The sequence below is a fragment of the Mytilus galloprovincialis genome, chromosome 12, assembly GCF_965363235.1.
Source record: "Mytilus galloprovincialis chromosome 12, xbMytGall1.hap1.1, whole genome shotgun sequence".
Lineage (NCBI taxonomy): Eukaryota > Metazoa > Mollusca > Bivalvia > Mytilida > Mytilidae > Mytilus > Mytilus galloprovincialis.
In genome coordinates, this window is record NC_134849.1 from 12,545,249 (window position 1) to 12,689,427 (window position 144,179).

General features: G+C 31.6%; 3 protein-coding genes across 3 annotated transcripts in view; all 3 read left to right on the forward strand.

The window, feature by feature from the left end:
- The window catches only part of LOC143054883 (carbohydrate sulfotransferase 15-like), a 10,132-nt gene extending 6,193 nt beyond the window's left edge, over positions 1–3,939 (forward strand). The window contains exons 4-7 of the mRNA XM_076227969.1: positions 384–543; positions 1,747–1,912; positions 2,295–2,442; positions 3,528–3,939. Coding sequence (XP_076084084.1) covers positions 384–543; positions 1,747–1,912; positions 2,295–2,442; positions 3,528–3,856 — 803 coding nt within the window. The 3' untranslated portion in view covers positions 3,857–3,939. The remainder of the gene's footprint in view (positions 1–383; positions 544–1,746; positions 1,913–2,294; positions 2,443–3,527) is intronic.
- A 21,240-nt stretch (positions 3,940–25,179) lies between these two features.
- Positions 25,180–39,228, forward strand: LOC143053539 (ras-related C3 botulinum toxin substrate 1-like). The gene is made up of 5 exons (XM_076226339.1): positions 25,180–25,284; positions 34,057–34,255; positions 35,609–35,777; positions 36,682–36,815; positions 39,116–39,228. The coding sequence occupies exons 2-5, from the start codon at positions 34,073–34,075 to the stop codon at positions 39,164–39,166; spliced, it is 537 nt and encodes a 178-aa protein (XP_076082454.1). The 5' UTR covers positions 25,180–25,284; positions 34,057–34,072; the 3' UTR covers positions 39,167–39,228.
- Positions 39,229–45,857: 6,629 nt separating this feature from the next.
- On the forward strand, positions 45,858–74,105 carry LOC143055213 (uncharacterized). The gene is made up of 14 exons (XM_076228347.1): positions 45,858–45,939; positions 48,269–48,434; positions 50,373–50,666; positions 51,886–51,952; positions 53,585–53,637; positions 56,742–56,792; positions 57,579–57,626; positions 59,050–59,328; positions 59,856–60,086; positions 64,380–65,003; positions 65,526–65,635; positions 67,846–69,050; positions 71,236–71,253; positions 74,090–74,105. Exons 1-14 carry the CDS (start codon positions 45,919–45,921, stop codon positions 74,103–74,105), a joined length of 3,183 nt encoding a protein of 1,060 aa, XP_076084462.1. The 5' UTR covers positions 45,858–45,918.
- Positions 74,106–144,179: the final 70,074 nt, after the last annotated feature.

The window sequence follows — 144,179 nt, forward strand, 5'->3', positions numbered from 1 at the left end:
AGGCAAAAACAAAAGTGAGCGATTCAGGCTCTTGAGAGCCTCTTATTTTATATAAAAGTCACATAAAAAAATCATTTTTTATAATTTATTAACGAATACAACATTTATTGTAAAAACAGTAGAGAAAACTCTTATGTCCTGTGTTGTCCCGAATGAAAGAAGTTTCAATGTTAATTATACATTAAATAGAGGCGAAATAAACCTAAGACTTAACTCAAACTCATCAGTAAAGAGAATAACATGAGGAAAAAATCCAATTAACATACAACAGCACACAAAACACAACAACGAAAAGTAGGGACAGAGTTATACGAACCCCACCACTAAAAAAAGAACCTTAAGAAAGCTTATTCAGTTCATTCATTTTCCCTGTTTTTATTAAGGTCATGGCGATCCAATGGACATCTGGTACCCTTTTGATTGGACATTGATACCGCAGAATAATCCTACATCAGAAGAACCAGTTTATATAACACCGAATCTGATATCTCATATAAATCCAAATATCAGGCTAATTCTCGTTATACGAGAACCAGCTGAAAGGTAATTCTTTGAGAGATAATTTAGCATTATTGTCATATTTCGTGGCGGTCAATTTTTATTGGTGGAGAAAGCTTAAGAGAACCAGCGAACTTCGGTAGGAAAACTGACAATCCTGTTCAATTGAGGTTACAGTCGAGCGCTAATGCACGTACAGAATTATGTTTCCTGATATAAGTCAGATATTGTATTCATTCATGAATCCGTATTTTTTTAAATTCATTTTACAAATATTGTTGAACTATACAGACTAAACTACAGCGATCCTAAAATATTAATACACTGGCGAAAATACATGTACAATAGAAAACCTGTTGAGTTTGAATATTATGAAGCCTTTGCAAACACGGAATTGTCTACTTTGATAAAAGATTTGATGATTAGCTATCACAAATAAGAATCATTGATTTGTTAATATAGATTAGACCGTTGGTTTTCCCGTTTGAATGGTGTTACACTAGTAATTGTAGGGACCCTTTTTAGCTTGCTGTTCGAGATGACTCGAGGCTCCATGTTGAAGACCGTACCTTGACCCATAATGGTTTACTTTTATAAATTGTTACGTGGATGGAGAATTGTCTCTTTGGCGCTCATAACACATCTTCTTATATCCATTGATTTATTTATTTCTGGACTTAACACCTCAAGGTAGTAGTAATCTAATTATTTGCGTTATGGAAACGTAGATTTTAAGATGCATAAATCTTTTGGTTATTAGTAAAATATGATTGTGTTCTTGTCCAAGTCAGGAGCCTGTTGTTCAGTGGTTATCATTAATTCTGTCTGTCATATTTATTTTTCGTATAAATTAGACAGTTATTTTTCACAATTGAATTATTTCATGCCATTTATAGCCAGCTATGCGGTATTTGTGCTGTAGTTGTTGAAGGCCAGAATGACAGTCATATTTTTTTGTATCTATAAAGAACTAGCATCAAAAAGTTGGTGCACACTGAATCACCCACATAGCGTGGTATTTTAAAGTGTGCGCCACATTTTGTATGTTCTTTCGAATAGACAGAAAAAATATTACAGTCATTACTTATAATTTAATTCTAAATTCCATTTTAAACCAGGGTAAATTGTGAAAAAAACGTTGATGACGTCATGGTAACATCACAAAATTATGTCTATCAGCTGATAAACAAAACACTGTCAGCCAATCAGAAGAAGCGTTACATCCAAAATTAAATTATTTCATTTTAGACTCTACAGTCATTACCTACATAAGAATTTGGCGATCAATATATATCCCAGTGCCAAGGAATTCCATGAAGATGTTCAACATGCTGTGTCTACTTTTGCTAATTGTACCAATAGAAAAAGTCTTCGGGCATGTTTATATGACACAGTTCTATATAAAAGGTTACGGGTACGTTTGATTATGATTAAGACGATAGCAAAAGACATGTTTTTATTCCTGCCACGGAAACATAACTATTTAATTTTCATTCAGTGTGTATAATCGATAACAGTTCAACGACACCCACTTCAGACTCCTGACTTGGGACAGGAGCATAAAGTGATTATGTGTCTTGCAAGTGTATTTCTTTATTTATATATCTATAATTTCAGTAACTTTCTAAGTAAACATTTCTTAAAGATTTACTTCTGAAAAAAACCCACACTAACTATATATATGTTTTCATCAAAATTTCAACCACCATTAATCGAGTAAAATAAAGTACTCCTGGAAACTTGCTTAGTTCAATTTTCATTTCCATTCGGATTACAAAACCGTGTTTACGTTTCAGGCACCAATATCCTCGGGGTTTTACAGTACTTTTCTGCGTGATTGGTTACAGGTCTTTGACAAAGATCAGCTTATGGTAATACGCACTGAAGACTACGAACATAATATAGCAGGAACTCTGATGAAGGTGTTCAAATTCTTAAATCTGGGTATGCACAATACTCTCGTCCTTAAAATTAATATTTTGTCTCATACTTTGCATGTTTTATAGTGTATGGTTTTGCAAAATATTAAGCATTGTGAATGTTCTAATTGTATAGAATGATGAGTCCACTTTAACAAATGAAGGGTCATTCGACCAAAAAATTGGTGATTATTTTAATGTGCACGTTCATATTTTGTAATCCATGGCATGATACATTAAAATATATGTTGTTTATCAATAAATATGCTTTGGTTAATCATAAAAATTCCGAAAACGATTAACATAGTCAAATAATGGAACTTCCAAGGGTACTAAACATGCACCCCTTAATTATGAAACAAAATTGTATGTTAATATTAAAGAATATTTTGTATATTGAAAAAAACACAATATGTCTTAAAGTACACGAACTGTTAAACTTCGTTTGTTAATGCTTGTTATAGTTCCATACCGTGAGACTTAAATATCTGTATATTTTCTAATAGATGAATATTGTTTTGCTAATAGATTTTTTAATTGTTCCAGATTGCATGCGAGTGCGACATATATTGTACGATATATAATTAATCAATCAATATTCATGTATTTACCATTTTATTGTAAAGCAAAACTTGAAAAACTGTTTTATACATGTTTCGTTACCGGTGTCACTTATTTGAATCGTTAGAGGTACATTTTTTACTGCAAACTCTTTGTGACGTCATATATGACGTACTATGTTGTTTGTATTACAATAATAAAATACAGAAGGGAATTAAGGAATGTTTAAAAGAGACAACAACCCGACCGAAGAGTAAAAAAAAACCCATTCATAATCACAACGGGTCTTCAACACAGCGAGAAAAATACCAAATTCAGAGTCCGACGTCAGCTGACCACTAAGCAATAAATATATAATACATGTGTAGTTCAGGAAAAAGGACGTCAGACTAAACTCACAAACATATAAAATGAACTTAAATTAAAAAAAAAACAAAAACATACAAGATTAACAAAGACCAGGAGCTCCTTACTTGTGACAGGCGCAAAAGTGTATTTTGTTTTCTGTTGTAGAAAATTTATGAATTACTTGAAAGCATTTTTTTACAGACAACGTAGGACCGTATGTGCTGGAGAAAATGGCATGTAGAGAGTTGGAGTATCAATCAAATTACATGTCGCCAATAATGAACGAAACGAGAAACCTTTTAGAAACATTCTATAACGATAGCCAGCGCGACATGGTCAGTCTAGTAGAAGAATATGGAATAAACCTTTCACTTCAGCCACAAGATGACATGGCCAGTAAAATAAACTGTACAAGATTTATGGCCAGAAAGCCTTTAGTGTCTAAACTTAAAAGGAAAAAAGTGAAACGCTATTTTGTTAGCAAGAAAAACGCTACAAAATATTTCAGAAATAAATATATACCTCGTTAATTTGTATTCGATTATAGATTTCATTTTGAAACAACAGTCAAATTTATAAATAGATCGAACTAATGAATTTAGTAAGGATGCACATTAATTATAGCATGCACCCAATCCTCTAGTGGAGACAAGTTTCAAAATGTAATCTCGAGTCTGGGATGTCACAGGTTTGACTGAAGCTGTGGTTTAACATATTGCTTCTCCGCTTAATTATACACGGTTATTGAGAGTAAGATGTAAAAATGGTCGGCTCAGTGTCATTCTTCTTGTGGACTTCAACATTGTTAAAAATCAATTCAGCGTAACAGTTTAGTACCAAACAGGATTTTGAATACTTACATCCTACATACTTTTGCAGGCAATCTATTGTTACGACAGTGAATCGTCGCGAATTCAGCTCTCATGTGCTCAACACAAAATAAAATATTTTCCAAAATTAACATCAATTTCATCAGCAATCAAATCAGGGTTTCAAAGCATTTGTGAAACTACATATTGTAGAGGCCGCATTAATCAGATGTGAATATAAAACAAATCTAAATCTGTTAGAGAACATATCATCTAAACCCTATCATCTTGTGATAATATCAATACATTTGACTACCCTTTACCATACACCAAGGGGTTTATGTTCCGCAATCAAAACTAAAGGACAAATTGATATAGTGTTATGATATTGTAATTATGTTTATTTATGTTGGCCTAATTTGTGTTGTATGGCCTGATAGTTGTTTACCAAATAATCTTATAACTGTGCAGTTTAGGAATCACTGGAACAATCACAGACTGATTGGAACTTTCTAGAATGATCCTTATAAAAGATGCGTAATTTAAACTTCTACGTTATTCCAGAAACTTCCGTTGTAACTTTCCAGGATTTTCCACAATGTTCCATTATAGAGTGTTCTAGAATTTTCCATGACAACACTATATATACAGACACTAAAGTTAAACTCTCATAATTAAACTTGGACATTGATAGACATTAGTATTCATAGCATTTGGATTGACACTTTTATTCTACAAACAACATCATACTGGATTGTGACATTAGTAGTGAACGTAATATTCAAATTGGATTCCGAAAGATTTCCGGATACAGATAAAGATAACAGATTGGACTCATATTTTGACAGTTAAGTTAACAGTAATATTTGTGTAATACCTTTTGTAAACTTTTGTATATTAAATATTGTTAAATTTTACTATTGATTTGTGTCTTTTGTTGGCTACAATTTAAAGGCGATTTCTGGCCGTAACAGAAATTTGGGGCTCGTCCTGGGATCTTAAAAATATCTTATTCAAAATTTGTTTAGTAATTTTTATTATAACTAGCCAACAAAATTCTACAAAATGGCATTTGATGCTGGTAAATTTTTGAAAACGCCAGACCTGGAGAGTTTTGATAATTTAAAGAAAGAGGAATTAGTGTTGCTTGCTAAACAACTGAAATTAGTTTTTAAAGTATCTATGAGAAAACAAGTTATAAAAAATTTGGTTATAGACAAATTAGTTGAATCAGAAATTTTAGGTGAAGAGGCTCTTGATCTTAAGGTCGAAAATGTTGACGCCTTTAAATTAAAACAGCTTGAATTAGAACATACACTTAAATTAAAAGAACTGGAAATGAAGGAAAGATTGGAAATGGATAAAAAGGAAAAAGAAGATGAATTAAAATTAAAAGAACTTGAAATGAGGGAAAGGCTAGAGATGGAAAAAATGAAAATTGAAATTGGCAAAGAGGAAAATAACACTAAAGTCCAGTCGAAATCAGATTATTTTGATGCAGCAAAAAATATACGTTTGGTTCCGAAATTTTGTGAAAAAACAGTTGATAAATATTTTCCACAGTTTGAGAAAATTGCAAATAATTTGAAATGGCCGAAACCATATTGGACTACGATGCTGCAAAGTGTTTTTGAGGGTAAGGCCGCTGAAATATACTCCGCACTTCCATCAGAAAAAAGTTCCGATTATGACACGGTGAAACAAGAAGTTTTGAAAGCTTATGAGCTAGTACCAGAAGCATATAGACAGAAATTTAGATCTTATAAAAAGTTTGATTCGCAAACCTATGTGGAATTTGCTCGTGAAAAAGAAGATTTATTTGATAAATGGCTTACTTCAAAGAAAACAGATAACAATTTTGATAACCTAAGACAATTGATGTTATTAGAAGAGTTCAAACAATGTGTTCATTTAGACTTAAAAACACATTTAGACGACAAAACTGTTGGGACAATATATGATGCAGCTGTTATTTCAGATAATTACACCCTTTCACATAAAAGAAGTTTCAAGGGTCAAAATGTTAATACTTCAAGTGGAAATTACAAAAATCAAAGCACTGAACGTACTGATAGTAAGCCTGTTGCACAGAATAAGAGTCAGTCCAGTTTTAATATGTCTAGTCCAAAATTTGATACTTTTGAGAAGAAGTCACTGATTTGTGCTTATTGTAAGAAGAATGGTCACCTGATGGCTGATTGTTTTAGACTCCAGAAGAAGAATGAAAGAGATAATAAGCCGAAGTCCAGTGCGTGTACGACACCTTATATTACCAGTACGTTGGAATGTCCTGCGAGTCAGGCTTTTAAGTCCAGTTTTTTGTGATTACCTGGAGGAATATAAACTCTTTATGTCTGATGGGTTTATTTCTATTGTTGATGATACCACTCTTCAGCCTATTAAGATTTTACGGGACACTGGAGCTTCTCAGTCTTTATTGTTAGAAGGTGTGTTGCCTTTGTCCGAGAAGATCAGACTTCTGTTGGTGCCTCCGTTTTGTTACAAGGTGTAGAGTTAGGTTGTATAGATGTTCCTCTCCATCGTATTTATCTGAAGTCAGATTTGATAACTGGACCAGTTATTGTAGGTGTTCGTCCTAATCTCCCTGTAGAGGGTGTTACATTATTGCTAGGAAATGATCTAGCTAGGAACAAAGTGGTTGATGAACCAATTGTTACCAGTGAACCAGTGGTGGATGTTAAATCACCTGAAGATGACGCTGAATTGTATCCAGCTTGTGTTGTTACTAGGGCGATGGCTAGAAAACAACAAGGTGAGAATTTGCAAGAAGACCAGTTTGATTACATGGACCTTTCTGACACTTTCCTAGCTGACATTGAAGGTCCTGGTAGCTCAGAAAAGGCCACAATAAGACCACCTAGTGTTAACAAGAATGTTATTATGCCATGGCCAAACGTAAACAGTCATTCATTAGACCGAAAGAATTTATTCGAAGAACAACATAAAGACCCTGAGGTTCTTCAGCTCAACCAGCGGGCTGAACCACAGGAGGAAGCAGACAAAGTGGCCGAATGCTATTAACATCAGGACGGCATTTTAATGAGGAAGTGGAGGCCTCCTGATGCTACCCCAGAGGAGGAATGGAGAGTGGTATACCAAGTGGTGGTGCCTAAAGTTTATAGGCAAGAAATTATTGGTCTTGCCCATGACAACCCCTTGGCTGGACACTTAGGTATAAGTAAGACTTGCCTTAAGATCTTGCAGCATTTCTACTGGCCCAGACTTCGAAATGATGTGGCAGAATACTGCAAATCATGCCATATATGCCAGGTTGTTGGTAAGCCTAACCAGAAAATACCACCAGCACCACTTCTGCCTATTCCAGCCTTTGACGAACCTTTCAGCAGAGTTCTAATTGACTGCGTTGGACCTTTACCAAAGACCAAAACTGGAAATGCGTATTTATGGACAATCATGTGTATATCCACACGCTTTCCTGAGGCTATTCCGCTAAGAAATATCAAGACACCTACTATTGTCAAAGCTCTTCAAATTTTTCACGTTAGTAGGACTTCCTATGTCTATACAGTCCGACCAGGGATCAAATTTCATGTCAGGTCTATTTCAGCAAGTCGTGTACCAGTTAGGGATTGCTCAGTATAGATCAAGTGCGTACCATCCAGAATCTCAAGGTGCCTTAGAACGTTTTCATCAAACATTGAAGAACATGATTAGAACTTTTTGTCTTTAATTTGACAGAGACTGGGATGATGGAGTTCACTTTCTACTTTTTGCAGTTCGAGAGGCTGTTCAAGAATCCCTTGGATTTAGTCCCTTTGAGTTGGTATTTGGCCATACTGTAAGGGGACCGTTAAAATTGATTAAGGAAAAGTGGCTGACTGAACATACTGACCTGAATCTTTTAGACTATGTATCTAGATTTAAAGAAAAATTGTATACTGCTTGTCAAATTGCTCAGAAAAACTTAAAAAATGTACAGAACAAGATGAAAATTTGGTATGATAAAGATGCCAGGGATAGAGTTTTTGAGCCTGGTGATAAGGTACTTGTATTTTTGCCGGTCCCTGGACATCCTTTACAGGCTAAATATTGTGGTCCTTATACAATAGAGAGTAAAATCAATGATTTGAATTATATTGTAAAAACTCCAGGTCGGCGTAAACAAAACAGAGTGTGTCATATTAATATGTTAAAAACATATTTTGAGCGTACTAATGAATGTGATAGTAAACCAGTTGCCACTTTAGGCATGGTTAAATTTGAGAACAATCATGACAAACCAGATGTAATTGAACCACCTTTTAGTTCTAAAACTATGGAAGAGACAGTTAGATTGAAAAATTCTGAAATTTTATCAAATTTAGACTCAAAACTTGCACGTCTGTCTTTTGATCGTAGAGAAGAAATAAAAACTTTGGTATTTTCTTTTAAAAATCTTTTTCCAGATGTGCCAAACAAAACCACTGCTGTTTGTCATGATGTTGATGTAGGAGATGCTTCTCCAATTAAGCAACATCCTTACCGGCTCAATCCACTCAAACTTGAAGTTATGAGAAAAGAAATTAAATATATGCTTGACAATGATATTATTGAACAGAGTAACAGTGAATGGAGCTCTCCTTGTCTCCTTGTGCCAAAACCAGATAAAACCTTTCGTTTCGTGACTGATTTCAGAAAAGTAAACTCAGTCTCTAAATCTGATTCCTATCCGATTCCAAGGATAGACGATTGTATTGACAATATTGGTCAAGCAAAATTTGTGAGCAAATTTGATCTATTGAAAGGTTATTGGCAAGTTCCATTGACACAGAGAGCTCGTGAAATATCAGCTTTTGTTACACCAGATGGCTTATTTCAATATACTGTAATGCCATTTGGCATGAAAAGTGCTCCAGCTACATTTCAAAGAATGATCAATAATGTTATAAAAGATTTAGACTGTTGTTATGCTTATATTGATGATCTTATTGTATGTAGTGATAGCTGGGAACAGCATTTAACACATTTGTATGATACTTTTGATAGATTGTCACATTCAAATTTGACTGTTAATCTTGGTAAAAGTGAATTTTGTCAGGCCACTGTTGATTATTTAGGGCATACAGTTGGCCAAGGTCAAGTAAAACCTATTATGGCTAAAGTGGAAGCTATTTCCAAATTTCCACCTCCTACAAATAGAAAATAACTTATGAGATATTTAGGCATGATAGGATTTTACAGGAAATTCGGTTCAAATTTTGCTACTGTTGTTCAACCATTGACTCATCTTTTACGAAAAGATTCTAAATTTATCTGGAGTGAAAATTGTCAAAAAGCTTTTGAAAATAGCAAATCACTTTTAATTAATAGTCCAGTTCTGATTACTCCAGACTTTGAAAAACAATTTAAACTTGCCGTTGATGCAAGCGATGTAGGAATAGGAGCTGTTTTATATCAAGAGACAGATGATAATGTTGAAAAACCTATATCATATTTTTCTAAGAAATTAGATAAACATCAGAAAAATTATTCAACTATTGAAAAAGAGTGTTTTGCAATGTTGTCAGCACTTCAACATTTTGATGTATATTTGAATCCCACTGTATATCCTATTCTTGTTTATACTGATCATAATCCTCTCACCTTCATGCATAAAATGAGAAACAAGAATCAGAGGTTGACTAGGTGGAGTTTATTGTTACAGGAATATGATGTAATTGTAAAACATATTAAGGGTAAAGATAATGTAATAGCTGATGCTTTATCTAGAGCTTATTAAATCACTTTGTATATATTATGTAGTTTTGTTCATATTATTCATGATAAGTTTTTGTTACACTAAAACTTCTTTTAAGGGGGGAGGTGTTATGATATTGTAATTATTATGTTTATTTATGTTGGCCTAATTTGTGTTGTATGGCCTGATAGTTGTTTACCAAATAATCTTATAACTGTGCAGTTTAGGAATCACTGGAACAATCACAGACTGATTGGAACTTTCTAGAATGATCCTTATAAAAGATGCGTAATTTAAACTTCTACGTTATTCCAGAAACTTCCGTTGTAACTTTCCAGGATTGTCCACAATGTTCCATTATAGAGTGTTCTAGAATTTTCCATGACAACACTATATATACAGACACTAAAGTTAAACTCTCATAATTAAACTTGGACATAGACATTGATAGACATTAGTATTCACAGCATTTGGATTGACACTTTTATTCTACAAACAACATCATACTGGATTGTGACATTAGTAGTGAACGTAATATTCAAATTAGATTCCGAAAGATTTCCGGATACAGATAAAGATAACAGATTGGACTCATATTTTGACAGTTAAGTTAACAGTAATATTTGTGTAATACCTTTTGTAAACTTTTGTATATTAAATATTGTTAAAGGCGATTTCTGGCCGTAACAATAGTTGGTTCTGCTTTGTTTCATAGAATATAAGGACTAACGTAGTTACAAGTATCTCGACGTAGGGAAAGATAAATCGTACTTTGTAAATAAATTACTTTGATTCAATAAAACATATTCCTTTGAAACTGCCCTTATAAAGATGTTTACATTGTCAAAATACTTTAATATTTATAAGACGTGTTTTTTTAACAAACTATTGTCATTTCTATGGGAACAAACGGTGCTCAGTTGTCGACTTGTTCTACAATTTATAAGTTGCTCACTTACAATACAGTTGCTTCTTGAAAAAAAAATGAAAAGAATCCAGTATTACACTTTAATTTAAGTTTAAAAGAATCCAGTATTACACTTTAATTTAACTTTAAAAGAATCCAGTATTACACTTTAATTTCACTTTTCGTTATATTGAGGATGTACTGTACTTAAATAACAATCTTTAGTGACTATGTTGGATGCATTGTTGTCATCGTATGTCAAAAGTACTTCAGACACAGTTAAGGATGCCTTATATTTTGACTTACATCTATAAATTCATAATGAGGGCCGGATGCGAACGTAACTGTACGGTGAAAGAGATGATTTAAGCCCTCCCAATTATGAACTGCCAATTTTTATTTAGCAATATTCCTTGATAACGGATAAAAGCTATTCAAACACGAGTTTCCAGTGGTGAACTTGAAATCATCCCTTGCCATTTGATTAGAGACTTTCCGTTTGGAATTTCCTCGGATTTCAGTATTTTTGAGATGCTACTTTTTGATATTTGATGTATTTATTTGGCAAATAAAATTCAAAACTAAAAGAAAAAGAAGAACCATATAATCTTTAGTAAAGAGAATGTTTGTGGGAGTAACCTTTAGTTATGAAATAAATGTTCGTTTTTCTATTGTCACGCTTTGTTGAAATAATGAGTCCCAAATATTTGTACACAGACATCATGAACATTCTGCACCAGTAGTTAAGAAATTATAAAATAAAGTCGAATTTCTGTAACGAGTAGAAGGGTTCCATTGCAATAAAGGTATATATCAGATATGAAGGTTGTGAGTGATACTTGATACATATACGTGTTGTATTATTTTATGACAATAATGGAAAGAGGGACTTCTTTTGGTGCAGTTGTCGGGAACAATAGAGATCAACCCGGTGTTTTTATTAGGGTTCGTGATCCTCAATGTTTAGTTTATAGTTTGTGTTTAGTGTATCGTTGTTTGTCTTTTGGTCTTTTTCTATTTTTGGCTGATGAGTTTGAATGTTACTTTGGTATCTATTTTTGTCTGATGAGTTTGAATGTTACTTTGGTATCTATTTTTTCCCTTTTCGGAATTATAAAGCTGATTTAACTGTAACAATTTCATGTATGAAAGTTGGATAGATTTGAAAAATTAAATGAGAGATTAGTTTTTTCTGACCTGTATCCATGATACACCTATTCAACTTAGTCAAATTGGGATTTCCAATGATCTAGTATATAGAATATTTTTTCAAATGAAGAATAACAAATCAGTTTAAAACATGCAAATGCCGCAATGACTTATAGACGGATACCAATATCATTTAAAGTTGTTGGTCATTAATGTTGAACTGGATATTAGACAATTGAATAATTTTTACTGTTTTTATTTAAGTACTGAACAGGCCGACAAATACTAAAGCGAACTATAAAAACTCCAAATACTGAACAGATGCTCATAAAAATAATATAAATATACTCAACTAACAATAAAATAACCTATAACATCTGTTAATTTATTTGAAAATAACTTTGTAACAAAATTAAGTCATAAATGCCCTTAAAAAAGATGTTTTGTAATGTATTAACAATATTTGCAATAAATCAGTGCATACACAATTCAAATGTTAAAATGCAAATGACAGATGTGAGTTTGAATTTCAAAGTACGGCATTGATTCAGAATCGCTTAACAAATTTAGAGAACAAACAAGAAGGGTCTTGAGTTTGTATTGTGTTGAATACAATGCAGTTTCGGATTTATATGTCGTACCAGCTATCTATAAAATTATTTAATTGACATTAAAAGACTCCGATTTTCATCGAGCATCAATCGTTTATAGGATACACGTAGAAAGTATGAAAATATGTCTGAAAATCATACCAGGTCTCCTTATGTTTTACTTTGAACTTTTTTTCTACAGAATATATGCACGTGTCTACTGTTTTTGTATATCTATATTGTAAACATCAACCGTAAGATATAATTGGGTACCAGATGTTTTTAGCCAGGACAACATTAGATGTAGTTTACATAATACTGTAATGTGTTCAAATAATCTCAATGGTTTGATTTCATCTATTAGAGCTAAAGTCATGGAATAATTGTAAGGTGTACATTACATTCTGGCAATGTTTGACTACATTTGTATAGTTCATTGCTAAATGCATTGATTTTATGTTAAAGCTGGTTGTAAGATTATATTAGGAATACTATCAGTTATTTTTAAAGTGCATATTGTTTATAAAATAAATATGCCTGTATTGCAAAGTTCATCAGGCCTTGATCTCATTTTCATGGTTTATTTGTTGATATTCAAACATTACGGTTTGTCTGTGTCTTGTAAGTCAACAGAAACACGATGATGTGGTATTATGGCCAATAAAACAACTCTCCATCAAACTCTATATAGTGTATCAATAGATTGTACGGTGTAACTAACTGTCTGTCTGACTTGGTTCATCTGACCTCAAACTCGACATCATTTGTATGGTTTATGCATAATTTTAACTTTTGGGAAACTTGTAGAAAAACCTTTATCTTAAGGACTATCAACTTCAAATCAATCTTGGTAAGTTAAGCAAGCACGCCAATTCAACTCATTGTGTCGCTGCAGTAATCATTTTAAAATATGATACGAGTTCAAGAAAAGCAAAACCATTCAGAGGAATCTCTATACAATATATATTGTGCTGCATCCGAATTTGTGAAATACAGGATATAACGACTTAAGCAGTTCTTAACAGCAAGTGTGGAAATACAGTGTATATGTAAATTGATACGACTGGTCTGGATTGGAATGAGAGAATTTAAGAATTCATCATTTAAAAAAAAAATAATGTTTTGAATCGTTGTGTAATTCTGACATACGATTGTAGAGACTCAAAAATGTATAGTATACATATTTACAAGAGAGTTCAACTTGTCTCATTGGTACTTATACCACATCTTCTTATATGTATTTTCCTGAAATGTAAGGTTACCATCAACGGCCAAGTAAAGCTCAAATAATTCAAGCCATTATTCCGACAGCCCATTAGTCCGACAGCTCATTTCATGCATTTGTCCGACAACCCACTAGTCCGACAACCCAATATTCAAACACTTTTTTAGAAGGGCGGTATAATGATTGGGTCAACATTGATACATTACAATACAAATATAATATAATTATCATTATATCACCATTATATCACCATAGGTCTCAGTCAGAATAGGAGCTAAAACAAAATAGAAAAAAAACAACTAACGGTTTTGAAATCAAATAACAGTATCAAGACCTGTTCTACACAAGTCCAAAAGAACTTACAATCAAATCATTATCCCCCCCCCCCACCCCCCCATAATAGTAAAGTTTTCTTGGGTTAAAACATTAAAACAAATTTCGAAGATTTATCATGTTTATCTAACTTTTTAAAGTTCAGACAAGTGCGATCGTTATTGGAAGTGCTGTGTACTTTCGTGGATTCACATTCCCGAACATGATATTCATAAAATTGCACGAGTGGCGTATTTGTAGAAGTTGGAATTACTCATCTTTTTGGAACACATATTTCGTCATATGTGTCATCTTATTTTCATTGGACCTGAATTGTATTTGTGTTTTTGTTTTCAGTCTCATTTTGACTGCCGCTACATGAGTGCTAATTTCAGCGACAACATTGATTTAAATAAAACTCAGAAAAATGATATAAGGGGTAGAAAGTGTTGCGACCAAAAAGTGCGGGTATAGTGTTATCCAATTCTGATATATATTTATTTATGTAGTTAATATAGGTGAAACCTCACTCCCCTGATACGCAAGAGGGAGAAACCGAAAATCTTAGACTGATGAAAAAATATTGATCAAAACAACAACAAAGAGCAGCGAACTAGAACAGTACAGAATGACAATGTACACACAAACGCCGAAATATAAAGATCAATAAAAAATCAAGACCCGTAAAACGAAAGCGGGACGAAGGTAAGGACTGAGCAGTTGCAATAAGCATGTGTATAAACTCCAATATCCCGAGACAAATATCCCGCATGAGAAGAAGAATCGAAAACAAAACGTATAATTACAAATATTATAGAGAACGGAGTTGGTCTTTTTAGAGAAAATTTGAAGACAGATGCATTGTCGGAATAATGAGCTGTCGGAATAACGGGCTGTCGGAATGTTAGGCTGTCGGAGTAATGGGCTGTCGGAATAGTGGACTGTCGGAGTAATGGGCTGTAGGAATAATGGTTGTTGAACTAACGGAATGTCACCATATCGGCAATGATATAGCATACATTTGTACATCTTTCTAATTAATAAATTGTTTTTCGCTTCATTGAGAAAATGGAACTTAAAAAGTGTAAAGACATTATTCATGCAAAAGCCATGTAAAAGAAGATCGTAATGAGGGTACCTTTATGACGAATAACTGTAAAACAATTCTTGCAAAATGACATGAACTGTAATATCCGGTGCATGATCATTTTCTTAATGACGTTTAATAAAAATCGACTGCTTTTGACAATTTTTTGTTTCCCAAAATAAATGTAATGATTAATTATTTGAGATCTCCGAATCTCGAGAATACGGTGGCATTATATGGCTACATGTATGAAAGAACGAGATAACTATCTTGTGGGAACTACATATAAAGTCTAAAGTCTGTGATGCACTGGTTGTCGTTTTTTCCTGTATATCATATTTATTGTTTGCTTATTTGTTGAAGGCCGTACGGTGACCTAACATTTACGTCATTTGGTCTAGAGTGGATAGTTGTCTCATTGGAAATCATACTGTATTTTTCTTATTATAACAAGAAGCGTCAAGAAGAATACATTTAGCGATCAACAAACTTAAAAAAAAATTTTGTTGATATACGGGCAGTAATAAACAATGATAAAGTTATTTTCCTTTTTTCTTCATTATATTGATAGATATTTTGCTTTCATATGCTTTTAATTTGTGCATGTACTTGTGTTTAAGATCAATTATATATTTATTTTATACTTTTTTTAACACTCTCTTTGTCTAAAATATAATGAATAAAGCAATAACAGAATACATGAGTACCTATCCTATTAAAATAGTTAACAAACATGGGTAATGCTAAAATAACTAAGTTAGACCATAGGATTAAACGAATCTCTTATTTGATAATGTTAAATGTTATAAATATACTGCAATTTAATACCGCAGCCCCACTAGGCCATGATTGCACTACGATCTGTGAAAAAAATGCAAATTTCGATGATCGTAGTACGATCGTGTAGATTGCAGTAAGGTCGTGTCACGGTTGTGGTGAGGTCTTCAAGATCGTGATGAGTGTGGCCAACTTTAAACATGTTCAAAACAATCGTGGTGCGGTTGTGGCAAAATCAGTTCGTAGTAGAAGCGTAGTGAGAGCGCATTAGGATCGTAGTGAGATCGCAAATGTCGCTGTACCATCGTAGTGAAAGCGTGTTTTTACTAGAGGTTTCCCGATTTGCTACGTTTGTCCGGGGAAAAATCACCCCCTCCCTACCCCACCCCACCCCCCAAAAAAAATCCAATGGTTGCTGCCTTAGTAATTGGAAGCAGGACAATTGTTTTCACGCATTTCTGTATCCTTTGAACATACTTATTCTATAAACAAAGTGTATTGGCTATTTACAATCAATTTCAAATTTATCCACGGCGGTCAATGATATATTATATAGAGTTTCTCTATGTAATATATCAGTGACTGCTGTGGGTAGTAAATACATTTGGAATTGGTAGTAAACAGCAAATATACTTTATTTTTAATACTTATATGTTCATAGTATATAGAAAAACAGAAAAACAAAAAAATAACGGACTCTGGAAAAAGGGAGAGGGCTAAAAAATTACCTGTCACCACAGTACCTGCAGGATATCTTGCCGAAATGTCTTCCAATCATACAATCGTTTTGCAAAATTCGTTCTACAACAATTTAAATATACTTCATCACGCACTAAATGCCATCGATTTCGAGGGTGTGTTCTAGTGTTTAATAAATTTGCTATTCAAAGTTTCGGTCAATTAAGGGCAATATCTACAATAACTTGTCGACTAATGATTTAGGATTTCTGATGACTTTTGTTTTTGAAGTAATTCTCTGTTTACTAAAGATTTCAAGATAATACGCATTACTTTTACCTATGGTGGTTTACTTTTATAATTTGTGACTTGGATTGAGAGCTGTCTCACTGGCACTCATACCACATCTTTTTATATCTATATAAAGCAAAAGTTGATCTGTTACAGAAACTATATTCTATCTGTGCATGCTATATCACAAGTTCATTATTGTCATACTATTTTCACTCATTAATCTTTTCTTTTCGCCAAGATTGAAATATAACCATTTTTTTTTTTCATTTCATTATTTTTAACCACAGCAACCTGATCGGCATTAACTTTATTTTATCATTATGTTTTTTTTTATTAATGAGGTCAATCTATTTTTTTCAAATAAGTTTTATTTGTTCATGTTTTCTAAAAACTTACAGAAAAATACAAATTTTAAACTTAAACATTTTATATTGATATAAAATTATTACGAACAAAAGTTATGTAGGTTTGAATTTTGTTTTGTAATTTAGCTTCTTTTTGTCTATGAAGTTTAAGGGAGAAATAACTCTTAAATATAAACCTTTCGTACCAACGGGTACTTGTTAAGTGTATAAATCAATTATTAAATTTTAAAAAGTTAAATGACGGCTCCCAGTTCGTACTACAGGTGCTACCGTACCATATTAGAGGTTTCCCGATTTGCTACCGTACCAACCGTAGTACGAACTGGGAGCCGTCATTGATCTTTTGAAATTAATTCATATAAGTCCTTAATGTCAATGTATCTTTTATCAATCATTATAAAAAGTATTTGGATGATCTTTAGAAACTTGGTATAATTTTTTATGTAGATATGTTACCTATTCATAACAAACGATATTGTGTGAACTCGATTATGCTTTCAACAAACCGTTGCTAGTAACCGTTACAACGAACGGTTTGTAATTAAGGTTTATTTCCCCTGAAATTCCACAGGCAAAAACAAGCTATATATATAGCACATTCATATTTTATCTTATGTTTGACTGTTATATTAATGTAAAAGTATAAAATGGAAAAGTTGGCATATTTTAGGAGTAGGTTTTAAGAAAAGATAATAGAATAAGAGCTCTGTTAACATTCAAATTGACCCCATTCAAAATGTAAAATGTTAATGGTTCATACTACGGTTGGTACGGTAGCAAATCGGGAAACATCTAATAGCCGCCTTATACAAGAATTACTGATACGTTGAACTGTAGACTGGATCAATCGGCAATCCTCGGGTGACTCCGCTACTCTCCTTACGGAATACGCCGAGTTGTGACGAATGTAGATAGGATATATAACTTTATAAAACAATCAAAGGATCTTAAATTGTTTTTGTTTTATTGTTTGTGCTAGATTGTGACGAAATTGTAAGCGAATCACTCAAAACAACATTATAGAAATTGAATTATAATTGTTATAGAATCAGAGTTCGTTTCAACAAAATAAGATGTAATTCGTTAATTACATATTGATGGAATACCAAAAGTTGACCTGCAATATCAACTTTAATTGTTCTGATTAAAAAGAGCATATTGTTCAATGTTAAGCATCAACATCAACCCAACAATGTTCCTTCCCTCGCCGGGATTCGAACCCATGCTATTGATATATCGTGACACCAAATCGCCTGCACTGTAGCCGTCCCGCTAGACCACACGACCACCTGAGCTTCAAAATGAAGCTTTAGGTGGCCGGGTGTTACCTTTCCACGTCAGATTCAATCTAGCGTCGTACTACAGTACATGATATATAAGTCATGAAGATGTTATTCTTACAGATCAGCTGAATTATCTATAGTAAAGGGTTTTACAAATTAATGTAAGATACAGTCACAGAAAATAATTATATTTATAAGTACGTTTGAGTCAGTGACACCTCTACAACATATTCATCCATTGGATCACCAGCAGCAGTGATGGTGATACATGGCTGTGTACATTATGTAAACACAACTCGTTTAAACATCAACCCAACAATGTTAGATCTGTAAATTTGCTTTCGCAATTTTTTTTATATCATATAAATGTTCCGGACCATAATTATGAGTATTTGGACCATACGAGATCTGAAATATCGTTAGCATGACTGAAATACACCATACTCACATGATAACTTAAATACACTTTTTTACTTTCCAGTGACTTCTTGTGTAACCGTTCATTTAGAAGTATTTGGAATTTATTTTTTAAGTCGACATATTGCCGTTCACTCGTAATCAGAAATCCGTAATGACCATCGGTATAAGTTGTGTTTATTATAGTTTTGACCAGTATGTAAAATTAAATAGCCTCTTTTTAATGAACAGTAATACCATATGAATAATTTAGAAGTATTAAAAGTAAACTGTAACCATGGTAACAGTGTTAATTACCCCGACCATACGCGTACGATCGGACCATAGAAGTATATACCCATATGGTCATGACCATACGCGTATGGTTCAAGTACTATATGGTCCGGAATATATATATATAATGTAAGTACACATTGGTTTATTTTTCTTTAATTTTCATGTTTTGTGAATGCTTCTTTATTTGTCTTGTATTTTAGATACCCCCCCCCCCCCCCCCCCCCCCAATAAATTGGTGTATTATTTCTTATCGACGGTTTTCCGTTGGTTACAGTACGGGTCTTTAGGTTCTTTTTAAAACCGGAAAATGATTATGAAATTCACACATATGATATTTCTCTTTAAAAAAGGAAATAGTCGACACATTTTCATTAAACAACGGGAAACCACGGAAAGTGCAATATGATGCTTGATTTTAAAATCCTTTGAAAAAATACCAGTTAACAATATTGCGTATATACATGTACTAGGTATATTTAAGGTATAATCATGTACATAAATGTCACTCTATATCTATTTTATAACTTCTTTACCATATATACTACTTACTATCTTTATATTAGCGTTATATCTAAAACTGTTAAGGTGGTACCTAACACTGCAGGGAGGTAACTCTGTAAAATCAGCAAAACGTTTTAATTACGTTGTGTTGTTAAGGAATATTAAGCTTTTCAATGATCAAAATAAGTGTTTGTCAAACTGATATATAACCAGTGTAATTTTTCTGATTAAACGATTGCTTCAAATTTTTGAATTTTTTTATATTTTTGTCAAACGTCAAAGTGTGAAAGTAAATACTTTGTCAAATTTTAAGAAAATTAAACGAGCCGAATTAATTTTAGTTAAGGTGTTGGGTACCATCTTAAATACTAGTTGAAGACACTTAACGATTATGAATTGCTCATATTTAAGTATTTCTTAATACGTTTTTGCAACTTTTGTTATGTATATATATATATATATGTTGTTAATGGAAATTTTCAAAAAAGATACTTTTTTCTTTCAATTTACAAAAAAGTCATAGAGTGTGTTGGTTTTTAAACAAAACGTGTGTCGCCATCCGTTTAGAAACAACTTACATAAAGTTAATAATTATTTCTACTAAATCCATGCATTGGTATGGGGATCTTCTTAATTTGTTGCGCCATTCAAATGTCTGTCATGATAATGATATTGTTGAACTTCTCTTAAATTTGTTGTCTTTTATTTTTGAGCCATGACGTTGTCAGTTTAGTTTCGATCTATGAGTTTGAATGTCCCTCTAGTATCATTCGCCCCTCCTTAAATGCAAATTCAGGACGAGAACATGTAAGAGAAAAATGTATATGAACCCTGCTTTGTATACTTGACCGACACCATGAGCCGGCTTTGTATACTAGACCGACACCATGAGCCGGCTTTGTATACTAGACCGACACCATGAGCCGGCTTTGTATACTAGACCGACACCATGAGCCGGCTTTGTATACTAGACCGACACCATGAGCCGGCTTTTTATACTAGACCGACACCATGAGCCGGCTTTTTATACTAGACCGACACCATGAGCCGGCTTTTTATATTAGACCGACACCATGAGCCGGCTTTGTATACTAGACCGACACCATGAGCCGGCTTTGTATACTAGACCGACACCATGAGCCGGCTTTTTATGTTGTGTTGTTATACCACTGTCCAAGGGTAGGTAAAGGATTAACCGTTTATAAAAATATTTACTCCTCACCCTCCCACCTTGCTTAAACAAATTTCTAACACTGCATTCTATATAAAATGAAGAGTCTGTAATTCAATAATGTATAGTAAGTTGCTGTTTTCTCTCTCGTTTCTTGTTCTGTACATAAAACTAATGACCTGTGTGTTTTTGGTTGATCTGTTTTGTAGTTTGTGATGTCGTGGTCCATTGTATGTTTCTTAACTGAATGATTGAAGTTCATTGTTGAAGGCCATACGAAGACAAATAATGGTTACTTGCATCTTTTCATTCGGCAATCCTCGGTAGAATCCGCCACTCTCCTTCTATCCTCAGATCAGGGTACGGAATCGGCCGAGTTGAGACGAATGGAATCTATTTACTCATTTGAAGTAAAACCACATGATTATAATAAACTAATGCAAGGTCAATCTAACATTCTTACATTATGTTATGTAAAAGTACAACAGGAAGTCAAAGAAAAGTTAATTCAAATTTTATGATTAAGGGAACGACCATAACTTCCAGGGGGGGGGGGGGGTGGGGGGGATCTGATACCCAATTTGATGAAAAAACATATTCTGGTCAAGGAAAAAACTAATCTGATTGATCACCTCGAAAGACTATTGTTAGCACCTTGCGTGAAACCTCTTGACTGAGAGAAAAAAAAAAAAACATAACACCTATTACAGTGAAGTGATTGCTCCCTCACTAGGATTGTATATGATCTGAATATGAACAACCTTTATGCATTTTTTTTTATTTGAAGTTAAAAGACGAATCAGCTTGAATGGTAAGAGATTTTTGAATGCCATTTAAATTCTTCGAAAGACGCATACCGCGATCAATGTGCATTAATATTTCTTTGAATAGAATACCTTTTTAAAAAAATACGCTAAAATAAAAATAAAAATGATGCGTTGTAGTTCTGTTGTCGATATCACAACACGAGATACTCTACTAGACAAATGTAAATCAGTTAAAATCGCTTACTAAGACAACAAAGTCAGGAATATAACAGTGGTTCTCCATTCACTAGAGCTTTGATTTGCCATTTGATCAGGTACTTTCCGTTTAAATTTCCCTGCGAGATCCATATTATTGTTATTTTACCTTTGTTTGCAAATTTTTAAAGTCTCATTAGAGCTTTCTTACTAATTGACAAAAGGTACGAAAGAACGTAAAGGGAGCACGTATTTCATTTCCACAATAACAGTTAAAAGAGTCTTTGTTTTATCCAGTAAAACAGCATTCTTTTCTAAATCAAGTTTATTTTTCAAAAATAATAATATCGCAAATAATACACGATTTTAATATAATCAAACAGAGAAAAATAGTGTCACATACACTTACGTCCGATACGTTACTTACGTAAACCACGAGTACACACATTTCCGCGGGAAATTTTTAAGCACGAGTTTCACGATTAACTCTTCAATGGCATTATTGAAGTACGTAAGTCTAAGGCCGTGTTCACACCAAACGCCGTGTAGAGTAAACATGTTTACAATTAGTTTAGTGTAGTGTACACTGGTTTCACATTACATTTGTTCACATCTATACACCTTGTTTAGCTACCTGTACATAAGATTTGTTCCCACTTGTAAACTATATGTCATTTTAATGTTCATTACGTAGAACTGAATTCAAAATTTTTGGACAATTTTTCTAGCGGTAAGGGAACAACCATTTGTCTTCAAAAGGGGGTGGGGTGGAAATGGAAATATTCCGTTCCCCAATTTGATAAAAAAAAAAAGTGGTCATACACATGATAAAAAAAAAATTATTCTGAATCAAGAGTTTCCCCATACATTATAGTGTTAAATATTGAAAAAAAAAGTATTTGATCACCAGCATCGAAAAAAAAGGAATAAAAACGTACGCGCGAAAAAAAATCTGACTCAGATAAAAAAAAAAAATAACCCTCCCCCTTTTTTTAAGTTAAGTGGTTGCTACTTTATGAAAGCCATTTTTATTATTTGTAGTAGTTTGAATATACTAGAGATGTCTCGATTACGCATTAGAAAACGTTAGCTGCAGCAGCGTGCTTACAGCCGAAAAAAAAGGATTGAGATATTAGGGATCACTACATTTTTATCTTTTCTGTTTGTTTCAAATGGTATTTCTTCTCCAAGTAGTATTTGGTAAAGGAATAGGGTAACGTTTTTTTTTAATTTATTTTAAGTGTTATTTAACGGATCTGAGATACTAGACAAACGTATCATTTACCTCACACTTTTTTTAGTCATGCATTTATGCGTGAATCGTTGTTTGAGTAAAGACCAGTGGCGAATATTTCTGTGTACGCCAAGTCGATTCGGGAAGACCTTTTCAAATGAATTAGGCAGCAACTATTTACTTCATTTTTTGGGGAGGGGAAAGGGGAGCGGGGGGGGGGGGGGGGAGGGGGGTAGGGGGCGTGGGCTATTGATTTTTTTCAGGACAAATTTTGGTGACAAGTCGAAATCAATTTTAGCATTATATATAGTGGCAGCTGAGGGTGAAACAAAAAAAAAAAATTCAGGGCCAAAAACTGGAAACATTTTTGGTTTCCAAAACAAAATCTATAGCTCACCACCCCCACCCCCTTGCCTTTATGTTGTATACTCAACTATAATAGCCCCCCCCCCCCCCCCCCCCTCCCCGAAAAATCAATTGGTTGCTGCCTTATGGGTTCGGCAATGATGCTGCTTTGAGTCTTGATAAAGAACGTTAATTTTTTTTAACAAAAAAAAATCTGTAAAATTTAGACAATAATTTCTGTAAAGAACTATGTACTAATAATTATCAAAAATATCAATTTTACTCAAAAATAGTTTCCTCCTTCAATATATATACACGGTAAAACTAATGTCCTAAATGCCTAGTTTTGTGTACACTTAACCTACAAAAGGCCTGCATTGACTATCGACTGTGTGTAGATAAAACATGATTTAAACTACATGTAAACATTGAGTTTTATCAATGGGAACGCAATTGTGTTTAGTTTACGTGTGAGTTACACTAACACAACACCGAATTTAGGTCAATGTGAACACGGCCTAAATTTAACGACAAGATTCACATTTATTTTTATTTTTATTTTTTATTGTACACTTTAAGCAAATTGTCAAAGTGGAATATCGAGATTTGATTAAAAAAAAAAAAAAAAAAATGATGCTACAATGTTTTTAAAAAGTAATGTTGAATAAATCTAGAAAAAACAGATTTTGTATTTTTGAAAATAAATCTACTATTTTGCACCATATACATTGTGGATTGTATAATGACGATTTAACAGTACACATGTTTGGAAGATAGACGCGAAGTTGTCACATATCGTCCAGTGGCTAATATTACATGAATGTTCAGGACTATAGGCAAAACGCAATCATACGCTAAAATATTCGTCCCATTGCTGCGGTGTATCATATATACACATTTAGGGGGAGGGGGTCAATGAATATTACCAGAGGAGAGGCGATGATTCAAAAGTTATTAAACGAGCACCAGCATATGTCAAAGTATGAAGATCATCTTTTTTATTCATTTTCTTTTTATTATTTTGAGCGTTGCAAATTTTGAATCGAGGAAGTATTTGTGTTTTAATTTTTTCTTATTTTTCTGTAAGGGAAGAAGACAATGTATTTGCTTTGATATTTTCTGAGGTTAAACAGTGCTACATTGTAATAGTGAAGAGTAGGGGAGGGGTCGATTTTTAGTCTTTAAGGGGCATTTTATTCGTCTGAATACTAGATGTCTTTAGGATATTTTGTAGTGTTATCTCCTCCGACCTGGTGGTATCATATTTTAACCTATCGCACGTTCCGAAATTCTAAATATATCTCAATAAAAGTCCAATTTAATAAGTGTTGTCGCATGTAGGATAATTGTCCGAAATTCCACGACTATGATTTAAATATGTCAAAATAAAGGATCCCTAAAACGAGTCTTACGTATGATTCGTCAAGCATACGTACCTTTCGTCAATTTGTAAGAAAGCTCTAGTAAAACACATTATAAATATCAACACAATGTAAATTATGTCACGCACCAGTAGTGTTTTACATTTGCATATTTACTATATAGAAATATCCTATTTTAATTCTAAAATTAGAACACAGCAAATTATTGACCACACTTTTAATAATCGATTTGTTATTGTTTATCGGCTTATTTTGACGACGAATAATATTGAATGGGGACATGTAAAGGGTTTCAAAACTTACAAAGTAAAATAAAAAACGATTTCGGATGTTTACCAAACGTAATTAACCCAGACTTGATCATTCTTAACATTTTTATAAATTTATATCTTTTTTTATTAACCGTCTTAATGTCGTGGTTGTTTTGTTTTGCCTGGGTGGACCCCCTGATATTTTAGAAAATTGGTTTGATATATATACATGATATATATAGCAGGTAAGACAAAATATTTTCATTTTATTTGAATGTAAACCAATACACTGTATGTCGAAGTGCAATGTTACCCATATGATATGTTAATAATAATCATTAAGTATACAAATGATAGTGGTATCCATGGCTTCATCTAGTTAAAAATGTTTTAATTTTTCGACATCGTTTTTTTATGTACATACATACTAGACTGCACGTTCTCAATGTCTTCGAATCAATCTTATTTGTTACACCAGTTACAGTCCGTAACAGAGAAGTGATCGAATTGATGTTTCTTTACCGTCAAAATTAGCTACGTTATCGACAAACTTAATTGAGTAGTGACCGAACTATTGGTACTTTAACGTTAAAAAGATTGACAATGCTGACAAACTTTCATGTGTCGATAATCAAGTTTAATACCGATGATATTGAAAATAATTCTAATAATATGAAACAAAATATGTCCATGCATCATTTCGATTGGGCGAAAAGTAGTCATTTCTTCAAAGTCAGAACAGAAAAAAAAAAGATTTATGGGAGGACGTCTTGATAGTATTATTTCCTTTACAATTTTACCCAAAACTAAAAGAAATATACTGGTAAACAATTAAAAAGGTGTTTGATAGGAATAAAGTCCTTTATTTTTTTGGACTACAATGTGTACCGTATGTGTGATGGATTTGAATTCAATCAATAACTTTGAAATGTTTTCTCATATGTATAGACAAAAGGGAGGACTGATTTTTGTACTTCTGTTAGAATATGTCTTCGTCCGATTCACATGCCAAACTTTTTTCTAGTACAGTTTAAACGGGAAAGTTTTGTTGAGAATTTTTTTTAATATGACAAAATAACGAGCAAAACTATTTCTTGCAATGGCACACACAGAGAATATTTTTTTTAGTGAAAATCAGTAAAAACAAATTTCTCCAAAATATACCATGGCCAAGACCTGACAGTTTTTAGCAGTGTACAAATGAAAATCGTCCGGAAAACTGCGCTTGCTGTCATTTTGAAGGATCATGCAACAAACATTTTACCTATTACCCATAAACAACATAGGTTCTCAATTACTAAAAAAAGTTCTAAAAGATAATTTCAAATCAGAGTAAACATATTAACTTCCTTATATCCAGTCGAATTTGTCTATAGGTTACACAAAACTGGTTCTTAAAACGTTTGCATCAGGGACAAAAATTTTTTTTGACTTTTAAAACATGTAGGGAAAACGGATTTCCTAACCATCCACATATAATATTCCGTATTTCTGATTTTTTGTGCGATAACGTAAATTATACGACTTTTTTTATGACTACGTGAACTTGTGCCATTTATTTTTGCTGGTCTTTAGGAAGACAATTTACAATTGTGCAGTGAACGGAGGGAGGCACTTATACATAACCTTATAATTCTGTTTGGAAACAAAAATAAATTCCCAGAATATAAATATACATGTATGAATATACATGTATTATATGTCGTGTACATGATTGGAGTTTGTAGATATAACTACCGCACAAAAAAAGTATCATGGATTTCGAGGCTTTCATATTCAAGGTTTTGAATTCTACCCTTGTTGAAAACCTGTGGAGACCTCTACAGTTCCTTAAAACATCAATTATTTTTTTTGTAAATTGAGTGCCGTCTCCCTGAACATGCTAACACTTAAGTCATATCTTTTCATTTTCATATTTTTTTCCCTGTTTGTCTCTGTTGTCTTGATTGTTGGAACGATTAGTGGTATCTAAAAATATTTATGAAAACTTTCTGAGAATTATGAATATTTCTTCTCTGTCAGATATGGATCATTACCAATGATAAAATGAAATGCCGCGTACATCACATCTTATAGAGGTTTAAATTTCAAATACTCGTCAATAACTGAAGATATAGAGCAATTTTGCCTTTAACATTTCAAATGTTAAAGGGTACATTTGCATTTTTACTTCGATTTGAAGGAAAATTATTTCAGTTTTTTCTGTGACAAAGTACAAGCATGTCGGTATTGCAACAATGTATGATTGACATAATACCGGGGACGTAATAAACAGATAGGTATGACAAAGAAAAGATATGGGGTATTCTGTATCAGACGAAAAAAACTAGGCCTAAAATAAAATATTGTTTGTTTCCCCAAACCCGCCCGACCCTGCAAAATTGGTGCTACTCATAAAATATAATTTTCCAAACTAAGTCAATATTATTTTATTCATTTTGGATTTTCTGGCTTGCAGGATCGTGCTATTATGTTCAAGCTTTTTGGAAATATAAAAATATTTCCCTACCTACCTACCCACACCTGGATTGGCAGGGTCGGGATTGGGGAAACAAACAATATATTGATATAGGCCCTATTACAGTGTTGAATCCCATAAATATTCACGGTGCAAGCAGTATATAATATCTACATTGAGCAAATCGATGTGGTCATAAACATTCAATTCGGATTTGAACTTAATTTACCGAAACATTTCCGTACATTAATCTAAGGACGGTCAGAACATTTTAAGGACGCAACAGATCGAAGTACTATTTTAAGTAGTACATAGATGTGAAATAATTCAGCTTCCTGTACATGTTCATGAAGTTCTAAATTTTGAATGTTGATTTCTTTAAAAAATACCATTTTTTTACAATAAAAAATCTCAAAATGTCCGTTAACAATGAAAAAGTTTGACCATGAAAAATCACATATCTAAGAAAAGCAGTCGTTTAATTGATTATAAGAAAGTTTCAGTATATCATGTCAAATTTCTTTAATTTGAGAGTTTTCCTTTAGTTACAAATGTAGCTCCATGTCTGATGGTGAAATAAAAAAGAACGTCTCAGAAAGTGGGGAATTAGTTTCCATAAATGACAGATGAATCGGGCCAAGCTTAGTAACTTACAGTAAACAGACTACTGTAACATTGACGCATTCGTCGAACTGTTTAAAAGATTTGTGTTTATGACCAAAAATTTATATAGAACTTCATTTAAAAATTAATCTGAATTTCATAGCGCGTCGTCACAATAATGAAAGTTATAAAAAAAAATCTATAACCAGCAGATCTATACTTCTATAAAGAAAGTATTCTTGTACAAAAGGGTATTTATTATAAAATGGTCCTAACTATGGAATAGATAGTTTCCCAGGTAGCACAAAAACATTTTATTGATATTTTTAAAATATATTACAAAATATCACCAAAATATCATTCAAAAACATGTATTTGATGTGATATGTCTGGCTATACTCATGTGAATAGCATATTTTCTGGGAATATCTGCTCTGAATGTTTAAAGAGCATTATTTTTAAATATCTTGATTTTATATTGAAATAACATAATTTTGATATAATTCAGTTTCAATTGAAAATATCCAGACAACATCTTTCAAACATCTGGACAAAATATTCTTCTAATGTCTAGGATATATTTTATTGATGTCTACCTAATGTTTTTTTTTTAAATACAGTCTATCAACCTTATTCTCATTTTAATAAAAAAAAATTAAGGCATTGAATTGAATGATTATAAGTCAATTCTTAAATGCTACTGGTTGATATTATATTATATTTATATTCAGTAGATTAACAACTATCAATTGGAGAGAAAGAATTATTACTTGGAGAGAAAGAATAATTACTCATGTCAATGATATGTTCATATAAAATAAAATTAAAAAAAATGAAAGTATATTCAAATTGTATTTGTTGTTTTGGGCTGGTTTTAAATATTTTTTGTTTGTGCATAAAATTATTCAATCATTTAGGTAAATACATTTAAATGACTACACAGATTTGAAAATGTTAGATAAAGAGAAGGAAGAGCACATTTTTTGTTAGAACATTGGAATAATATGATTTTCAAGTATATGGTATAAAGAGGGGAGATAAGTACCTAATACGTTGGCATATTGTTGGCACAATGTTGGCTTATATTTCTTTATTGGCATGAAATATCAATGATATTTTTTTATAAACACTGTTTGAAAAACTTTGAATTAGGCAAAATACAAAGAATTTTCTAGTTCTAGGCACAGATTATGGTAGTCCTATTTGGTATGACTTTATCATTTTGATTTTTTACTGGGTCCTCAATGCTCTTAGAACACAATCGTTATATTCGCTAGATAATTTTTCTTTTGACTTGATTTGAATTTTCATTTAAGTTAGATTAGAATTGTTAAGACTTTTTCTATCAAAAATGAGGAGACATTCATGTTAATCTGATTAAAAAATTATATAAAAAATATTTTCTTTTTCATATCAAACATCATGGACTTCACACAAATATCACTAACAAACATAAGAAAAACATTTGTCGTACATCTTACAAATATCAATTAAAAATATTATGTAAAAATGTTTATAAAATATTTCTTTTTTGATATCAAACATGTGCTTCACTCAAATATCACTGACAAACATTTGGAGAACATTTCTAGCCTACATCTTACAATTATCTATTAAACATATTATCTTAAAACTATTATGAAACAGTCTTTAACTAATATTTTCTAAATAAAATCGAAAAAATATATTGTTATGATGTTATTGAAATATTCATTAGATATTACCATTTTTATATTTTTGAAAAGTATGTTGATGTTACATCAAAAAGATATTTTATTATACATCAAACTTATGCTTTACATAGATGTAAATCAAAAATGTTTTATAAATATTTCTTTTACACATCTAAAAAATATATTATATTAAATGTTATATAAAAATGTCCATCAGATATTGATTGAATATTGCAAAGAAATATCTCCTCGACACACAATTGTTCTCATTTATAAAACTGTCTATTTAACGTTTTAAAAACATCAGCAAAGAATATTTATTATTCATTATAAAAAAAATATTTACAAAAAATGTGTTTATATTAGCAATCAAACATTAGGACGAAATATTATTGTTAAAATATCATTAATGCATAATTTCTGATGTAAAAAAAATGTCTTTAAAATATTTTTTGGTAAATATTTTTGAAAAACATATATATAACCAGTCAATAATATCATGAAAATATTATGTGTTAGCTGGGTTACCATAGAAATCTTAAACGGAAGTTTCGACAATTTTAAACAGAAGAGATTTGAAAATAAATTTAACTTTAAATAAACACTGAAATAATTTTAATACCTCGATGGTGTAAAGAATAAACCAACAATCTTAATCTTCCAAAGTGTCTTCATTGCACTAACCGACGAGTTCATGTTTACAGTAGAAACAGTGGATGTGACTCCAATAAATTCATTATCATTGTAGTCATGAATATTTATCGCTTATATTAAATTGATAAAGATTTTATCAAGGTCGCACCAACTGTTTCTACAGCTAAGATCAGTTACATGTAACACAAGCATTAGCCTTTCAAAAAGGGCTAGTCGACTCTTAGCTGATGAAAATGGAAAGTGCTCTCGCTTTGTAGATTAATTCATTTACTAGAATAGCCACGTGCATCAATCAACAAATTTTACCACACACGTGAGGTCACACGTTATGAAGTAGTATATATCGTTTAACCTTGTTGTTTGCGAAACTCAAGAAGATTCGACTATTTATAGATAAAAGTTACCTGTGTACCAATATCATGAATATGCATGATTAATGACCAGGCAAAATCTAATTGCTAAAATAGAGAGGACAAATCCGATTTTCTATGGGATTGAAGGACATTTACTAGGTTTGGATTGTCCTAACCAATCAATAAACTTTGATTATTCACGTCTCGTAATATCTTCCAATCAGGTTGCAAGAAAAATTCACGCACTAACTGTCCATCGTTCAGGAGTCGATAATGATCTCATCGATTCGCACGACGAAGCCATTGTTTATGACAGAACACACATTCTAGATTATGTATTTTTGTTTCCGTCAGTTCGAAAGTATTTGATCATTTCAACTCCTTTGTATTTCATAATATGTGTCATGAACAAAGACATATGTTCGATTGAATAATGATTTCCTCGTAACAAATGATAGAAATTTCGGAGATCCCGTATTTGATCCTTTAATTTTTTTTACCGTTAAAATGAAAATGCCAATGACAGAGGTAGATTATAAAAAATGTTTTACTGTGTTAAAAAAAACTTCGACTAAAACAATGAAAACTTACACGTTGGACATGAAATATTTTGTCGATGAAGAAAATTAAATTATGTCACTTCTGAAATAAGTTTGCGGATAACGTAACTTATTCTGACGGTAAATAAACGCGAATTCGATCACTACTCTGTTACGGGCTGTATTTGTCAGTTTTCGGACAGTAAAGTTTACTCAATATGTACGTATAACTTGTTGCCACTTGACAATAGGCAAACAACAGAGACTAAAAAAATCGTATTATGTAAATAAAAATCTCGAAAAAAAGTTGGTGAGTTAAGAGATTCGCATTGTAAATTAAGGATGTTCAACTTACAACCGATTTCATTGAGTGTGAAGCCAAAGGTAATATCTTTTGATAGCTTGCTTGTTAGCTAAACCGTTAAGTCATTTTTAAGTCAGGTAAACTACCCTCCTTTAAGAGTAGACTTGTCCATCATAGATAACCAATCTCTCTGTCTGTTGGACTAGGCTACTCCGAAAGGAGGGTAGTATATATCTGACCTAATAGTGACTTCACGGTTCAGCTTACAAGCAAGCTAACCTTTGGCTACACACTCAATGAAATCTACTGTAAATATGTAGAAGAACTAAGTTACAGGTTCGTGTCCTTGTTTTTGAAATTTAATCAATTGACAATTTGACGAGAAATGATTCCATTATGCTTTTTATTCATTTAGTATTGACACTGTTTTATTTGTCGAACTATGCAAAAATAACAAGGGATTTACAAAATAAAAAAAGCCCAAATTTTTGCAACTATATGTAATTTAATTATTTAAAGAAAAGCAGGATTTAGTGAAAAAAATTAAATTGGGATTACATGGATAAAACAAGACATCGACTTTTTCAAAAATTCAAAAACAAGAGAAGCAAATATCTTTAACACTGTTTCGCTGCTAAATGTAGTCTGAGTTAAGGGAATATATATATATGTTGGCTTATTCAGGCTCCATTTATACAAGATAATTAAGTGTAATCCAGTTCAGGTTGAAATTGCATATTAAGCAGAACAATAGTAGATATCTATTATTTAGTTCTTACCATATCTATGCGGTGCAGTGAGCATTTACGTTGCTCCTGTATAACGTAAGCTTTTCTTATCAACACAGAATGGCTCCAGAAATAAGGATATACCATAAATGGGGCTACTAGAAAATTGTATGTTGTTGTCAAAATAGTATACAGATCTTTAAATTAATATAAGGAAAGTTTTAAACAATAATTAATAAATCGTTTTTGAGATACGGCGGGACATTACCCTCCCGTTTTTCTTTTCAAAAATTTCAAAAACTATAAATTAAAATTTTGAAGAGGTGTATAATGTTTAAAGCAATAATCATAAATCGTTTTTGAGATACAGCGTGACCTGTACAACCATCCCTTTTCCCCCATAAAACTCAATAACTGAAATAAAATTTTGAATCGTCACCAAAATATATACAAGTCTTAAGATTAATATTACTAATAAGTGTATAAAGTTTTATGCAATAATCATAAATCGTGTTTGAGATACGGCGCGACATGTGAAAAAAAGACACTAATAAGCCCAATACACGATTAGATACACGGTAAATGGAGTATAGAGATAAGAGCAAATGCAATGTTGGATAGACAGTATATATAAATACATGTTAAGTCTACTTAAAAAAAAAGCATTGATAAAAAGCTGTTTAAAGTAGACACCTATAATGGTTTATTTTTTACACATTGTGACGTGTACGAAAAGTTGTCCTATTGGCAATCATACCTCATCTTTTTATTTCTATTAAATGTCCCCTGTCTGTAGTGATCTGTTTTAAATCCTTAGCCTAAACACTCATGAACAGGATCTTTATTGTTTTATGCCATCTAATTTTTTTCTTTTGTGTATGCTGTGATATATACGCTTTGCTTTTGTATAAACTTTTAGCTGATAGTTAAAAAAACCAAGTTAATTCAGTGGTTCATTTTGCAGGTTTACGATTTTTATCTCTGGAGAAATATACTAGTAAATTAAATTTTGTCAAATGGTAAACATATGTATCTCTGATTTTTGTAGGTTTGCGATTTTGTTCAGCTTCTTTCAAGATTTTTCTTTAATTTCATTAATATATAAAAACAGCATTTCATTAGAAAATGATGCATTCCGAGTGTCACAATATATGAAGAAATAAAAATGTCAAGGGTAAAACCACATAAATTGACAGAAAAAACAACAAGACCAACAAGAATAACACACTGGTTTTAAAAAAACACCGCTACTCAGAAAAATAAAAACTAAACACAAATAACCCTGATAAACCAAGGGTAAAATAAGGTGTACAGGGAAGATAAAAAAGTTAAACTGATTTTGCCTGTTCATTCACTGTTTGACTTAGGGTCAAACCAGCCACTTTTCATCTTTGATTGTCATGATATCGTCTGTACAGGGGATTTGACTTTTAAATTACTCTGATATTACCTGTTATTTATAGACGGAAGCACTAGATCAAGGAAACATTTGGTATGAGTGCCAATCGGACAACTCTCTATTCAAGACATAAAATAATACGTTTATAGTTTAGTGTACTGTAAACACGGATCCTTTGCTCACACTGAACAGCAAGATATAAACGGTCCCCAAAAAAATTACCAGTGTTAAACCATTCGAACGAGAAAACCAACGATCTAATCTATTGAAAAGAAAAAATACCACATAACTTTTGTTACATTTTAGTTTTGCCTTGGTTGACATGGAGAATAAGAAATTGATTGTTACCGGAGACAGTGGTGTGGGTAAAACATGTCTACTTATTTCCTACACTACCAACGCTTTCCCAGGTGAATATGTCCCTACAGTGTTTGACAACTACACTGCAAATGTAATGGTGGACGGGAAACCATATGGTTTAGGACTTTGGGATACGGCTGGACAGGTGATATTACTGTAGATACACTCTATATTTCTGTTTGTTCTATAGTACATTAATTTTAATGATTGTGAGGGTCTGCATTGACGGGGTCCTAATTTCTTTTGACGTTAATTGTGAGGCTTTTCTTTTTATAATTTTACAACATTTTTTATTGTTTATATTTTAACACGCTATTATTCGCTATACTACATGTACTACTTTTATTTGTGTCGTTTTGAAGTGAAAACAAAAAATTACAGGGCATGGGCTCGATAATATGTATCAGCATTTCGTCTGTGTTTTAGTTTAGACGCCATCTAGTTAACTGCATCGAGGTGACCTTCTAAGACTGCCGACGGTCACATAATCCGATATAAACATAAATCTAGATATATATAGACAGCGAACTCGTGCCATAGGATTTTTCTAGTTCTGTTGATTTCATATCATAGTATATGCTAATGATCGTTTTTTCCTGTATAAGAATGAGTTTTTGCGGATCGAATCAGTCAATCAAATGGTTTACCCTTGTTTCACTTTCAATGTTGACCTTTCTTTTCTTTTAATAACTTAACACGCCTATTTCATGCGTAACCAATCTCTAGGGGTTAAATTAAAGGTCACACGAATACGGATTCAGTGAGGTCGAATTATTCACTTAGAAGTTAATAATTCAACGGCAATGTTTCTTAGCTTATTTTGACAGATTTTAAATAAGCTTGCTGATAAAAGCGAATTATCATTTCACTTTAAAAATGTACACTTTCATTTATGATTGAACAAAAAAAAATGTATTCTAATTGTATTTATGTCTCGTAGAAATAATGCAAATTTAAGACCTTTATTGGTTTAACAATTCAGGAAAAATATGAGAGTTAAGAACCTTATAGGTTTTACATTGCAGGAGGATTATGATAGATTAAGACCTTTGTCGTTTTACATTGTAGGAGGATTATGATAGATTAAGACCTTTGTCGTTTTACATTGCAGGAGGATTATGATAGATTAAGACCTTTGTCGTTTTACATTGCAGGAGGATTATGATAGATTAAGAACTTTGTCGTTTTACATTGCAGGAGGATTATGATAGATTAAGACCTCTTTCGCTTTACATTGCAGGAGGATTATGATAGATTAAGACCTCTTTCGCTTTACATTGCAGGAGGATTATGATGGATTAAGACTTCTTTCGCTTTACATTGCAGGAGGATTGTGATAGATGAAGACTTTTTTCGTTTTACATTGCAGGAAGATTATGATAGATTAAGACCTTTGTCGTTTTATATTGCATGAGGATTATGATAGATTAAAACCTTTGTCGTTTTACATTGCAGGAGGATTATGATAGATTAAGACCTTTGTCGTTTTACATTGCAGGAGGATTATGATAGATTAAGACCTTTGTCGTATCCACAGACAGATGTCGTGCTATTGTGTTTCTCTATCAACGACAGATCATCCTTGGAAAACATAGAAAAGCAATGGATACCGGAAATAAAGCACCATCTACCAAATGTAGCTAAAGTATTAGTTGGTTGTAAGACAGGTAATAATTCTTGCACACCTGTATTTTACCGGTAATATTAAATGTGAAACAATGTTTGCTTTTTCTTCTTAAAGAATGTGTGCGGACCATAGGTTCGCAACGAGTTATTGGCACTGGTGTTCGTTTAAGAATGAAATATAGTTCATTAAAATGATGATAAAAAAAACTCAGATTCTTTACCTTTACAATACTATGCAAAACAATGTCTCGTTGGTTCCAATTATTGATACCAGCTTATTCTCGTCACAATGAACCAGGATTACATGATCTTAGCATAAAACAGCACCGCCAGAATGAGTCAGTATTACATCATCGTAGCATCAATCAGCACCTTCAAAATGTGTTAGCATTTCATCATCTTAGCACAAAACAGCAACGTCAAAATGAGTCAGAATTACATCATCTTAGCCTAAAACTGCATCGTCAAAATTAGTCAGCATAACATCATCTTAGCTTCAAACAGCACCGTCAAAATGAGTCAGCATTACATTATCTTAGCCTAAAACTGCATCGTCAAAATTAGTCAGTATTACATCATCTTAGGCTTCAAACAGCACCATCAAAATGAGTCAGTATTACACCATCTCACCCTCATTCAGCACCGTCAATATGAGTCGTATCAAATAATTTTAGCCTAAAACAGCACCTAAGTTCAGACCTGTTTCGGAAGTTCACGTTGCTCAATCTTTATATGTCTGTCCACTTAGTACGTGGTTTGTTTGTAGCCTGATCATTATTGACCATCTTTTCTTTTTTTTTAACATGTTTTATGTTGCTTTTCTTGAACCGCGATTTTTTCCCTGTTTTCCCCACCTAGATTGGTTATTTTAGATATTTAGGATTATAATAGAGTCGTAATAATGAATTACGTTGACATGGATTACATTCATTTAACATATTTCAGATTTAAGAGATTCAAGTAAAGACACATGTATAACTAAAGAGGAGGCAGAGTCTTTTGCCAGTGATCACAGAATGCCATATTATGAAACAAGTGCACTTACTCAGAAAGGATTGAAGTCATGCTTTGATAATGCTGTAAGTAAGGGCATACAATACATGTACAGTTTTAGGTAGTTACCAACGTTGCTAACGTAAAATTTTATTTTCGCGACGTCAAACTGTGACATATCGGGTAAAGATGCATATTTTTATGATTTAAAATGCTTTAATTTGAAAACGAGTACATGGACCCCTCTTTTTAAAAATGGCATTAGGTTTGATTACGTATGAACATTATTGAAACCAATTTTAAGGAAAAAGTCAACATTGAAACTTTTTAAAAATTTAAATTTGATAAATATACCGCAAACATGCCGTTTTTTCCTGAATTTATGAGTCTTTGTTAAAAATTAGTTATTTCCAAAGAAATGTTGTACATATCTAGAGCATATTTATGTAAAGAAGATTTTCATTATGTTTCTACAAAATTCTGATTGTGTTTATATGTTGAAATAAAAAAAGTTAGATGTGATTTGAGGATATTGTATGCATATTGAACAGCGGTATACTACTGTTACCTTAACATGCTTAAGTAAGTACTAAAAAAACACAACGCTGTATCACATGGGTATGTAAATGCCAATTATTTCCTTCTATTCTGTAAACTCCATCCAATCCCTTACGTTAATATGATAATGCAAATATCAACACCATGACTATATACATTCTTATTTACACTTAATCATGAAAATTGTTAGATATAAAAAAATAGATGTGATATGATTGCCAATGAGACAACTCTTTACAAGAGACCAAATGGCACAGATATCAACAACTGTAGGTCACTGTATGACCTTCGACAATGAACAAAGCCCACACCTAGTCTGTATTTTGCTTCAATATTGTGACGGAACTACCCAGATGTAGCATCGGTTATTTATTTGCTCTCATGTGTATGATTACATGCAAAACACAACAGGAAGTCCAATTCTGAAATAACGAATTTTAGAGAGATATCAAGGAACCGTTTCAAACAATTAGATAAAAAAAGTACCTAAGAATTAGAACCAGAAAAATGCAGTCAACACGAACCCAATCTGTAACCTTGGGCGAAATACCATGCTATGGAACTGCACCACATATGGCACGATGGTTTTGTAGTTGCGTGTTCGCCTTGGGTGCACGAGGTCACGTGTTTTAACCCCGACCGGGTCAATCAAACGACTTTAAAACGTGGTGCTCCTCCACTTAGCCAGCAACATCAATGAACAAGAAAATTAAACCGGTCAGTTCGGAGTAGGGTTCTTTCTGCTGACTGCTTCCTCATAAACTATCATGCTATAATCAGGCTCAACGTGTCGGTCTAGTATAATTAATAAATAAAGGCAACAGTAGTATACCGCTGTTCAAAACTCGTAAATATATGGACAACAAACAAAATCGGGGTCACAAAACATATCACGTAATGTTATTGTCCTGAATGTGGTCTGTATATTAAATTCCACGCTGGATGTTAAACAGTCATCCATAATCATCATCATCGAAAGTGTAGTTAAACACCAGCTATCAGTTAATTAATCAATTAAGATTTGTGCTCACACTTTCAATTGTAAGCAGTTGATTAAACTTTGAATGTATTAAATGACAGTAAACTCGCCAAAGAAAACTCAACACAAACGAAACAAAAGAAACTTCTTACATGCTGTAAAGGTTAGCACCACAGTAGAACTACTGGCATCGTGTTCACAGAGTTTATCTTAAATGCAAATCCATTATCTTATCAAAATCTTTAAAAAAAAAGTACTGCTAATGTCTTTCCGTACTTTATTCCCAGATAGCTTTTCTGTACACGTTAACTTTTACCACGTAAAATCTTCTTACTAATTCGGCTACCGAACAGCGTGAGTGCACCGGAAAACCTTGAATGAAAGAAAAGATGATCAAACATGAAAAACGTGGAAGTTGTACAGTGATAATAGTTTTTGAAAGACAAACAATAATACAACAACACTTTTTAAAACTGTTATTACAACGTTAAATCAATATATACAAACATACGGAAGAAATATATACAAAAATCTAACATTGATCCACAGCATCGTCTGTCAGCCCACTTATTTTCCACACGCTCCTTGATTCTATGATGATTTCGTTAATGGTGCGTTCGGTTAACTTCTGCAATCATAAACATCAGAGGTAAATATAAATTAACTGGGAAATGGTTTTTACTCAATGAAATATTTTTGTTGATTATATCATGCAAACGTTATAATACAAAAATTGTACATAGAAAACTTTGTAAAATATATACTTGTATCGTTTCGAATATAACCTTAACATTATGAATTCAAGAAACTACATATATATCATATCAATTTGATTATCATTTTTTTCAGTTAAGGGAAAGCTGCAGAGTAGTTGAAAGAAAGTGGTTTCAGAAGAGATAAGCAAACATAACACTTTTGTGCAATGAATAAAATAAATAAAGTCGGAGTATATACTTTTGCATTCATTTCAATGATCCATTTTCTGGTTAACATGATCATAAAGAACCCCTGTAATACAAGTTATCGATGTATATTTTTCTTATAGCTCCTTCATTTATTGTCTGTCAAAATTGCACGATCAATTAATATATCAGAACGATAGAACAGTATACGTATTACAATATGAATAAACCAACGGGTCAATAAAATGAGATTTTTGTTAGAAAGATGTAGATCAACAAAATCTATATCATAGACAAAAATGGTGAAAAACTAACTTAAAAAATCCGACAAAAAACATCTAATAAATTAATTTACACCAGCTCTAATAAACATCGAGTAGTATTCTCGTTATTCCATAAAGTAAAAGCCGTTTAGAAGGTTTGGACCTAGTTCTAAATCTTTTCTAAGGCATCAGCCTCCCTATCGACAAGCACAGGTTAGTTTCTAAATTTATGAAATGTATACACACTGAAATATAGTTCCCTATAATTCCCATGTCTGTTCATATATGCACATGAAAACAGTGAAAAATTTGGGTATATTTTTGAAGCAGTTCATTCAAGTATGTATATCTTTTAGGTGTGTTAATGTGCATTTTTTTTACATTTTGATTAGGTGGTTGAGTGATGATACAATACTAGCATGATTGACAACTGCCATGATCACTAAACAATCAGAGACAAGGTGAATACTTACCAACAATACCCCGACTCCTTAAATGCCAATCACATTGACCACATAACTACATGAACTAATCAATCCCAGTCTTACATAATTTTAATGATCTTCCACTATCTTAACACATGCATATTTGACCTAATAATTGAAAACACAAATGTATATATTAGGTGTTAGATATATATAGAGATATATGATAGATTTATTAAGTGCCTATTACATTTGTACTTTTGATCTACATCACAAAATTACTTCTGTAAATTGTGTCTGAAAGATAAATGGTTAATAATCAGATCTCTCCCCCCCCCCCCCAAAAAAAAAAGATTAAAAAATCTGAAATCTGTATTAAATATATAAAAGTAAGGCCAATGATTTAAATGATAATTCTACAATAATCATCTGTCATTAGTCAACCATTTAGGTTAGTTCACTTATTTTTTTTATCAGTTAAGGCTGAAAAAAAGATAAATTCTTAATTAGAACAAACTAAATTTTATCTAGTTTATGTCCCATCAAATGTATGTTAACAATTTTAGTCATTTTAATAAATATAAGAAGTTTATATTTATTTTTGATATAAAAAAAAGAATCTTCATTTGCGTCTATTGAAACTCTGGGGGACTGGCAGATCTACTTGTTGATTTTAGAGTTTACGCAGCATGTACCATTGAACTAATGCTTTCCGGAAAACAATTCAACACAGCAGCTCTTACTCTTACATATGAGGCAATGATGTCGCTATGAGTATCAATATTTTGTATGGTTTTGTTCCACAGATCCTCTAATAAACATACTTAATATTACTTCGGACGCACTTCTTATGTGCTATGATACATTTTATGATAATATGTCCTCAGGGAATCAGTATATAGCCCCTTTCAGTTAACATGCATCTAGCGCCTTTAAAGAAAGCATTTTAGGAATGAAGCTGTAAATGTGCTGTCTCTCCTACGTTCAGGTTTTGGGACATATTTCTGAATTCTCTCAGCAGCTCATGCTCTTACGGCTTGGGACACTACATCATATATCGTTGGAATTGGGAAAGTCTGTGTTTAAGCTGTTGAAATCCTCATCTGCAGAACTGGCATGTCTATCACAACTAAGTTACTATGATATTTAAACCTTTATCTGTGTTGTGAGAATTCTTGTATCAAAGTTTTAAAACCAAAAAAGCAAAATAAAAATCATGTCACCACTTTTTGTACAAGTGAGACTTGCAATTAGAAAAAAAACCTGCTTTCTGTTTTCGCCTTCCACCAAACGAATCATCATTCAAGCAACACGTCCTAAGAGTAAGGATACAAACAAACATATAGATGACATCACATCAAGCAAAGCTGCCTATCCTATGAACACGGTTGTTAAAAAAATTACAACACGACCCCAGTTCTGTTCACTGGACTTAATTTGGGATTTGATTTGTTCTTGCAAAGGAAAACAGATTTGAAGTAGTGAATGTGTTTGTGTTGAAAAATTTCATTGTGTCACAGAACTATGCCAACGCCAAGGAAGCGATATATATTTTTATATATTGACATGTCAACGGGTTTCTTAACGATTAAGAATAATAGGTAGCTTTTCAAATTTCATTTCAATTTTAAAATATGAATTTGAATTTTGTTTCAGTGTAAATAAATCACAAGATGAAATATGGCATTGTGTGTTTATTTATTCAACTTGTAATGTATTTAGATAACCAAACCCCTATGGTGTACCCTAAAAATTGTCTAACAAAAGAAGAAAAAAATAATAATAACCTGCCAGACAGTCTATGACCTTTACGTAGTTGGTAGCCGTTACACAAACAGGGGGTTTCTATATTGCTGATGCAACAAAAGCGTCTAAGTTTGGTTCCTTTTATTTCGATATTTGTCTCACTATTATACTTGCGTCTTTAAAAATAAATATCGAGTCTGTAAGTGTTTTATTATATCGAAAGAATTAACAAACACCTATTGTCGGGCTAAATAAACTGATTAAATAAAAAGCAACAAATCAACCATATTGTTTTTTCTTTTACTTCATATGTGTTAAAATTACGTCCTTTAATCAACCGTAGACACAATAGATCAAACGCTAAGTAATAACTTCCGCGGTATTCTAAAAATACTGCAAGCTGCTGTTTAAAACACTTTCGGTCAAACAGTTTCATGGAGGGCATGGTTGGAAACTATTGACCGATGAATTCGTTTTACTCTAGCAATTTGAAAAATATCGAATTTTTTTATATGGAAAATGATAACTTTAGTATCACATGCATGATACTAGAATAGTTTCTATTCACATAATGTTACAAAACACATTTGTTTTAAGACTCAACGTGAAATAAAACCGATAAGTATACTAATGTCATGTTTGAAGGAGAGAAGCAAAAATACCAAAGAGATATTTAAAGTCGAAAAAGAAGAAACGAGGGAAAAGCAAAAAACGAAAGGCGAATATAATCTTTCAAACGAGTATATATAATAATGTTTGTAAAAACTCTTAGAATAAAGCAAACTTGTAATTTGGTACGATAGACGCAACATATGTCTTAAAAAACTCACTTGTAACGCTAACATCAAAGTAGTTATTAGGTCAAAGCAAATACGAAGTTAAAAATCATTCCAATCCAAAATTTAAAAACGTAATGCCAGACGAGTAAGACTATGGGTGAAAAAAATTAAAGGTTTCGAAAAATTCACCTCTTTATAAACAGTTGATATACATAAAAAAAACATATATTTGATATTCTTGTCAAAATACAAGTGTTTAAAAATTGCTGTACGAGAGAAAGCCTCAGTGATAAAGTATTACCAGCAGTGACATGACCAAGTGTTGTGTAAAATTATCAAAGATACAAGGTTTTTTAATTTGAAACACAGTCAGCGAATTTCACCAGACTACAATATGCGCACACAATAATGTTGTTCACACAATCTTTCATGGTATGGCCTTTTGAAAAGGTATTTTTTGACGTTCTTTACATAAGGAGAATGTTTGTTAAGATTTTGTGACAAATACACTTAACCCATCTTTAATAATATGTGACAAATTTGGTACACAACAACTTAGTTCAATGAGGTACAATTCCCAGATTAATAAATGGAAAGATATAAGAACAAAGCAATTGTAGCAATTGGTGTAAGGTTTCTATTCATGCGTTTGTAGTTCTAACGATTTTCTAAATTTGTACATCGGGCAAGGCATAAATACAATAACGTAGTTTTCAACTACTGATTAAATTGAAGCAAACCTGTACACAAAAATAAAGTCCGAGCCGGATTAAGTGATGTTCAATTTTACAAAGTTAATTTGAATAATTTTGTAAACCATCACACTCAAACCAGTGATAGGGATCATCTAACCTTTACAGTGTGGTGACAGTTAGATTTCGCTTTTGGTCGATGTTTAAATTTCTTTTTAACATCAAAGGCACATATATACACGATCAAGCCAGCAACATATACAAAAAATATGAAATTTATGATCAATATATTTAGGTGTGACAGTAATAACAAAATGAAACTGGACAGTACAACATGCTATGACAATCACAAACACCAGGCTCACCCACAACAAATAGTTAGAAATACTATGGAAAATAGAAAGTTGCATTTTAAATCTGCAAAAAAACCCTGCATTTCAATGTATCAAATAACTATTAGTGCAAGTGTAATAGATGTGCCTTGGTGTGCCTAGGTTAATTCCCCTTGATTTTGACAGATTAAATATTAAGTATTTAAATGTTTATTCTAAATTAAATTTGATTTAAACATGGTAAGATTAAAGTAAGGATTGTTAATTTTACTGTTGTAGTAGTTTTCTTTTGATGTTTCTGTAATGTTTTAAGAATATTCATTTGTTTCAACTTTTCTTGAGTGCCTTTTATGTTAAAGTTATTTTGTTTAATGACAAGTTTATGATTTTCATTCGGAGTCGGCCTTGTACAAGCCTCCTAATACTCGCCGGACTGTATCAGTCCACTCGAGTCTAGAGTAAGCCACCACTTCGGTACAGTTCGCCAGAGTTAGTCACCCCTTTTTGTGCAATTTCTACTTTAAATACACAACGCGAAGCAAATTAACTGTGCTTTTAAGACTAACTCGGGGAACACTTTATTATAATTTTACATTCGAAATTACTCTATTTTTAAACTTCAGTTTAGAAAGTTTTCTGACACATGTTTATTTCCGACTTTGTATAAAACATGCAATTACTGTACATTTGTGAATACATATAGTTTTCATTTGATTCTTTGTCTGTTGTTCAGCCATAATATGATATCAGGTATCCCGATGGTCGAATAGGGGCGAAGTACTGGCCACTAAACGTCCCGGGAGGTGTCGTTACCGACCCCCTTCGTTACACAATGACACTTCAAATAATATTAAGTCAATTATGAAAATAGATAAACGTATCATTTTGTAAGACAATTTTCACTAAATTAAATACTTTAACTATTTAAATAATACATAGGTAGAGTTACTAACTACAGTTGAATGTTAACTCATCTGTAACAATACAATCACAATAAACATATGAAAGGAAATAACTTATGCATGTATTTGACATAAACGGAAGTTACAATTCGAATAAATTGAGCGCTGTAGTTGTTATAAAAAAATCATGAATTGAACCGACAGAGCATTACGGAATCATGCGAAATTGTGTTGCTTGCACTATATCTGATAGTAAGTATTTAAATTCATGCCAATAACGTGTCTTAAAATTGTATTGCACTTTCGTTTTTGCAAAGCATTTGATATACTTAAAAAAGAAGTAAGAGTGTTATTAAGACATAATTTGACTAAAACGATGAAAGTTAATAGAACATTAATTGTTATGATTCTTGGACTGTTTGATTAACATATTTAGAAAAAAAGTACATTTTATTGTTTATTATGTACAAAGAATGTTGTGCGGAAAATCCAGTACAAAAGAGCTCAGATTACCTCATATGATGTTAACCTCAACTTATAAACTAAAATAATCTGAAAGAAATTTGTGAAATAGATTTTTCAAGGTGTGAATAAAAACAAGTTTTTAAATTACAGGTAGAATTGGGTTAAATGTATTTTTGGTTAGATCCAAACAATAAAGATACATGAACTTATTGTATAAAGGACATTTAAATATTCTCATTACCTTGACATGGAAACTCGTGTTGTACTCATTGTAAATAAACAGATGTTTATGTTTAAGCACACGTTCTGTTTCCGAAGATATTCAACAGACATATCTTTAATAAATCATATGGTAAGGATATCTAATAGTTTTTACTTCATGTTTGAAAGAGATGGACAGGTTAATTGATTTGCTCTACATATAATAGTTCAACATTTGATTGGTTATTATTTTTAAATAAATTCATAAATAAAGATTTCAGTTATAGTCCTTGATGCGGTTTAATACGTTAACACTAATAATGTGAATTGAAAAGGTAAATACCAGTAGTCGTGTTTTTGTGTCTTTGTAAAACGGAATTTTTAAAACGTGTAAACATTTGTCACATTTTTGAAATGTGGTTAATAAATTAAGGGTTGGATTTTTTGGGAGAAATTTCTTTACAGATTTTCTTTTAGGAATTTAACTGATACGTTTTAAATGTAACACAAGATTTCAAACTGATCATTAGATCATGGAAAATTCGAAACTTAAAACATTTGAGTTAACAAATGTTTTTTGATACAAACAACTGGCTTTGCCATAGACAGCAAATGTTATCAACTACATTTTTTTGTACATGTTGCCTTCTTCAGTGTTTCTGTTGTTTCGTTGATTTCCTCTTTTAGTTGATGTGTTACCTCAGTTTAAATTTGTAACCCGGATTTGTTTTCTCTCCATCGATTTATGACCTTCAAACAGGGGTATACTACTGTTGCCTTTATTTAGGTATCATATATAACCGCATTCTGATGTAAAATATGAACTGTCTACTTGAGCGGATAGTGTGAGACTTTATAACAATTAATGTAAATTTATTTTGTAGTTAGATGTTCACATCTCTCAGAAAAATAGTAAAGTACTTTATTGATAAGTAATGAGGCAAAATGATTTTTCTCCTAATACTGGTAAATATAAACAATTATGTGATAAGACTTTTCAACAGGTAAACTGTGTTACTCCCTTTCTCTAAATGCATAGTCAACATACATTGTAAACCAACTTATTTTCGCGAGCGATTTATTATCGCGAATTTCGCGTGTAGAAAAAAACTTGAATATAAATCGTCGCGAATAAGTAAATCTGTATTAAGGTAGCACAATACAAAGATTTTCATCCCTAATCAGACATCTTTAAACTGATGTAATTTCACTCATCCTTCTTTAAAGGAGTATGTCCGGTAAGGACTCATTTTGGCCTCAAATTTCAGTTTCATCTGACGAAAGATTTTGACCACTTTTTAAAGACTTAAGTGTCTATTTCACTTGATTTAATTGGTATAAGTGAAATATTTTAACTGATTTAGTCATTAAAAACGATCCGATTTGAGCTCAACTATGAAAAATCTCTCAAATATGCCAAAAAACGTCACTTTTCAGATGGTTTTTGTCAAAAATGAAAGTGGCCGCATCCGTGTTCATCCACAACCTTTATATATGTTATGTATTATCATAAATTACAACTTACATTTCAATATTAAGGATGAACACGAATGCGGCCACTTTCGTTTTACAAGGAAACCGTCTAAAATTTAACTAAAATGATAGAATTTTGAAGATTTCAGTAATTTAGCATGACTTAATGGTGCTACAATCCGATATATGTGCATTGTATTGTCAAAAGCAGAAGCATTCAACTGTCCAATAAATAACTAAAAGTTTACATTTTAACAATTTTGTAAAACTGTTATATTTTGGGGCCAAAAAGGGGTCTTACCGGACCTACTCCTTTTATAAATGAGGTACCTAAGAAAGAAGAAGGATTAATCTTTCAAATTGTGATAATTTCATTATGACATAATTATTACATAATTAATTGTTATGTAATTATATGCTATATTGTGAAGTCCATACTTGAATGAATTTAGCATCTCTGTTATTCATAGCATCCCAAAATATTTAAAATATTTTACAGATTCCTGCACAACACAGTTTGACCTCCAAAACTGTGTCTCAGATTTTTCCTATTGTATTTCATTCACTCATAAATCTTCAATGAAGTTCGCAACATCAATTCATAAGAAATCACTAAATTCAATTGGGTATAAAATTTGTTCTATTGATGTTTTTGGAAATCTGAGACACAGTTTTGGAGGTCAAGCTGTGTTGTACAGGAATCTATAAAATATTTTGGGATGCTATGAATAGTTAAGACGCTAAATTTATTCAAGTGTATACATCACAATATAGCAACTAATTACATAACAATTAATTATGTAATAATTATGTCATAATGAAATTATCACAATTTAAAAGATTGATCTTTCTTCTTTCTTTTGGTACCTCATTTATAAAATACAAAGAAGGATGAAATGAATTACATCAGTTTAAAGTTGTCTGATTGGGAGTGAAAAAATCTTTGTACTGTGCTACATTAATTTACATGAAATAAATACGATAATAGCGAATTTCAAAGGCAGCGAAATGGACTAGAATTGGTATAACGCGAAATAAAGTATCCAAGAAAATAAGTTGGTTTACAGTATGCATGTATCAAGTTACATTTTCTACTTTACTGTATAATGTTCACACTAGTATACATGATTAGATATATTGTTTTACAAGTCTGAAATAATTATTATCATCGTTAGTCAAATTAAATGCAACAAGAATAATGAGTACATAACATGCATACATATCAGTAAAAGTCGATTTTTTTTATATTGAATAGCTTTGTTCAAATACATCCGCGTCCATGTAGACCACGACATTACCGTAACAGTACAGCCAATACACAATAATGGTCATTCTTACAGAGTTTATTATCTACCATAAATGAATGGATTTTACGAATAGAACATATTTTAAATGTAGAGTCTTATCATAACTAAATACAAACTTTGATATAAAACTACCAGTTCAGTACATCTCCAGTGTCACCAGTAGGCTTTATATACCACTGCGCAAGTCTAAACTAAATATTCAATTACCAAAACTAGAAAATTACTTAGTTCTGAAATAAAGGCAGACGCAATGTCCAAAGAGTAAATCACACAAAAATAGTCGAAACAGTCTATATATTTTACATTGCTTGTCTAAATAATTTGTAGCATTTCACATCGTGAATGAAGATCATTTCTTTTGTATAAGAGTATATATGTTAACATAGTTGTCTAGTAAAAGAGTCTGACTAAAACGCATGTCAAAGAAGACTTCTTGAACAATGACATATCACAGAAAAAAAATTTTGCTCACAAGGTTTGCAATGAAGAACACCGTTAATAATTATCTCTTTTAGATTATTGGAATGGCGACTGGATACGACTTAAAATGTCCAGCGAAAGCAGAATGGAGATTAAAAGCAAACGTTTCGTGTTATTCGGTGGACAAATATACATGTTTGCTCAACTTACTGAAAAAGACTTATATGGAAACTTGTTCAGGTTCAGATCAAAGTAGCATAGGTAAAACTGATTTCTAAAATGTGACCATATGATGATGAAGTGATTATGGGTCAGTTATCTTCTAAAATTAAATATTTATCAATTTATTTTCAATTGTTTGGCAATGCATCAACATTTCTATAATGGAATATCATAAATTTCTTTTAGCCATATTTTGCACCTTTTTTTTTTTGAATTTTGGGTCATCAATGCTCTTCAATTTTGTACTTGTGTGGCTTTCTAACCAATTTGATCCAAGCTTCAGTAATGAATCTTGTGTAGAGGAAACGCGCGCCTTGCGTACTACTGCATTATAAGCCTGGTACCTTTGATAACTATAGAGAAGATAATTTCATCAAATATACCTAGGTTATAATTGTGTAGATCCGAAGCGCGTTTCAACTAAAAAAGACTAACCAGTGACTCTCGGACTGACAAGAAAATTGATATTTTACTAAATGACTAAAACCAAGATCTTTGATGACCGGCAATTCCGACAGATAAATATTTCATTAATGTGAGATACGTATATAATACGTCATTTCTAAATATGATACAGTTTAGTGAATGTTATGCAGTGTCAATGGTAACTATGTTAAAAATAGCGATTATACTATGACACAATAACTACACACACATATATATATTTCCCTCTGTTTTAGGTGTCACACCACCAATTACTCCTTCAAATTTATAACGTATGTGAAAGTTGGCCTACTCGGACAAAAAATAGTGCATTTGATGTCATTGTTTTCTTAAATTAACCATCAAATTGGCAGAAATGAAACTTTTGGTGAAATAGAAATATATTTAGACCATTTTGAGCTAAAATTTACTTGTTTATGAGTTTGCATTAAAAATTGAGGATTAATGCATTCCATGGTATACTAATTTAAGATTTCCAGAAAACCAGGGGTTATTTTTAGTGGTACCTCTATTCGGAAGACCTTTTCTTTTTTATATGACTTTAAACATCTGTTGAAAATTGGCATGTAAAAAGCTGATACATGTATGATTCAGGATATACCTGGTTTCTATGAAGTTAAACTTAAGGTAAAATTTTTAGAAAGCTATGAAAATGGCAAAATATGGTTGAACAGATAGGGACTTTTAATTGGTGGTATGACAACTTTAGTTTGTAACCCGGATTTGTTTTTTCTCTATCGATTCCTCGAACAGCGTATACTATTGTTGCCTTTATATATATATATATATATATATATATATATATATATATATATATATATATATATATATATATATATATATATAAGTTTTTCTCGTCTCGTTTAACATAATACATATAAACGATTGTCACATACATATATAATAATAAAGTATAAACTAAGTTTAAACTATTCTTAAAATGTTAAAATATATGAAATCGAGTTAGGTTCAAAATAGCAACTCCGTTATACTCTTTCTACGTAAAAAGAAATTGATTTCACCATGTTATAGACTAATCATGTCTTCTATTCGGATTTCCTAAGACTAATATACAATTGGACGCTTTGAACTTATTAATTGGATTTAAAATTTACAGTGTATTATACTTTTTTCTTTTTTTCTTATTAAAACATTAGTTTGTGCATTAACGAAGACTTGGTTTGATTTGTTTTCTAGATAGATAAATAAAATACAATGCTAGAACAAGAATAAAAATCATGATATTTAAGTTAAAAAAAGAGATGAAAGAATCCAAATCAACGCCCAAACGCATGAGGCGAAACCAATGCATTACAACCAAAAGATAAGCAACAGTATCCATTTAATAACATAGAAAAAAAAGTCTGAGCAATTTGACCCCCATCAAAAATCCTAAGTCTTCTCAGGTGCTATATAATGGCAAGCAAATCCTACTCCCCATATGGCATCTGGTGTGCCAGTCTTATGAGAAGAAACTACATTATGTAGACTGTACGTATAATGTGTTATATCATGTTCATTATCCACTCAAAGGAAGTAAGCTAGTGTTCCAACCCTTGTTTAACCTAGCAGTGTGTGATGCAGGAAGATATCAACCTATCGTGTTCACAACCGACGGAAACAGTGAATGTATCTACAGCAAATCAAAGTGTGCTGATGAGGGACAGTTAGTATTCAGCAATGCTTATTCTAGCAGAGATGTTACATGTCGATGTGACTATACAAAGGGGTATACGTTTGTTACAAAACCAAAGAACAGTTGTTTCTGTAAACCATCTGAAGAAGACTGTTCATGTTTTGTAGTTACATGTTCAAAACTATCACCAGGTGAGTTATTTTTACACATGCTCGATATATACATTTCTTTAATTCTTTTGCAATTTCAACCTATCAGAACTCATTGTATAAAAAAAAATCAACTATTGGTTGCCTGTGATTTCAGACGATAATTGGCTGAATTTAGGGAACATTACCTTTACCAGGCTATTGAATCAAAATATGCTCACTTTGTGGGATGTGGAAGACACTCGAAGGGGATTTTCGTAAAAAGTGAAAATTGTTTTTTTCAATCATTAGAAAAACCTGTCTGTTCTATGGTCGGGTTGTTGTCTCTTTGACACATTCCCCATATCCATTCTCAATTTTATATTCTTACATAATTACTCATGAATTATCGGATTTATCCAATTTCGATAGCTACATAATCAATGTTAAAGTCCTCATCGAGGCTCGAACTTCAAAACTGATAATTCAACTTTATCGATTAGATAAATCCGATTTTGAACTGTTATCAATGTAAGAATCTATTTTTATCAAATGAATGACTTCTACTCATGCTTTTTTTTCATTGAGATGTGCTCTTTACAAATACATTATAACTGAAACATATTGAGACATTGATTAATAATTTGATTGTTGATCGTCTTATTTATATTTCAGAAATTTTGTTGACATTCGATGAAAAAAAGAAAAACCACGCATTATCACTTTCATACGTTCGAAGCTCGCTCTTTCCTGGATTAATCTTCATCAGGAACGTTCAAAACCAAAAACAACCACAAAGGACCCCCCCTTCCATCCCCCCCAACAAAAAACAAAAACAAAACAAAATAAAAGCAAGAAAAAAAGCAAGATACTTCTTATGTCAACTTTCTGTGAGGATTCACAACTTTGTTTCTATAAAATTGAAAATGGTCAATTGTATATACTTTTATGTCATGTCATAACCGACATACATAGCTGATGATACTCGGGGTCTAACAGTGAATACAGGAATGACCTATGAGGCATTTGACATCAAGAAATAAACAAGTTAGTGTATTAATCGCTTACGTAACATTTAACCGTTACGTCGTTGTGTAGTGGTGCCACATGCACAAATATATAAACCAAAAACTGAATACAAACATCAACGAGCTGCTAAAGCTTAAGTGGTCAGATTCTGATTATGGTGTTCGTTTACTAAATTCATTATATTAGAATCAACCAATATAAAGTACAATAAAAAAGGATTAGTATTTCGTTTTTAATATTTTCTCATCTGTAGATTATCAATGCATCACTGATAAGGAGATGGTGGTAAATGCAACATGTAAGGAAATTCTTCCACTCATGTAAGTCAGATCCTAACTGTGGAGTATAGTCCTCTTCAAAATATTATTCGATTTATTTTGCACTCTAACATTTAAACTACATGAAGTGTAGATGTATTGGGCTTATACTTTAATAGAAGCGTGTAAAGAAAAATCATATAAAAGGGTTATTGATAGCTACACTAGAATTATAGTCATTTCGTACTTTAACCATTTTTTTCTCGTAACTTATAGAAGATGTGTATGTAAATCACTTCATACCTCATGGAAAGCTTTCATGTTCGGCATATCGTACCTCACGGAAGATTTATATTTGTTTTATTGATGTGCAATTTCGTACCTTATGCAAGATTTATATGTATGTCATTTCATACCTCACGGAAGATTTATATGTATACCATTTCGTACCTCATGGAAGGGAAGATTTATAAGTATACCATTTCATACCTCACGGAATATTTTACATGTTATCATTTCGAACCTTATGGAAGATTTATATGTGGTTTCATCGATGTGCAATTTCGTACCTCATGGAAGATCAATAAGTATACATAAAGGCAACAGTAGTATATTGCTGTTCAAACTCATAAATCTATACCATTTCATTACTCATGAAAAATTGATAAGTATACTATTTCGTTACACATTGAAAGTGTGTATGATTACCATTTCGTACTTCATGGAATGTTTTTATGTATACTATTTCGTACCTCATGGGAAATTTTCATGTTTTACTTGTCTTGATGAAAACTGTTTCATAGACGTATACTTCACATGCCCTTATTATAGAATTACTCAATCATGAATAATTATGATTGTAATTATAACTATCAAAGTTTCAAAGTGTTGCGTTTCAAAACTATCATTGGTCTTTATAAAATTTCTAAAAACGTAAAAAAAATATAAAAATCATAAAACACTTTACAAAAATATGAGTCGAAATAGTACTAAACCCATGAGGTACGAAATGGTAAATGCATATGGCCCATAAGGTTCGAAATAGATATTATCGTGGATACGAAATGTTAAATGTTGGGTACGAAATGGCAAATTCGGGTACAAAATGGCAGAGGTACGAAATGGCGAAGGTACGAAATAATTTGCTTTATAACTGAAGATAGTAAATACTACTGCATTTATCTCTGTCTCATATTTCTTAAACAGTACTTATTGACATTTGATCACAAATCAAAGAACGCTTAAATGTATTTTCTGTGATCTATTCACCCATTAAAAAAAGGTATTTCAGAAATAATGGAAAAAATGAAAGAGATCAATTAATTAATTTTCCAAATTTCAGTAAAAGATCAACGAGGAAAAGTTTTACCAAACTTTGATTTAGTCCATTCACTGTAGATTGACCTACTTCGATATGAGAAAATATCCTAATCGATATCTCACCACTGAGTCATAAATTAAATCAAATGTCTGAAACGTACTCTTTTAATCAATACATGACAACTCGCAGCACCGTGTGAAATGTAGAAAACACTTATACATGTAGTATTGTGAAAAAACAAAATATAAGGAAATGATTATTGAAAACGATGCATATAGACGAATGAAAATAATAATGGACTTGTTGATTTTTGTATTCCTTGAATTGTATAAATTTAATAAATTGTATAAAGTATCAGCATGTCCCTTCTTCAGATCATACGACACAGATAGTGATACAGCTCAGTTCATCGGTAGTAACATAAAAAGTGAGTAATAAGGAATAATATTAAAGTTATTAAATACACATGACGAACAAAATATTTCAGGAAGGGGTCCTCAAATATGCGTTGGTTTTATTGCATTTTTCTTGAGCATCAAACCAAGCCACTGCAACATCAATAGACTTCAAAGCAAAGTTATCTAGAATGAATTACTTTTCAAAATGTAAGTGTCTATCATAAAAGGCATTATAAAATCCTGTTTGATAAAAAAAATAATCGTTGATATCTTACATGACATAATACTCGTTAGCAAACGGTTGGCCTTAATCTTAAATACAATAAGCTGGTGTGACGTGAGTTTAATCTGTTGTCAAAGCCCGATACTGCCCTGTAGTATTATTTGTTAGGGTGTTACCAACTACTTTTGTTTATGAAGTGAGGAAGAACTTTCCATTTTATATGCCGAGTTTGATATTTTTTTTTCAATTATCTTACAGTATCAAAATATCGATTTTATCGTTTTATCGCTGTTGGTGTACATTTCGTCTTCACGGGTAGGTAAGGTAGTTGGCACTTTGTTTTTACATAAAAGGACATTGATTTGATTATGTATGAACTGTTTAATTCTGACTTAATTGATTTTTAGACATGGACATTGAATTTGAAATAAGCGGTCATTTTATTACCATAATCTATCACAAACGAGACGATTTTAATTTTTATATAAATTTTAAATTGCCCAAACCATAGCAATATAACAACTTCACTTGCATATGGAATATACATTTCCCAACTCATTTGGTATGCAATAGATTTTAGCTGCTTCTCGAACTTATTTTTAACGTCACTAGTGTTTGGGCAGAAAGTTAAGGAACCAGGGTTATGTCAAAGAACGTCTCTTTTTTTCTGAGAAAGTTCATCGGAAGATACAAACTCCCTGTAGATACATATTCAATATCAATTTTACAAGCGATACCTGTTGGTCATGCAATGTAGATTTAAAGTACTGACGTCGTTTAACATCTTAATTATATGCAATAGTGTTCTATTCATTTGTTTTTGTCTTTAACCCTTACTGTTTAGTCTATTGTTTGTCAGATAAGTGTTGCTTAGCTCGACATCTATACATACAATTGACATGTTTGTATATTATTCCTCATGCTTACTCATATAAGTTTTCCTTAAAATGACAAATTTTACTCATTTTATGTGTTTGTTTTGATTGAACATTGTTACTAGTATAAGGAATACTATGCGACTGACATACAAGTGAAAGGTTAAGCTATCTATAAAACCATGTTTAATCCACAATTTTTGACATGAGGAAATGCTTGTAAGATAGTTGTTTTCCATTCATGTGATGTGTTTGAGCTACTGTTTTGTCACGTGATTGAGGACGTTTCGTTTTGACTTTTCTTGGAATTCGGTATTTTTGTAATTTTACTTTTTATTTAAAGTTGACTTATTTCATTTTGTAATTTAAATTATAAAGGCTATTTTAATGCAACACATACATAGCTAAATATTTTTTGTCAAACACTACATACTGCACTTCACTTCGTATTTGATTTGGCTTTCTTTAGGTTTTAAAGCGATCTCCTTTGACGTCTCTTATATAGAAGAAATGTTGATATGACGACAATATTGCTAGACTGGTGAGAGGAAAATCCCAGTCGCATTTGTCATTATTTGAATTGGAAAATAATCACAGTACATAAATTAAAAGGTATTGTCATCAAGGGCATGTCATGAGATGAAATTACTAACTATTTGAACACAGATACCTATATTCAAAAGTTTGAATTAAGCCGTATGCTTTATATAAGTGTATTATAAAATATTTCTGCATTGCAATTTTTTTTTAATATCAACATGATCAAGAACCAAGTACTTTTTTTTATTTCTTAACTGGTTTATGAAATGAGATAGTTCTCTAGAAGTAATAATTACTTACAATTTTCAAAAATTAAAATATAAAATTCGTAAGGGTTCCACGGAACCCAGTGTCTCGCCTACTTTTGCTGTTAATCGCAGACTCAACAAAATGAGGAAAAACATCAATAAAAATTTCCCTCTTGATACTGTCTTTTGATTGAAAGAAGCTTCCAAGTTTGGTAAAAAATCCAGGATAGTTTATGAATCTAATAAATGTTGTATAAACTTTAACTGCAGACTGTATGTAATGTTAACTGGAAGAAAAACTAAGTCCATTGATAAGTAAAATACGGAAAAAGTGAATTTTTTTTTTACAAAATTTACTTCTGAATAATATCTTATGATCAGAAACAAGCTTCTGTCTAAGTTTGGTAGAAATCCAGGATAGTCTAAGAACATTATAAAAATTTTAAAAACTTAAACCACAGAGTGAATGTTTTGTTTCTGGCAAAAAAACTAAGTCCATTTATAAGTAAAATACGGAAAAGTGGAAATTTATTTTTACAAAATATTCTTCTTGATACTATCTTATGATTATAAACAAGCTTCTGTCCAAGTTTGGTACAAATCAAGGATAGTTTATGAAAGTTATTAAAATTTTAAAAACTTTAACCACAGAGTGAATGTAATGTTTCCTCGCAGAAAAACTAAGTCCATTTATAAGTAAAATACGGAAAAGTGGAAATTTATTTTTACAAAATATTCTTCTTGATACTATCTTATGATCATAAACAAGCTTCTGTCCAAGTTTGGTACAAATCAAGGATAGTTTATGAAAGTTATTAAAATTTTAAAAACTTTAATCACAGAGTGAATGTAATTTTTCCTCGCAGAAAAACAAAGTCCATTTATAAGTAAAATACGGAAAAAATGGAATTTTATTTTTACAAAATTTACTTCTGGATACTTTCTTATGATCATAAACAAGCTTCTGTCCAAGTTTGGTAGAAATTCAGTATAGTTTAAGAAAGTTATTAAAATTTCAAAAACTTTAACCACAGAGTGAATATTTGTGGACGCCGCCGACGACGACGACGCCGACGACGACGGAATGTAGGATCGCTTAGTCTCGCTTTTTCGACTAAAGTCGAAGGCTCGACAAAAAACCACCTCTTACTTACTTGCTACAGGAACACTTCTCATTCCATATACGACCTGAAGTCTAAGGAGATCGAATTGTATCTTTTTAAATGTTTTTTTAATTATCATTTTAGGTCACTCAAATTCACGACGCGTTGCAGATATCATCATTGCTAGTATAGCTGGTGAGTAAACATTATACTGTCAAAACTGATTTTTGTGTACTATTTTCTTATATACTTTTAATGCTATTGAAAACTTTGTGATATATATGCCATGCACAAGTCATCTTTTTAGGTTTTTAATACAGGACAGTAGAAATAAGGAGATACTTAGTATTGCCAATGAAACAAATAATCTCCACATTTAAAATTGGATTTGAGCAATCATTGATAACAGGACAGCCTTCAACAATGAGAACGCGGCTTTCATAAAAAGGCTTCAAACATTTTCTTTTTACAATAATACAGTTTCATTTGAACAGATTTGTCCAACTACACATACTTTAATTTTTAATAATATCATAGCAAAATTGTAAAAATGCAAATAGTTTATCAGAACATTGTTATTATCAGGAAGAAGTGAATCATCAATTATATTTAATCATAATTAAGAATGTAATGTTTGTTTTAGCCAAAATGTGAAATATATTAATTCTAATATTTTTGGGCAACCTCATTAACTTTGAAAAAAACAGATTCAGAGTCTGAAGGAGTTCGAAGGTAGTATGTATAAGACCTAAGGAATGTAATTTAAAGTTATAATTATGTTTGTGCATTCCCATAGATAACATACATTTTAATGAGTTTTTTCTATATAATCCCTTAGAGATTAATTAACTGTTTTTGATATTTTGCTGCAAATTATGGTCATATAGTTCTAAGTCATTTTAAACAAAATAATTTAAAATGAAACTCCGAGCAGAGACAAAACAGTATACTAATTGATTAATGCTTTTCCCATATTTTCAGTTTATTTTGTCTTGGCTGTCATAGTGTTGTTCAAGTTCGTCGTCTTTGGTAAGCAATTTTTATTGTGATTACAAATACGCCCAACTAATAGAAGACAAATGGGTCAATTAGGAATGTAGGGCGCTGAATTAATTCTTGGATAAAACTTCAAACACTCAAATAGAACACTTATCTCATAAATGACAGGTGCAAAACGAAAATAAACTGACAAAGACATGGCAATAAAAGAAAGAAAAAAAAAACAGACAACAAAACACAACATAGAAAACTAAAGACTTTAATTGCAACACGACCCTTACCCTTAACTGGGGTTAAAGATAAAAACAATCCATAAAATAATAGTATTGTAATATGAATATAACAGTTGTTATTTTAATGCAAAATACAATCATCATATCAATGTCAATAATAAAAATGCAGAAACTAATGATTTCAGAGTTCAATATCTGTACTCTAATTCCTATCTAAATAATGAACATCACACGTTAAGAAGTAATCGCGGCGCTTTTCTGATGTAAAAAAGTAAAAGCCAAAGATGTTTAAACTTTAAGGGAGGCTCTCAATTGTTATCAACCAATTATGTAAGGAATTATTAATTACCAAGAAGCAAACGAGTTGCACCTCGCATCTATGTATTTGTTTTCTCATTGACTGGATCATCATCATCATCTGGATGTGACTGAAGACGTATAATCGAATATAAAAAAAAACAACGTAAGGATCAAAATTGAGAAACAAATCTGAGAAATGGGGATTGTACGTAGTTGATATACAATTGCTTCATGTATATAGTATATAATTCATAAAATTAATAGTATGATTTGTTCCAATGTTGTTGTTTTTTGTTTGGTTTACACAAACACAGGAGTTTTCAATAAAGGACAAACATTTCACAATATGATCTGCAAGAGTAATACATTTTTAACAGTAGCAAAAAGTAAAATCACAAAAATACTGAACTTAGAGAAAAATCAATTCGGAAAGTCCATAATCACATGGCAAATTCAAATAACAAAACGTATCAAAAACGAATGGACAAGAACTGTCACATTCCTGACTTGGTTCAGGCATTTTTAAATGTAGAAAATGGTGGATTAAACCTGGTTTTATAGTGCTAACCCTCTCACTTTAATGACAGTCTCATCAAATTCCGTTATATTTACATTGATGCGTTGAATAAACAGACACAATAAATAAAATAGTCAAAATATGGGTACATCAGTCATAATCGTATAACAATTTTAAAAGGAACAATTTAACAGAACACAAAAACATCTACTATCTACGAACACATTTATGGATTTGAGTGTCTGACGTCATTTTCTTGATTTGAAAATATCTAATTAACGATTTGCCCTCAATAATGCAGACTTGCATTTTCTTTTTCTGTATGCGGAGAATAAAATCGCATCAAATAATTATATATGCTGTTGATGAATAACTCTTCCAAAGTTTATGCATCTTATTTTAGTTCCACCAGATATACTTTCACAAGAAATCGTTGAAAGTGAGAGAGGAACTTTTGAACCGAAATGTTATGTTAAATCCTATTTGCCACTTACGTCTGTGACATGGTGTAAAGAACCTGGAGAACTTATTTCTACGGATATAAAGTCTGAAAACGTATTCAGTCGTAACGGAATTAGAACATTGACCTGTGCAATAATCGAGAAAGACGAGCTTGCATCATACAAATGCATAGCTAGTAATATAATTGGTACCGTCGAAAGTGATCCTGTACACATAAACGGTAATAGAACATGTTTTTACATGTTATAGAATTACAAATATTTATCTCACAGATAACATGTATATTACAGTGTAAGATAAAAATCTACTTGCGTATCCTTTTTTTTAAGATTTTCGATATGACACAAGTCGTAAAGGCTAAGACAAAAGAGCTTGTAAATACTTTATCAGAACAGACATGAACAACTATTTAGTCATACATTGTGCTACACTAATTCGTATAAGAGTTAACTGATTCTAAATGCCAAAAAAAATACAAAAAAATAGAGTTTTATTTCTAAATATCTTTATATAAATATTTGATTTTGTCAATATATATATATATCAGTTGTGTAAAGACTATATCTTCGAAAACTAATTATGTTGTAACACTTTATCAGACATGTTAGAGGAGATATTAAAACTTGAATAAAACAGAAAGCACTACAATAATGAAGGAATAGATTAACTTAGCAGTATTTGGCATAACATTTAAGAAAATTTGGTCCTCAATGCTCTTCATCTTTGTACATTTTTTATTCACATTAGATGACGAAAGACAAAAGATTATACATAAACTATTCAAAAAAGGGGAACGTGGAAAACTTCATTTTGCAAGACTTGTTTTTATCGGAAAAAACGGGGTTGGGAAAACCAGCTTAATGCGTAGATTACTGTGGCATGATAAAGAAGAGGTTCCTTTAATACAGAGTACAGATGGAATAGAAGTCGAGAAATGCAATATCAACATAGTTGATGGAAAATGGAGTCCATGTCATGGTAAACATCACTCGTTTGTTTTAGATTTTAATCATTCTATTTAAATAATTGATTTTTTTTTTCAAATGATTAATGTTCAGTACAATATTGGTTACATATGAATACTGTTAAAATTGATTGTAGGGAGCCAATGCTAAATCAACATAGTAAGAAGAATTTAAGGAATTAATTTATACTTTTAATGCAAACAGAGATATATAATACAAACTATAATTATATCCAACATTACTAATATCTTCATTCTATTTTTCACAGGACTAGGTACACAACTAATTGATTGTTGTTCTCTCTCTCAACGTGTTGCATTTAATTCTTGTACAAATATTTATATGTATCTTACACTCGAAAATGATTTTTTCATATAAAAATATTCGATCATCACCTGTCTAAACATTTAGATGTTTAATAAGGTAACGACTTGTTTTCCATCATGATCTTTAACATTACTTGTATACTTTTTATTCACTTCGCTTCTTTAACACCTCTTCCTATAAACAAAAGAGATATGGTACACGTATAGTTATCATAGAAACAACTATCCAGCACAGTACAAATGAAGAAAATTAAGCTTCTATATGTCACCGTTAAGTTTTCGACAATGACCACAACACAAACACCGTATAGCGAACTTTGTAAAGCCCGACATGACAAAATGTTACACAATTTAAACAAAAAACTAGAGGGTTGATTTTACAACAAAACATTGGGGGAAAACAGCAACAAACAGCAACAGCTAAAGTACATAATTTTGACTTGGGATAGGCAAGTATGGAATCTGGCGAGGTTAACATTTTTTTAAGTGAACGATCAGCATACCAAGGTTTTTAAATTAGGAATTTTGTATAGACTTCGCTACCCGCTACTTCTCTATATATATAGTCACTATTCCCCAATAAAAGTCGGTATGATTAGGAATCATCTTGTCAGTTATTTGTCCTAACGCCTTTTAAAATCGTAAAATGTACAATTTTCACATTCAGCGATGGTGAAGTTTTCGAAAAATGTTGTGTGCCATAGTTTGGTAAATGTGGAAATTATTCAATTAATAGGGATATGAGAATAACGTTCGGTTAGGTTGATTTCTGTGTGTGTTACGTTTAAGTTTTGTGTTCTGTTGCGTCGTAGTTCGATGTAATTCCCTTAGTTTAAGTTTGTAACTCGGACTTGTTTTTTTGTTCAATTGATTTATGAATTTCGAACATCAGTATATTACAGTTGCCTTTATTGATATACATATCTATTTCCTGATGATCAAATACTTGTCAGATCTAAACATGATTAATGCTATGGATAACATTAATTCAACAGTAAAATGTGAAGCTTCTTTAGGATTTTAATTTTTGATTGTATTTGTTGTTATTTTCACATCTGAATTATCTCAATTTAGTCTGTTAACGTTGCTAACCGAATTTTGGCAATGTAAAATCTAATGGACTTTTAAGGGCATATCCAACAGTTTATTTCTGACGGTGAGATTTTTTTCCCTTTCAGATATTTCATTCTTCAATTGCCAGAGAATCAAATTGTGCCAAACAAAATAGTTGTCGTCGATTTTGTTTTTGCAAAAAATACTGCTAAAAATTAAATATTTCTGCAATTTTGGTGGAAAAAAACATTTTTTATTTAAAAAATTTCAAATAGGTTTTTTTAATCAACATATATTTATAAAATGGGGCTCAAATTGAAGCAAACCACTTGAAAGAACTTTATCATTTAAAGCATTAATTCTTACTCAAATAAAGCCAAATACCTTATGGTGGACCCAAACAACGGCAATAAATGAACATTTGAAATGCACATTTTTTATTTTTTTTTAATGTTCCCAACGGTATTGATTTGGCCAAAGGAAGATATTTTATTCTTTAAAAAAAAAATGGAACGGCATGTCGTTTTGAAAAATATATGTCACCATACTGTTTTTGAGAAAAAAATCGAGTAATATAATATTGTTTACTCAATCCGTTCCGTAAACCTCACAAGATGCGCGAAAAATTAAGACGTTTCGGGAAATAACGATATTTTTCCCCGCTGTATTTTTCAAAGGTAGTGCGACGGCGTTGCAGACATATATATATATACTCTGTGACTTAGTTGGATAGTTGTCTCGATAGCACTAATATCACATCTTCTTATTTATAATGAACCACTACTAGGACGAGATAACAATTCAGTTAGTTTTACTATTGTGTTCGTCGAAATTGTGAATCCCGGGTGTGAAATATGCAAATCGTGGAATTACAAACTTTCAAAATAGTCCCTCTGGTATCTTTTGTCCCTCTTTTAAAACAACACGTTAAAAATCCGTTTCTATGTATCGGTCTGTAGTACAAATAAAATTGAGAATGCAAATGGGGAATGTGTCAAAGAGACACAAACCCGGCCACAGGAAAAACAACAGCAGAAGGTCACCAACAGGTCTTCAATGTAGCCAGAAATTCCCGCACCCTGAGGCGTCATTCAGCTGCCCCCTAAACAAATTTTTACTAGTTCAGTGATAAGGAACGCCATACTAATTTCCGAATTGTACACAAGAAACTAATATTAAAATAAAACAAGACTAACAAAGGCCAGAGGCTACTGACTTGGGACAGGCGCAACAATGCGGCGGGGTTAAACATGTTTGTGAGATCTCAACCCTCCCCTATACCTATAGCATATGTAGAAAAGTAAACGTATAACAATACGCACATTAAAATTCAGTTCAAGAGAAGTCCGAGTCTGATGTCAGAAGATGTAACCAAAGAAAATAAACAAAATGACAATAATACATAAATAACATCAGACTACTAGCAGTTTACTGACATGCCAGCTCCAGACTTCAATTAAACTGACTGAAAGATTATGATTTCATCATATGAACATCAGGCACAATCCTTCCCGTTAGGGGTTTAGTATCATACCATCATAACATATATGAGAAAAATATAACCCGTGTCATGCCAACAACTGGTTTTTGAATAAATGTGTTTAGTTCCGATGCAATGACCCTATAAGTGAATCAATGTTAACGCCAAAATATGCAATCTTTAATGACCTGACAACAGAATCGTAACTTTATCCCTTCTTAATAAGTCTATTCAAAGATTTTGTTAGTTTCTGAGGTGAATACTGACACCTTTGTGCTTTATAAAGAATATTTCCATAAAAAATTGGATGTGAAATACCTGAACATATAAGAAGGCTGCATGTTGAGCTATATTTACGAATGATGTCCTTATACCGATGATAACATTTAGTAAATGTTTTGACTAGTTTGTGATATCGAAAACCCTTGTGTAATAATTTTTCAGTAATACATAAATTTCTCTCGTTAAAATCTAAAACATTGTTACATACACAAAGCAGGGTTTAGTTTTATATTATATTTCCATTTGATGTTTTTTTTTACTGAATGTTCATTGAATATATATGTCAATTGACGTCCGTCATCCAGAATCATTATTTATGTATCCGTTACTTTACAATGAAGTGTTTTGTCTTATACTGATTTATATCACACCTTTTATAACTTTCTTCTATCGAAATTGATAAAGAGCACGTGAAATTTTGTAACCAAACACTTTTCTGAAAAATCACCGACTCCGTATTATTTATTCGTGTTGCGGTTTTGGGCTTTTATTCTTCATACGTTTTTAACTATAACAAAAATCTGTATGTTGACTCTTTATGTTCTGATTTATATGTTTCGTTTGGTTGCTGTCATATTATTGTATACCTTTATCATCTTTTGTTTTACATTCTATATCATTTAAGGTCGTATTCATTAAAAGAGTTACTGTATATTAGCACTTCAACGCAAAGCTAGATGCTAGATGCAGGACAAATGTTAACGCCGTATTTTATTTTTCTCACGAAACCAACTTTTTTTTCTATCTTTCTCAAGTGAAACCAAAACTCCTGAATGCCAAAAAAATCAGAAAAGTTTGGTAAAGAATTAATTACAATTTGTGTTGCATTCTAACAATGTCTAATGCAAAAATAAATCATTACGCAAGAAAGCGCCCTTTCCAGACGGCCATAGCAATTCCAATGGACGTTTGTTATTACCTCCCCTGAAACTGTTGGATATGCCCTTAAACAGGTATCATGGACGTGGGATGTTAAGCTACTTTAAACATTATAATTTACACCTGTACGCCATGCCCGTAGGTTTAAATTTGCTTAATTAAATGATATATAGTTGATCGTTTGATTTTGTCAGTTTCATACATTTTTCCCATTTTTAATTTATTTTAATTTGGAGTTTGTTTGAATTTTGATGCACATGTTTACAAATATTTTTTATGCAAACAGAGACGGACGATGATGTACGGAGATTGATTCGCCAAGTGTTTCAAGAGAGGATGCTTAATGTAGAACGCAAATCAACTGAAACTGTTGATGATCAGGAACCTTTCAGTTCAAACGAAGATGAATCAAGACGCGTATTAAAAAAAGAACTTTCCACAAGTTTTGATGGAAGTCATGTCATAGATATCTTTAATGACGATTCTAAGAGCAAATGTGATGACAGTGTTGATACAGTCAACATACAAACATTAATCCCAGCTGATAAAAAAGACGATTATGCAACAGTAGAGACTGAATTAAATGAATTGCATCCGAATAATTACAAATCAGAAGAAATGTTTGACTCCAAAATTAACAACGATACAAAGGAAAATGAATTTGACCTGGTTAACGACGAGAACATAAACGAAATGACTTCTACAATTCTGAAATCGTATCTGCACTTTAAGGAAAAGGAGAACGATGATATGTTGGCGTTTTGTTGGTTGTGGGATTTTGCTGGCCAAAAGGATTTTTATGCCACACACCAAGTTTTTCTGTCGAAACATGCAGTGTTTTTGTTGGTAACAGATAGCTTAGAGTTTAGCACTGCTGAGGATCAAGGAATAGATTTTGAAGGCTCTGCGCGTAAGTATTGAAAGAAAAACCGAGACCAAAACAAAAATAACCTACTTAAGACTGTTATGCTTCTAAATTCTTCATTGCTGTCAATGACTACCTGAAAGATCATAGTTTACACCGGCCTACAAAGAGTTCGGATAGGATTATATTTAACAGTGTTTAGGCTCAAATGCAAGCTTTATTCATACATATGATAAAGTTAAGCTACCTCCGCTGCCATGTTAAATTCTACAAATGTAAGAGTTTAGTCACATCTGTATTTTTGATTCGAATAGATAGCATTGTTCGGAACAATCTCATACTAGGTATCAATTTTGAATATTTAAAAAATAATGTAAAGGGTTAAAACATAAAAATAAGGAGGTGATTTATGATTGCCGATATGGCAATTATCCACCAAAGTGAAACAAAGTAGAAATACTCTAAAAAAAAAGTCGACTTATTGTTTTTAGATACTTATATCAGCTGTTTTGGAAATGACATGTATTATATGTTTATATTTACAAAACGTAAATTCTATTAACACAGAGTATGTAAGTTTCTGGTTTGATGCTATTCACTGCTACTGGTCGACTACAAAACAAGGAAGACTAGACCCTCCAATCATTGTTGTGTGTACAAACGAAGATAAATTAAAGGTAAGCATGGTAATTCGAAATTCCTGTAAAACATTTTAGTTCAGAATGATTATATCTTTACAATTAGAATAAATAAGCTATATGGACGAATTAGAATCTATATATTGAAATAAAAAATACATTTGTTTACACAATATAATAAATACAAGGGAAATAAGTGTTAAATTACCAGGCCGAACATTAAACATGAAGCATCAAAAAGCGTGATGTGAGCACTTTCTCTGTTTTTATAATGAGAAGAGTACGGAATACACTGTTTCTTCTTTTTAAATCATTTGGACTAGATATAATCCATTTGACAGTCACTGATGTGTCTTTTGTAGACTCAGCTTCGACAGTGTCATATGATAACATGATACATAAAAAAAAGGAAAAAAAAAACCCTTAATAAACCACGTGTTTGTAAGAGCCTCTCCTAATTCCGGAGCATGTAATTCAGGGGTTGTCGTTTTTTTATGTGTTTCATTTCTGTTTTTCGTTCATTGTTTGTACATAAATTAGGCCGTTAGTTTTCTTCGTTTAATTTGTTTTACTTTTGTCATTTTGGGGCCTTTCGTAACTGACTTTGCGGTATGGGCTGTACTCATTGTAGAAGGCCGTACGGTGACCTATAGTTGTTAATTCCTATGTCCCTTGGTATCTTGTAGAGAGTTGTCTCATTGATGAATTTGTTATTTGACACATCATTTATATAATTCGTGAGTTATATTGTACGTCATAAACAGTGCATACAACTGTGTAACACAAAGTACGTCCACAATATTAACGGGATGTATACTTTCTAAGAAAGTTTTAACAGTTAAATCAAAGATTGTTGAATGCTAATTATTCTGCAGTTGAGCATTCAATAAACTAGTCCATTTACATTCGATTGTATCCAAATTTATGAAACTCTACATATTGATTCATTGTAAATATTGAATATTTGTATAAAATATGAAAAACCCAAGGGTAACAATAAGTTAAATGTCATATTTAATACTTTTTTAAAACCCAGTAAAGTAAAACCTATAACGTACCTTTAGTAATAGGAATCGATTAAATTCCATAGATATTTCATAATTCTTTAACAGGACTAATATTATTCAATGTCAGTATCATATTGTTTCTAACCCTGATTCAGTTTCTAGATGACATTTAGCATCAACATAAGACACCTCTTGCTGTGCACATTTATTGTTCAGATATGTTTGACCCCAGCACTTATATTAACAGTACGAACGTATTTAAAATATAGTGTCTGAAAATAACTAATGGTTTGATATAGACTGTTCACTCAACCATGACAGAAGCAAACAGAATTCTTTTGGGGTTGTGTCATGTGTATATCATGTTTTATATGTCAATTAAAATTATTAGGTTTGAATTAAATCATCATAACGTGTTTAAATCTAAATGATACTACAATTCAAGTGTCTCACATAGCATAGATACAGTAATATTATAAAAATGCTTAACTCCGCGGAAAATTCAAAACGGAAAGTCCCTTATCAAATTAAAAATCAAAGGCTCAAACACATCAAACTAATGGCTAACAACTGTCATATTCCTGACTTGCAACACGTACTTTCTTATATAAAAAATGGTGGATCGAACCTGGTTTTATAGCTTGCTAAACCTATAACTTGTATGACAGTCGCATCAAATTCAGTTATATTGACAACGACATATGAACAAAACAAACAGAGATAATAGGTAAAAATGTTAAAAATAGGGATTTAGCAGTCAACGTTGTGTTATAATGTTAATCACTATAAAACATCAGCAAATTTTTGTCAAATATGCACACATAGGCAAAAAGACAAAACACGTAAGCAAAAATGGAAGACAACAATATTAAACCTTACCATAGCACAATACTTGTAACATAATGACGGGGTGTTTAAGTACAGGGCCACATCATATAGTATGTTATGTACCCACCTGCATATGAGTTCACCATATTGTCTTTTGAACTATAAAAAAAGTGTCCAACATTACTGCTTCCATTATGATTCAAATCCAGCCATTAAATGGATGAGCCAATTATTCTACAATTATGAACAGAAATGAGTATCAAATTAACGATAGTTATAGTCGCTTGAAACAATTGAAATATAAAATAAATTCTTCTTAATCGGTAAAATAAATGATTCCTGTTAATCTTATTTTTACGTCAAATATTTAACCAAAGACGTATTATTATACATTTTGCCTTAAATGTATTGAAGGAACCCTCAGAGAGAGAAAAACGACAAAAACAATTCAAGGAGAATTTAAGAAAAATTTTGAATAACCAGGAAAAGAAAGGACACTTGAGAAACATTTATTTTATTTCTAATACTGAGGATACTGATATTGTGTTTGAAGAGATTAGAAAAGATATTTCACGCCAAGCTATGGATATGGAAGATTGGGGCAAAGACTGTCCGTTAAAATGGCTTTTATTTCAACAAGTCCTATTGAAGTTGAAAGACAACAATGTACCAATTTCATCAACAAACGCATTGCTTAAAATTGCAAAACACAAAGATATTGATATTAGCGAAGATAATGAAGTAAAACAATGTTTGCAATACTGTCATGACATGGGAACAGTTGTCTACTTTGACGAAGAAAACTTAGCAGATCATGTTATTTTGGACCCTAAATGGTTAATAAAAGCCTTGAGATGTCTTGTTAGTGATAAAATTGATAATGTAATCGAAGTTTCAGATGACTGGGAAACATTGACAGACACTGGTCAATTAACAGATTCACTCATATCGCTTCTGTTCAAGAAAGAACCAGAATTGAAATTTGAAGAGAACAAAGCACATTTAATTGAAGTTATGAAACGGTTTGACATCATAGTGAACTTAAAAGAATCAACTGCACTATACATGCCATGCATGATAAAGTCTTGCTCGTTCTCTAAAGTTCAAAAGCAGTTTGGTGAAGAAAGTCAACCATTTTACAAAACTAGCTGGTTATGTTTAGAATTCAAGTTTCTTCCTCCAGCTTTCTTCAACCACGTTATTGCATGGTACATAAAGCAGTACCATGTTAGTGTTCTAATCGATAAACAAATTCGACGCAAAAGAAATGCATTATATCGCCAGGTTGGTGTATTTGATTTGGATTCGTCTGGATGTGAACAACTAGTGGTTTGTGAAGGCCCTAATACCATAGCCGTTCAGGTATGGGATTCACGTATGTCAAATAAAACTTACAGAAAATTGAGATCAGAGTTACATCGATTCGTAGAAACACTGCGAAAGCGCTATAGTCTGCATATACCATATTCAAATACATTTACATGTAAAGATGGGGATTTTGCAATCAATCGAAATACATTTGAAGATTTACTCACTACGGATTACCGATGCTTAGAGCATAATATAAACCACTTATCAAACGATTTAGTAAAGTCGTGGGGTTTCAATAGACAGTTAGAGTAAGTACAACATTAACTCTTTTGTATTTTTTTGCAACATACTTGACAACATATGACAGTGCATAAATAAAGTATTATTCTTATCATCTTATAACTGTTTAATATCATCATCATAGTTCTGCCCGTTAAACGTATTTTGCTTTGTATTCTGATTTTAACAACATCACTAATGTTCCTAAATTCAATGGCGGAAAAGGAAGTCTCTCGTTTAATAAACGTACAATAAAATACCAAAGTGGACATTTGAGACATTTATTTAGTACATTTGTTTGAGTCAAATGTGCTTTCTTATGTCCAATACCATGTTTTACATGGTATTATCCATGAACACATATGTCTGATGTGGAGGTAACAAAATATAACTAAAATTCCGCACACTAAGACAATTTCAAAAGATGAAGTTCACGACAAAACTGACAAAATAAAATTATATCAATCAACGGAACGAGTAAAATCATATTCTTGAGTTGGTACATACATTTTTCTAAAAAAAAAGCTTTTATGGCTAGTTTAAATCCGAGAAATGTGCATCTCTAAATTTTTTTTCGATTTATGATCTGCATGTCCCTCTGGAATCGTTCGCCTCTCTCTTCTAGACAAAACTGTTTCGGGTTGGTTAACTTGGGAAAATGTTTTATGTAACAATATTTACGCAGCGCTTGAATATGAATAACATGTCCTTGTGATGGAAACATAAATCTTTTCTTCGAAAGTTTCATGGATGCCATTATGAATCAGAAAACCTTTGACAACCGGCTCTTATTTGGGTCAGTTTTGTTAAGTTTTGATATTCAGTATGCCTTTGACATTTTTAACGTTTTTGTTTTTGTTTTGCAATGTTATTCATGTTATTGTTGATTGCTATCTGAAAGATTTTAATAATCTGTTTATACTTTCCAATATTTTTTGTGAGCATGTCAAATCAAAGAAATATTACGAAATTGTTCTTTTACAGTAACGAGAATGGACATGAAATTAATTGTAATACGTTTCTTAAACCACAACCTTGTTGCTGTAACATGAAATAAGATAGAAAATACCAGAGGACTTTCTAAACTAATTCAATGGTTGAAAAACTGACAACGCTACATGCATTCATGTGTGGCAAAAATAAAGAATGACTAACAAATCCATAAAACATTACATAGGCAACTTACGAACAATTAGTAGTTCCTGCTCTACACGTGTCACCGATTGTGTGTTCTGACTAAATCTTAAAACCCGATGATATTGCGTTTATAAAATATCACAACCTATTAAAAAAAGTAAAGTACTAACGAAAGTTGAAACATAGTCGCAATCATATGAGAATCTCATACTTCAACAATCAACAAACTCGTCAGTGATGTCAGTATTACTAATCGTGATGATTGTATAGTAAAATTAGTATTTAGTTTATTATTGATCATTGTAATAGTGGGTATTACATTTGAATAGATAGTGTGTGACTTAAAACGATAACACAGTAACATGAGTAATGAATAAACAATAGCATTCTCAATATATAGTGTAATGGACATGTTGGTCAAATCGGGGTCGTTTGCAGCTAAACTTTAGTTGGGTTTACCAAATTATGAAAACCGTACTATGACCTATATTTCCGCATATCTTGGTCGATATGCACAATATATTTTAGGTAGTCTTAGTAAAAGAAAATTGACCTAAAACAGTTATTTTCAGTCTTTCATTTAATTTCAGAAAATAATCATTGTAGTACTTCCAGTACTGCTCAGACAATTCACCTGTAGTCAATATAGATCTGTTATATCCATTTACAAATAAGGACATGTGATATGAATGTCAATGGGACAACAATCAACCATATAATGTTCATCAGTTTAAATGCCTTCTATATTTACAAAACCGAATATACTTTAAAAGAAATTGTGATAATAGTATTGAATTTACAATAATGACAATGGTGTTGCATTATTTTCAAATGCTTTTTGACTATGACAGTAAAGTTATTGTTCCTCTTTTATTGTAAATTGAACAATAAAAATAATGAGATAATAGGAATTTCCTGTATATTATGTCACAAAGGTGGTTGGTCTATCATATCATGAACAATTACGTTTATTCTTGTATCATTTATCATCAGTTATGTACATATAAAGTGTCTTATGTCTTGATACAAAGGCAACAGTTACGATTAATCGTGTTATATTTGTCTTTATGATTTCAGGAGACAAAGGCTTATACGGTAAGTAGTTTCATAGTTTAGTATGCTTGTTTGATCATTGAACGATGATTGTCCGTCAGAAGGGGACGATAAAAGGCTGACCCGTGTTAAGAGAGAGCCATATCTCTTGCACGTAAAAGACACCCTTGTAGATATCCAAAAAGAGTAGACCAATGCCACTACAAGGCAGCACTCGCACCCGCAAAGAGAAAAGGGATTAAAATAAGTTGCAAAACTTGGTTCCCAATCCACTGTAAATTAATATGTTTAAACTAATTAAACTAAAATTGATTATAGTTCTTTAACTGAGTTTTACATAAAACAAACGTGTAAATAAGTACTAACAATTAAGGATTATTTTGAATACGATAACTGTTAATGCTCTCATACATTACGTTTTTACAACCTCAGTTTGATTTGAATACTTAAAATTCATGAAAAAGGGTTTTTTTTTTTTTTTATCTTAAATGAAAGAGACTATTGTAAACAATGATTTACTTAATATTTCACTTAGGACATACATTATCTATATATTATAACGCATCAGTTATATCTGTCTTTTACTAGTTTTTAGTACATCCTTTGTTTTATCAAGATTGAACAACACATTTACCGAATGATGTACAATGTATGCTCTGAATGATTTTTAAACAATGAGCAAAACCCAAACATGAGAGCCACCCCAACTGTCATGTTTTATTGGTGTCCGTAAAAAAAATAAACACCAAGCAGAGAGAAAAGGGGCTTTATACCTCAAACCTATGTGTAATAATCATTCTGATCTATTCTCCGAGCAAACTATTTATTTAAACAGTTTGTTTCTTTAATTGAATCAATTGACTATGGAGAAGATGCAACAACAAAGAACATTTAAATAAAGATCAGCAACAATTTCCCGACATGTGAAATTTTTATTTCTGTTCACAAAATTACTTCCCTTTGAAAGTCACTTGTGCGTTTGTAAACAATGTCGGACCCGAAAACTTGTGAAACACGTTAACTTTGACCCCAAAGTGCTAACGTGTAGAAATGATGAATTTTCCAGTCAAATTAACGTACAGAAAGCTGAATATTTATATTTTACGAAAACTGCTACTCGGTACATGTGTTTATACCGTTTAAGTATCAGACGTTATAATTTCTGAAGGTCATAGTAATTTTGGCGCAGTTTATTTAATTCATCTTTTTATTCAAAGAGGCGAGTAGTCCTTTTCTATTACTTTGGTAAATAAGCTATCCACATATAACAATACAATAACAATAGAAAAACAACACTGTCTACACGCTAGCACTTTCGAGTTTTCTGTTTTCACGGTTATAAATAGATTTTTAGTTGCACGTGATAACCACGTGATAATTTGATAATATCATTTTTGAAAACGAAAATTCATATTGTCAACATACAAGCAAAACTAAAAAAATATAACAAATTACACTATAAATGAGTCAAAAAGTCTTTTCATAAAAAGTTGAAATTTAAGTATCGCTTTTTCATTTTTTTGAAAATACAGCATACACCTTCCCGCGAAATATAGAAACTATTTGAATTAAACTTATATATTGATATGATAACTGCAATTCAGTTTAACGTGGATTAATATGAAAAAGAATTATGATTACATTCATTGTGTTTGTCATAATATTACTTTTTGTTTGTATCGTAACGCAGATCTAAGTAAAAATACTATGTCATTTTAAACATTTAATTTAGCATAACGCACATTGCCTAGGAACTAGTAATACATTAGACGCTTGCAAATCATAACTTTTTTATAATTTTCTATTTCTCCATCTAAGGTGTATACATAATATTATATTCCTTATTACCAACGAACCGAATATAACAAGTAAACAGTCAAGGACAAGTAGAATCCACTAAATAATAAGGGCTTCTCTTTATCAGTATATTATACGAAAGTCCATATCAAACAAATATATGACTGCAGAAGCTTTTAATTTTTAATTATCAATATCGATGTTCATGAATAATTTATTGTAAAAAGTAAAATTCGCACGTGTCATTAGTATTTAATCACTTAACGTTATATTGATAATGATGAACACTTATATAATTTACATCTTGTTCGTAACACGGATATCCTTCTTCCCCTCTCCTTTAAAAGCGGAACGAACGATACTAATAGAACAGGCAAACTCATATATAGTAAATTTAAAGTGTATGAACAGGTCTTTAAAGTAATGGTTTCTCATTTTACTAAAACGTCATTGTGCTTCTTTTGTGACCTATTATAACGTAAGACTCTGACTTCTTTTGAATTGGACGGTCCTAATGAGAGTGACATGGGCATGCCTGTAAATCAAGTACAGCTGGAGACATACCATAATAGACTTTTCACGTTTCGTTGTAGAATGAATAAAATATATTTTCCTAATTTTGTAATTTGTACTTAAAGCAATAAAACACACCGTTCCTCACTTGGTTAATACACAAGTAATACTAGAGATGGATCTGATAAAAAAGGACATAGCCATCTCCCCAAAAGACTGATAAACTTATCACGCTGAGTTATCACCTTATGTCATTGGCAGTACTGTTCTCTCCGAAATCTGTATATATTAATTCATATCATTGTACTCACTCTCTTATTGTAACATGTGGTAGTTTGTTATCATTTGTCAACGTATACAGTATTCATTTTTGTGATTATATTTAACGCAAAATCTTAGTTGTCATACCGTAGTACGATTATCGACATTCATTTCTCCATCTTCTGTTGTCACCATTACAGTGTTTTAAAGTGATGTAGATAAAGATGTGTTGACATGTAAGTTATTTCATGAATAACATTAATTAAAATAACATTATTCATTGAAATATTTTCCTTTATCATTTTAGGGAAAATGAGAAGTAAGTATATATATCTGATTATCTGATATGTTTACGGTTATGGATTATGAATCTGTAACTCCAATTTATGTAGAAGAGACGTGTTCAAATAAATGCATTTTCATTAGTAAAACTAGAAATGTGCTCGCACATTACGTTTCATCAACCGAAGTTTTAATGGTTATACTGGAATATGTCATTATTGGTATCTTAATAACGTTTACTCTTAGCAGATATTATAAATGTTGTGAACTATATTTTGTCATACTAATAATTATTCAAACACCTCAAGTTTCCTGGTAAAATTAATACATGTATTTTTTCGATATGGCTTATCTTTTCAATTTCTTTGATTTGTATTTAAAGCAATAAAAACAACCGTTTTCTAAGAAAATAATACACAAGTTATAATATAGTTATGGGTCTAATAAAAAATAGAAATACCCATCATCCCTGTTGTATGAAACCCTTAACACGTCGATTCATCACATCATGTCATTGGCTGTACCATACTCTCTCGAATCTGCAATTACAAATTCATGTCACTGTATGTAACTCTTCAATTGTAAGGAAATCGACACCTCCTGACACTCGGTTGTTGTATTCATCATGTGTCACACTTAAACAGTATTACAGCAATGGTTATATTTTAGGTCCGTGCACTGTTAGGAAGAGCAAAAAAAAGGTCTAATTAGCACAACAATATATCTTTAAACATTTCTCCTGTAAATTTCACAATTCATACTTTCTCGTATGCTCGTATCTGAACATGCTAAACCACGTGCTCTGTTTTGACATACTAAGTAGATGAACTATTATGTAATGAATATACATACCGTTGTTCTTACTAATACATATTAAAGTACAAAACTGTGCAAGCAAATTTTTCAACAACAAAAAAATGCAGCCTCGTCATAATTCACAGCTCGTGTTACCCTTGATTAAAGTATGCCGATATTTGTGATCTTATTTAAGGCAAAATCTTAGTCGTCATACCGTAGTACGATTATCTTGATTTATCTATCTTTGTTTTGTCGTCATCACTTCAGTATCAACGTTCAGAGAATTTAACTGATGTGCATAATTATATGTTGACATGTAAATTATTTATTGAATAACATTAATTAAATTACATAAGTAATTAAATAATTTCGATTTATTATTTTAGGAGGTTGCGAGAGTAAGTATATATATAGAGAGAATATCGTATGGCGTTTTCAATATCGCATCCGTATCAACCCGAGACACCCAAATAATCCCAAGAGCTCTGCTCGAGGGATTATATTGGTTGAGGGTTGATACGCTGTATGATATTTAAAAAGCAATATCATATACACTTTATTATATACATATACCTCAAGTAGATGTTTTTTATGTGACATGACGTCATACAGATAAGGAGGTTTGAAATGACGTCATACAGATTTAAGGTTTGACATGACTGCAATCGATGACGTGACGTCATACAGATTAAAGCTGTGATATAGCTTTTTTCACCATGCTGATATCGATATCATAACGGGTGGCTGATACAGCACGCTTGCCATTGATTGTATTACACATACAATTTATCCCGGCGTTTTTCGCCTTAATTGATGTCTCTTATATGGTGTAACAATTGACTTTTGACGGCTGAACTTGAAATTAGATATTCATACGGGTAAAGTATATTCCAAGATAGGTCTAACAGTAACCTTGACCTTTGACATAAAAAATTTATAAGATTCTAGATATTCAAGAGGTAACAATCCTGAAACGATGGAATATAAAGTGTTAACAATGGTGTTACGGACGAAAGTTGACAAACGGACGGACAGACAGTATCGTTACAAGATCCCCAAGATTACAATTTTGTTAGCGAGGGGACAAATACCACTTGAATCGAAAATGCAGACACATTTTATGCTAAATAATGGCAATGGGAGTGGAGGTGATGGGATGGGGCACGAATGGTTAATGTATTTACATAAATGAAACCCGTTGTAGGATATGCGATTGTAGCTGCGGGAAACAATGTCAACTAATTCTAAAGTTATTTGTCTTCTTTTTCAGAATGTCTTGATAACTTTTAATTTCTTAAGTCGACACAAAGTAATTAAATCAGTTACTGAATGCTGGCGCAAAGTAAATACCAACATCATCCAAATATTTAAATGACTTTGATCTAGCTTTCGGTAAATGGAAGTTGTATCAAATAAAAATGTGATTGAATTGTCATACATGTAGTAATTTAGTTCAGGATTATCAACCCGTGATCACAGATTAGTAATTCATATAAACAGATAAGCAACGTATGAACCCAGATATTCAATCCGAGATCACGGATTTCAATCTGAGATCACAGATTCTCAATCCGATATTCACGGAACAATTTTTGAAGTGTTTCTTTATTATGGCTTTTTTACATTAAGATATACGATTACACCCCTTTACCATTTGTTTATAAATTATTTACAAGATATAATAAATATTAATTGATCTAAAAATGTATCTATTTAACCTTTACTGGTTCTTAAAATACATAATTTCATTTTGATCTTTTTCTGCGTACTTTAATAGCTATAATTGTTCAAGATTAATCTCAGAGGTATTAAACACGTCTATCCATTCAGGTAACAAAAATATATAGTTTTTACTTTTTGAGATGGTCCCTACATCATATTATATTCATCTTCCATCCAACACAAGCGCCAGCAGTATAGTGTCGATTTTCCATACACGTCTAATATCACCTATTACAACTTTAGACTGTGACTGCTTCAAAACTCGACACTCACTGATAAGGGTACCATGATTCCTACTTGCAAATGTAGTCTAACCGAAAACATACCGAGATAGACGTTTCGCCTCACGGAGTTAAAGAAATATATATACTTTTTACTGTATGACCTAGATTATTTTGTGTTTTTTGTATTTTAAACGATTAAACCGACCACTTTCAACATGATTTATACAAAAGTAATAATAAAGATTGGTTAATTAGAAGAAAATATATATCATCACCACGTAAGGTAATCACATAATGACTACGGCTAGTCTGTTATCACCAATATATGTAAATATCAATTCTGAACACTGTAATAACTTTCTGTTTGTAAGGACGTCGACACTTCCTGACACTTCGTAGTTGTGTGTTTACACACTGGACATTTAGTCAATGGTTATACGTTAGGTCCGTGCAACGTTTTGAAAAAACAAGATATATCTGGTTAGCACCATGATATAACAAACTGACATGTTTAGAATCCACACAATATGACATATGTTCCACCTTGTGATTGTTGATGTCCGAAACTGATCAAATTTCAAAATAAAATAAGTTCAGCCTCGTCATAATTCACAGCTCTTGTTTCCACTGATTAAAGAGTGCCATATGTTGTGATCATATTGAACGTACAATCTAAATGTCAATAATATATTACGAATATCTTAGTTCAACTATCGTTTTTCTCCCTCATTTCAGTAATAATTAAACCATTATGCTGAACATAATACTATGTTAATATGTAAAACATTCAACAAAGTCAATGTATTTTTTAAATTAACACTATTAAAAGAGTAATATTTGATTGATGATTTCAGGCTGCACAAAGACTTAGCGTAAGTATTCCTATAATTAACCGATTTATTTGCTGTCATTATTCTGTAACTCAATTAAATAAAGATGAGAAGTGTCTTTATAAGTGATCTTGTTTACAGTAAATGTTTTCTACATACTGTTCCTTTAACTTCAGCTAAAAAGTCGATATTAGGATAAATCAAAAGTGATATAACGAAAGAACGTTTACTCTTCGCAAATATTGTAAACCAGGTCTGCTATAATAATGATTGTAACGTATATCTTAAAAAAACTATGTATCACTAATGCAAAGCTTTTGCTACAACTTCCATCAATATATTATTTGTATGTATCATGACTCAAATTATAACGTTTGCCTCAGGGAAGATTAGTTATATAGCTATATGCTTGGTCCGTTTCTGTGTGTGTTACGTTTCGGTGTTATGTCGTTGTTCTCCTCTGATATTTAATGCGTTTCCCTCGGTTTTAGTTTGTTATCCCGATTTTGTTTTTTGTCCATGGATTTATGAGTTTTGAACAGCGGTATACCACTGTTGCCTTTATTTGCGTTCTGGATTAAAAAGAATTACAGAATATATTAATCATTTAAAAATCACTATCGATATTTATAGTTATTTTTTAAAAGATTCACACTTGACGATGGTATTGAAAATATTTTAAGTTATATTATACATACTGGTTGAGTTAATTCAGTACAGTCTAGCGCTTATAGTTTAAATCGTTTACAATACTACGTCAAATGTTTCAATACCAATATCAAAGTTGAAAAACTTATTTATCACAAATGGAAAGCAATCAGCATTACAGACAAAGCTTTCGGTAATTCATTCTTTTCTTAACCATGACATCGAATAACAACTTCGGCCGTTCCGATTTTTCAAAATAACAGAATTGTTTAATCATTAGAATATTCATATCGATATTCGTGTATAATTGATTGAAAGAAGCAGGATTCAACTTTGACATTGGTATTGAAACATTTGACGTAATATTGTAAACGATTGAAACTATAAGCGCTACAAACCAGTAGAGTCTGAAATGGTCTATATCTGTACTAGACTTTACTGAATTAACTCAACCAGTCTGATTGGTCTGACATTTACTTGATAATACTACAACAACAACAACAACAACAACAACAACAACAACAACAACAATACTTTATTTTAAGAGGGTTACACAGTTAGCTATATAACTAATCTTCCCTGAGGCCCTCATCATGAGAAATCAAACAAAATGCAAACATATACATTGCATACATTAGTATAAAAAGTCAAGTATGATAATAATGTTTAATACAACTTAATAAAATGTGATGAAAAAAATAAACATGATGACATGATCAGTTTTTAATATTATTGATACAGCTGGGTTGATTTCAATAAATGATCTGTTATTTTGTATTTGAAAGAATTAACATTTGTAATATTTCTTAACGGTATAGGCAAATTATTCCACAAGAATGGTCCAGAATACATAAAAGATTTTTTGAACAATTCTGTTTTTGGTTTAGGGAGTATGAGGTTTCCTTGAACAGCATTTCTCAAGGGGTATGAATTTCTGTCTGAAACATAATGAAACTTGTTAGTAAGATATGATGGGGCATCATTTTTAATGCACTTAAATGTCATCACTAACTTATGATATTTTATTCTCTGTTCAACTGTCATCCAGTTTAAATGTTTGAATAAGGGTACAGAAGGAGCGAATGGGTCTGTTTCTAGTATTAATCTAGCAGCCCTCTTTTGTAATTTTAATATCCTTTTTAAACCCTCACTGCTACAACTACTCTAACTTTACAACAATAATCAATTAGTGGCAAGATATAACCATTATAGAATAATTTTCTGCAGTCTAGATTTAGAAATTTTTTAATCTTTAATAGTAGATATAGTCTAAATGATATTTTTGAGCAGATCACATCAATTTGGTTTGTCCATGTGAGGGAAGGGTCAATTTTAATGCCTAAAAGACTTTCACATGTGGAAGATGTATCACTTGATTGTTAATAGTTAAACAACTCTCATTGTAATGTGGCATTGCTCTTTGTTTCGTTCCAATAATCATATATTTTGATTTATTTTTATTATTGAACATATTGTTATCATTGCACCATTCCTCTACATCATGTAAATCTTCTTGTACCTTTGACTGTAGAGTTTGATAACAATTGCCAGAAAGATGTAAAGTTGAATCATCGGCATATAAATCAGTGCAACAATTTTGCATATGAATAGGAAGGTCGTTTATGTATAATATAAACAGAAGGGGCCTAATATGGAGCCTTGGGGACACCATACTTGATATAAAGTGTTTCAGAATGAGCATTACCAATTTGTACTTGTTGAGTTCTTTCATTCAAATATGATTTAAAAAAAGAAACAGCAGTATTATCAAATCCATAAATTTCAAGTTTTTTACAGAGAATATCATGATCTACTACATCAAAAGCTTTCTTAAAATCCAACAGGACTGCTAAGTTGATATCACCATCATTCATATCCTGTGTCCATTTATCTATGATATTGATAAAGGCAGTTTGGCAAGAGTGTTCTTGTCGAAACCCAGACTGTGCTGGGTGTAAAAGATCTAATCTTTATAGGTAGTCATACAAATGTTTTGAAAAATGCTTTTCTAAAAGTTTTGATAAAACGGGAAGTGCAGAAATTGGTCTATAATTTGTTGCCATGAATTTTTCACCAGCTTTACAACAAGGGTTACTCTTGCATTCTTTAGAACACTGGGTAATGTACTTGTATCTATTATTCTGTTAAAAATGTAAGTTAAAGATGACGTTATGAAAGGAGAACTCAATTTTAAAATTTTTGGTCCTATGTTATCAGATCCGGTGGATTTATTAATGTCAAGTTTGATCATCTCATTAAATAGACCATTTATTGTGACTGGTGGAATTGAAAATTTTACTTGTTCTGACTTATTTAATTTCTTTTGTACAAATTGATTTAATTTTGCATAATCGTGAGTTTTACTCATACATCTGTCAGTCCTCAGGTTTTCAACACAAGATGTAAAAAACTTATTAAAAACATTACAAATGTCACTGACATTATTAGTTTTAACACCATCTTCATTTAAAAGTTCATTTGGTTTTTCTTGTTGGGATGGGTTAAGACTTCGAATACATTTCCACACATCTTTAGAAGCTTTTGAATCTTTTACCATCTTTGAATAAATTTTTTTTTTTGATTCATCGATTATGTGTTTTGTCCTGTTTCGACAAAATTTGAACTCGGACCACATTCCTAATTTATGGTATTTCTCTCTCATTTTTCAGGCATATGCAATTTCATTATTGAACCATTCAGGTTGTCTGTCTCTTTTTACTCTTTTAGTAACAATTGGTGCATGTTTATCTAGAACTGCATTAAATATGTCATACCACATCTGAATACATGTATTTGGGTGACTTTCATGTTCAATTCTATCAAAAGGTGCAATAGCTAAGTCACTTAGAAAATGTGTCTCATTGAATTTTTAAAATTTCTGTAAGAAATGGTAGTCTTTTTTGATATAAGAGGAATGTTTTTCTTTTCTAGTTAAACAAACTTGATAATGATTACTTATTGAAAATTTAGCAACATGTGATTCTAGTATCAAATCTTTATTGGTGACATAAACATGATCAATTAGTGTACTAGAATCAGGTGTAACTCTTGTTGCCTCTTGAATTATCTGATTGAGATTGTAGGTTTCTAATAAACTTAGCCATTTTTGTGGTTGTTTATTAGGTTTTAAAAAATCTATATTAAAATCACCAACTAAAATAATATCTGAATTATGATTGATGGCAGTTGTAAATTCTTTTTCAAATTCATCAATCCAATTAATTATTGAACTAGGAGGTCTGTATACTGAACATAATAAAAATGATTTTTTGTGAACTGGTTTAATTTCAAACCACATTGTTTCAATGTCACTTATTTCAAATTCAGCTTTTCTATTAAATTCTTTTTTTCTGAAAAATAAGCAACCAAACCACCTCCACCTCGTGATAGTCTATCATTTCTGTTTAAAATGAACCCAGGAATTTGTATAAAATTATCCTGGGTGTTACTGTCCAAAAATGTTTCACAACAACAGTATATATCTGGAGGATTTTGCGAGAACATTAAATTGTATTTGATTTCATCCAGCTTGTGTTCAAGTCTGTTTACATTATGTGAACATATTTGTATACCCTTTGTTAAAGAAAAGTCATCAACATTATCTTTTCTTTCAGATTTTTCTTGTAAATTAGGTAATAAATAACAATTATTATTTAGTAAGGCAAATAAACATGCTGTCACTAATACACTTAATCCAATTGAAAAACAAAGCTTAAAATCAACAGGTGATAAGGCATCAGGGGGATTGCATAAAACATTTGTATCAGTACCTTGCAAATTAATTACCTCATCATTAGATTCATAAGTACCATTATCATATTCTGTTACATAACATGTTATTCATAACAGCTACAGAAATATTGTCATTCACGGTAAAATTTCCAGCATTAGTCATACTGGTGATTGCATTTATTTTGTTCAAATCACTTATACTAGTTTTAGAAAAATTGACAATAGATTTGTCCATTCTTTTTGAAGAATGTTTAAGTTTGGTGTTTTTTTCACTTTTCTTAAAGAGATAATTTAGACTCCTGTCTGTAGGGCAGATACATTTGTAATTATTACATTCTTGACAAATTTGATTTAAAACATCAAAGTAGTTTGTGGAAGTTTTTTCATTTTTAGAAATAAATTTTAAAGATGAAATGGCTATATCTTCTTTGCCAATTTTTTAACTCCAATACTGATCACAAAATTTCTCCTTATGACCAAATGATTTACAGGAGAAACAAGACACAGGCTTACCATGCCTACATGTATTTAGGTCATGACCTCTTTCACCACAGTATTGACAGTAATCATTGTCTGATGAAAGTTTAAGAATTTTTACATATTGATCAATGTTTTGTAAAAATACCATTGTTCCCATTTTTGTAAGATGCATGCCATCTCTTTGATATAAAGTTTTTTTGACATAACCATAGTCATCATAGAAACATTTGCTATGATCTATATATTGTAAATTGTAATAGTCACACAGATCAATTAGAATTTTTTACATCTGTATCCTTTCTTGGGGGTACACTTGACACAATAATGTTGGTGTTCATATCTGCTTTAGATCTAAGCAAGTACAGCAAACTTTCATAGTTCTCATGGATCAAATTCCTTATGTCTGTATCTTTAACAATATTGATAATATCAATAATTCTTGCACCTCTGTTTGTTGATACACGGGTGTTAATCAGGTCTTTTGTATTTATGCTTTTCAGAAGGGAACTTCCTATCACAAGAATGTTGTTGTTATTAAAATTTCTACTAACTTTCTGTTGTTGGGATCCATTCCCAAGTCTTTTGCCCTTGTTTTTCTGAGAGTAGGATTTAGAGATATTTTTAACATCAGGAGTTGATTGTATGCACCTTTCAACATTTTTTGAATGCACCTCAGGCATGTCAGGAGGGGATGTTTGCATGGCACTGTCCTTTAAATCAGGATGAATTTGAGTTTCAATGCTATTAGTTTCAGGTATTTCTAGTTGCCAGTATTTGGAAATCATCAGTTTGTGTAGAAGCATCACAAGTAGTAACTTGTGTCCCTTTGTCAGTTACAATGGGTTTATTGTTTATCAAATTCATTAGACATCTTAGATGACAAACTGTTTTCTTTAGTTCAAATATTTCTTCCTGTAGACTAATACTTTCATGATGATTGATGTTAATTGGAGATAAAGTATTAAAATCTAACAACAGTTCATTGATATCAGATGACTTCCTGCTGGGAGTGGAAGTGATGACAGTATCTGTGTTGATTGATGTCATGCCGTGTACTAATTCTGATTCTGTCTCTACACAGTCAGATGTCATGTACTGTACAACCTTAGGATTGGTCTCTGACACATTGGAATTTTGTGTAGATCCAATCTGGTTTATATTACTGATGTTTACATTATCCTCATTATGTACATTTTTAAATTTCACAATTTTTGAATCATCCAGTCTCTGTGTGTTATAAAAATGATAAAGTTCTTCTGCGAAAATCTTAAAAGTATTTTTGAACCAAAATATACACCCTTTTCCTTGAATGTGTAGAGTGTTAGTGGACTCATATATGTGAAGAACAACTTTTCCTTCACTATCATCAAAAGAATGCACAAGTCCATTTTTACCTCTGTCCACAAATTGTTCTTCAGAGTAGTTTCCAAACAATATATTTTTAAAAAGGTTGTATATTAAATTATTTTTAAAGTTAATTACATAGAACAGAGTTCTGTCTGTACAGTCATCAATGTTATATAACTCACTTGATTGAAGAAAGTCAAAATCCTCTGAAACACTTTTAAATCAAGAAAAGTCTCCAAAAAAAGATGTAATGTTCTTAAAGAATGTTGATGTTAAATCCATAATTTTAAAAATTAGTTTAAATCATTATTTATCCATCATTAGATGGAGCTTGCAAAAACACATCTTATCACTTCAACTGCTGATACTGACTGATATAGATGCTTAATTATCAATATAATTTGTCCAGCGTCCTACATAAATGAATATATATAGAACTTTTCTTCAAAGATGGTCCGAGTTGATATTTTCGTTGTTTGTAAAAATGGGCATCATCACTCAACCTTTCTTATTTGTGTTGACTCGACTGTAGTCTGAATCATACTGATAAATAGTCTTAATAATATACCAAAGGGACAGTATTGCGACTACATAAATTCATCTATTTATCTTTGTTCATTATCATTGGAGCAGTAACATTAAAGGAATCATATTGTTGTATATAATAATATGTGTTAATATATATATATATATATATATATATATATATATATATATATATATATATATATATATATATATATATATATATAAGTAATCACAGTGATATATCAAAAGAGAATAACAACCGCCTCGGTATTCTCGTGGTAGATTGATAGAGATAGATATGTTTTATAATTTCAGGATTGAAATTGTGTAAATAGTGTTATACTTATACGATTCTTTTTCTGTCTTCACTGGATTTTTTGTAGGTCCGTGTACTGTTTGGAAAAGCAAGATATGTCTCATTTGCACAGCAATATGATTTACTCCCTTAACATACTTCCCTTGAAATTTGCATAAGTTTTTTTTCATTATGTTTCAATGCATTGAGCAACGAGGTAATTGTTATACTTTCGGTCCGTGCACTGTTGGAAAAAGCAATAGTAGTCTTGTAAGCACAACAAAACGGCTTTCTCCTTTAATAGAGCTCTTTTGGAACTTAGAATTAAGTAAGTAGTGATTACTGACACGGTTTATTTTCTGTTTTCACTATTGGTTCATTTAACTCAATTTAAATAAGGAGAGCCGTGTCTTAATAGGTGCATTTTAGTAAGGATAAAGAAACAACTTTACGTTCCATCAACGTTTGTTTAAATGTCAATACCGGGACATACATATAGCAAACAAGATTTCTTAATAACGTGTAATCTAATCTAAGATTAAAAAACTATAAATTGTAATAATACTGATATTTCAAACACATAGAATATACTTTTATTCAAATGTATATATCACTATTAAATGTAATGCAATTAACAGCATACATTATACTTTCGTCAATTTATTTTTTTCGTTATTACAGACAGGTTATATTGTATTAATTTCAAGGTATGTCGATGACTATGTTTTTTTTTTTATTAAAAGAAATAAAATCCACACTTGGCATTGCGAAATTTACGTTATATTGTAATAGTGTGTCAAAATGTTGTGAAACCCAGCAATGCTTGATATTATAATTTTAGAGCGTGCACTGTTTGGGAAAGCAAAACCAGTCTTGTTAGCGACACACTATTCCTTACTCCCTTAACAAAATTCTGTTTAAACTGTCAGAATTCTAACTTCCTCCAATGATCGTCCTAGAACTATGACCTCCTTTCTAACATAGATGATATCTTCTGTAAAATTTCTACACAATATAACATGTGTTCCGCCTGGTTAATGTTTTACATTTTAGCCGAGAGAAAAATCTGCACAGTAACCCTATCTTTTCTTTTGATTTTCTCAAAGTATTTTCCAGAAGCTATCTTCCTGTATTTAATTTTACAATTCTATGATTTAGCTGAGCTACTTGACACACAATGATGCATTTTAGGTATAATCCAAACAAAATGTGTCATTTTGTCACCACCTGTAGTTTGAGAAAATGTCCGGTGACCTATCAACTTTTTTGAACATATCACAACATTTACTAAAAATTTGGCAAAGCCAGAACAAGTTCTATCATTTTTTAATAGACTCCAATACAACCTGAATGAATAATATTGTTATATCAAAATGACATAATTAGAGAAATATTTGTTTTTATAATTTCAGGGACATTCAAAAGTGAGTAGTTACATTTTTATTTTTAATTTAACAGTTTATTTGCTGTCATTTATCATGGATCTGTAACTCAATATGATTTGAACAGATATAGGAAGATGTGGCATGATTGCCAATGAGCCAACTCTTCATCTGAGTAAAAACTTACAAAAGTTAACCATTATAGATCAAGGAACGGCCTTCAACACGGAGCCTGGTGACACACGTAACAGCAAGCTATAAAGGGCCCAAAATTACTAGTGTAAAACCATTCAAACGGGAAAACCAACGGTCTAATTTATATAAAAACGCGAAATAAGAAAAACGTATCGACTAAATAAACACACGCATCTACTGTACAGGTTTAAATAAGTTTGGTTCTTTTTATTACGAAACCAGTAAATGTTATGGCATATCACGTTCCTTCAACCTCAGTTTAAATGTGAAACTGGGATATATATGAATAGGTGATCTATTCATAATATTTTTAAGCGAAAATTATAAACCAGAATTTGCATGATACTGATTATTCAAATACACAACGCACATCTTTATAACATTTTATCAATAATGCAATGATATCAACAGTATATATAATACTTCAGTTAAGATAAACTTTTTTTTTATTTCACATAATTTAGATATACACATTCAGCTGTTTCAATTTACCACAATAACAAAAATTGTTAGTTATTTTAACATCGTTGTCGATGCTTATGGTAATTTTGTTGAAAGATTCTTACTTGACATTGGTATTAACATTTTGACGGAATATTGTAAATGAGTGAAGCTTATATTAAATGCATCGTTGTTTGTAACAAGGCTAGCCCTTTTAATGATGTTCTAAATGTATTTGATGCTCTGTAAAAGATTGGTTTTTCATTTGAGCAAACGTGTTAATCAAACTATTATCCTCTAGAATATTGTCCACCAAAAAAAAAGTATTCATGTATCTATACATGATATAAAGTATTTATTAAAAAAAAGGACAAGTTTGATGTTAAGTTTATATACAACACATAATCTCATTAAGAACAAAAATACATCAGTAATCAAATGCATTTGAAAAATTAGAATGCGAATTTGAGCGTGAAAACTCTTTAAGGTAATTTCATAATAAAAACACACAAATATAGACTATTTCAATTAAACTTATATATTGATATGATAACTGCAATTCAGTTTAACTTGGATTAATATGAAAAAGAATTATTACATTCATTGTGTTTGTCATAATATTACTTTTTGTTTGTATCGTATCGCAGATCTAAGTAAAAATACTATGTCACTTTAAACATTGAATTTAGTATAACACACATTTTGCCAAGAAACTTTAGACGTTTGCAAATTATAACTTGTTCATACTTTTCTATTTCTCCATCTTAGGTGTTTACATGATATTATATTACTAATTACCAACATATTATAGAACAAGGAAACAGTCAAGGACACGTAGAAACTACTAAATAATAAGGGATTATATTCATCAGTATATTATAACAAAATCCATATCAAACAAATCTTATATGACTGCAGAACTTTATTTGTTTTTAAATACCAATATCGATGTTCATGGATTATTTATTGTAAAAAGTAAAAGTCGCACGTGTCATCCTCCCTCTCCTCTCCTGCTGAGACGATAGATACTAATAGAACAGTCAAACTCATAGATCGAAAATTTAAAGTGTATGTACAAGTCTTTAAAGTACTGGTTTCTGATTTATTTTAATTACCTCTTTTATTTTTGTAATTTTTGTTTAAAGCAATAAAACCCACCGTTCCTAACGTGGTTTATACACAAGTTACACTAATAAAAAAGAAACACCCATCTCCCCAGATAACTAATACCCTTATCACGCCGAGTCATCACCTTGTGTCATTGGCAGTACTGTTCAAAATCTGTAAATATAAATTCATATCATTGTAATCACTCTCTTATTGTAGGGACGTCTACATCTTCTGACATTTTGTAGTTTGTTATCATTTGTCAACGTATACAGTATTAAGGTCATTTTTATAATTTATGTCCGTGTACTGTTTGCACAAGCAATATATGTCTTATAAGCACAACAATATTTCCTACTCCCTTAACAGTGTTCTCTTGTAAAATTTGCAACCTTTACTTTCTCCAATGCTCAACTATGTCCTCAATTCTGACAAAGATAATATTTGCTGTATTGATTCCATACACCTTTACATAAGTTCCACCTTGTTAGTGGTGATAAATAAAACTGTGCAAATATCTCAACACAATAAATTACCGCTTCATCATATTTCATAGCCGTTATTTCCCCTTGTATAAGTATGCCTAATTTTGTGATTATATTTAACTCAAAATCTTAGTTGTCATAATGTAGTACGATCATCGACATTCATTTCTCCATTTTCTGTTGTCACCATTACAGTATTAACATTTAGGGTTTTAAATTGATGTACATAATGACATTATGACATGTAAATTACATGTTTATTTAATGAATAACAGTAATTAAAATAACTGTATTTATTGTTTTAGGGAGCATGACGTGTAAGTATATATATAATTATCCGATATGTTTACGGTTATGGATTATGAATCTGTAACTCAATTTAATGTAGAAGAGACGTGTTTAAATAAATGCATTTTCATTAGTAAAACAAGAAATGTGCTCGCACATTAAGTTGTATCAACCTTAGTTTTAATGGTTATACTGGAATATGTCATTATTGGTATCTTAATAACGTTTAGTCTTAGCAGATATTATATATGTTGTAAACTATAATTTGTCATACTAATAATTATTCAAACACTTCAAGTTTTCTAGTAAATTAACACACATGTATTTTCCGATATGGCTTATCTTTTTAATTTCTTTGATTTGTATTTAAAGCAATATAACAACCGTTTTCCACGAAAATAATACACAAGTTATATTATAGTTATGGGTCTAATAAAAAACAGAAATACTAATCTCCCCCGTTGTATGAAACCCTTAACACGTTGAGTCATCACATCATGTTGTTGGCTATACTATACTCTCCCGAATCTGCAGATACAAATTCATGTCACTGTATGTAACTCTCCTATTGTGAAGACATCGACATCTCCTGACACTCGGTTGGTGTACCTGTCATGTGTCAACTTTAAACAGTATTAAAGCAATGGTAATATGTTAGATCTGTACACTGTTGGGAAGAGCAAGATAGGTCTTACTAGCACAACAATATATATTAATATAGTTCTCCTGTAAATTGCACGATTCATACTTTCTGGTATGCTCGTATTAGAACATGCTAAATCATGTCCTCTTTTCTGACATACTAGTAAATGAAATATTCTATAATGAATACGCACACCATTGTTCTTTCTGGTAAATGTTTATGTACAAAACTGTGCAAATTTTTCAACAAAGAAAGCCTTGTCATCATTTGCAGCTCGTATTACCCTTGATTAAAGTATGCCTATATTTGTGATCATATTTACGGCAAAATCTTAGTCGTCATACCGTAGTAGGATTATCTTGATACATCTATTTTTGTTTTGTCGTCTCAATTTCATTATTAACTTTCAGGGAATTAAACGTATGTGCATATTCATATGTTGACATGTAAATTATTTAATGAATAATATAATTTAAATTACATAAGTAATTGAATAAATTTGATTTATTTTGCAAGAGTAAGTATATATATATTTTACCGATTAAACAAGAAATGTTCTCGCGCATCACGTTTCGTCAACTTAAGTATCAAGTGTTATACTGGATTATATCATAATTGGTGTATTACTAACGTTTAATTCTAGCAGATATTGTACATGTTGTAAACTATTTTTGCCATATTAATGATTATTCAAACACTTTACGTTTCGGGGTAAATTTAATAAGTATGTTTTCCTGTTTAACCTATGTTCTTATTTATTTTTTAATTCGTATTTAAAGCAATTAAACCGACCGTTTATTACGTTGTTAATACACACGTAATACTAAGGACGGGCTAATAGAAAAAAAAACATTTCTCCAGGTAGATAATACCCTTATCACATTTATTCATCACATTTTGTCATTGGCTGTATTGTACTCTCCAAAATATGTAAATATAAACTCATATCACTGTTATAACTATGTTATTATATCAACGTGGATATTTGGTAGTCATTTCATCATGTGTTAACGCATACAGTATTAACTGATTAAGGCAATGGTTATACTTTATGTTTCATTAGCACAACAATATATCTCAGGATGTATTCTTCTGACGTTTTAGTCTCATTGACCTCTCGAACTGGACTTATTTCCAAAACATTTAACACAAAAAGAAAATATTAATGAGTTTTTAAAATTTTATTATGAAACTTAGCTCTGTGAAACAATTGCGTATTTCCAATGAATAGTTTACAAAATTTGGCAGCATGTTTATTTAAACAAAAAAGCATCAAAATATGATAAAACTTTCTTATATTAACACCTACCTATATTTTTTTTTAAGTAAAATTTATTCAGATTGGTCCACTTCAAAAACCTACTTTATCTACAAAAAAAATAGTGAGCCTATCAGGGCGATCTGAAATTTCAGCTGATAAACTCATTATAAAAAAAACAAACATCATATCTTTATTATTCTATTGGTTATTTCTATTAACAATTAAATTGTTTTTTTTTTTTGGTTCAAAATATGAAATAATACAAAATAGTAAGTAAAAGTATGTTTGCGCGTACAAAAGTTTATGTAGTATTTGGTTGTTTGAATAAAGTTACATGCCTATCATTCATAAATTCATGTCAATGAACATACTCGAGTGAAATTGGTTAATTATATTGACTTCATCCCTATTACTTTCGAATATCAGGTCATGTTAATGACCTTGAAAAAAAACATTATATCAAAAGGAAAAAATACGTATTGCTAATGCATAAATATGATTTTATTCGTCGCCTAAGAAATATCTTCTTCACTACATGATAATTAATATGATTGTATACACTTTCGCTCATCAAAAAGCCTATATACCAACACCTTTTATTTATATAAGCTGAAATTTATTTTCAGGCTTGGATTCCATATATCTTAACGAAAATGTGTTAGATCCTGATGATGTAGTTAGTCAAGCCCTTGCTTTATCATCGTATTCAGGGAAGCAGGAATGTTATGTAATTCTGCATGAGGAGAAAGAGGTCAAAATACCAATACCTACACACGTAAGGACACGGGACAACATAATTTTGTACAACCAATATTCTTTGCAAAACATGCAGTTTCAAGACGGTGACTCTGGAACATGCATTTACGGAAAATGTATGAAATCCGGAAAGAAAGGTTGTATTGGAATGCTTATTGCAAAATCGACCTCAGGCCAATATATTATAACACCAATGAAAGACATTTTGAACGCTCTTGGGGTGAACAGCATATCTTGAGAATGTATGTGGTTTGACTTTTTTTTTGCAAATCATCATTACATAAGTAATAGTTGGTTTGTCAAAGTTAATTATTTTATATATGTTTAGGTGACATCAAATATGTTATATATTTAATTGTATGTGAGTTAGTTTTGTTAATGGTGTGCTGTTACAGTTGATACTATAATTAGTTCAAATATATGTATTTATGGTGTGGAAATTACAAATTATTATAATTAAAATGATTTGCAGAAAATAGTAATTTTGTTATACTTTTAGCTTTTATGATACTATGTTGTTTGTTGTCGTGGTAAACGTGAAACTCACACAAGTTTGATGCTTACAATTTGTCTTTTGGCCCTCAAATTATTATCAAGACCACCTTGCTTATGCTTCGACTTGAACATGATATTAGAGTGTGTAAATCATTTTTGTTCATTATATTGTGAATCGGTTAAAGATATGAGATACAACCATTTACGTGATTTGGGGAGAACATTTTCTTATTGAAATTGGCCGGTTGAAGAAATACGATTTTAGGCTAAACCCATCAACACGTTTTTATCGTAAATCAGTCCTACATTAACAATTCTTTAACACTGATGAGAGGGAACAACGGATTATATAAGTCGTGATCGTGTAGATCAGTCGTTGTCGTTGAATTATTTTTTTAGTTTTCGTCATTTATTTTGCTATGGATTAAGTCTATTAACTCTATAATATTTGTAATTCCACAATTTTAGCTGTATTATGAATATCCATAAGATGCTATATTAAAAAGGGTTTGTGTTTTCGATGAAGCTTGTTTAATCAATTAAAAGCTAAAAGCTAAAGAAAAACTGTACAAAAATCTTTTCGAGACAGAAACATACTAATCCATAATTTTCAAACAAACATATTCCTTAAAATAAACGTAAGTAGGAATTCATACAATTCATACATTGGTAGATAACCAGTACAAATGTTTTCAAAGTCAGCGAATATTCGATAACAAATAACCATCTTAATCAATTGTAATTTTTCTTCTTTACACAGCATGCTGATTTTTGAATTTGGCCAGATTCTTATAGTCATATGCATTTGCCTTGAATTGAAAGTTTATTATTAGATAATTTATCGTTTTTTTCATATTTATCATATTGTATGATAGACTGGAGTTCAGAATGTGAACGTTTCTGGTAAGAGATCACAATTGTCGTCCCTTGATTTTCGTTGTTCACGAATATAGTTCCTAGTGTTGACAGTGGGTTACTTCCAAATTTATTTCTCCATGTTATATGCCTCAGTTTGCCAGTAGGGGGTGAAATTACACTGTAAAAAAATTGGTTCCAGAATTTTAAAGGAAAGTAGTGATTTGGTCCAGCTGCAAAAGGTTAAAAATTAGCACTTCGGAAGCTGTCAAAAGATTTCAAGACGCCCTAAACATAAAATTACTCATATTTTGAGTTAGAGCCGATGAAGTTTTCTATAATTTTGATATAAATTTGTCCGAAAAGTAGTACAACACACTGTAAAAATTTGATTGAGAAAGTGCAGGTGGGATTTTTTTATTTATGTTCTAAAAGAAATGCACTACGAATTAATTGTGGTCTCGGACCTTCTGTTGTTGAATAGTATATATATATATATATATATATATACAACTCGTCTAAACATCAACCCAACAATGTTAGATCTGTGAATTTGCTTTCGCAAATTTTTGGTTCTTTCCTCGCCGGGATTCGAACCCATGCTACTGTGATATCGTGACACCAAATCGCCTGCACTGCAGCCGTCCCGCTAGACCACACGACCACCTGGGCTCTCAAAAAAAGAGCTTTCGCTGGCCGTGTGTTACCTTTCCTCGTCAGTTTTAATCTAGCGGCGTACTACAGTACATGATATATAAGGCATGAAGATGTTATTGTTACAGATCAGCTAAATTATCTATAGTAAAGGATCCTACAAATTAATGTAATATACAGTCACAGAAAATAATTATATTTATAAGTACGTCTGAGTCAGTGACAACTCTACAACAAATGTATCCATCGGATCGCCATCAATGATGGTGATACATGGCTGTGTACATAATGTATATACAACTCGTCTAAACATCAACCCAACAATGTTAGATCTGTAAATTTGCTTTCGCAAATTTTTGGTTCTTCCCTCGCCGGGATTCGAACCCATGCTACTGTGATATCGTGACACCAAATCGCCTGCACTGCAGCCGTCCCGCTAGACCACAAGACCACCTGGGCTCTCAAAAAAAGAGCTTTCGCTGGCCGTGTGTTACCTTTCCTCGTCAGTTTTAATCTAGCGTCGTACTACAGTACATGATATATAAGGCATGAAGATGTTATTGTTACAATATCTCGTCTAAATATCAACCCAACAATGTTAGATCTGTAAATTTGCTTTCGCAAATTTTTTGTTCTTCCCTCGACGGGATTCGAACCAATGCTACTGAGATATCGTGACACCTAATCGCCTGCACTGTAGCCGTCCCGCTATACCACACGACCACCTGGGCTTCACAAAAATAAAGCTTTCAGTGGCCGTGTGTTACCTTTTCTCGACAGTTTATAAATCTAGCGTCGTACTACAGTACATGATATATATGCCATGGAGATGTTATTGTTACAGATCAGCTCAATTATCTATAGTAAAGGATCCTACAAATTAATGCAAGATACAGTCACAGAAAATAATTATATTTATAATATAATATATATATACGAGTCTAAATTGAAAACTACGTTCAAACCTATGATATCGTTGGATAAAAACCGCAATTTTTATACGTGTGCATGTAAAAAAAATTTCGTTGTAGAAGGGTCTGAAAACAGCACAAACAACATTTTCCAAAAGACCAAAAAAAGTGAAAAAGTATATTTAAACAAAATGCATTTGACTAACAGGTCGAACAACTGATGTTCTTTAACCCTGCTGACTGCCATTGGCGATTGCCAAATAAAATTGATCACAAGATGTAACAAAATGGATCTTAATATGAATTTAATACTAAACAGAAAAAAATAAACTTGTGGCCACGATGTTATGCCACAAACATACGGTGTCAATATTTTTTTAGTATATATATATATATATATATATATATATATATATATATATATATATATATATATATATATACATATATATATATATATATATATATACAACTCGTCTAAACATCAACCCAACAATGTTAGATCTGTAAATTTGCTTTCGCAAATTTTTGGTTCTTCCCTCGCCGGGATTCGAACCCATGCTACTGTGATATCGTGACACCAAATCGCCTGCACTGCAGCCGTCCCGGCGAGAGAAGAACCAAAAATTTGCGAAAGCAAATTTACAGATCTAACATTGTTGGGTTGATGTTTAGACGAGTTGTATATACATTAAGTACACAGCCATGTATCACCATCATTGATGGCGATCCGATGGATACATCTGTTGTAGGATTGTCACTGACTCAGACGTATATATATATCAAAGTAGCATGGGTTCGAATCCCGGCGAGGGAATAACCAAAAATTTACAGATCTAACATTGTTGGGTTGATGTTTACACGAATTATATATATATATATATATATATATATCGAATTGGGAATAATCGATTATTAAAAATTGGACCAAAGAAAGTTTAGATTCAAACAGATATGTATGGATCATATTTTGCCTGACGTAGGTTTGGAGCCTTTGACCTTCGTTAGTCTTGTAATTCATTTAGATGTTTCGCCGTTTAGTATAAGATTGACGTCCATCTTCACTGAATTAATACATATTTTTGTTTAGGGGCCAGCTGAAGTTTGACTCCGGGTGCTGAATTTCTAGCTTTGTTGAAGACCTATTGGCGGCTTTTGGCTGTTGGTTGTTTTTTTTTTTTAATTTCCCAGTTCCATTCTCGATTTTATCAAGATCATGTTATACTATTGTCATACGTGTTACCAGCATATCCAACCATAAGAGATTTGAAGACAAGTAGAAACAATTTTATAAGGGTTTAAAGCCATAAGGACTGATAGTGGATTGACTTTTACCATGCAATTAAATTTTTAATGCACCCACCTAACACACGGCTAAATTAACTATCTGTTTTTCCCGGTCGAAACTAAATCGTACGGGGCAATTTCTGTCAAATCAAGATCAAAGGTCACGGACGAATAAGTGCATACTAAGTGTCTATTTGAATTATGTCACTCGCCTATAATGAAATGTTAACCTAATTATAACTTGCTGGTAACGACCATAATAATCTTTCGCGAAGTTTTCTTAAATAATATAACTGGTGTTTGAAAAGAATCAAAGCTCATGGTGAATATACCCATGACACAAAATCAGTAGATGCAAAGCGAATTTTTATTGGAAGATCTTCAGTTTTGACATAACTTTTATACAGCAAATTAGAGAAAAAAGTTTGTTCGATATTAAGAAAATAATTTTATATCTATCAGTGTATACAATGTTAAACAAATAATTTAAAGAGTTATACATTTAAATAGTTGAACAAAATACACGGAAAAACCTCTCTCAAAAATGCTTCTTTTTACATATCAGTAGTGTATATCCTTGTGTGCCTTCTTTGAAATTTCTTAATACTAATTTATTGTTATCAGCTTGCAGTTTGTAAATCTTTTTTGTATCACGAGATTGAAATGACAGTCTGATAGTTTAAAACAGATTTATCTTTAAAGATAAGAATTGTGTGTGTAGAAGAGGAAAAAAAAACGTTGTTTGCCTTTAACCATTCTTAATTTTGCAATATTGACAATTTGAATAATAGTCTATGACAAACGTGCTAATTTGTAATTTTCCCAAAGCTAGAACCCTTTTTAAAGTTGTCACATACTCTCTTGTCCTTCATATGGCGTTTACATATCTCAACTGAAACTTCGTTCCTTTATCGTAACATTATGTATACTTTATGTATAAGGGTGTTCTCATAACTATATAGCTGTTCCATAGGAGGAACTGTAACTTGAATCGGCACTACAAGAGTTAAACAGAAGCTAGTATTTTCATTTAATCGCACGGTTTTGAATATGATATCCTCTCACTTAATCATTCAAAGTTTATAAATGAAAGGAAAAACTCATTTTATTTCATTCAGTAGAAGCGAATTTTCAAGGACTTACATGTACTCAGTTCATTCGCAAATTAAACTTTAAAATCACTCTGGATACATAGGTATGCTTTATTTACTTCAATTATGTATATTGACAATGTACACATTGGTAATTCTTATTGTAGAGAATATGGAGTATTTAAGGAAATCAAAATTTTAAGCTATTGCAGATATATAGATTCTACCACTGCATCGAGTGTAATACGATATTTAACTGTTGAGAGTCGATAACTATCGTATTACACGATATTTGGTGGTGGAATCTGTTTCTCTAATGATTTTCTAACATTATGCAGGCAAACGTATTCCTTCTTTTCGAATGATCTGCAAAAAGATGTGTTCTTTCTATGTGACGTCATCAGGCATGGTCGCCTTTTTTCATGCATTCACGAAAAAAAATTTCAGAGGAAAGCAAGAACATTCGACGTCATAATCGGATTTTCACCAATGAAGTACTGATATCAAACGAACCACACGTTGATTAAATTCTTTTTATACAATGGGTGCAGAAAGGGATAAATTTACGAAGAATTAGAGAAATAAATATATCCTCGTTATGTACTGATATTACTGATAGTTTTTCAACTTAACTGGATGTACAGTTTACATTTATGTTGACATGTACAGCTTGATTTTATCATTTATGTTAATAAATAGTATTTGTATATATTTGTTCATGCATTGACTTGTTGACTGATTTTGACAGAGTATACAGTATGACAGTACTTTGATTTTCTATTCACTTAAGTATTTACATCCTGGGTTTTCTATTTCTTTATTCCAATTGGTTACTCTGTGAACTCCTTTGATATTGAGGCACTCTTTTCAAATTCTACACAGAGATATAGAACACTGACACTTTATTGTGATATAGATATATTTATTCTTCTTATTCTGGAAACCATTCTTTATATTCAGGTCAGTTATATTCCTTACATTAGTATTTGATGCATGTATTTCTATATTTTTATCTTGGTATAAAAGATATGAATGTGTTATGAAAATGAGTATGAAAGAGTTCATATTTTTACTTTAAGTTGGTATTTGCAAAACAGAAAGAATATTACAGTTATTGTATTATTTTTCATATTTGGCTGTTATTAGATTCCAGCATGGAATATTGTCTTGCATTGAGTTTAACTAGATTATATACTATTTTTGACATTAAGACTTATGAAGTCATATTTCTTTATATTCAGATTCCAGTATGTGAAGTATATTAAAGAGTACAGTAACTTTATAGAGGAGCACTGCTCAGTCCTTGTATTATATACACGGTAAGCTGTGTTCTGTGTTTACATGTTTATTTGTTTACGTGTTGTCTATTTGTACTATGTGTTTTAATAAATGTGTGTCTTGTCTGTGTTAGTAATGCGTTATTGTTTAGTTTACAAATATCTCCGAATAGAATAGTGTATTAGAATCGATTACTTTAGATAATGATCGTTGACACAAGGTGTTATTGATATCTGTAGAATTGCATATTGAACAGTTACCAGAAATAGACTGCGGTATAAATGCTTATGATTTGTAGTAAAACATACTTTATTAATTATGGTATATTTCGAACTGAAGTTAACTACTTGGATAATTTATATTTCATTTTATTAATATGGAGATAATAATTAGAGTTATCGTTCTTTGAACGTATGTATTGTGACTTATTGTGTATTTTATATGTTACAGGGTGTTTATTTGAGATTATTTATAATAAACAAATAGAACCCAACTCAGAGTTTATTACGCCCAACTTGATGAAGCTACAAATATGATCGAATTAATAGAGTTTTTGTTTTAAATACTACCCCCACTCCCTTTTCCCAGCAAAATACAAGGGAAACGATTGTTCATTTGGATACAAAAGGCTAATCACGATATAAATATGTTACACGAAAACCTATAAGTTTTGGGAAAGTATCTATATATATATTCACAAAAGTCCAATCTATTTAAAACTTATTATATGTCAAGCATTTACGTCTTGGCATCGTTTTGATTTGCGTAATACCTGTATATAGCATAACAAAAAAATAATATTACAGCAATATGCACACGGAAACACTTCCACAGTAAACGATATGAATCTTATAAAATCAAAGGAAATGTTGGTAGTATGCATTGTCTGCCTACACTCATAAAAGTTTTGCTATCAATACTAACAAATTTCTCACTATTATATTCAAACAACAGCATGAATGTACTTATATTTCTCCACAAAATGTCATTGTTTTATTAATTTTGGATGACTAAATGCTCAATTATGAGCTTTCGCTTTCCCACCTGAATAATTTATACGAAGTTATATAAATAACCAGGAAAGATACATAAAAAAGCATTTTGAGACTATAACACTCCATTTGAAGAATATGAAATTCAAAGCTACAGACGGTTTAAATATATCATTGTAATGCAATAGTTACAATAGAGCTCAAACAAAATTAATGAAAAAAAAAATACCCGAAAGATGATCGAATTGAAAAGCCTCTTTCAAACACTTTAATCTTTGAATCCTATTATAAACTAAAACTGGTTAGATTCATTTAACCTGGATGACTGATACCGGCCACAAATCCTAGTATGGCGTAAACACGACTGAAACAAAAAAAAAACGAACTATAAATTTCTATTTACCAACAAATCACATCAATGTTATCGATTAGGTGAACTCTCAAAATATATAGATCCACTTTTTAAATTATGAATGGATACTACTGTTAGCAAAAAATAACTAGCTGTAAAACAACTTCTAAATAAACAATAGGTTTAAAAGCCGCCTTTATAATGACAACCTTACAATATACTCAAATTTTTGTAGATATTTCCTCACTTGAAACAAAAAGATTGTTTAATTCAATACACACGGTCAATTTAAATAACGCAATTATTGTGTTACACGAAACAATGTAATCTGGGAACATCTCTTTATATAAATATATCCATAAACGTCCAATCTATTGAAAACTCATTATATATCAAGTATTTACTACTTGGCATCGCTTTGATTTACGTAATACCTGTATACAGCATAACAAAAATAAAAATAGTATTCCTACGAAGACATATCCACAGTATGAGACATGAATTTTATAAAATCGAAGGAAATATTAATATTATACATTCTTTGTCTAATCTCATGTAAGTATAGTTGTCAATATTAACAATATTCTAACTCGTGTTTTAAACTTGAACATAGCTTTGCTCATGAAACGAAAGCACACTATATTACTATACAAGTAATCCATTACATTCTTTTCATTATAGAACATATTAATTTTGCTTCAATTCATTAATTTATATATGATCAAATCAAATCCCAGTTTATGCTACCACTTAAATACCTATTCATCTAGAAGAGTTTCTCTAGTCACGTAGTATTGTTTACTTTGATTTTTTTCTATGTATTGATTTTCAACCCGAAGTATTATTCATTGATACATATTGGGGCGACTAATTGCTCAATAAAGAACTTTTTCTTTCCCTCCTGGTGATTCTTTAGTTTCATTCAAACTTTAACCTTTATCAACTCCCAAGTAAGGAAACAATAAAGCATTTTCAGACTATGAAAGAAGTAAAACAACAAAAATAATGAACTCCGAAAATTCAAAACAGAAATTCACTAATCAGATGGCAAAATCAAAATCTGAAACACATCAAACGAATGGATATTAGTTATCATATTCCTGACATGGTACAAGCATTTTCTTTTGTAGAAAATGGAGGATTTAATCTGGTATAATAGCTAGCTAAACCTCCCATTCTAGTCATTTAAAGTTCAAATAATTGTCGTCTGCACATACAGCTGTGGCGATTTAATTACTTTAATTTGATCATCTCTGTGAATCAGATTCAATGAGTGTGAAATGTTATGTCTACTGTTCAGACGTAAACAGATCGTCTTTTCTACCTATATACTAGATTACCTGAACTGTATTTGGGAAAACCTTTAGGAATGTTTGGTCCTCAATGCTCTTCAACTTCGTACTACATTGGGCCTTTTAAACATTTTTTGATTTGCCCGTGACTGATGAGTCTTTTGTAGACGAAACGCGCGTCTGGCGTATATATAAAATTTTAATCCTGATATTTATGATGAGTTTATTCACAACCACTGGGTCGATGCCATTGCTGGTGGAGATTGATTTCCCGAGGGTATCACCAGCCCAGTAGTCCGCACTTCGGTGTTAAGTTGACTTATGATTGATATGTTCATAATAATAAATTAACTGTTAACAAAACTTTAATTTTTTTTTGAAATACTAAGGCTTTTCTACCTCAGAAATAGACAACCTTAGCTTCATGTGGCAATTTTTTTCGGAATATTTGATCCTCAATGCTGTACAACTTCGTACTTCAGTGACGCTCGAATCAGAAATGTCTAAAGGGTCACATAAAGTACAAAGTTGAAGTTGAACCGCATCAACAAAGGTAAACCTCATTACTTTATGTTTAGAAATTTCTGTGATGTTGTTTTATTTAATAATGCAAAAAATTCGGCAGTGACAGTTCGCAATAATAAAAACTCGTATTCATAATTTCCGAATTGATAGTATTTCATGGAAATATTTGCATTTATTACAGTTCTAGTTTTCACATGTATTCAGTGATTTGCACTTGTGAATGCACGTATTAATTTCTGAATGAACAGTATTTGTGAATGCACGTATTAATTCCTGAATGAACAGTATTTGTGGTGATAATTGTGAATGCACGTATTAATTACTGAATGGACAGTATTTGTGGTGATAATTGTGAATGCACGTATTAATTCCCGAATGAACAGTATTTGTGAATGCACGTATTTATTCCTGAATGAACAGTATTTGTGGTGATAATTGTGAATGCACGTATTAATTCCTGAATGAACAGTATTTGTGGTGATAATTGTGAATGCACGTATTAATTCCTGAATGAACAGTATTTCTGGTGATCATTGTGAATGCACGTATTAATTCCCAGATGAACAGTATTTGTGAATGCACGTATTAATTCCTGAATGAACAGTATTTGTGGTGATATTTGTGAATGCACGTATTAACTCCTCAATGAGCAGTATTTGTGGTGATAATTGTGAATGCACGTATTAATTCCTGAATGAACAGTATTTCTGGTGATAATTGTGAATGCACGTATTAACCCCTGAATGAGCAGTATTTGTGGTGATAATTGTGAATGCAGGTATTAATTTTTGAATGAACAGTATTTGTGGTGATAATTGTGAATGCACGTATTAATTCCTGAATGAACAGTATTTGTGGTGATAATTGTGAATGCACGTATTAATTCCTGAATGAACAGTATTTCTGGTGATAATTGTGAATGCACGTATTAATTCTCGAATGAACAGTATTTGTGAATGCACGTATTAATTTCTGAATGAACAGTATTTGTGGTGATAATTGTGAATGCACGTATTAATTCCTGAATGAACAGTATTTGTGAATGCACATATTAATTCCTGAATGAACAGTATTTGTGGTGATATTTGTGAATGCACGTATTAACTCCTCAATGAGCAGTATTTGTGGTGATAATTGTGAATGCACGTATTAATTCCTGAATGAACAGTATTTGTGGTGATAATTGTGAATGCACGTATTAACCCCTGAATGAGCAGTATTTGTGGTGATAATTGTGAATGCAGGTATTAATTTTTGAATGAACAGTATTTGTGGTGATAATTGTGAATGCAGGTATTAATTTTTGAATGAACAGTATTTGTGGTGATAATTGTGAATGCACGTATTAATTCCTGAATGAACAGTATTTGTGGTGATAATTGAGAATGCACGTATCAATTCCTGAATGAACAGTATTTCTGGTGATAATTGTGAATGCACGTATTAATTCCCGAATGAACAGTATTTGTGAATGCACGTATTAATTCCTGAATGAACAGTATTTGTGGTGGTAATTGTGAATGCACGTATTAATTCCTGAATGAACAGTATTTCTGGTAATAATTGTGAATGCACGTATTAATTCCTGAATGAACAGTATTTGTGAATGCACATATTAATTCCTGAATGAACAGTATTTGTGGTGATATTTGTGAATGCACGTATTAACTCCTCAATGAGCAGTATTTGTGGTGATAATTGTGAATGCACGTATTAATTCCTGAATGAACAGTATTTGTGGTGATAATTGTGAATGCACGTATTAACCCCTGAATGAGCAGTATTTGTGGTGATAATTGTGAATGCAGGTATTTATTTTTGAATGAACAGTATTTGTGGTGATAATTGTGAATGCACGTATTAATTCCTGAATGAACAGTATTTGTGGTGATAATTGAGAATGCACGTATTAATTCCTGAATGAACAGTATTTCTGGTGATAATTGTGAATGCACGTATTAATTCCCGAATGAACAGTATTTGTGAATGCACGTATTAATTCCTGAATGAACAGTATTTGTGGTGATCATTGTGAATGCACGTATTAACTCCTGAATGAGCAGTATTTGTGGTGATAATTGTGAATGCACGTATTCATTCCTGAATTAACAGTATTTGTGGTGATAATTGTGAATGCACGTATTAACTCCTGAATGAGCATTATTTGTGGTGATAATTGTGAATGCAGGTATTAATTCCTGAATGAACAGTATTTGTGGTGATAATTGTGAATGGACGTATTAATTCCTGAATGAACAGTATTTGTGGTGATAATTGAGAATGCACGTATTAATTCCTAAATGAACAGTATTTGTGGTGATTAGTGTAAATGCACGTATTAATTCCTGAATGAACAGTATTTGTGAATGCACGTATTAATTCCTGAATGAACAGTATTTGTGAATGCACGGATTTATTCCTGAATGCACAGTATTGGTGAATGCACGTATTAATTCCTGAATGAACAGTATTTGTGAATGCACGTATTAATTCCCGAATGAACAGTATTTGTGGTGATAATTGCAACTAAAGCTTTCTACTCTGATTTGTTCAATTATAACATTAAGATATTGAGGACACGTTTTTACACGACAATTTGTCCATTTCTTCTGTTTACTTAATCTTTGCTTTTTTTGATAAACAAAAACAAAATAAAATATTGATAACAAACAAACCCTACTTAATTAGACTATTTACCGGATTTGTTTTCTCATAAACAACACGACGGGTGCCACATGTGGAGCAGGATATGCCTACTCTTCCGGAGCACTTGATATCACCCCTGGTTTTTGGTGGAGTTCGTGTTGTTTATTCTTAAGTTTTCTATGTTGTGTCATGTGTACTATTGTTTGTCTGTTTGTCCTTTTCATTTTTTGCCATGGAGTTGTCAGTTTATTTTGGACTTATAAGTTTGACTGTCCCTCTAGTATCGTTCTTCCCTCTTCTATAGCTCCACTTTGTCTGCGTTTTTCGCATAGTCCTTTGTATTAAAAACTATCCCACATCCACTTTCTTTCGACTTTTAAACTTTCAAGCACTCCAGTCAGTCAATAGTCACATGAAATTTCAACATAAAATGCCTCTTTGCGTTATTATAAAAATAACTCAAGCTTAAATAGATCAGGCTAGAACATTTATCTTGACCTAATTGTGGGCCAGACTATATATGTCCAAAATATGTTACCTTCTTCCCCTTATAAATCAAATGACAGTATGAATATGTTTTTAATGACGTGGATCGTGTCTTCATATTTTCAGTTGTTGAAGGTTATAACGAACACGTGAATAAAACATACCCAGGAGGAAGGGATCACGAGATTTCTGCAACGAGAGAGCGTAAGTATTTCTTTCTTTAAAAATGTTTGCTCCTCTTGTTTACGATTTTTTTGCCAGATATTTGGAATTCTATGGTTGTATTCATTTCATACCATTGAAACATTTTGCCTGCTAACCCCAGGAGAGCTGCAATAGTGTTGTGGGGTAATTGTTAATGCATGACCGATGCAATGATGACCGACTTGTCAGCTTGACTTCTCATTTCGGTTTATAGACACTTGCGAGTACTTTTCAAGTAATTTATACGTTTGGATGGTTGAGTTATATACCACTTACACACTGCGTCTTATAGGGAAAAGGTAACTCTACATATCGAATCAATGAAAATAAGTGATGTTTTTGATGCATATATTTACACAATGCACCAACCGTTTGCTTGAAACAGCAGGAAACATCATGACCGACATTGACAGAATACAAATGCGTTAACATGGTAAAGAAATTATTATGTCGAATGAGACCACTTCAGACGCTGATGTAAGGCGAGGGAGGTCCGGTCCCGTCCTTTTTTCTGAAAATTTGGTTGATTTTAAAGGAAATCACTTAGATATCACTTGAACAGGCTCACTCTAAGCCAGCCAGTACACTCCTTTCCCTTTTTAAAATCCTGGATACGCCACTTCAATTTAGGTGTGGTTCTTAAAATATTTAAAGTCTGACTAATACATTTAATAGTTATATGGAATAAAATTTCAATTGTAAACCTTAACAGGTACCATTCTGATTTGATGCATTTTCTTTTTATTTTAGAATAACATATGCTATAACAATGGCTGTAGTTGGCTCTATTCCTGTACTCACACTAGTAATTGGATGTATAACATTTGAGATATGCAAGAGGAAAAAAATTGGTTCAAGCAAAATGTATCTACAATTTAAATAGAACTACATCGGTATTTATTTTCATGCGTCAAAATGATGTTGTCATTATTTAAAAGTAAGAACCGATTGTTCAAAGACATCGTTTACGCCAGCAGGCATGTGTCAACTTGTTTACCGATTCACAAAAAAACTCGTAATTTGTGTATCCAAATGTGTAAAACAAAACACTCGTTTGATATAAAAAAAAAGAAGATGTGGTATGATTACCAATGAGACAACTGTCCACAAAAGACCAACATGACATAGACATTAACAACTAAATGTCACCGTACGGCCCTTCAACAATGAGCAAAGTCCAAACCGCATAGTCAGCTATAAAAAGCACTGATATGACAATGTAAAACAATTCAAACGAGAAAACAAACGGCCTTATTTGTTTACAAAAAATGAACGAAAAACAAATATGTAACACATAAACAAACGACAACCACTGAATAACAGGCTCCTGACTTGGGACAGGCACATAAATAAATAATGTTGCGGGGTAAAACATGCTAGCGTGATCCCAACCCTCCCCTAACCTGGGACAGTGGTATAACAGTTCAACATAAGAACGAACTGTAAAAATCAGTTAAACAAGGCTTAACTCATCAGATGAACAAACATACAAGTGGAAACCAGTCAGATATTTCCAAGTCTCTAGTAAGATCCTGATAGTTTGTCTTGTGCTTTTTCTGAATACTTGTATGAGAATATGGTAGGATAATAATAAATTCTTTATTTAACAAAAGTAACTCATTTAGCTTACATTTCAATGAACAATACATAAAACAATCAATGCATATTACTCAATAATCAATAATCAATAGTGACGTACACCATTACAAATGTATATACACATGTATGAAAAAGTCTGTATTACTAGAAAGGCAATGATGTTCTAATAAAAAAAAAGTTTGTTTATTCATTTTTGTGTTATAACAAGATTGGCACATTTAACCTTTCAAAGGTCTTGTATCCATTTTATCAGGTATAACAATCTTTGATGCCATATCTTATCAACATTTTGGCGATTCTCATTGGAAAAGAGCCTGGCATTGTTTATTTGTAAAAAGTGTTGTTGGTAGTCTCCATGGATCATAGTTAATTGTGTCCTTAAGGTACTGTGTTAGTTACAGTTGAATGTTGAAGTCTGATTTACACAAATTCAGAAAGAATCAAGGTTAGAAAATTGGATATCCAGATTTGTTCAAGGATTATTCTAGATTCTACTAATTTCCAAGAGGATCTAGGATATACCTTAATGCATTAGTTAGTTTGATAATTGATTCTACCCTTTTATAGTGTGCTATCCGATCGACAATGGTAACTGACATATTGTTTTCATCCTTTTCTTTTTACCGTTATTTTTTTATAACTTTTCTGTTTGAGTCAACTAATCCAACAAACTTTTAAAAAACCACTGTTTGAAATGGAAACAGCAAATTAAAGAAAAAATAGGAAAACTATTTATGACAAAAAACACAAACTACATAAAATAAAATGTAAACTGTAAAAATAGTTTACCACACATAGCAAACGAACATACAGCTGATAGTTTGTGCATTTTTGCATTTTTGCAATAGACACAAAAAGTTAATTGCATCGCTAGGCAAATACGTTTAAATGCAATTTAAAACACACTGACTGATATTTTTCTGGTCGAATGAATACATTTTTGCAATACTTATATTCCTAATTACGTTAAGCAGAATTCTCAGTTTGCCATGCATTCTCTTATTTATATGCATTGCATGTTATCTTTATAATCCCTTCCCCATTTATCTGAATGTAATATATACCGTCTATCTGCGGATGTGTTCTAACTTGAGCAACTCAATGGGTACCACATGTGAAGCAGGATCTGCTTACCCTTCCGAAACACAGAGAAAACCCTTTTTTTATTGCGTGCGGTTACAAAGTATTTAGTTTTTTATGTTTTGTTTGGTGGACAAATATTTTTCTGTTTGTTTATTTCTTTATTTGTCATGGCGTTGTAAATATAAAAAAAGAAGATGTGGTGTGATTGCAAATGAGACAACTGTCAAAAAGAGACCAAACTGACACAGACATTAACAACTATAGGTCACCGTACGGCCTTCAACAATGATCAAAGCCCAAACCGAATAGTCAGCTATAAGTTTTTAGTTTGAATGTATATTTAGTATTTTTTGCATTTCTTTTAGTTCAAAATACAGTGGCAAACAAAGCGATTTCAATATATAACCTGTTTATTCATCCTTCTTTAGCAGCAGCCTATTAATTTTATTTAGGTATGGACATGATAATTTTCAACACATGCGCTACTCAAGGGCTTTAAGGAGGATCGCGAGTACAAAAAAAATCAACACAAAATTAAACATTTGTTTTTTCATTACAAACTATATTATCACGCTATTAGTTATTACTTCATAATATGGTACCAAACATCACACAGACAAATCGATTTGGGTTGGCCACAGATAACTTTAAAATTGTTCATATCATTGAAAAAGCTCCAAATTATCTTCCTTTGGTGCAAAATGTCCTTTTTTGACGTTTAAATTCAAATATTTTTTTTAACTCATCGGTGACCTATATTTTTTATTAGTGTTTTCAAACAAGCTGTACATAACTAAATAAATATAAAATTTAAGCGATTTCTGTGATTAAGTTCTTTTTTTATTTCGATATTACCAATATTTCTCCTATTTGTTCATCAGATTAAAAGGACATTAACAAAAATGTATACTTCTTTCGAAGGCAGATTGTGAGCTAAAATGAAAGGTGACCCATATTTTGATTTTATATTTCTATTAGGTATAAGATCAAATCTAATCATAGAAAAAAAATAGCAAAATCCTATATTAGAAAAAAAAGTTGGTTCAGACCTTAAGTTCCTAGTATAGAATAACACGAAAAATGAAAATGAATAACTTATCTATACAGATTCTTTTGGACAATTATTTCCTGTCAATATTGATTCTTTTCGCATTTGAATATGAATATGTATTATTCAAACAAATAACAAAAATTGCTTGATCTTAAATTAAATATGCATAAGTGTAATCTGTTCCAAAACATGGTACAACTAAAACACATGCATGTGAATATTGACTTAAAACACAGCTATGAAGCGTCTGGCGTACTAAATTATAATCCTGGTACCTTTGATAACTATAATAAGCAATTACACTTAACTTGATTTATCTGAATCGAAACGCATATTCTCAACATAGCTTGTTTTTCAGTTATTGCTTTTGCAAACTTCTTACATGAAGCTAAAAGAGGGACGAAAGATACCAGATATATATTCAACCACCTAACAAATAACGCGAAATGGTTAAGCGTAAATGAGGTTAACTGTTATTTATTAATTTAGACTAGGATAAATGATTAAGATAACATAATTTACTATTATCTTTTTAACGTTTCCACATATTTCATTTCAATTATATTTCAGGTTATTTTTAGCAGTTTTTATTGGTTGACAAAACTGGAGAGGACCATCGTCAATCGAAAGTAAAACACCCAATTCATTGGCAAAATGTTTTAAGTGTAAACAATAGGCATTTAATTTTAACTTACAAGACATTCGATCGCAACAAGTATATATGTTAAAAAGCATTTGCAAAACAGATGAATTTATAACAATTCAAACATAACATATGTTATCTTTTATCAGTGTTAAACATCAGTTAAAATGACTTGTAGAGCACTGAATTTGAACATACACGAACTGCGTTTGCTTTCATACACAAGAATATCATCTGAATAACTAAATCTGAAAATCAAATAAAATTGCGATTACAATGTACGGTTACTGTACATGCTGTACTACAAACGAACATCTTGATAACATTAGATATTATAAAAATTCATGTGTCATATTTGAGATATATATATTTATATATATATATATGTAAGACTCAGATCTACGTCCGGTCTCTAATTGACGTCCGTTCCTTAAATCGACGTCCAAATTTAACGTCATAATAAAATACAATCAAATCGACATGCACTTTTATGCTTAGTCTCTTATCGACGTTCAATTTTGGCTCCTCTTATCGACGTCCAACTATTGGCTTCTCTTATCGACGGCCAATGTTTAGCTTCTCAAATCTTAATTCCTGTTTGACACATAATATGACTAAAATAGCTGACACCTTAAGACTTTCAAATGTGTTACAAATAAAATCTATCTAAAACAAAATAAAGTTTTTGAACGGGAATGTGTTTTTTTTTTATAATTTGATCATTCGGAGGACTGTCAAGTGGGGCTCTGACATTCGAAAAATATTCAAGTTGCTAAATGGAAGTTTGATGAACTCCAATGTTACTATATTATAACGTTTCTACTTATATGTTTGGTATCTAAACATTCCATATGTAGATCCGAACCAATCAACTTATAAAAAAAAACGATATATGCATCCCAACGTTTTCTTAGAATGCTAGAGCTCCTAGTAAATTGACCAAACTGTAACACTACAGCGATAAAAAATATAAAAAAAGATTAAAAACCCAATCATTGCTACCAGAAAAAATTCACTTGTACCTTTTTTATTTTAAGTATAACCTGTCTGAAAGTTATAAAGCCAGTGTCCTTTTAAATATCCAAATACACTTATCTCAATGCATGTATTGTTAAATATTCAAGCGCTTGCTAGTTTACTTTACAATCACTTAGGCCTATGCTGTACAATCGCTTGACCAACGTCAAAACGTTTGATAGATACAAACTGAAAGGCCGTTTAGAAATTATCTTAGTTCATTTGCTTGACTTTAAATTCAACGAACAGAAAGAATTTAAATAAAAACTTGCTTATCACTGATATTTTCGATTACGGGTTAAGTTTTATGACACAAAATATATTAAAATTATTTTTAATCACAACAGAAAGAAGGAAAAGGCTGCTATTCAAATGGTAAAAAAACATTAGGATTTGTGTATCAGACTGTATTCCACAAATCTAAGATAAAGACGAAGCCCATAAAGATATAGGCAAAAAGTGATTTGCTACTTTAGTTGAACACTACAGTTTTTGTGAACATGTGCACACTTATGACACCAAAGTAGGAAATGTTTACTGCTATCTACTCTGTCACATATTAATGTATATTTTTTTTAATTTCCGTGACCTTTCTATCAAATATATGTTCATTAAAACTACTGTAATCTCATGCAACATACTGTATGCCTGGCATGAGGTTTTTGTTTCGATTAGAGAAGACTACAATCAATTGGACGTCTCTTTGGTCATTCATGGCTTCAGGTTGGACGTCAATTAAGGAATTGAAATATTGGACGTCGATTTGAGAATGTGATGTCAGATTTGGACGTCGATTTGAGGAACGGACGTCAATTAGAGGACGGACGACGATCTGAGTCTATAGATTTAGGAAGATATAGTGCATTGGTGTGAGTGTCAATGAGACAACTCTTCATCCAAATAACAATTTATAAAAGTAAACTATTATAAGTCAATGTACGACCTTCAAGACGGAGTATTGACTCACACTGAACAATAATATATAAAGGGCCCAAAAATTGCTGTTGTACAACCATTCAAACGGGAAAACCAACGGTCTAATCTCCATAAAAAAACGAGAGACATATATATATATATGTATATTCTTGATGAAAAACAATAATTTTTAGTCGAGTTCAAATTAACGATCTATTGCTGTCATCAATTTTCAATCATTTCAACGTTTCTTTTTGTATTATCTAAATCACAAATATATTATGTTGACTGTGTACTCATTCCCGTATGTTTTCCCGATGGTTGATGCCTTTCTTTAGCTTTACAACAATCAAATTTATTAGAAAATGTGCACATTTAAGATTTCTGCAACTACAGTATAGGGATTATGTGAATAAGAACCCTAATGTAGTCAAAATTGGTTTAACCCAAAAGATACTCCATAAAATAGGAGCGTAAAGGGGGTATCTGCACGGAAGAACGTGAAATAAAATTGCCATTTCACGATGAACAAACACTTAAAAATTTCTTGCAAATTGATCTTTGTACCAATTTCAATAAACACGGTGAATAACGAACCTTTTTCACTGCTGCACGTGAAATAAAAATGACAAAACACGGTGCAAGAACATAACCCTTTACCACACTCATAAAAGAATGGAATTGAAGTGGAAACAATATCTAGGATTTCAAACGTAATGAAATTAAGACTATGAAACATAAAACAGAAGATTCGGCTCACTTAATATTTAGTAAAATAGTTCACAACAAATAACCTATTTTATATTTACCTGTATAAACAATTTCCAAAATATCTTTCAAATTAAATTGATCTAAATATCATAACATATCGATGATAATTCAAAATGTAATTAACAGTCTTAAATGATTAAACCTTGTGTGTGTGTGTCGTGCGATATAAAACTAACTGTGGATTGGAAGATCTCCAGCTCCAAAATTATTTAATCTGAAAAGAAGAATATATAATGTTGTAGAACTATTAAACATAAATTAAGATATATATAATGCAACCTTCTAAGAAAAAAAACAGAAAAATTCTCCAGTTTATATTACAATAGATACCTATATCTTGTTTTATTCGTTAACCTCACACTGCATTCATCCATATACATTCAAAAATACAGACCGCGGAACGCCTGGTTTATAGCAATTGCGTTGTAAATAGCAAAAAGGCGCTTCCGACGCATGTTGTTTCATCACTGGTCAATACTGCTGCTAGTGGACTAACAGTCTCCGAAGGTACTATCATCAGGTCAGTAGTCAGTACCTTTGTTATGACTTGATTTTTAACAAACCTTTTTGATTCTTTATAGTTATCACAGTTACAGGATTATTATTTAATACGCCAGACGCGCCTTTCGTCTTCATAAGACTTATCATTGACGCTCAGATCAAAATAGTTTTGAATGTGTTCATTTATATAAATTTTAAAAGTATAAAGAAACCAATGTTGACCAAATCTTAAATAAATGAAAATATGAAAAGTTAAAAGTTGAAAAGTTCGTATATTTTTCATGAATATATGTTGGTTCATGTTAACTTAACTGTCATGTTTGATACATAATTGTTAATTCTACATTAACTGGTCACACTCCTTTGTTCAGCGTTGTTATTATATTATTCTTCGTTTATTAAACAGAAAACGGAAAAACCAATATTAAATCCACAGGTAATATTAATTCTAAGAAAATTCAAATTTAAAGGTAATGACGGTTTACAGTGGTACTTAAATAAATCCTTGTAAAGTTATGGACATTTTCCAACCAACACAATAAGGGTCGATTTTAAATATAAGAGCCATCGATTTATTTAACAAAACTTAAGTAAATTGAGTCGACACTGATGAGTGATGTAAACATTGCGCATTACTTCAAATGTCCACCCAATAATGCCATCTTAGTCAAAATAATAGAACTATCTAAACTTTCTATATTGATTAAGTAGGAAAATGATTTTTGTTGGATACCATAAACTCAAGAAACCTTTAACAATTAAAACCTTTACATTAAGGGAATAGGAACAATAAGATAACAGAAAACAATCGTAAACAGATGTTTAAATACAAGAATGGTATTTTTTTAAAAGGACGAATTAAGATTACAAGGTCAAACAAAGGGGAATCGAATGACATTTGACTGGGTATGTCCACAGGTTACTTGTCTCTATATGTAAAAACAACGTATACAGACATCGCTCATCCAAAATGTCACAATCAATTGTTACAACATAAAAGGTATATTTACATATATTATAAGAACTCCATTTATTTAACCCTTGGGAGTCTCTATATTTATATTCATAAAAAGTCCAATATCTATTTAAAAATATTTCATAAGTGTTATAACCGTAATATCATCAGCCATTTTTGTTTTAGCATTCTATAACTACATGTAGATGTCCACTACCCATGCCATAAAATTCACAGATGGAAATGGATTCTTTAACGGCATCTAAAAATTTTATGGTGTTGCTTTTCAGTCATGTATGTATTGTTATCACTAATAGTAATTTAAACAATAGTATAAACGCATTTGTGTTATTGTAAGGGTAATTTTGATAGAGTAAACAAAATGAAACCAAATTTATGCTGTTAAGCGCACATATTTGTTTTCGTTTGAAGTGAAAATATACCACACCAAAGTTAGCTGTTTTGTTTAAATGCAGCAAACATTTCCTTAAGGATTGATCTGTTTCAAAATGACAAGCTTTTTTTAAAAAATGTTTTAATTAAAAAGAAACGTAAAAAGCAGAAAAAAAATAAGGGTTTTCGATATATTTAAGCCATTGAAAATTTGGCGAAATATCGATTTTCAAAAATGGCTGATTTTACAAGAGTATCGAATATCCTTCAGATTTAAGTGTTTCACACTTAAACAAGATACAAATACAACATGTACAAATTATTATAATTTTAAAAAGTTTTGTATGTATAACATTTCTCAGCTAGCAACACCCCAAAATAAAAAGAATTTTCTCTAAATGTAGTTCAAAATACAACTTATGCTTTAAGTTTATATCTGATGTAATGTGTATTATAATAAAATTAACGGTACCAATTTTCTTGCACCAGATGCGCATTTCGACAATACATGTCTCTTCAGTCATGCTTGTGGCCAAAATATTTGAATTCCAAAGCTTATATAAAAGATGAAGAGCTATAATCCAAAAGGTCCAAAAAGTATAGCCAAATCCGTGGAAGGAATCAGAGCTTTGCATGAGGGAGATACATTCCTTAATTTATAATAATTTCTATCATTTTGTAACAGCAAATTTTAATAACACAAAAAATCCGTATTTTCATGCCATTACCGAAGTACTGGCTACTGGGCTGGTGATACCCTCGGGGACTAATAGTCCAAAAGACGAGGTATCGACCCAGTGGTAGTAAAAATTAACGGTACCAATTTTCTTGCACCAGATACGCATTTCGACAATACATGTCTCTTCAGTGATGCTCGTGGCTAAAATATTTGAATTCCAAAGCTTATATAAAAGATAAAGAGCTATAATCCAAAAGGTCCAAAAAAAATTAGCCAAAATCCGTGGAAGGAATCAGAGCTTTGCATGAGGGAGATACATTCCTTATAATTTCTATCATTTTGTAACATGGCTTTGTTAACGAAATTATGTTATGATATTAGAACAGTAACCAATTACATTTCTTACATTCAAAAACTATTAGTACACATGGTTACTTACCATCAATTGATATACATATTATACAGTGTAAAACCATATACAATGGAATTTTTACGTTGCTATATGCGCCGCTGCTTTAACCTATCACTATTTTTTTATAGAGGTTAACTGCTTACAAGGAAGGCGTTGTATTAAGATTTCTGAATGGTGGGAAAATCCCTTGTATACTTTAACAGACAATTTCTCTAGTTTGTTGACCGTCAGGAAAAGAAATATATCACAGATGACGGTGGAAATGTTCCGATTGTCGTAAACACTATTATTTTCTCGAATGCTACATATCAAATTAATCTTAGCATGTGTTTTCATTAACATAAGCATTACAATGGATGCCACACGGGGAGCAGGATCTGATTAACATTCAGGAGCAAATATGAAATCATCCTAGATGTTTGGTGTGAATCATGTGGCTTAGTCTTTAGTTGTTATATATCAAATTCTGTATTTTTTGTTGCTATGGCATGAACAGTTTGTTTCTGTTGATGTGTTCTAGTTTCCATTTTGCATCTTGTGACTTTGTCTTTTAGAAATTTGAAAACTCCAAAAACGTTTGGCATGGACTTGACTTTACATTTTGTTTGTAATTTTTCTAATCAACATGCAGCAATATTTTTCTTTACTTTTTATACTAGTGTAACAAATTTATAATGCAACTTCTCTACATAAATTACGAATGTAATTTATTTTGAGTTTGCTTATATATTTCAAATAATATATTAAAACAGAAGATGACATCAAAGAGGGACGAAAGATACCAGAGGGACAGTCAAACTCATAAATCTAAAACAAACTGACAACGCCATGGCTAAAAATGAGAAAGCCAAACAAAAACAGCACACATGACACAACAAAGAAAACTAAATAATAAACAACACGAACCCCCCAAACAACTAGGGGTGATCTCAGGTGCTCCGGAAGGGTAAGCAGATCCTCCACCTTATGTGGCACCCGTCGTGTTGCTAATGTGATAACAAATCCGGTAAATAGTCTAATTCGGGAGGTCACATTCATGAAAGGGAAGGGGATTGTAGTTACGACGTAAGGAACATATCCGATATCATTTGTGAAACGGTAATTCCATAACGGTCAACCAACTCGTGATGGCGTCCGTAAAATTTAAGAAGGGATGATTTCATCTTCACCATTTGGAACTCTTAGTTTAATAGCTTCCTTGTGAGTAGCAACCCTCTATCAAGAAAGTCATGATAGGAAATGCAAGCACGGGAATATCGTGTCAATTGGGAGATATATACCCCGTATGCAGGTGCTGCTGGAATGTTGCTACTTAGAAATGGAAAGTTCACAATTGGAAAGCTGAAATCATCTCTTTTGTCGTAAAGTTTTGTTTTCAACCGAATCTCATTGTCAGTTTCTAGATGTAAGTCAAGATATGAGGCCGACTTAACTGTATCTGACATATTTTTTATCTCTAGCTCGATTGGATAGATGCGTTCCACATAGTCACCAAATTTTGAATTATTTAGTGAAGGAACATCATCTATATAGCGGAAAGTAGAGTTAAAGGATGTTGCTAACTTCTTATCTTTCTTCCTAAGAAGTTCCTGCATGAAGTCAGTCTCATAATAATAAAGAAACAAGTCGGCAAGTAGAGGGGCACAGTTTGTTCCCATTTGAATGATGACAGTCTGTTGAAAAACACGTCCTCCGAACGTAACAAATATGTTGTCAATCAAAAAATCAAGCATCTTGATAATATCAGTTCAGAGAATTTTTTGTTTGAAGCAGAGTGGTCCCTTACAAAGTAGGATTTATCCCTAAAATTGACGATAGTAGTTTAGAAATATTTATGAGTACACTATTGATTTTGTTACATTTATCATCAGAAGAGTCATATATCTGATGTTCCCACGTCATCCCCTCTGCTATATGTACAACAATTACAACAAAACCTGAAATTGTATTTGACAAAAGAGAAAAGCAAAAACGAACAATCCCAAATGTAAGACTCGGCAGGCTATCAGATCTCCGGCGTTAATACAGAGAAAGAAGTACTTTTAGTTAAATTAAGACACTGACAATCTTGATATATTCATGATAATATTTAATTGATCACCTTTCTATATAAGTTTGTATATGACCAATAAGTTTACGTGAAAGGTAAAAACTTATTAACTACATCAAAGTAAAAAAAAAAACATTATATTATGTCAGTACTTAGTGTTTCGCTATCAACGTATAACATAAGTATCTATATAAATGAAGAAATATAGCAGTCTATTTTCCAAATGCTTGTGAAGGTTGTTTTTGCTGATTATGCAAACATGCAACGAAAACTACATTCTTTGTAACTTTATCACTGTTTCTAATTGTTAAAATAAAATTCAAAAGGTTTGCTACTTGATATGAAGCTCATGATTTTTACTTCGAAATGTCTTACAATAATGAATTTTCATAAACTGCTAAACTCTGTGCAATATTGTATTGCACAATAGCATGAATAAAGACACTGGAAATAAAAAAAGCACCATGTTTCGCACAACAACATTTCATGCTTAAAAAGGTCAGGATTGCACAAACATGTGTTTAATATTAAACCAATTTTGAACTCTTCGGGTGTTGCAGGTAATAACAAATATTCGTATGATACATATCATGAGGGAAAGGAGCACAATAATTATACAGATTGGAGAACGTAAGCATTTCTTCATTTAGTTAGAATCTATTTTATAATAAATCCTCTGAGTAACTTCAGGTATCCCATGTTAAAAAACAGAAAGTACATCAAATGCCGTGCATGTGGTGGTGTATAATCTTTTGCAGATGAATACCGGACGGAAATGTTGAGCATTTGAAATAAACAAGCATGTGATTCTCCCATTTTGGTACGTAAGTGAGTCACTCATTCATTCTTCTAATCTTCTAATCAACAATAGCACCAATCACTACAAACTGCTCGATTTTACTGGTCGAGCACAAAACCTGGTCAATTCAGACGCTGAGCAGTTTGTAGTGAATGTACCTTCATCTATTTCGCCGATGTCAGAGTATTGTTCTAAAAGTAGATTTGTTTTGCATGAATTCATTGTCCACCGAAATTACTTATATGTTAACGTTTAACCTACACACATTTTTTAAAACGTACACCAAATTCAGGGTTTGATTTTACTAGTGTCTTCTTTCAATTATAAAAGTAGTCTTCAGACCATACATGCTGCGACTCAAATATGGTTAAAATATACATGAACTTATAACTATATATTCTAAAATCACCTTATTGTATACTATTGTCAATATCAATACCCACACATTATTTAGTTATCGATTTCAAAATTATTAGAATGGTTTGTTATCAATTGTGTAAATACCGAAGTACTGACTACTAGACTAAGGTTGATGCTACCCTTGGGGACTGAAATATTATAATAGCAGGATTTTTTTTATCATATGGTTTTTAATTTTTAAGTACTTTCAGTTTTTGTTTGGGACGGTAGAGGGCGTTGTTAACCCATTCAATATACGTTCTTCGTTCGACAGTTCTAAATAAAACATAAATACAATACAATATAAGTATGAAAATATTAAGTGGTATACTTATAAAGCCAAACTAACAAATAAAACATATAAAACGACAACAACCTTTAAACAATATTATAAAATAAAGTTGTCTTATACATGTTATATACAAAGAAGAAAATAGTAACATCGATGATTCTATTTATGAAAACAAGGTAAAGACATATGCTAGATAAGATGTTGAACAATGGAGTTAATACATATAGTGTAAACAATTTGAAATGCATTACACTATTCAACTTCATTAGCTAAATATGTATCCATAAAAGATAATATATTTTTTTCTATAATAAAAAAACATACACATACAACTAAGTGCAACAGCATTGATTTATAATCTTGTATTCATATAATGTAAACAAAACACATACAAATGTATATACACACATGCACATTTTAGTGTTATTTATTGAGAATGAAACTGGAACTTGAATATTTAATGTGTCATAATGAAATAATATCAAATTTGAGAAGGATAACATAATGCATGAAAGAAGGTCAAAATATACTAAAGAGACATTCAAACTCATAGATAAAAAATAAACCGACTACGCCATGCCTAAAAAAAAAAAAAATAACAAACAAATGATAGTACACAACACTCAATATAGAAAACTATTGACTAGGCAACTCGAACCCCACCAAACACTGTGGGTGATCTCAAGTGCCCCGACCATGTTCCACATGTAGAACCCTTCGTGTTAGTCATGTTAAAACAAACACGTAAATAGTATAATTCGGTAGGTCACATTCGTGAAAGAGGAATGGGATTGTAGTAAGTACTTAAGGAACATATACGATAACATAATTTTCCTGTAAGAATTTATAAGCAGTGCAAATATACTACATGAACATGTATATATTCTTTTTGTTTTGCATAAGAGTATGCACATTCTCAATTTTAAACGCACCTGTATCTATAGAAGTATACTTATGCATACACTACAAAGTAAATCTGCAACCTCAATAATGTACTTTTCAAAAGTATATATGAACCAGTGACCTGTGACCAAGTTAGAGGTATAGCTATTTCATAATTTAAAGACAACAATGGGTATTATAAGGTTTAAAAAATTGCACGGCCTTTACACGTATACTTTCGGTCAGAACTTTTGTTTTATCTCGATTTGCAAAAGTTAATAACACTAACGGTACTAATTTTCCTGCACCAGATGCGCATTTCGACAATACATTTCTCTTCAGTGATGCTCGTGGCCAAAATATTTGAACTCCAAAGCTTATATAAAAGGTGAAGAGCTATAATCCAAAAGGTATTGTACTTGTGTACTAGTTGTTTGGTTCCTTCACTATTTCAAAAAAGTCTGTTAGAAAATACATACGTGTATGTTTATGTAAATATATATGGTTTCTCTCTAACTGTACACAATTCCATTTTATCTGGGAAGTACTGTCAAAGAAAGCACAAGTCAGAGTGTACAGAAATGTATTATAAAATGTTGAGGTCATTTTTACATGTTTTTGTTAGTCATGTTTATATTATTGAAAATTTTGTACTAATATGTACGTTTTTATATTGCCAATAATAGCCAGAAGTCATTGTTGGTTCTTAGCCCTTGGGGCCAATATCGGTATCTGCCATCGAAATCCTTATCGAGCACCCGAATTTGACTATCGATACAAACCTGTCAATCAAAAACAATTTGTAAACAAAATGTCATCTAAGCAGCTAGCCGACTAGGAGACGTTTCTCCGGGTAACAAATGACGTTTCAAGTAAATTCATACAAGAAATGAAAAATGAGAATACTATGAATAAAAACAATGAAATATGTAATACAATTGAAAGTTCTGAATCTGCTGTAGCAGAAAAAAATCACCAGTGAAATAAGTAATTTGTCCTCCATTACTGGACATCACTAAAGATCCCGTTTAAGTTTGACGTCATAATAGAAAATATATGACGCCACAATGGAAAAGTGCTTTGTTTTCTCACTGAGTTACGAATTTTGTTAACTTACTTTGTTAACTCACTCTCAGATGCCATGCAATAATCTATAATTATCGCACGGTGTTCCTCGTTGAATTTATTGATTGATTGTTGGTTGCTTTACGCCGTTGAGCAAATCTGAGGTAAAGACATCTACCACTTAGAAGGGCAATAACATTTTGAAATGTTTAGATATTGGCATGTACAGTAAATACAATTTCACTTATTTTCTAAATATGCGCTTGAAAAAAATGTGTATTTTTAACGTGTTTTTTTTTTGTCAACATGCTGTACCGGAAGTTCAGAACGGATAGTGAAAGTATAGGGAAACATTATAATGATTTTGTATTCCGTAAAAAATAAATTGAATTAGGTATGTCACGCCCAGATAATAATGACTACAATATATACAAAATACGCCTAAAACTCGGGTTGATTTCAGATGCTCCGGAAGGGTAAATAACTCCTGCTCCACATGTGACATCCGTCGTGTCGCTCATGTTATAACAAACCCGGAAAATAGTCTTATACGGTAGGTAGCATTCGTAAAGAGGGAACGGGATTATAGAAAGAACAAATCTGATATCATCTGTGGAAAGAATATTCCGTAACGGTGAACAAACTCGTGATGGCGTTCATTAAATATACGAATGAATGATTTCAACTTCACCATTTGGAACCCTTCGTTTATTATTTTCCTTGTTGGCAGCAACCCTCTATCAAGGAAATGATAATATGGAATATCGGGAAAACGATACTCCGTATGCAGGTGCTGAAGGAATGTTGCCACATAGAAATGGAAAGTTCACAGTTGGGAAGAATAATTGCATACATATTCTATTAATTTTAAGGCAGAGTGTTAACCCAAAATAGCATAGTGACGTGAAATTTCAAATTTTGAATGTAGTATAACGATTACACTCCAATGTCTCCCCAATTTCATACAATTCCAAAACCGGGATTAGTGTAAAGCTTGATGATGGACAATTTTTTTATCCTATACCTTGTGTTTTTTTTTATTTCAGAAAGCATTATCTTATAATGTATGGGCTCATATTAGGAAGTACCATGGGTGTATTAATGATTATATTTGTAGTTAACGCAGTGTACAAAATGTGCAAGAAATATGCACAAACAGAAAACAAACATCAAACAGAAATACAGAAATGATACCTATGGACACATAAGACATTTATAAGACACGATTGACAACACCAGTAATTATTTTTACGGTAACTGTTATTTAACAGCTGAATGAACATTAAAATTGTGAACCTTAAAAGAACAAACATCAATCCCGAACCATATGTTAGAAATAAATTTAGAATCCTTTGAATAATTCTGATTAATTTTGCTACAAAAGTATACGTACATTTAAGGGGTGTCTAGGAGTGACATTTCTTTAATCTAGAAATTTGAGCTTTGAAGCAAAGGAGTAGGTCCGGTAAGGACCGATTTTGGCCTCAAATTTCAGGTTCATCTAACGAAAGATTTTGGACACTTTTTAAACACCAAAGTGTCTATTTAAATTGATTCAATTAGTTTATATGAAATATTTTACCTGATTAAGTCATTAAAAACGGTCCGCTTCAAGCTTACATATGAAAAATATGGCAAATATGCAAAAAATATCACTTTTCAGATGGTTTTTGTCAAAAATGAAAATGACCGCATCCGTGTTCATCCTAATCCTTTATATATGTTATGTATTATCATCAAATACAACTTACATTTCAATATTATGACTGAACACGAATGCTGTCACTTTCATTTAAGACGGAAATCGTCTAAAATTGTATTAAAACGTTAAAATTGTGAAGATTTCAGTAATTTAGCATGACTTAATGATGTTAGTACCCAATATATGTGCATTATATTGTTAAAAACAGACCATGTTTGTGTAGCTGAAGCATTCTGCTTTGCAATAAATAGTAAAAGATAAGATTTTCACAATTTTGTAAAACTGCATATTTTGAGGCCAAAAAGAGGTCTTTAGATGAGGCTTGTTCTGTCCTTTTCAATGATTTGAAATACAGTCGTTTGTTATTCAGTTAACCCAAATCAATCAAATGAGTTAACTGGGGATCCTGATAAACTTACAAAATATAAACAATAGCTGCATATTTTCTTAAGCATCAAACAGATATTCTAAATTCAGCACTTTATCCACAAAGGAATATGTATAAAAGCTTCCAATCATATATTGATAAATAAGTGAATTCATTATGGGAAAGTTAATAGTAAATTTTTGTGATCTGTTAGCATGAAATTCTTTGTTATTGATGAGACGAAACTTGCGTAAACATCCTAAGGTATATTATATCATTAATAAAAGACAGAATACAATATCTATAACGGAGTCAGATGTTATTTTGTGGCTTACGGATGTAACAAGAAGGGTATAAAGATGAAATATCATCAATATATATATGTTTGTGATCATTCCCTGTTTTCTAGGAGCAATATTTCGTAAGTTGTTCAATCTACATCAAGTTAACCTTAATAAATGTTGATGTATGATGATTTTCTATGATTACACTTATTTAGCTTGACGTACATTCATTTGTTGACGAGGTATATATCAGGTGTTTTTTAAATGTCAATGCTTCATTATTCCACATGTTTAGGTAATCCCCTTCCCTTCCATGAATGTGACCTACCGAATTAGACTATTTACCGGATTTGTTATCACATAAGCAACACGACGGGTGCCACATGTGGAGCAGGATCTGCTTACCCTTCCGCAGCACCTGAGATGACCCCTAGTTTATTTGGGGGTTCGTGTTGTTTATTCTTTAGTTTTCTATGTTATGTCATGTGTGCTGTTTCTTGTTTGTCTTTTTCATTTTTAGCCATGGCGTTGTCAGTTTGTTTTAGATTTATGAGTTTGACTGTCCCTTTGGTATATTTCGTCCCTCTTTTAAGTAAGGTGTTACATATGATCGAATTCAGATTCAAAAGGTATTTCATACTATTGTGTAATTATTGTTACAGCCATGCCCTTGTTTTATGTTGTTATTATTTTTAATTTGATAACATTTATATCCTCTGAAAGATACACAATTACATACTATTTATGTAATGCAATGTTCAGGTTTTTACATAATATTTACATTTTGCTTTATCATCTGAAATATCTAGTTCAGTGATATTCATGATTGTGGTGTTGGTGTTAATTCGACGAATACTTATTAACTGTATGACAAAATACCATTTGTTTTCCATTTGGTAGTTCTGTTTTGTTATTTTAGAAATTACATGAGTTATTTCAGACACACACAGTGTAAAACTAAAAATAAACATTTTTAACGTTCAAAACAATATGTTTGCTTTTTTAGTTGCAAAATCCCATCACTTAATATTTATTAAAACGAAGAGCAAATAGATGGATCGGATTTGTGTGCGTCGTCGTTAATATTGTTTTTACGTTGAGAAACGTAGACAAGGATTTTTCACATGTATGTGATGAAACCACTTTATTGTCAATTCAATTCAATAAACGTATTCAAACGGTCTTGCTGTGCCACTGGTTTTTAACCAAACCATTTCTTGCATTCATATAACTGTTTAACAATGAAATGTTAGAAAACTACAAGTTTAGGTAACACGTTGTCCAATAGGTATATTCAGGCTTTTACGTGTGCACATTTTCTAATAAATTTGTTTGGTGGTTAGCTAAATAGAGGCATCTACAATCGAGGAAGTCTATAAGTGCAAATGGGAATGATGAATTGTTCATGGTAAATAATTTAGATAACGCAAATAGTTATCAAAGGTACCAGGATTATAATTTTGTACGCCAGACACGCTCTTCGTCTACATAAGACTCATCGGTGACGCTCATATCAAAATAGTTATAAAGACAAACAAATACAAAGTGAAGAGCATTGACGATCCAAAACTCCAAAAAGTTGTCCCTAATACGGCTAAGGTAATATATGCCTGGGATAAGAAAATCCTTAGTTTTTTCCGAAAACTCAAAATTTGTAAACAGGAAATTGATCAAAATGACCACATTATTTATATTTATTGTCAACACCGAAGTGTTGACTATTCGGTGTTGAATACTGGTCAGATGATAACGTCGGGGACGAAACGTCCATCAGCAGTTGCATCGACCCAGCAGGGTAAATATTTATGACAAAAAAGAGACGTTTAAATGTGTAAAAGATGGCGACAGAAAGAAACGATTAATTCTTTGACTCGACTAAAAACTAAATTTTTACATGAAAGATAAAAATATATATCTTTTTCAGTTATTTTTTTTGTTATTACATCTCTCGTCATAGAAGTGTCTTCGTAATTCTACTAATTACGCTCCTCGGCTCTTCGAGGATGTTACTATAGCATTCATTTCCCGATGTATAACGAGGCATCTCATTTAAAAGAGGTCAAAATCCTTGACCTATGGGTATAACGTAGCTATACCTAGCTATAAATACTGCGGCTATTACCTGTGCCAATCATATTATTTTTCGAGCAGCGAGGTGTCTAACTCGGTATAATCTGTGACGACGTCCAGAATTTTAAGATTTGTAAAACTGAGAACGTAGTTCCAGTAAAAAATGTTTAATAAACATTAATTATCTTGAGAACTTATTATCCAAGTTCGTTAAACACAACGTATTTAATCTTAGTTCTATTTTCGAAACCTTGTTCCAAAAATACACGTGTACTGTGATGTGTAACACACAGGTGCTTATCACGTAATCAATGGTGGACCGAACATGTTCACTTTTTAATTTGACCTTGTTCCGTCTAAATAAATTGATACCTATCGTTGTAATATTAATACGAATGATTCTTAATACAGAAGTATATGAGTAGAATATCTTTCTTGATTTTTCAAGGTAAGTGCAAAATGTACGAAGGTGTACTCGTATATTCTGGATATAATGTACCCACGTAGTGGCGTACAATTTATAGAAAATATAGCAAATATTTTTGAGATTTTATTATCACTAAATGTTGTGATTAAAATACATTTCTTATAATGTAAAGAAACTGTAATTTAGTGCATTTGAAGATGCTAGACTACTTGTCGATATACACCTGTATGTGTGTTACTATAAATAAACAAAGTTAGTGATAATACGGAAGGCATTATGTGCCACTTCCAATTTAAGGTATCTGAAAACCTTTGCTTAAGATATGTTATATCAAATAATGTTCAAATAGCTAATTTAAAAGCTTATTTGTCTAAAGCAATGAATGAGCCTAGAGACTTTTAAAAGTTCTTGGTGTGTCATGAATGTGAAAACAGTTCAGAATTGTTGAAACTATCAAGAATATGTACAGAATATGTAAATCTGTAATATACAAAGCCCTTTAAGGCTTCAAAATAAGCTCTTAGTGAGATAATAAAACTGTGTTACAGTTGAAACATTTACAGAATAATATTATGTGACTGATATTTAATATCTGAATATTTAGAGGCCAGTGGAATAGCACGGCAAACATGAACAGAAATAGGTCGAAGGGGGAACATTAGCCTTTAACGAATAGTTCCTTGTAGAGCATTAAACATGCCACTGCCAAACAATTGATTAGGTAGAAACATACTGTAGAAAATAATAGTAAAACAATTATTATTGTTTGAAAAATCTACAACAACGCACTACTGCAAACTTTTGTTGCATAATTCTGTACATGAAGTTAATCTCATGTCTTTACTATGATTTAAGATTGTATATCTTTATCCTGGCAAAAAATAAAGAAGAGGAGCATTGCTCATTGTTAACTTGCTTTTGAAAAATAATAAGTACAATATGATAATAATGTTGTAAACTGTGGGAAGTGTGATGTCAACATATCAAGACATACTAATTGATATCAAATATTAAAAAAGAAAGATTATAGGATCTTCTGAAAAAGTTATATAATTGACTTGCATTGGTCAGATATAATTCCTTCTTTCAAGGATAATTTTAATGATGTTGACATAACATGCATTGTGTTACCGACCATGCAAGGGCTGTATAGTCAGTCAAGGTCGTTAAAAACTTTCATATATGTATATATAAATATAATGCATAGTGTGGAAGGAAATAAAAAATAATTTCCATTGGATGGTTTTATTATTGCCTTGAAATTCATCAATGTAGATTTCAGATTATGAATGAATATATTTGACACTTGTAAAATGATACATTTATATACATTTATTACCATATCTTTATAAAAGATATCCTCATATAGTTGAAATAAGACAATAGAGTTTTTCAGTCTGATATACAAAGCCTTAGAATAGGTAAACAGTTACTCTTTTCTGAAGAAATAATTCAGAGTTATTGTTCTCATTAATCAGAACACAATTGTAGATCTTGATCTTGCTGTCTACAAGGTATCAGTAATAGTAAAACACTTTTTACTGTAAAATATATTGTGAGATACAACTATAAAAAATATTTAGATTCTGCCAAGAAAGGAAGATTCTTTCCAAAAGTCCATATTTTGACTTGCAGAAAATATTGTAAAAATGTGCTTATTTTAATAAGACAAATTGTGTTTTACAATCTCAGTAATGATACTAGATATTGTTAGCTATAATATATTTATTAAATTGCAAATAGTTGCAGCAATGAATGTTAAAGAACTATACAAAACAGGAAGATTTTCTCTCAACATGCAAATTTTGCTTTGATGTTGGACATGAAATATCTGACATAATTGCCTTTTTTAAAAAAGGAATACTATAATGTACATTGGATATGTGCATCACTAATATTTATGTGATTAAGTGTTATAGGCTAAGTCATATCTCTGTCAACAATTGTATATAATGTTTAAGGGAGTAATCTCCTTCACATTTTTCGTGCCAGACAGCAAATACTGAAGACAGTAGTAATTTACATGAATTTATGTAGAATTTATAAAGTTTCTATAATGATAATCAAATGATTATATTGCATCTATGCATCTGTATTATTGAAATCCATGATGGAAATTAAAATAGAAAATGGTGATCTTTCTAGAATCCATGAACTTGAAATAGAACTGCTATATTGATGCGTTTGTATCATCAGTTTATAAAAACTAACATATTCATAGTAAGATATATATATTATATATCATTTATATATTGTTATGCTCCATCGAGAAATGCAACTTTGAAAAGTATTCTATAAAGCATTAGAATTTGCAAATCAAATTGCAAAGTTATATTTTGTACATGTACACTGGATTTCTTTTTCAGTTCAATTAGAAATTACTTTTCCTATTTACATGTAGTTATATTGCTCTAAATATAACATAGCCATACATAACATTAGATGCATATTGATAGAAAAATAGTACATGTATGGGTAAGATGTATCATAGGCATATTGTACTAGGAGCAGTTCAAGTCTTGACTGATATAGGTTAATATAAAGTAATAGTTATATTCCTTCAATATCCAACATGGATATCAGGATAGGTGAAGGCCTTTTTCAAATGTTACAGTTTACAATGAAGTATAAACTTTTTAACCCTTCTCCAGTTTATATTTAAGAAAATTATCAGATTATCAGATGAGTGTTCACAGAACAGTATTACTTTAATCTTAGAAATTAAAAACCCTCTGGATATATTGATTTTTATTAATTCTTATAACATAAGATATTAAATAGATACACTGTTTTTGTATAATTTGTTTATACTTAATGAAATATCATAACGATGATACTTTGAGATGATTTACTTCAGAATGGTACATTAGATGCAGTATGTATATGTAGACCTAGTCTGTATGAAGTGTTGGACTTTAAGATTCAATTTATTATCAATACTGTTTGATATATATATATATTACTCATATACTATATGTACTCATTGTCATAAACAAACATTGAATGTAAATTTACTGAACCAGATATCAAATACTATATTGTAGTTGGTATATTCCAGATACAAATGAATAAGACGACATTTGTAAATATAGTACCATGAATAAGAACTACAGTAGTGGCTGTTCATCTTTGACATCTACATGTAGTTTTTAATAAGTCAACCTTTACTTGACAGGTGACCTTAGTGTGACAGTAATCACCTATTTATGACTTTTTAATATGACTCAGAGAGGAGTTTTTGATTGCTAAGTTATGTTATAGTTATGAATATTAACACTATTTAAAGCTTTCGATGCTTACTTGAGCTTTTGAATCACATTTTTTGTTCTTACAATATTAAAGACATTAAATTGAGAAAGGAAATGGTGAATATGTCAAAGCGACAACCACCTGACCATAGAGCAAACAACAGCCGAAGGCAACCAATGGGTCTTCAATGTAGCGAGAATTCCCGCACCCGTAGGTGTCCTTCAGCTGGCCCCTAAAATATGCATAATAGTACAGTGATAATGGACGTCATACTAAACTCCGAATTATACACAAGAAACTAAAAATTTAAAATCATACAAGACTAACAAAGGCCAGAGGCTCCTGACTTGGGACAGGCGCAAAATTGCGGCGGGGTTAAACATGTTTATGAGATCTCAACCCTCCCCCTATACCTCTAGCCAATGTAGAAAAGTAAAAGAATAACAATACGCACATTAAAATTCAGTTCAAGAGAAGTCCGAGTCTGATGTCAAAAGATGTAACAAAAGAAAATAAATAAAATGACAATAATACATAAATAACAACAGACTACTAGCAGTTAACTGACATGCCAGCTCCAGATCTCAATTAAACTGATTGAAAGATTATGTCTTCATCATATGAATATCAGGTACAATCCCTCCCGTTAGGGGTTTAGTATCATACTATCATAAAATATATGAGAAGAACATAACCCGTGTCATGCCAACAACTGTTTTTTTAGAAATAAATGTGTTTAGTTCCGATGCAAAGACCCTATCAGTGAATCAATGTTAAAGCCAAAATATGCAATCTTTAACGACCTGACAACAGTATCGTAACTATATCCCCTTTTAATAAGTCTATTTAAAGGTTTTGTTAGTTTCTGAGGAGAATACTGGCATTTTTGTGCTTTATAAAGAATATTTCCATAAAATTTATTAAAAAAATATTATTAAAAAAATATTAAAGACAGACTGAATTGCAAATGTCATGCAAAGAGATAATACTTTTAGAACTTGCAGTGACAGTTTTAGCTTGTAAATATACTATATAGATATTTTACCATGGATTAATATAAGATAAATCATGTATACATAATATTGAAAGCTTTAGAAGGCTAATGAAAATCTGTATCTGGCTGTGTTTACATCAGTATTTAATATACTGTCTCCTGAATTTGTCTTCAAATTCTTGTTTTTTCATACACATCTGAACTTCAGAGAGTGTCATGTTAGATGAGTACAAAAAGAAGGGCTAAAGAATTAAACACTTTCAAATATTCAAGAAAAGTTTTGCCGAATAATATGTCAGTAGATATTTAGATATACAATTAATGGTTTGTAAGCAAGTATCAGACAAATGGTATTTTGAAAATTCAAAACTTGTTATATAGATATAGAAAGATGTGGTATGAGTGTTATGCTGTTTATATAGTTCAGAGAATTTGTCTTGAATGTATAGAATAAGTTATTATTCTTGAAAATAGTGAAATTCAGACTACAATGTATATTGAGAGAAATAGATATTTTGTTGTATATTTATTTTCAAAATAATTTAAATGTTTTGAAACTATTTATTTTTTATACCTGGACTAACAATATTGGTACATTACCTTTATATTTAAATTATATTTATTATTAAGTCAGACAGATTAGTTAGATTGACTACTATCTTAGACTGATTAAGCAAATTTTGATTTGCTCTCTGGTAATTGTTCAGGGAACTACTTGTTTGTGCCAACACTTTGAATATGCTATAGTAACATCCTCGAAGAGCTGAGGAGCGTAATTAGTAGAATGGACTCTCATCCAAGTATAACTTGGAATATGAAGGATGAGAGTCATTCTAGTAATGGAGCCTGATGCTGAAGAGGATGTTACAATTTACCCACCCAGTTTGAAGGGTACTGTTTGCTCATCGCAATTTTTTTGGTTGCACAAACAAACTTTGAATCATGATTGGCACAGCTAATAGCCGCAGTATTTATAGCTAGGTATAGCTACGTCATACCATAGGTCAAGGATTTCGACCTCTTTTAAATGAGATGCCTCGTTGTACATCGGGAAATGAATGCTATAGTAACATCCTCTTGAGCCTCAGGCTTCATTACTAGAATGACTCTAATCCTTCATATTCCAAGTTATACTTGGATGAGAGTCCATAATGTAACTTTGCATTGTCATCGAAATTTTATTTGATTTTCAAATTTATTCATTGAGTGACAACAGTAATATCGTTGCAACCTGTTGTTTGATATGTTGAAGTTCAGCACTTCAAAGTTTATTTAAACTGCTGTTTAATACAAATCAATTATAAATATAAATGGTTGTGGTATATGTTTATGTTCCGTTATCACATGTATCAATATATCTGTTGTGCATATGCTTTTGTATCGATATGCATACTGTTAAAAATTCTACTGAAAACTTTCATTTATTTTTTGGCGATAATTTGTATTGTGTTATTTTAAACAAGATTCATTTTCTTATTCTCAACTCATCGAAGGGCGATAGAGATATGAGATGAGGATAAGAAAAAAATCTATAGACAAAAAAAAACTACACACAAATAATCTATTTATCGCAGAGTACTAGAGTTTTAAGTGCTGAATTTTTAAAGTTATTTATTTTTAAGATCTAGTCTTTTTAATGAAAAAGGTATATAACTGCAAAGCATTTTTATTAATTTTACTATTAATGTTTTATTGTTTGAGGTAGTGATTTTTCCTTTATTATATGATATTTTGTGTCCCAATAAATGAGGAATACATATTGCTGTATTTATTTTATCAAAGGATGAAGGAATCCAAATTAAAACTATCTTTATTAAATGTGTGGAGATTCATAACGAAATATAAAACAGTCATCCTAATAACATGTACTAATAAAATGTAGAAGTGCATTCTAAGCCTTTACTGATGAGGGATGAACAGTTATAGCAAGACTCCTCCTTACATTCCTAAGAACAAATTTATCATGTGTTTTAAAAAAATATGTGTACCATTTAATACATATACACCATGTTTTATTTAAAGAGACTTGGAAGAGGGACGGAAGATACCAGAGGGACAGTCAAACTCATAAATCGAACATAAAAGACACCGCAATGGTTAAAATAAAAAAGACAACCAGACAAACAATAGTACACAATACAACATATAAAACTATAAGCAACACGAACACCACCAAAAACGAATAACTGTCTCATTGGCAATTGCAACTACATCTCTCTATTTCCATGCCTCCTTCACATGCACATTTCATTTTAAATTGAACTTGAATCGGATATGAATGGAATTCGCTATTACAGTTAATGCAGTCTTCTAGAATCCAGGTAAAAAACTCACAGTTATATACTTCGCATTAGAAGTGTGTTTTTTTTAATTTAAATTTGTTTATTATATGCTTTAATTCAAATTAAACTGTCTTGGGACACTTCACTATTTAAAATAATAATGAATAGTAAAGTAATAATTAATTAACTGATAATAAGAATTAAAGGTTAACGACGTAAATGACAAAAAAAGCATTACAAATTCTATCAACCATTTTATCAACAGGTTAAACATTTTAAATTAACAGGAAAACAACCTGTAGATATAATTTGTAATGCTTTGTTGGTTTTCAATGTTTATATATTATATAATTACTTATTTGAAGTAATATCTCGTCTCTCTATTTTAAATTTTATTATACCAGCCTTATTATCTACCAGCTTTGATAATTTAATTTAAGTTTTTAAACAAGAAAAGACAGACACAGAAGGTATATTTTTAGAAGTTTAACTAAAAGGGAGAAAATGCACCATGACATGGCATGTTTCATTAAATTGCTTTTTTGTTACATTTCTTTGTCAACTGTTAACCTTCATAATCTATTTATTTCTGAACCAATTCGCAAAACTAACAGCCCAATTTGCTCGTTTTAGCTAGCAGAAAACAGAAATTCAATTGAAGTGGAATTGGGGGGAAATGTTAATTCTTAAGGTAGCAATACACAGTTAAAAGTTTATTTTCGCTATATGGCCATCGTGAATTTGTTTAATATGAAAGTTTTTGTACAATAAAATTGATTTTTAGATAATTGAAGAATAATATAGCTATCTTAGTGGGTTTATATGAACATTTAGCATGTTTTATTTGCCTTTTATCTGTTTGCCAGTCCGTATTATCCTATCCGTACCACCCATAGGTCCATAAATAAGTGTAGTGTTTATCAACAAAGATTTTGCGCTCGATCTTTTCAACTCAATTTTATCGAAAAACGAACAGAAATGCATATTATTTTTTTTTTGGAACCACTTGATAGATATAAATCTATACTTTGTAGGAACTCAATGTTCATATAATTGATATTCATGTCAACACCGAAGTGCTGACTACTGGACTGGTGATACCCTCGGGGACGAAACGTCCACCAGCAGTGGCATCGACCCAGTGGTGTAAATAGTTATCAAAAGTTCAAGGATTATAATTTTATACGCCAGACGCGCGTTTCGTCTATATAAGACTCATCAGTGACGCTCAGATCCAAATAGTTAAAAAGCCAAACAAATACAAAGTTGAAGAACATTGAGGACCCAAAAGTCCAAAAAGTTGTGCCAAATACGGCTAATGAAATCTACTCCTGGGGTAAGAAAATCCTTAGTTTTTCAAAAAATTCAAAGTTTTGTAAACATAAGATTTATAAAAATGACAATATAATTGATATTCATGTCAACACCGAAGTGCTGACTACTGGGCTGGTGATACCCTCGGGGACGAAACGTCCAGCAGTGGCATCGACCCAGTGGTGTAAATAGTTATCAAAAGTACCAGGATTATAATTTTATACGCCAGACGCGCGTTTCGTCTATATAAGACTCATCAGTGACGCTCAGATCCAAATAGTTAAAAAGCCAAACAAATACAAAGTTGAAGAGCATTAAAATCCAAAATTCCAAAAAGTTGTGCCAAATACGGCTAAGGTAATCCACTCCTGGGGTAAGAAAATACTTAGTTTTTCGAACAATTCAAAATGTGTCAAAGTGTGGAGTGTATTCAGAAAAAAGACTACATATAGGCTCCTGAAACATAAATGGTTATACTCATAAGGGGTTAAAAAAGTACAGTGATCCAAATGTTCTCAACCAAATTATTTCAAACGATATTGTATTCTAATCAGAACCTCATTGTTCATTCGAGGATTCTATTTCTATTCCCGAATTCAAGTCAGTACATTTAATTAGGCCAAAATGAAAGAGAACCAAGAAGCGTTCTGGTATCTCAGTTCTTCTTAAAAAAATGTTTAAAGCCAACTATCAAATTTCTGGAAAACAAATCATATGATTATATATGAAATCATGTAAAAATGTTTTTGGTCTAACTGAAGATATATATCTTTGTTTTATATATAACCACCAGAAGGATCTAGATACTCAAATACTTTAGATGAACATAGTTTTGATTTGGTAAAAAATGATATTGCAATTTATTCATCAATGGGGCATATTTTATTAGCTCTATTAGCCGTTGATTCAAATGCACGCACATGATTAAAGGTACAAGATTTCATACAAAACGACCAAATGATGAACATATTCCTATGTCACCTGCTTGCTCTCCTGATATAAACATTGAAGTTAGATACCACATGGATAAAACTATCTTGTCAAGAGGTAAAATTTAAAATGATATGTGTGTTCAACCCAGTCTTCGTATTTTAATGGTTGCACTACAGGCGACTCGACAGACAAATTGACATCTCATACAACAAATGGTAGCAGTGTAGTTGATTATTTTATTGCTTTTGAATCAATATTAGCAAATGTACTATTTTTAAGGTATAGCCAATTTGTTTTTTAGCCAATTTGTCAGATCATTATCAAACTTCTTTAATGACGCATGTTAATTGTAAAATACAAAATGATGTTAACTAGCTAATTGAAGCTCCAGATTCTGCATTGTCAACAGTGAATAATAAAAACAAAAAAACTTTATTTAATAATACAGAATATCAGTATGATACTGATCAAATGGTAAACAAATTAAATTTGATGATGTGTGAAACAGCCGATTTATCTATAAAAAGATATGTCATAAACAGTCAAAAAATAATTTATCCAGAAATAAGAAAAAAATACCCAATAAAAACAGTGGTCTGATTCTGCATTAACACATTTAAGGAAAGAGGTATATGACAAACAAAAATTAATTAATAAATATAGAAATGATCCAATAGTGAGAGGTGATTTCTTCAGTCAGTTAAAGTTATGCAGAAAAGCTAGAAAATTAAAAGCCAGATAATACAGGAAATAAATTATAGAAAAGCTTGACTGTTTATATGATAATAATCCTAGTTCTTATTGGTCATTACTTAGAGACATCTCAACTTTTGACAACACAAAAATTTCTCTACATCAGTTTGTATCTGGAAATGACTGGTTGGATTATTTCAAAGTTTTAAATGATAAGTCCTCAAATATAAATGCATTTCAAAATATTAAAGACTCTTTAAAAAAATTAGAAGATAAAACAATCTTCACCGAATATGAGTAATAAGATTTCTGATAAAGAAATATGTGAAGCGATTGGTTCATTAAAAACAAAAATCATCAGGTTTTGATTTAGTTTTGAATGAATTATAAAATCAAGTCAAACTTTTCTACCTCAAAGTTTCAAGAAACTATTCAATAATATGCTCTTGTCTGAAACTGTTCCAAAATTTTGGGCAAAAGGCTTTATTGTTCCATTATCAAAACGTGGTAATAAAGAAGACCCACCAAATTATAGAGGAATAAGTATATGCAGCTGTTTAGGTATAATACACAAAGCTATTGAATTCCAAATTAGTTAAAAATTATAAAAGAAATTTAATATGTAAAGAACGAATTGGCTTTTGCGCAGGAAAGCCAACAAGCGATCACATGTTTGTTTTAAAAACTCTAATAGAAAAATACACCTAAAAGGGTTCAAAACAGTTATTCTAATTTTTTGTAGATTTTAGACGCCGGGCTTTTGAAACTGTGCGTCTTGAAAGTCTTTTTAATAAACTAAGAAAAAATTGCATAAGTGATATTTTTAAAATAGTGTTAGAAACTTGTATAGTAAAACCAAACTGTGTGTAAAAGTTAATAATGATACTGCAACAAACTTCTTTTTGTCAAATATTGGTGTTCGTTAAGGTGATCACGTAAGCCCTAATATGTTTAAATTATTTATAAATGGCTTCCAACATATTTTTGATGATGATTTTCAACCAGTAAAACTCAATACCACAGATTTAAATTGTCTCCTGTATGCAGATGATGTTGTTTTATTATCAGAAACTGCTACTGGGTTGCAGACATGTCATGACTCTCTAGCTATTGTAACACGTAGAATCTAGAACTAAATCTAAGAAAAAAACACTAAATCGCTTGTTTTTGACAAAACTGAAAGGCTAAATAATACTTTGTTTAAATCTAATAATATTCCTGTTGAAAGAGCAAAACAATAAAGATATTTTTGACTAATATTCACTATAATTGGCAGTTTTACAAATGATAAACAAGATTTGTAAAACCGGGGTCTACAAGCATCATTCAAATTAAAAAAAAAAACATGTTTTATGGAAACCCTTCTAAACTTAAAACCTTATTTCATATTTTTGATCATATTGTTTAACCATCCTTGTGATATGTTAGTGATATGTGGGGTGCTTTTCAGTCTGACAAACTAGCAGCTTGAGGGATAAATACTTAAATACGTGAAGTTAAGAATTAACTACAGAAAAACTACATTTGAAATTTTGTAAATTTGCCTTGGGAGTAAATAAAATGGCCACATGTTTAGCTATTATGGCAAAACTTGGGCATGTTGGGAGATATCCCTTACCTTTAGAATAGTAGGTATGTTCAAGTATTATATACATATACATAACTCTAATTACTCCTTTCTATCTGAAACATTACCATTATCGCAATCCCTTTTTACTGGGAATAAAATAAGTTGGTTTAAAAAACACTAAGAAATAGGCAAACAATGATCTTTTTTATTTAGCATTACAAACATGTATAGTAAAACTATGTGTAAAGGTTAATAATGAGACTGTAACAAAACTCTTCAAATTTGGTGTTCGTCAAAGTGATAACTTAAACCCCATATGTTAATATTATTTATAAATGACCTCCAAGATATTTTTTATGATACTGTTAACCAGTAGAACTCAATACAACATATTTGAATTATATCCTGTATGCAGATGATGTTGTTTTACTTTCAGAACCTGTATTGATAGTTTGGCAGAATATTTAGATGTTGATTTAAATCACATTTTAACCTTACAGAGTAAGTTACAACCTTTTTTTTTATAAGCCAAGTTAAAGTACAATGAGTATTGATATATTTAATGATAGAGTTAATCAGCAACATGGTTATATTTTTTTGTTATATTTTTTTCATCACTGTAATCAACAAAACTGTTCTTTTTCTTTTTCTATAAATAGACTTATTACAAAATTTGTACTACACTTGGATACATGACGGGTGCCATATGTGGAGCAAGATATGTTCTTCTACAGTACCTGTCTTCATAATCATTTTTTGGTTGTGTTTGTGTTGCACAGACTTTAATTCTCTATGTTGTGTTTTGTGCGCAACTGCTTGTCTATTTGTCTTTGTTTTTTCCCATGACCTTGTCACTGTATTTTTGATTGATATTCCTTTGGTATCTTCTGCCTATCTTTATAGAAACATTGATTGACAATCTGACGAATATTTTTGGTCTAATTTTTTGGGTTTCAAGTTCCTACCAAATGTTTTGTGTTACGCCATTATTACCATGTTCATCAAAGGTTCAAACAAGAATTTAACATCTTTGATTAAGACTACCTATGTAGCAATTACGTCCAAAAGCTCGGTAATGACAATCTTAAAAACGATAGCTGCAGACAATGAAAAAGAGAAGCGAAAGATTATAAAGCAAACTAATTTTGTCAAAACGATATCATCAAGCCTTGGAAAGAAACGAAACCCTGCTAAAAGACAAACAACATTGAAAACTAATGACTAAGCAACCGGAACCCTCAAAGATAAGGACAAATTGAAGGTGGTGGTGGTAGGGGGAAGTGCTCCAGACGGGTCAGCAGATCTTGCAATGTTTATTATCATCCCTAAGTAGCTAAACCTTGTATGACAGTCACATAGAATTCCACATAAGCAATAAAAATGAAAGACATTGAAGGGTTAAAGAAACATTGAACTCACCTTAAATAATTTCAAATGGAAGCAAAATACACAATAAGATACATCTGTTGGTGTTGTAAAGCTACAACTAATGATTTCGGTTAAAGTTAAAAATGATCGAAAAACGCCAAAAAAACCGCATATGATTATTCTTCTTATAATCAAGATATTTACAAAGTACTTTCTGTTCGTCATTTGCATGGTTGCGTCACCCTCATGAGAGAGAATTTGTTGAATGTTAGAAGCATGTGTTACCTAATCGTTCAGGTGTGCAGATGCACTCAGATCAATATCGTGGAAAGTATCTTAACAGTTTGGATAGATCGGTGACAACTATCTACCGAAACAACATTGAGAATATTGACATCGATTTATGGAAGCTAGATAATCGCATTTATTCTGCAATTGGGTGTTTAACTATACAGATACAGCCCTACAGATATCGCTATGCTGTATCTGTATACTATACAGATATCGCTTCAAAGCTCTGCCCACTGCCGGACTGAGTGTTGTATGAACCTGCGTTACCTCAGAATGTGTATTGCAATCTCATTTTAATGACGTATGAATTGCGAATTAACGATTACTTTTATACTTTCTGTTTGTTTTCAAACATTTCTTTAGAGAAATAAGAATCACACAAATTTTCTGATAACATACACACATGAACAGCAGTCTTTTCTGCGATGACAACTATCGATTTCAATACTTGAATGACTATGTGTATGATTGTGTAACAAAAACAACCATGTCAATTTCAGCATGCATGTTTAGTGAATGTCGAGTCTGAAGCGTAGGACAACTCATACACTCCTGTTTCAAATTGACAATCTTTTGTTATTTGTTCTTACTGTTTAAATTAGTTGTTATGTGAAAATAGACAATTATTCCCCTTGTGCGATGTATTATTGTTGAACATTCGAGATTCTTTTTTTGTGAACCCGTCTTCAGCTGAATGTGTGATTACTGTATCGTATAAGTACACGGGCCTCAAGGAATTTCAAATCGAAAATAAATTAAAAAACATGTGTTTTTGTGTCTTTTAAAACACAAATAATATACAGAATTAATTGCATTAACTCGGCTCGTAACAGGTGTAGTAGCTCGCTAAAAGCTCGAATACACCTTGTTTCTTAGGCTCGTACAAATACAGCTGATATTTAAAGACACTTAACAGTTATTGTCTATATATCTATTGTATTAAATGTTTATTATTCAAAATGTTCTGAAACCGTGCATGATTACTTCCAAGCGAGGAAAATGTTTTTAAATAGGACACTCCCAACACAACAATGACAAGATATGACACTCCCAACACGTGCAACAAAGCAACGACAGACGAGGACGAAACTTGTTAAATTGCTTTGTTAAGATATATCTTGTTGTTTTTTCTACCCTTTCAACAACAACTGTCGTATGAGAAGGTCTCTTTATAGAAAACTGATAAATAGTTGATGTTTTAGCCGGTTAAAAGGGCGGTATAGGCCAATGTTTGATCAGAAATAATATAGATGTATTTACACCTATGGTTTGATCTTATGTATATTTCTACTTTCATTAAACATGTTTACCAACATACCGACGCAAGAGCTATACACAGCCGAATCATCAAAAAGTTTAGCTAAACATCTTTCTTAAAAGAGGGACGAAAGATACCGAAGGGACAGTCAAACTCATAAATCTAAAACAAACTGACAACGCCATGGCTAAAAATGAAAAAGACAAACAAACATCAGCACACATGACACAACATAGAAAACTAAATGCTGACTACTATTCTTTCTAAATAAAATATGACCTAAAAATATTGTGATGAGACAATTGATTGATTGGGTTATAATAGTTCATAAGAACCACAAGAAAATATACTTAGTATGACATTATTAAAATGATGGACTTTTTGATCGACTATATACTTGATGAATTTGGAGGATTGACATTTTACAGACAGTCGGTATTCCAATTATAACTAATTGTGTAGCCCTAGTAGATGATTTGTGTTTGTACGCATACGAAACTGAATTTATTTTGTACCTTCTTAAAGAAAAAAAAGCATCTTGAGAAATGTTTTAATTTTACTTTCAGCTATATTGATGATGTCTTATCACTGAATAACTCACATTTCCGTGAGTACTTACATATTTTATGTTGACCTTAGTGACATTCAATAGGACACATACAACATTTGTGTAGGTCAAAGCGGACAAAAATACCGTTAATATATTTGTTTATTCCAGCTTCTCTCCCTTGAATAATGCACATACCATTTTCTAACTGAGTATAAACACTAATATCAGGGTAAATATATGATGTTTTAAGAACAATATATAATGAAAATTTTATGTAAGAAGCTAACAATGGCTAATATATATATATGTTTAAGGAAAAAATGAAAATAACGAGAATGCAAACAGTTAGGTCGTGCAAATTCTTCAAACATGGTTTGTGCTTATTAGAAAACCACTTTGTTAACAAAGCTTAAAAAAATATTGTCTAACAAAGCTTAATAAAATATTTTCAGTCTGAATGATGTGATAAAACAATTCTATAAAAAAAAACATTTTCTTTTTAATTTGTGACATTCTGTCCGGTGACAATTTGCAAATACCTATAAGATAATATTTTGACCGTTTATGTATCTGTCTTCTACGACCAGGTACATTTTTTTTCGTTGGAAACTCGCTGTGAATTAACCCCTTCCCCTTTTCCAATTGAAACACATTTAATATCATAACATTTTCCTTCTGAATTATTTTATTTCCTTTTGGTAAATTGGTCGCAATAAATAATGAATTTTGTCAGGATAGCGAATTCAAGAAACAAAGTTTTATTTAAACCCAGTTGTTGTAATGAATGGAAATGCTGGGACAGCAAAATCATGAACTTGGACGTCATTTTGTACAACAGGTAACATATTTTAAAATTATTGGTACAAACAATTTCCAAAAAATGCTTTAAATTGTCTTCAACTTTAATTATAACTTGTCGACCGTACTAATTGGTCGTGTTATTAACACAAATTAAATGATTTTGTCTTTTGTTAGATATTGGGGCAAACTAAGCCTGGTATTTGTCCTGATCTAAACTTTATTCAATTTTCTAACAGGAATTCGATTATTAATGACAACATGTTTCTCTATTATATGGAAAATGACACCAATGGTAAGAAATTTCTATACAAAACATTCATCATATCATATCACATCCAAATCATTATAGTCCGGCGGTTACAAGCATATTTCAGACGAATTGTGCACATCCTGCTACAAGCATGAAATTTGGCATAGATCTTCCTCAACTATTACTCTTTCATTTCAGATAGGGAGGCATTTGAAAAAATGTATCACTTCCAGTAAAATCCAAAATGGCGGACATCATACTTAAATCAGCCCTATATCGAAAGCTATTAAGTGAAAAGGTGTTATTATCATGCTACTAACATAATATTTGGTATCAATCTTTGTTTTGTACTACTTTTGGATATATGATATAGATAAGATGTCTTCAAAAACCCTACTTCCGGTAAAATCCAACATGGCGGATAAAGTACTAGAAGAAGCTTTTTTTAGGGAGGGTAATTGAAACACTGGGCAGGAACCTTTCTTTTGTGCCTCTCATGGATACAATGTATAAGACATATCTCTTTAAAAACCTTACTTCCGGTAAAATTTAGAATGGCGGACATAGTAATATCAAATTTCTATTTTAATATTTTTTTTCAAACTTCAAGTAACTTTTTTCAAAATGTAAAGAAAATGTTTTTGTTGGTTTTTTTTTGCTTGTCTTTAAACTATTGGCTTCTAGGTATCCTCAAAACCACTAAATTTTCTCTAATGTAAATTTTTAAATCACACTTCCGGTATTAAAAAAGAACCAATATGGTGGAAATTTAAAAAAATGAGTCCTCAATACATATATTTGATTTAGAGTTTTAGATAGATTGGTTTAAACAAAATAAAATTACTGAAGTACTAAAACATTTTTCAAATTATTACTATTTGGCTGAAAATACATGTCTATTCACAGTCACCACCACATGTAAACAAAATGGTGCACGGGAGACCCGATTTTCCACATTAACAACGACAGTAACATCTTCTGTATCCGTATCTGTATGAATGCGTTGTCAATACCAATTCTGGCTTTAATATAACGGTTTGAGAGAGTGCCGCCGATTTATTGACGAGGAGTAAGAGCAGATTTGACGCTCTATACGCTTGATGTGCGTCTGGTTCAATAGCGGGAATCAGCCCCTAAACCACTTTGTACATAAATATCAACTTCTAGCTTGTTCGTCTTGCAATTGTCTGGAGGTCTTGTAGTTCATGTTTGGCAAGCATATTGGAGACACACCCGTCATCTCTTGACTTGTAACCTATGGTGATAAATCTTGCCGCTTGACGTTGTATCTTTTCTAGCTTATTTATGTTTGTTACCATGTTGGGGTCCCATACTATGGCTCCATATTCCATCGTTGATCAACGAGCGAGATGAAAGCTGTTTTTTGCAATCTTGTGGGCAGTATTTCAAGTTTCTTCTTTGAAAGCCTAGTGTTGAATTTACTTTCTTTGCCACGTTTAATATGTGGGTGGTCCGTTTGAGGTCTTCCGAAACTTGTAGGCATAGGTACGGATTATGCTTGAATTGTTGTAGTATGTGTCCATTTTAACTGTAGAATTTATGGCTTTTGTTTCTGAAGCTTAGGATGTAGCATGTTTTGGCATTGAACCACATTACCAAGTACATCCACAATGTACAAGCTTCTGACAAAATGATGAGGCCTTAGAAAGAGTTATTTGAAAGTTATCCTCTCTGTCCCTTCGCCATTCATAAGCGCTTGAACTGGGTATCATAAGAGTCAATTCCAAGCTCGTCCCCCTAAACACCTGCCTTAGTATATTGCACGTTTTACTCTCAATTAGTCTTCCCTTTTGCGCAAATAGTTATTTTCTTGATTCGTTAACCATGTTAACCCCATCTGATAAGTTTGTGTGATTTCACAGTTAAGCCTTAGTGATTTAGGCTGATCAATCATCATTCTGTATGTCAAAGTCACATCTTCAAATGCCACCAAGGTCTCCCACGCAGTCTTATTTTCCTTTTCAAGCAATCAGAGAACCATATCACAACTGGTAAAGACATGGAGCACAATAAGTGTGTGTAATCACTCATTGCCAGGTGCATTTGTAAATATATTTATCAAAAGCTTTTTGCCCTCCCAAACACAATCCATAGTTCGTCTACCCCTGTCACGGAATAGCGAAACAATAACGACTATTCGAATCATGACTCGTGCAAGTTCGTGGTTCATTGCATCAAACACATGCACCATGATTATATTGTCAGCCTCTTAATGTGAACATGGTGATAAACTATTGAAATACATCCCGAGGTAGATAAGATAGAATATCCTGAGCATTTGTTATAAGAAGCAAGAGCTACATTTAGGGGAAAGGAAATACACTGACGAATCAAGAGTCAAAACAAGATTACGACAATAAGAAAGAAGTTTTAAGTTTTCATTCGCAACAGCTTGCTCAATAGATTTTGAGGGAAAGGTAGTTGTAGCAACAATTACTCTGGATGTTCTGTGCTATCTATCACATGGTGATGTTTCAAGCTTAGCACTATGTTCACGTAAAGAGGCTGACACTTGAATCAAGATGCATGTGTCTGATGCAGTGAAACACAGACTTAACTGAGTCATGACTCGAACATTCGATACGGATGTTGCTGTCATTGCGGTTTCGCTTTTCAGTGACCTAGGGGCAGACAAACTTCGGCTTGCATTTGGAAGTGGGAAAAGCTTCAGATATATATCTATCTATGACTTTTCAAATACACTAGGCATTGAGATATTACACGTTTGCTGGAAAAGGAACTGCGTTGGTGACATGGATGGTGTTTAAAGATGTGACTCTATCATTTAGAATGATGATTGTTCAGCCAACATCACCAGATATGGATTTGAGAGTGGCATTAATAGAACAATACGTGGTTTTGTTGTACGATCGAACAAACTTATCAGATGGAGTTAACGAAGCAAGAAAAAATGTGTTTTTGGAAGAGGAAATACTTGAGGCTATTCCCACGACTCGGTCTAGTCTTTTTCAGCAAGTAAACCGTGCAAAATACCATGGCAGATGTGAATGAGTAACAAGCTTGGTATTGGTTCCTTTTCTAACTAGTCCATCCCTTATGGATGGCGAAGGGGAAAATATCATCCATGGCACCCTTTTCAACAACTCTTTTGTGAGGCCTCTTAATCTTATCAGGAGCTTGTACATTATAGATGTAGGAAACAATACCACGATCTTTGTAAATTTGGAAAAAAAAGCTCTCTGATTGTGAGTAAACATGTATATGCGGCCATAAATAAGTCATTCTAAAGATGTTTAACAGCTTTAGTGATTTTATTTTGTTTTAATCAATCTATCCAAAACTCTACATCGAATATATGGATTGAGGACTCATCTTCGTAATTTTCGCCATATTGATTTTTTACCGGAAGTGTTAATTTTGTATTGAAACATATGCAGCTGAATAGAGTTAGTGGTTTTGGGGATGACTTAAAGGCAAAAGTTTAATGACAACCCCAAAAAATTTTATTTACAGTTTAAAAAAAGTTGAATATAAAAATGAAAAATTATCAATATTTCTATGTCCACCATATTGGATATTACCGGAAGTAAGTGTTTCAAAGACATATGTCTTATACATTGTATCCATGAGAAACACCAAATAAAGGTTCCAGCACAATATAATGATAGTAGCAATACTTTAAAACACATTTCAATTATCCTCCCTCCGCCATGTTTGATTTTACCGGAAATAGGGTTTTTGATGACATCTTATCTATATCATGTATCCAAAAGTAGTACAAAACAAATTTGTACCAAATATTATGATAGTCGCATGTTAATAACACCTTTTCACATACTAGCCTTCGATATTGGGGTAATTTAAGTATGATGTCAGCCATTTTGGATTTTACCGGAAGTGAGGCATTTTTTCCAATCTTCCATTTTTCTCCCTATCTGAAATGAAAGAGAAATAGTTGAGGAAGGTCTATGCCAAATTTCATGTTTGTAGCAGG

Coding starts and splice junctions, on each gene's coding strand:
- LOC143055213 (XM_076228347.1), top strand. CDS start 45,919: ATGATTTTTCTCCTAATACTG. Junction 53,638..56,741: donor CATCGGTAGTAACATAAAAA/GTGAGTAATAAG, acceptor TTATCATTTTAG/GTCACTCAAATTCACGACGC. Junction 59,329..59,855: donor TGATCCTGTACACATAAACG/GTAATAGAACAT, acceptor TATTCACATTAG/ATGACGAAAGACAAAAGATT.
- LOC143053539 (XM_076226339.1), top strand. CDS start 34,073: ATGGAGAATAAGAAATTGATTGTTACCGGAGACAGTGGTGTGGGTAAA. Junction 34,256..35,608: donor TTTGGGATACGGCTGGACAG/GTGATATTACTG, acceptor TTTACATTGCAG/GAGGATTATGATAGATTAAG. Junction 35,778..36,681: donor ATTAGTTGGTTGTAAGACAG/GTAATAATTCTT, acceptor AACATATTTCAG/ATTTAAGAGATTCAAGTAAA.